The 144,179-nt window shown below is 36.8% G+C and overlaps 1 pseudogene; it reads left to right on the top strand.

Annotated features, from left to right (window-relative positions):
• Positions 1-47,047: 47,047 nt before the first annotated feature.
• Positions 47,048-120,091, top strand: LOC104572738 (contactin-6-like; annotated as a pseudogene).
• The last annotated feature ends 24,088 nt before the right edge of the window (positions 120,092-144,179 follow it).

The following is a 144,179-nucleotide window of genomic DNA, read 5'->3' as shown; positions in this document are numbered from 1 at the left end:
GTTTCATTTTCTTTTGGATGATAATAGCAGGAAAGTTCTGCAATCACCAGTGGATCTGGGCATAGTGGAGATTCCACAAAATCACCTCTCTTCCAGAAATTGTTTTGTCTGCTGTTTTAACAAGAGCACTTAGACTTCACAGCAGGTTAGAGGTTTTCCCCCGATTATACTCACTTAAACTGCCACCTTTTTCTCAGCACTGACATTATCTATGAAATATTGCTGAAGATTCTCAACAGAGGTGACCCAGTCCTATCTGCAACTATCATACAAAGCTAAAAGATACATATATATTTAACCCTTTTCTTTCTGATATTGCTCACCCTCAAGCTATAGGTGCTATAGGTGCAGTTCTAACTTCACTGCCTAAAATCCCCTCTGGTCCCACTCTGTCCACTGTACTCATAAGTTAGGTCTCTATTTTCAATCTTGACTCACTTCCCCCACCAAAACATCCATATGAAACAGCAATATTTACTAACTATATAAATGTGTAATGCCTGATCAGCTGTACAGCCATCTGTTTGGAGAGGACATGGCCACCTATCAGAGGAATACTATTATATTTAAAAAGAAAATCTTTGTTTCCTTTACAGTCCTAAGAGAAATAGTTACTCAGCTATTTCTGTCATTATTATTGATTGCCAATCAACTCAGACCAGGATAAGGCCACTATTGTACTAGTAGCTTACAAATATTTCCCACAAATATTTCCCTGTCACAGGAAGGAGGTATTCCATAGCGATTAGAAATGGTCTAATTTGTGTAGTGCTGTCCTGAAATTCAGGAATAATAGATTTAGTTCCCTATTTATTTACTGTTATTCACTATTATTGAATTCATAAGGATATCTCAGAATAACCTAGCTTTACCACCACTAGATGAAGGCTTCTGACTTTTATAGCCTCATCTGTCACATAAGGCCTTCTTTTTGGTGTTCTCTGGGAGAACTGATTAAAGGTTATAATTTTTGTTGACTTTTCTCTATGTATTTCTGCCCACATAAGGAATCATTTTATCCCTAGTTCTGCCACCCATGCCACAAATACCAGGTTGTGCTGCAGGGACTGCCCTTAGTGCAGCGGTGGGAATGCTTCATGCTCCACTGCTACACAATTTTCAGGTTCTGTCTGCATCTGAGACATCACCCAGGCTTTTAGTAGCGGCCTCAAGCAAAGGAGAATCCTGGCTTATGAACCTATTTACAATTACTGCATTTCCAGCCTAGGAATAAACTGCTCTTAACCTAAATACTCCTCTGAGGACACTGAGCTTGGGGGAAAAAACCTAACTGTGTTGTTTCAGCTGCAAATGGAATTGAGTAGGAATAAGTAAACCTAATATATACTGGATAACTCTAGAAAGACATCAGGAAAACAGCTGGAAAGTTGCGGGGGAGGAAGAAAGAACAGTGGTAAACACAGCTAAACAATAATGGCCTCTTTAGATTGCAGTAAGTGTAATGTTTTCAAATAAAACATATACTACTGTGGCTATGAAGACCGTGAAGACTTCTAAGGCAAAAGCTTTGTCCAAATGCTGCCCATTACCTAATATCACAAGGAAAAGTAAAACCTGAGCTTGTTAAAGCCCTGCCCTGCAGGAGGAGAGGAGCGAGCCAGGCTGCTGGGGAAGGTTGCGGTGTGTTGGGCACAGCATCTGTGACGTCCCCGCAGCGCGACCCTGCACTCCACGTGGCCCCGGGAGGTTGTTTGCTCGCGCAGCTCCCCGTGCCCAGGTCTGCGTGGGGCCCCAGGCGGGGAGGAGCCCATGTCCCTCCTTACGCAGGGAAGGAGATGTGGGCCGCAGGGCCAGAAGCGCGGATGGCCGAGGCGAGTGCACACAGGGCAGCACCTCATCCCTGGCAACACCTCTGAGGACTTCGGGTATCTTGGGAACCACCTCCTAGGTGTGGGAAAGCTCATGAGAGCACACGCAAGGGCTCGAGAGCAAAACAGAGACTGAGGAATTAAAAGCATGGAGGGAGAAGGGGATATTCACAGCCAGGTTGAAGCATTAATGGGCACACTGAAGGCACTTGCAGAAATGGACCTAAAAATCCTGTGACAGCAAAGTAGGTGTGGGAAGGAGTACTACATCCATCTAGAGAAATCAGTATTTCCACTGATAATTCAACAGAATAAAAATATTATGCCCCAACTTTTCAAAAAAACACTGAATAATTAATTTAGCAAACTAGAAAGTGATAAAAACAAACAGACCAACATGGGCAAAGTTCATTAGTGCAATAAGTAGCATAAGGGTATAATTTGATCATCCAAATTTGGCGAAAACATGCTCACTATGAAATGATATAGAATTCACTGCTAAATTTACAGGGAAAATGTTTTGCTTTTTAATCAAATCTACGTAGGTCAGTGAAGGTCTACCACTAAATCTTAAAGCATTTTTAAGCTAGAGCCTTAAGGGAATGTTTTTGGAATGCTCTGAGGGAATTCCTCTACAGGGAATACTGCTTGGGATCACTCTGTACTTAATGCATTTCAGCATTAATTTCACAGCTTTATTGAGAGATTACTCCTTATGAAGTTGGTCTTATTGAAGGTGTTAAATAATGGATAATATTTAACTTTGGGTTAAGAACTCAGGGGATTGATTTGGAAGACATAGGCAAAATACTAAAAAATAAAACTTTAATCAATAACTGGTAGAATAGAAATTATGCATGAAATACGTGAACATAAGAAGCGTGTCTTGCTCACTGATTCAGGTAAAGTGTAAGTAAGTGACTAATCACTTCATAGTTTTACCTCTGTCTGAGCTTCTCACCAATGTGATTCAAAATACATCTAAGCCCTGAAAGGAATTATCGGAAATCACTTTGCCTGTCACTGCTGTGACGGTTATTTCAAAAGCCAGAGCAACCAACAGCAATACTCCCTCCTCAAAAAAAGACAGTACTTTGGCTAACCAGGGCTCTCTGTTAAGTGTAATGAAGTATGAAGTCAGCCAGTGGGGGACAACCCCCACTCATACCCACACATACAAAAGTAGCATTTTGGCGGGGGGAGGAATACCTACAACTTAGAAATGTATTGAGAAGCAATATAAGGCCTTTCTTACTCTTCCCCTAAGAAGTTTCTAATGCTCAGTAAATCTGAAATATGTCATTGACAATTCACAGAAAAATTTTCCTATGAAGTGTGATTTGGGTAAGAAATTATTTATATATGTGCTGAGAGGCAGACACACTGCCAGAAGTCTCTGAAAGTGAGTCCTCAGAACTCTGCTCCCTGGTGTTATTGAAAACTGCTGCAGCACATGCTCTAAAGCCACAAAAGAATTGCACTGTCTGAAGAACTGCTGCCTTCCACAGAACTGCTGAAATGGCCTTCATTAGGAAATTAATTCCAAGCATAGAACTGAGTGATACTAAGGAGTAAAAAAAACCTTAAAATACAAGAAAGATTAAAAAGATTTTTTTGTAAATAAGGCATATCATCTGTATCTGGGTGATGTCTGTGACCTCTGAACGGCTAAGCAGTAGTACAGAAATTTAAAAATAAGCATGGCTGAAGTAAAACCAGATGAAATCCTTCTTATTAATTCTTTATGGAACCTTCATGGCCAGCCTCACATATCAAACGGTATTTACCAAATGAGTAGGCCAAAAATAGAAAGCTCATTTAAGAAAATATACCAGTGAAAGCATGTTTTTTTATAAAACCTTGTATAGAATCTCAATTGCAGCCTTTTCCTTTTTTCCTTTTTTTTTTTTTCTTCTTTTTCCAGTTCTAAAGTAACAGTTGTCACTGCATCTAAGAAGTGCTTACTTCTCCCTGCTCTGGGCAGATCTTCCCAGCAGTTCCAGCAGGAGTCCTGTTCTGCTCTGCACTGCTTGCAGGCGGAGGGTCAGAGCTGCCTCTTTGCTCCACGACACACAGACCGTGGGGGATGTGTGGGCGGGTGGATGCACGTGCACACACACACACACACACACACACACACACACAGTTCTTGGACTTGCCTCTGCCAACATACAGAAAGTTAATGCTGTCAGGCACAGTAGTCAGTATAATGGCTAAAATTTACATCACTCCTGGAAAAAGCGTAATGCCAATGGTGCTCACTTTGAATGACCCAGGACCTTGCATGTGCTGGACTATAAGCTCAGACTTCTCAGTGTCATTCCTCAGTGAAGAACGCTAATAGGAACAGCCCAGAAATGACAACAAGCACTATTCCAATAGCTGTGTCATTGTGGAGGAAAGAGTTGCCAGCTGACTTTCATGCTGTTTCTAATGCAGCAGGGGTGACTGCTGGAAACCTGCTGTGGCAAATCACCCAGATCTCTCTGCAAATACTGCTGAGAAAATTGAGTTACTGAGTTTCCAGAACCTTGGCCAAGCTTTGGTGCTTGTCCCAACATGGCATGCCTGGTGAGGCACAACAGAAGAGCTGCTCTGATATCAGAGGGACCATCCACACAGGGAACTCGCTTTCATATTGCTTATTCCAGAGGAGAGCACAGCTGTGGAAAGATCTGACATGTAATGCAGGACCATACGACCTGTCCTCCCAGATTTTTTTATACATAGTTTAGTGGCCACTTTATAATTTTAATAGCTGTGCCATACAACATAAACCACTGAAATAATACTTGTAAAATACTGGTGTCTTATTCTCATCTACACAAATGTGTACGAAGCAACAACCTGGCACTATTGCCCTCTGCTGGATAGAATAATTGTAATTATTACCCACAATAAAAGATTTATCTTGCCTCACTTCCCTAGTTAAGGATCAGTTGTTTTTATGTCGTGTCTAGATAAGTAACATGTACATACTGTCTATCTAGTTGAAAAAGAAGTCCAGGTTCAGCCAAACACAAGAACATTATCACACACCCAATCAACAGCCTTTCTCTGAACAAAGCCTTCCTACCGCATAATCTTTCAGCCATATACTCCCCATTTTTAAAAAATAAAAATTCATACCTCTATCTAAGATTTCAAAATATTCATAGAGATCAAAGAGATGAAGAAAAAGTCTTTATATTAGTAGAAAAGGGGCATCTCAGTATGATAAATGGGAGAGATTCAAAAAGAAGAAAGGTCCTTGTAGAAACACTCGGCAGTTAAATTCTACCAAGGCTAAATCGCACAAAATTGCTAATATTGCAGCACTGATCCAGGAATCACCTGTGTGAGCTGATGAGCAACTGCCCTGAAGTCACTGATGCCACCCCTGCCACTTAAAGCTAAGTCCATTCCTAAGCATCCCGTCATACATGAGCACAGCTGCTCCTGAGGAACGTACCAGCCCAAGAAAGGGCACCGGGCATGAATGAGGCAGTGGGAGACACTGGCCTCCCAGAAACATGTTCCAGGAGCAAAGCCCTCAGAGAGAGCACGTTTCTGGAGAACATCTTAGGACTTGTAACAAGCTGCTGGAAAGCGGGTCATTGCCTCATAGGATAGGCACAGTTTACCTCCCTGGAAGAGGGAACGGCTAGAGATCACACTAATGCCCATGTCTAATATGGTCATGAGGTGGGCAAGAGAAACAACAAGCAAAGGCCATCTTCAGCAGATCATTCTTGAACATATAATGCAATTAGCATAGCTTCTGAGAGACTGATACATTTACTTTAACAAAAGATTTTATCTTGGGGCAGGGAAGTCAATAGATAATCTCTCAGCATCTCTGCTGGCCTTATTTCTGTTTTTGAAAGGATATACTTTAGTTTTTCCCCCTTCAGCTTTCACTGTTTTAATTAAATATGTATGTTTAACTTACTATCAGAGTCTGTGACTAGCTTTTGGCTATCACTGCAAATCGTATATTGGCCTTGGTGAAACACAATCTGCACACATCTGCAAAAAGTAAAAATTTTTTAAATTCCTACAAACCTACACAAGGCTTCTCTGGGTCTGAGCACCTCTCTAACATGTATTACGGCTCTCCTTATTGTGAATATTACATTAATTTTGAGGGGAGAGACAGAAAAGCTTTCACAACTTGCTTAGAAGTAAAGCACTGTAGTACATTCATATAGGTAAGTGCCAAGTGTATCCAGGTGTGACCTTGAGAAAGTGTTAGACTGTTCCAGGTCTGTGTCTGACTTTACAAAACAATCACCTTGGTCAGTCATGGGACTTATTCTTTCCTTGTTCCCAAGGAGCATTAGAAGTGATTTGATTTAGATGTTGTCTCTGATCAATCTTCTCTGGTAGATTTTTAAGTTTAAATAATCAAGTGAAGTTGCACTATGATTTGCAAAGACTTTATCTATTCATATTCTTCAAAACTATGTACTGTCTCTTCAGAAACAGATAATAACTACAGAATAAACAGCATGATCTGATTCTTCTTCCACAATTTCCTTCAGCTATAGCAATCACAGCAAACCACTAATATCTCACAATTGGAATGTGGCAATGGACCCCAGCAACGGAGCACTGTATTGCAGTTACAGCCTGGTTTGTGCCATACCTTGCTGCCGAAATCCCTGCTGGAACTGATGTTCGGGGTTTTCTCAGTCCTACACCTGGAGCAGACAAGGTGAACCCCAGTCTGTCTCCAGGAACTTGATTGCACTGTTGAGAGCTGTTTCTGATAGCTACACTTTTAAAAGTCCACAGTGGAATTTTCTGTTTTCTTTTTATTTTATTTTTGGAGAAACAGTAATACTTTGCTTTTGGGTAAAATTCAAATCAATGCAAACCTCATAACCCAATAAAATTTTATAGATTGTTATCCAGTATATAATATGTTACACAATATCTATGTGCCTTCTGTTTACTGAGACATAAAGAATTTATTTTTTTAAGGCTGACTTTATGTGAAGGCCATATGAAAGAATAACCTTTCATACCTATTATGCCATAAACTAAATTACCCTTACCCTAAATCATTTGTTATGTTGTGGCACTCTAATGATACCAAAAAAAGCAAATGCAAAGTGCCTGTAGTTTTCTTCAAGAGACAACTTCTATTTATATTATCACAGTCTTCAGCTTGTAGCTTCATAGGCTGCCCACATGGATTCTTCAGTGGATAACCCAAGATGCTCGGAGCATTAACTGAAGAATGTGACTGTAAACCTCATCAAAGCAGCTTTTTCACTCTTGCGTCACACATCAGAGGATGTGTGTGTGCGCAGACAAGATACTAGGTATAGCTACCTACATTATTTTTATTTTCTGGTAGTTTCCTGTTGCCGAGTTGGACTAATATACAGAAGGATGGGTAATCTTTACTTCCCCAAAACATCTGCACAAGCAGTAATGAAATACAGATCATCTCAACTTTTGTGATTTGGGTAAAGAGGCTGAAAGAGTTGGAAACCTCTACAGAAAGAGTGATAACTACAATACCTGTATTGTACTGCATTGTAATGTACTGTACTTAGTATTAAGGCATTCCACTTCTAATACAAAAATTCTCTTTGAAACATACATTGACCTGTACACTTTTTTTTCTTTTTTCCCCGCAGGCCATTCCAAAGAGAAGGAGTAGCTTTGGAATAATTGAGATTTCTTTACTTCTGCCATTTCCCCATTCTATTCTATTCTATTCTATTCTATTCTATTCTATTCTATTCTATTCTATTCTATTCTATTCTATTCTATCCTTTTTGAGACAGACACAGAAGCACAATCAGCTTTTACTGTAGGTCCTGCTTGAAGTATGAGGGTACTAGCCTACAGATACACAGATGGAGTATAAGCCTATTTACTGTGATGCGATTGTATCATAAGCTAAGTGAAGATCCTAATCTTTAGAAAGCTAATCCAAATCTTACTGAAGTCAGTGAAATATGTTTCCCTGACATTCATAAGGCTGAATCAGACCTTGTATGCTGTTTGTTACCTACATTAATTACTGTGTGATTTACCTTCCACATAATGTAATTGTAGTTGATATATCCTGATGTATACAGATATTGAAATACATGTTGATGATCTTGCACATTGATGAAATCTGATTTACTTATTAGGGAAATAAAAAGATATCCCTTCAGACCTAGTACTTGCTATTTCCCCTAATAAATAATAAGCTTTTCAAGGAGGAATAATCCATCTCTTTGTTGCTCTTAGCCTAGAACTGCTGTGAAATTTGATTTGTGTGACTATGTGGTAACGATATTGTTTTATATGTCAAGAAAAAACAAACAGTCCATTATTTAGATCATCATCAGTAAATAGATGTTTTCAAGAACGAAATGCAGGTCTATCATCTTCTTAGCATCTCTATTCAATCTCCTAAACTCTTGCTGAACCTCTAACATATGCTTCTAGAGAAAGTCCTGCTCTGTGAGAGCGGCTGAGCCAACGATTGGCGTGACATGCACTGCAGCATCCCCAGAAGTTATTAGGCCTACAATTTATGAGCGCAATCAAATACGCAGATGACAAGAAGTTAGGGAAGAGCTTCAATATCCCAGGAAACAATCTGCATTATTAAGAACATAACTCTAGTGAAATATAATTAGCATACAAAACTGTAGATAGTTCACTTGAAGATCCTCCTCAATGCCTCTTCTTCAAAACAGGAAGTGCTTTTAAACCCTTTAGAGATTGAATTCTGTTTTAAGGTTTTATAAATGGAATTCCAAATAAAAACATAGAAAAGTGATGGAACAGATTTACATACAAAATTGTAACTGATACATTTGAAATATTTTTTGTAGAATTACTTGGAAGGGTTAGTTGGATTTGGAAAAGCACTAGAATTTAGCTTTTGAGGCTCTTTCACAGTAGTCTATTCTAGCAGCCAGATAAATCTTGAAACAAAATTTGGCCTCCAACATTTATCTTATTTTACCACTATAGAAATAAGGTCATGTATGGATTTAAAAATGCAGCAACTGTACACAGAAATTTTCAGGATGGAAAATGCACAGCAGGAGAACAAAAGAGGTGTTCAAGGTTGCATATAGTTCCCCAGAACCTAGTTATATTTGGGAGCACTTAATCAAGAGAGTCAATTGGGTCTTGAAAAATACCTTTTCCTCAAAACGGCCTTGAGTATGATAGCTGAATGTTTAGCTCACTACCATTTCTTTTTTTGCATTATAACAGATCATTTGGCACTGTGCAATTTCCCCTCCATTATCATTTTCTGTGATTCAAAGAACTTTATTTTAGTGCATAAAAGAGTCTAAATGAAAGTTGTGAATAGAATGGTATATAAGAGGCTTCTCAGAACATTGATATTGTAAAAAAAAAAAAACAGTTTAAAGTCCTATTAGTTTTCAATATACAGTCTAATAGATGAGAAAACAAATCAGAAACAAAATGGGGGTCCTGCCTCTAAAAAAAAAAAAGTTATCTCAGTAAAAATCGCTTTCTAAATATTTACATCTAGTCATTACAGTCTAGCCTTTACATCAGAACATTCACATTTTAGAATGGGACATTCTTAGAATCAATACATTTTAAGTAAGCACCTTCATTAAAGCTGGAGTTATCCTAAATACTATCTTCTTACATATTAGAAAATCCTAAGTAAACTCATTATTATCTAACTGCATAAAAATTTGAAAACTTTTTTTTTGTTTTTCATATCTTCTTGGTCCTGACTCTTAACTGGTGTAAATTAACATGAATCCAAAAAGCTCAAAGCAATTTCTATTTACACTACTGAAGTTTTCAAACCTGCGTTCCTGTCAAAACATGAGAACAACTCCAGAATACTATGCTCAAGTTCAAAACTCTTTGGTGAATCCAATAAGAGAAAACATTTATAAATACTGAATACTATTCAAGCTAACATTTTGTAACATATTCTGACTCTCTACACAGTCTGCTGTATATTCAGCAGATGCAAATGTATTGAGACTTGCATATGTGCCTTGTTTAGAGTGCAGTAAAATTATCAAGAAATAAAATAATTTTTTAACAAATTATCTGCTATGTGAAAAATTGGAGTCCAGTGGTAATTAATGGAATAAAATACATTAATGTTCCTCTTTTTCTTTTAACTGCTTGGTGGCACTTGATAAGATCTGCCTTCTGAACAGGATGGATTGCAAAAGAAATTCATGAAGAACCAAGAATTACATCGTAATCTCTAAGCATCGTGATGCAATTGGTCTATATGGAATGAACTGATTTTGAAGGAACTTCGATGCAACAGAATTCTAAGGAAAAAGAAAGACATATGTAATTGAAAAATTGGCAATTAGTCGTATTTTAAATGTGCCAAACGTTCCTCTGCAGTAAGAGAAGCTTCTATCTTCATTCTTATATTTATATCACATAAACATATTCAATAACATGCTCATAATAACAACATTCCCTTTCTATTAATATTAGTAACTGTAAAGGAAATACAAGAAGTTTTTACCTCTAGAAGCTTTACTCTGCTTTGAAACAGGACAGTCTTCTAAAAAACAAGATAGAATTAAGTATCTGTGTATGGCAAGCTGTTTAAGAAATACATAGCTATTTGTTTTTTATAAAATTCTAATAAATAATTCATCTTCAGAAACTCAATTGAGAATAGGAGACCTGTTCATTCAGTTCAGACTCAGCTGGGCAGGGAAACTTTCATCAATTTCAAAACCCTCCTTCTTACTCCTACAAAGCATGGGCTGGCATGTGTGCTACAGTGCTCAGGTTGGGACTGTCTTTACACTCTGCTCCCTGTGTCAAGGTGCAAAGACAGTTTAGTTTCCAAGCAGCGCTGTCCGGTAATTCTGCTTGGACTGTGCTATCAGCTTGAAAGCCCCATCAGTGCCATGTATAGGTACTGCAGGGTTGTACCACAGTGAGAATAGGGTTGTGGGTTGTTTTCATCTCTGCCTTTCCATGGAAGGAGAAAATATTCAGAGGTTGTTACCTGATGGACATTTTCCTGATCATCCTTGCAAAGACCACGCATGGTCTGCATGAGAAGATCTAGCATGCAAGTTCTTTTAGGACTGAACATAGAGACAAAAACATGGTCTAATCATACACATTTAGGACAATATCAAATATAGCTTCCTTGACAGCTTCTTGGCTTTGACACATTATCCATGCCACTGGACAACCAATAGCCATTCCCTTTGACACAGTAGTTTTCACAAAGCAGCAGTCCATTTTGTTTTTTCCATTCACAACAGCAATGCAAACTGTCATACAAACTGTCTCACCTTATACCAAAAGAATTGAGCTCTAAGCAGTCTGCAAATATTACAGGGACCAGTTTGAGAATCCTATAACTGCCCAGTATAAGGAAGTTTTCCTCTAGTTATTCAGTTCCTAATCAGGTGTCAACCCTAGAGTCTTCTGCCCCTCTCTCTTTGCAACAGAAAACCTTCTAAGGAAAAGGTACCTGCCTTGGTGAGGCCATTAGGAACTCAAGCACTGTCCTCCTTGGCTTTGCCTTTTTGTTGTTGTTGTTTTCCCTGGATTCCACCACAACCCATATCAGTTGTTTGAGCAGAATAATTAGGTAATTTATACAGATATACCTTTCTCCAGATCAGTTTTATCTCTGTCTAGATATTAATATAATTGCTCTCATTGCTGGATTGATTATTCTGCTTGTATATTCACTGTTCTATAGCTTAAGATACACAGATCACACAAAATTAAGTTCAATCTCATATAAAAATCTATTGATTCTTTTCTTCTGTTCTCAGTTATCAGAGATTTTGGATGATAGTAATAAGCAGTAATGGTATCACCAAGAAGAAACAGATTGGTAAAGATCATCATTTTATGCAGAATCATTTACTCATCAAAAAATAAGCTATGAAATTAAAATTATCTCCTGACTCACATATGCCTATGCATACTCCTGATGCAGATATGCATGCAAATAAAATAATTATAGAATCCATTGTAGGCAAAAATAATGAACAGGTATGGTTAAACTAATCTTAAAGTCACCCTGGCATTATAGTCCTACCTGGCTTGTGTTTATGTTATTTAGTATTTACTCTAGTCTCACTGCTGATTGGTTTAAATTCCCCTAACCTACTTGCATGTTTGTCCTTCTGGGTTAGCGTAGAAATAGACAGGCCTCCTTATTTATGATTACAGACAGTGTGTGGCTATTATAAATTCTAAATATTCCCTGACAGCTCTGGGGAAATCCAAGGCTAGAAATTTATATTCATGGTGCTGTTAATACTTTCTGCCATGTTGAATACCAGTTATTAATAATTTGGCATGCTTCCAGCTTCTTTTCTAAATTTAGCTTTGCTTTCACTTTTTGTTTTGTTTACAAATATGATATCTGATGCATGATTTCATGATGCAGGAGTGGCAGATGGACTCGCTATTCTCCTTTTGAAGACATTTCTCTAAAATCCTAGTTCAAAAGAGCCCTTCTCCAATACTTCCAAAAGAACTGAACTCCCTGATGTTTTGCTGAACTACACACTCACTTTCGGGAGAAGGTTTAAAAGGAGAATCTCATTTACAAATTTGACTGTCATAAAGTAAAACTCATTTAGGACAGCCACTGGGAAACATGCCAAATGTGCCTAAAGCTCATTTTCTCTTAGACATTTTGCTTGTATCCTTTTTCCTTAAGGAAGGAAGGCTTAGACAATCACCTAGACTGTGTTGATGAGTGTCTTTCTGATACCAGCAATAATTTCAGGAGAATTTTTGTAAAAGGGGCCTCCATGATAGTAAGTTTTGTGAAAATGTGTTTAGTGGGGAGGAAAGGTCTCTCCTCTTCTTTCTCCTATCCTCCATGCTCTTTGAAGGAAAGACAACAGACTACAATCATATTGCAGTAGCTGCTGGGGATTCCACACAGCTGCTCCCCCGGTGCCTGGGATCCACAAAAACAGCCCACACTGCTTCTTTTGCTCACGCATGCTTTTCTCATTCCAGCTGGCTCTAGTAGCTCCTGAGTAGATCATAAACTTCCAAATTTAAAACACAATCTGAGGGAAACAGGGAAGTCCTCTTTGGTTTGGGGTTTGATCTTTACAGGATAGCCAACTTGTCATTTCTTGATGTAAAATCCTAGTGGACACAAGATACAGTGCTTCAGGAAAGCTGGCTGCAACCTCTCTTATGAAATCTGTGTCACCATAATATTGGAGTTTCTTTAGTTTCTTACTCTTTCTGGGAAAGGGAGACTATATCACTTGCCCAAGGGAAGAGATTACAAGTAAATTTATTAGTGCATTTGCAACTAAATGGACAAAAATGCTTGAACGTTTATTTCTGCACAGATCAGGCTCCCTTTAATTTTTCCTACAATTTTGCTCTGTGGAACCTTTCTGTTCAATCTGAAAAATCTCCTATCTTTTTTTCCCTGATAGAAAGTCCCAGGATTATTTGTTGAAGGGGAAAAGAACTCAGATGATAATGTTATAAGGGAGTGAGGGAGCCAAACAGGAGACATATTATCCACCACATCATTCCAAGTACTCACAAGCACAATTTATGTCCTACCTTCTTTCATACTTCATACCTGGCACACTTTACAGGCCACGCACATTATTCTTCCCCTTTCTTCTCCAGAATACAGAATATGAAAAAATAGTTACTCAATAAGTTGTTCTTAACATGATTTTTTTTTAATTAGGAGAAGCTGCTAGACAAGTGTTGCACTAACAGGTGTTTGCTATCTGCGCAGTGTTTGTAAAGCTCAGCATTAAGTTGTATAGGTGTAATTCAGAAGAATAACAATGAGCAACAATGAAGTGAGAAAGATCATTTTAGATATTAGAGCAAGAAAGTACAAATGAAATTCGATGCCAGTAAATATATCAAGAAGTCAAGAACAATAAAAGGAGGGACTCAATAAATGGTAAATTCCTGCCGCATACTCATCAAAAGGGATCTGTGAGCTATTGCAGGGAAATCCCTCAGCCATTATCTCAACAACTGGATTCAAGGTAAAGGCAGCGATAGGTGTTTCTTGCTGAGGAGGGCAGACAGAGGATTGCTATTATACTTGAGCATAACACGGCATTTTGACCTTGACTGCAGTATTATATACAGAGGAGGTGACCTGAGACTGCATCCACCGCTCCATGCCCTCTTATGCCTTCCACGGCAGCCAGTCAAAGGTTTTTATGTATGCAAGGAATGCAGGATTAAGAGCTTTGTTACTAAAGGATATTACTTGTTTGAAAGGAGAGAGCCAAAAAGATATTACAATAGCTTTAATACAAATTTTAATAAAAGAACTGGGATATTTAATACAAAACAAGCAAAAGATTAGAAAGAAAACAGTGAATAGCAGACTTTCTGCTGGCACAAATTAAAGTGTTCGTGTGATATATGGCTCTTATTGAAAAAACCTCTGCATAAGATCTTGGAAGAGGTGAAGTCTTTCAGACACCATTGTAAAAGTTTATCAGCAATTCCTTTATTAGCACCCCTATCCTTGAAGAAACTTGCACAATATCTTTTGATGCCATTCTCATTTTGATTCTATAATATTGAGTAAATGGGAATTTTGCTACTAACTTCAACTGCAACAGAATCAAGTTTTTTATCATCATAATGACAATACTTGGAAGGCTATTGTCTAGAGTTCTTAATTTGTTACTCATAGATATTGAGTAAATATTAAACCCTTGGTGTGTGAACCTCATGAAATTCAACAAGGCCAAGTGCAAGGTCCTGCACCTGGGGAGGAATAACCCCAGACACCAGTACAGGCTGGGGACTGACCTTCTGGAGAGCAGCTCTGCAGAGAGGGACCTGGGTGTCATGGTGGATGATAAGTTGACCATGAGGCAGCAGTGTGCCCTCGTGGCCAAGAAGGCCAATGGGATCCTGGGCTGCATTAAGAAGAGCGTGTCCAGCAGGTCGAGGGAGGTGATCCTGCCCCTCTACTCAGCCCTGGTGAGGCCACATCTGGAGTATTGTGTCCAGTTCTGGGCTCCACAGTATAAGAGGGATGTGGAGCTGCTGGAGAGAGTCCAGCGCAGGGCCACAAGGATGATCAGGGGCCTGGAACATCTGCCCTATGAGGAGAGGCTGAGGGAGCTGGGCCTGTTCAGCCTGGAGAAGAGAAGGCTGAGAGGGGATCTAATCAGTGTCTATGAGTACCTCCAGGGAGGCAGTGAGGAGGATGGTGCTGGCCTCTTTTCAATGGTGGCCACCTATAGAACTAGAGGAAATGGCCACAAACTGAAGCACCCAAAGTTCCATAGGAACTTAAGGAAAAAATTCTTAACAGTGAGGGTGACAGAGCACTGGAACAGGCTGCCCAGAGATGTTGTGGAGTCTCCTTCTCTGGAGACGCTCAAAACCCACTTGCACGCAGTCCTGTGCCACGTGCTCTAGGTGACCCTGCGTGTGCAGGGGGGTTGGACTAGATGATCTCTAGAGGTCCCTTCCAACCTTAAGCATTCTATGATTCTATGATTCTATGAAGAATAATGTATGCTCTCCAATCCCAGTCTTTTGGTAAGAAATGAATCTGTGAACATTTAAAAACAATGTGGTAATTAGTTTAGAACTTACCCTTTCAGTTTTAAGTTCACTGTTTAAAAAAAAAATCAGAAAATGTTTTTCTTCATGAATTGAATTGAAAATTGATTCATACTACCAAAGAGGTTTGAGCCAAAGATTTGAGCCTGTTATTAGACCTGTTGTACACATCTCAGTGTTTGCTCATAAGTTACTACTGACTGCATTGAGTGACTAGCTCAGAATCTTCTACTTGTTGAAAATCTACTGAATGCTGACTTACATAAAATATATTTCTCTTGTTCAGCTTTAAGAAATCTCTGAAGATTACGCTCAAGTTTCCATCTCATCAAACGTAACAGGAAAGAATTCAGACATATGAATCTTCATTCTCACATATATAAAAATTAACTGATATCAGCCCTATTTTAGCTGAAGGATTTGAATTCTCACATATATAAAAATTAACTGATAGCAGCCCTGTTTTAGCTGAAGGATTTGAAATCTCACATTTGGCCCTTGTAGACCTGTCAGCTACAGGAAAATGGGAGCTGACACTGTAAAGATTACCCTGGATGATTCATGAATTTTGAAATCAAAACCCATATCTTTGTATGTAGTTAGGTTTACTGTACAAGTGAAAATGCTATCATGTTGTAGCAGGTGTTAGCATTTTTCTCCCATGTCTTTAATATGATTGATAGATTCTATATGAAAATTGGATTTTGGATAGTTTTGATAAAGACTGCTGCTTTGGCATATACTGTTATTTAAATATTTAATAATAATAAAGATGATCACTTCCAGCTCCCCTCAATAGACATTCTGACAGCAGGTGATACCGTTGTTGCTGGTACTGAGTCATGAAAATGAGTGAAAGTAAAACAGCAGTGTGTTTGTCAGGTCTGTCCTGATAGTTGGAAAAATGAGTTAGATGACTTATATCCTGTATTGAGAATAAGCTGGCTTTAGGTAGTTTTTTTCTCTGCCATCATGGTGAAGGATTCCAAAATGTTTCAAGTCAACTAATGTATGTAATAAATTTTGCTTTTTCTAATTCCATGCATACTGCATATTATACAGTGGAAGACTTACCCTGTAAACAAGGGAAGGAAAATGGAAAGCTGTCTATGAGGTTGATGCTTCCAGCATGCCTCTAGGATTTGTGTATCTGCAAATAAAAAGAGATGGCAGGTCAACAGCACACAATCTTTTGGTCAACCACTGTACGTATTGCCTTGAGAAACTTACAGGGTTTTAGTTTTTCCTTCCCTCAGTTGCTGGAAACACGGTAGTAATCACTGAATGCTGATGTCACTGCTGCAAATCTTCCTTTATGGTCATCCACTTCGCTCCAGGAAGCTTTTATGACTGGCATTTTTCTTTCTGTCAAACAACATAGGATAAATAATTACTTTACCTCACACTACTTTTGCCTCATTTAGTTTATAAGAAGAGTTGCAGGCTAACATTCCACTGTCAAAGGCATTTATGTTTACCCCAGTTATGAATTTAATGCAGAAAACAACATTTTCCTAAAATCAGGAGTGATAATTTTTGCTAGGATCAGAGAACACTTAGACGCACGGTTATACAGCTGGAACCGAAGTACAACTGTAGCAGCATAAGAGACTTTATGTTTCTTGACATCACATTTCAGGATCTTAAAGATGAGGAGCTTACTCACTGTAAAGGAGTGCTGATCCTGGCTGCTGCCTCCAGGAATATCAGTAATGCATGCTAATGTTCATAACACATTTCTAAACTTCTTAAACTGATATGATTACTTTTTACAGTGCATAGGGTAAAATAGGGTGACTAAAAAAAGCACATAAAAACAATAATTCATTGAATATTTTAAGAGAAGACAATATTTTTACTAGTTTAGCATTTTATTGCTAAGAGACATTTTTATGTGGCCTTGTCAACCACGTATCGTACTAGAGTTTGCATCTTTCAGTCTGCATGTTTTGGTTAAATCCTGCAAATACTTGCAATGATTCTTTCCTACTAAGATACAATTACTAACAATTGTAAATGCCCATGGAAGCGTTTGTGTCGTTGCATTAAACGAGGGCACCTATCCATAATGTTCTAGTGAAAATGTTTCACTCACTACTATCTTCCCAGAGCGTTAGCACCGTAATACTAATGTTATCTATGTAAATAAAAACATATGAAGAATCAAAATTTTGACTGAACAACAGATGGTGCATCCTGTTTGTTTGGCACCTTGATCACCCTGAAGCTGCTGCCTTATCCACAGGCATCATGAAGGGCTATTTATTTAATAAGCTAGTTATGGCTTATGCCAATTCCACTGAATGCATTTGAGTGAAGTGAGGCCTCATCATACACACAAAACCATAATCTGGCTAATTACTGCTCATCGGCTAGTAAAGTGCCTAACTAGAGAAGTTGAAGGAGCAAAGCACATAAATTATTGCACAGGATAACAATTCCAAAGTCATGTGAAACCCAGTGGGCTGTTACAAGTTAGGGAAATGTTCTGACGATCGAAGATTTAAAGCCTCCCGAAGGCTTTATGCGCTGAGTTTGAATTTTAAGTAAAATGTAATATTTTCAGTTTTCTTAGCAAAAACAATAGAATAAATAAAAGTATCAATACAACTCCTTTTGTTATGACAAAGGGAAAACAGAAGTGATGAGTATAGAGAGTGGTATAGATAAAAGGTACATCATATAGGTCATATACGTCCTTTTTATTGTTTATTTTCCAATAATTCCAAATAAGCAGTAAGTGCTACTACGACATAGGCAAATCTTGCTAGAGCCTGTAGAGCGGCTTTCTTCTGCTGCTGCTCTGGTTTTACAAGTATTTGCTATTCAGTCTGTTATGGATATCTGGAAAAGAGTTTGAGTGCAGAAAGTGCCTCAGGGATAAAAAGTTTGAAAAGAAAAATGTAGCGGTATATCATTGGCATTCATGAGAAAATTCACATTAGATGCTTTCAAATCAGGTGCTCTAGAGACAATATAGAGATCAGGAACAATGGTGTGCCAAGAATGCAAGCCTAGCAGGGACAGACTCAGCCTATTTCCTGGCAGATGAAGAATACAAAAGTATCTCAGGCCAAATTCAAAAGATAATATAGATGTGTGGAAGGTGGAGGGAGGGAAAGCTGAGGCTGCAAAATAAAAAGGCTGTGCATGCACTCCCTGGATTATAGCCTCTTATCTTCACATTTTTATTCCTTTCCTCGTACATGCATTCAAGAGATCTCTCTCTATAGTTAGTTATGCCAATATATCAATACTGAGGGGAAAGTCCTTTGCTAGCATCACTGCAGAATTTGGTACAAATCCCTATTGTTAAACACCGTTTCTTTTACCATGTCAAAAATTTACTATTTCTGCAACCACAGCAACATTTTGCCATAGGTAAAAATGTCAATTTGCTTGAATTTAGCTACGAGCAAAAATCTCATCATTTTCTTTGCCTGACATTTACCTCAGAAAGATGTCAGTTTGCCACCTGAAACTAACTCTTTTTTACTTTCACAAAACTAACAGACAATTGTGGCAGAAATGTGAAATAATGAATATTTTCATGAAAACTCTTGTGACACAAGTAGTCCATTTTTTTCCTTTGTCACATATTTTATCTTTTAAATCAGTTGCTTAAAAAAAAAAGTAGAATAAAGCATATACTTCAAAACCTAAAGGCTAGTCATTACTTTAAACGTCATCTCAAGTTACAAAATAATTGACTAAGTATTGGCACTTATGCTAATACATTAAGTATATATCAGATCATTTTAATGAATTAAAAAAAACTCTACTGAACCTGCTTTTATATAGCATTCTGCTAAGAAAATAGCAATGTAATTGCCAATTTTTGGACACACAAAGTAAAAGACTTTCCCCTCTATAAGCAGGGTGCTATGCCATGAAGTCAATGCATCTACTCACATACCACATTTAGACTGAAATTTTCCATCTTTTAGATACCTAGAAACACAGATTTGATGAACACAGTACTGTTGCACTCATTATTTCCAGTAGTACTAGCTAGAGTATTTTCAGTGGGAATCCAATGCTGCACAAACCAGTTAGACATGAACTTTGCTTGCACTCTCTTCAGAGACGTAACTGACCTAACGTATTTACCCTCTGTTCATTTCAGCCACCTTTTTTCCTCCACAATATTTCCACCTATTTATAAGAAACCTGCATCTATACATTGCAGACATCAGATGTGGATGTTCCAGGAACATATGTATCTTCCTCTACCACAGATAAGAAAAATTGACAGCTAAAAAATATCTGAGGATTGAGTCCTTTTATACTGATTTGTTGTCTCTAATGGGAAAACAACAGAAAAAAATGATCCTGACTACTTCTGCAACAAATATATTGTATAAATTACATATTGCTGGCAAATGGACATGCAATCAGTATTTTTAGGGCAAAATGTAATGTTTCCCACATGCTCATATTTAACATACTTTGTTTTTCATCTATCTACCTAGACTGACTGTTCAAGCTGTGGCATAACAATTACAGTAAGTGATAGCATTACATCCAGAAAACAAAGAGTGTGATGGTACAATTTATCTTGTACATTTCTTGATTTAATGCCAGTCTGTGATTCTAGTCTGAACCAGATATTTCTTATGCCATAAATATTTCATTTTTTTCATTTATTCTTGATTTAGCTTGACAGTAAATAATCCCATGGAAACTGCTGTTGGAAAGACATTGTAAGAATTATTAAGTGCATGGTTGCCAGTTAGGTCCTTGTGTTTATCATAGTAAAGTAAGTAAAACAGTTGGTTACTTAAAGGAAATATATATACATACATGCATATATATATATGTTTATAGTTACAATATTGTTCCATAATTTGCAACTTTAAAAGCAAAATTACAGTTCTGAAGATTAATCAATATCATATATGAATAAGAAAATTTTTGGAAATATATTCTTGATTCTCACAGCAACAAGTACTTGGTTTCAGAAGACTCAAAGAGAGGAGAAGAGCAAACCAGGAGCTTTTCAGAAGGATCTGTCCTTGTAAGAAAGGGCAAATATCTTGGAAGAGGATAGATTTGGTTGGTTAACTAGGTTCACTGGTCATTTTTTTGTTGCTCAGAATGTGCACTCTCAGAAGGCACATGCTATCTGGAAACAAATAATCTGTCTTTTGAGCCATAACTGCCTTTGACAACTGTTGCACCTTTACGAAGGGTTGTGGTTGACCTGCACATGCAATAAGTCAAATGCTAAATGCATGGCAACCAGAAACAGGAAGTTTTTCAGAGCACTGAGGAAAGCTAGACCAGAACAGGCAGCACCCTGATGTCTGGCAAATGCTTTTTCACCAATAACATCTTTGCTCCCAGCTGTTTCTTTATCTGTTCTTTTACATCTGCAAATCCAGTCTCATTTTAGGAAAAGTGGCCTACATGCCCACATCAGCAAAAATACTAAGGGAAAGGTCCTGCAGATGAGGTACACACAAGCAGAAACTCCAAGGAAGCACAGAGAGAAGCCCATAGGACTGTGATGAACTGCCTGTGGTTGCAAATGTGAGCGTCTCCAGTGGTGAGGTGAGGCAGTCCTGCTGCAGTGGGTGAGGAAGGTGACAAACACGACTGCAGAACAGGATGAGCCACAGAACGAATATTTGCTGTTAGCTGCCAACTAACAGAAAGCAGTCTCAACCAAGAATTTCTTTTATCAGCAGAGGGGAAGTAAGATGCTTTGTGCATCTTCATCCATGGTATTCCTGGCCACTACAGCAAGAAATAAATAGAGGTAGCAGTTGTTTGTGGATTATGGTGATACTTTTTTCCTTTGAGCAAGGACACTAAGGGCAGTGTCATGTATCTAAGCAGAAATAAACTGGTTGCTCACCTTTGGGAATGAACTCAAATAGAAGTTTTGAGTTTTGTAAGGTTGTTCGGTGTAACAAGCAGAAGAGGACTAGAGCAGAAGCAAGGTCCATTTAACAAAAGGAGAAGCTAGAGTCACAGCTGTGTCACTCAGCATGAAGGGAAAGGCTTCAAACTACAGCCATCAAGGCTTTGACGTAAGGTAAAAGGTGCCCTGGACTCGGAAAAAAATGAGAACTGGGAGAGAGGATAAGGTAAGGACATAAGGACAGGTCAAAGTCACAGGAGTAACAAAATGGCAAAAGTGGCCCAGATGATGAAAATGTTATCTATCTAAAAATAAATATAAGACATAGGCAGATTTAACATGACATCTTAGTAAATAATTAAAATTCTAACTTAACTGGGAAACAGAAACAAGTAATAGAACTGACATGACTGCACTATTGATCTGGAAGGGCACATCTTGCTTAGGAAGGACAAGGCAAAAAAAAAAAAAGTTTTTGTAGTTTTTTTGTCCCAAGTATCAGAGACATATACATTAGCTTGAAAATATTTAATTACAAACAGGAGAAAATAGTATGATATAAATATGATGCAATTCAATAAGGACCAGTACGAAGTTTCACTCGTAAGTAGAGATAATCAGTGTATATCTTCAGTATGAGCAGACACTTTAAGGAAGATGTTACAAGGAATCATGAGTTGAATGCAATATAGAAGAAACAATCCTTTACAAATTTACCAATGTTTAAAAAGGAAATGGCTACTCCACATTGGGAAGGCCTTGGCACGAATATTATGTTTAGATATGGTCAGTATACTTCATTAATGCCAGGTATTTTGAAAGAATCCAAAAGAGACAAGAACAAGATGTTAAAAATTAACTTATGAGGAAAAAAAAAAAAAGGAAACTCTAGTACGAGTTATGGTGATATTCTTCAAATATGGAAAAGTTACAGAAAGAAATATCCTCTGAGATTAGCCCAATAAACACATTTATATTCAATTTTAAACTGACAGCACTGTTCGAGTTTCCTGGTGAAGTTAAGGAAACTTCATTACAATAAGTCTTTAGCATAGACAAATATCTGTGAGCCTATTTCAGGTGCAGTTAAACTTGTCTGAGGGCAGGACTGTCTAATGCACAAAGGTGCTATCCAGCTCCATCCTCTTTGGTTCTATTTCAAGAGAATTATCCAAATATGTTCTATAGCACTCAAGCCATTTATAGTTTTCAATGACACTAAAGTTCTTCCACAGGCCCCAGATGAGAGTAAAGCAGGCCCTTAGAATGATTGAAAGGAAATCTGCTTCTTCCTTCTGAACATTTGATCGTTGCCCAGCTCAACTGGCAAAGGTGCACTGGCTTGATATGTATCTATCTCCCCTGAGACCACCAGGCCACAATTTTTGGCCAAATTCATAAAAATCGATGAACACAGTTGGATCCCTTACAAAAGTGGAATGACTTCCAAAACAACTGAAGTTCTTCACTGTGTGAAAACCTTCTCTCATTTATATCAGTCGTAAGTTTAAGGACTATGTAGTATTTTTTCACACTGGTATAAAAAATAAGGCAAATGAGAAGATTATATAGATCCACAAATGTGGATAAGAAGCATAATTTCTCAGTGTAAAAAAATCAGCATTTAGAAGGTTGGGAATGATTTTATGATTCTGTCAACCCATTTTATTAAGTGATTTCTGTTTCCTGCTCTTTTATGAACTTATTTCCAAAAATAAATCATTAGTTTGCCCTTTGGGAGTAAAGGCCAAACAGATTTTTTTTGTGTGTGATTTTTAATTCATCATATGGTTGTTGAAATGTCAAAAGAAATTAGAACAAATTGTTATGCAAATCCTTACAGATGCATGTTTCAGTTCTTATGAATAAACTTTAATTTAAAAAACAAAGTTTTTTTTTTTATATAGTCTGTGTAAGGCATTATATTACCAACTCTGGATTGTGAATGTTCTGACTATGGATCAATGAGGATTTCTGTTAATCATTGTTCACCACAAGATCCCTTTTGGGTCAGAAGCCAAATCTGTGTAAGAAAAGAAACACCCCAAAGAGTGACTAACATTTAGAGGGCAAGAGGCTGCATTTTTGCCCATCCCCTTTCTCCTAATTCAATAGCGTTTGCTGAATGGTTCACAGATTTTCTCTTCGAGAAACTCATTCCTGAGGAGCAATCTCCATGAGACTGAGGATGAATGGATCTCAGATATTGCATATTCCTTACATTGACATTTCCAGCTTTCTGTAATTTTGTAATTATGTCGAAATGACCCTATTTGAACCATTTATTTCATCTGTAGCATCTTAACTCATTAACGGTGCAGTAAAATATGACTCTACATAGGGAAAATTGGGATATTTGGTTTGACTTTATAGTCTAATTACCCAATATCTCTTACTGTTTTTACAGAATATCAAGGTAGTCACAGGAAGACACACTTTACTTTCCACTGATTGGATGGGAGGAATTTTTGACCTTGGAAAGTGGAGATGGTGTTGCTATGGAAACATAATTCTGCTGCCATTCATAAGCTGCAGCACAGGTAAAATGTTCCACTATTAGTGCTTGTGATTGATAAATCTGTATCAATATCATAATTCTTTTAGAAAGGAGATGCAATTACCAAAACTAACAATACTTACTCGCTTGAGCAAGTGACTAAGGAGCTTTTCATTGGGACATCCTTTAATTTTCAGCAATACAAGCTGCTGCTTTTGAATCAGAAAAAACATGTTTCAAGATCACAAGAAAGCTGTACTCTAGGAAACAGCTTCAAGAGATATTCTAAACTACAGGATTCACCCTACAACTCAAACTGAAATTTGAGTTGTATCCTTGAGTATCCTTTAATCTTCGCAGCATTGCCAATCCACGAGGTCAACATCAAATAACTTGCAATCTCATTTGTGATCTTTAAGGTCTATTACCTGATCAACTTGCAAAACCCTTTAAACTTTTTTGTTTAGCCTATACAGAAGGTTCTAGTCCCAATAAAATTACTGCAGTATCTGCAATGGGTTTTTGAAGATAGAACTTTTAGCTCTATGACTTGTAGTCAGAAACTATAGGATTCAGACACCTCCCATGAGGCTGCTGCAGGTCAGGGAACTTAGTTAACAACATGCACAAGATTGACTTTTCTTAGTCACAGCATTAGCAATTCTCAAGTAATCTAGTGAAGCAAGGTAAAAAAAGAACCCCTTAGTACAGTGTATAGGAGGGTGGCTGCAAGGATGGATTTGTTTGTACACTTTAAGAATTACCACAGCCTCAGCATGCATCTGTATTATTAAAATATATTTAAATCACATCTAACTTAAGGACAAAAAAACACATTAATTTATAAAGTTCAAATTAGACAGGAATGAGTTATCAAGACATAGGTGTCAATAATGAAAGGAAATCTTGCTTAATGATCGAATCAAATAGAAACCTTTCATCCTTCTTTATACCCAGTTGGCCTCGTGACAGACCCTTATGCACCCCAGGCTGTCACTGATCGAGGTCCTGGGCATGCTTTCTGTCCTCAGATATGAACCAGGAAAGATGGTTCTGGATGGGGATAACTGCTTTATCCCCATCTCTTTCTTCAATATTCCTGGTGCTTAATTAAACCATCAATGGGTTCTTAGCAGTGTAAGGTAAAAAGTGCACTTGTCTCTGGCTGGGCATCGTATGTGCTTCAGAGTTTGGTACTCAAGGGTTTTATTCTGTGAGACTTTCTTCTAATTCAAAACATGTATTTTGACAATCCTACTTTATAAAATCATATAAATGAGACTAATATATGTGACTCATTACAGGCTCATCTAAGACCAGGCTCTGCAAAAGAGTAATTGTAGTCTCTGAGGTTACAATGGATTCGGGATGAAATGAACCTTCATACTGTCTATGATGGAAACCATGACAACTGACTTTTGTCTATAATTAATGTATTGAACTCTAAATAGCTGTTATGTTATTCACGTACTTACAAAGAAAATGGATTAAAGTAACCTCAAATGATACTTATGTACTGCATAAGTCAGAAGCTGTTTGAAATGAAGAAACTATAGAACCAGAGTGCAGACTACAATAGTATTTCAAAGTACAATTTAAACCAGACAATATTTTGTCTAACAGATTCCAGTTAAAAACATAAATCTCAAGATTTCACTTTCCATTACATGAATAGCAAATGCCTCTTTCAGTAAGAAACAGCCAATAGATTAAGGATTCCATGTTAAAAGCCCCTCATTTAGGCACAAGTATGCTAAATTTAACATATTTCTGACCTGCTTAGGAACTCGCTCTTTCCTCCGTTGTCAGCCAACCCAGCACAGCTATTTTGCTGTCACTAGGCTCTTCCCTTATGCAGAAAGACTCTTCCCTTATGGATAAAAAGTCACATATAAGCACTGGATACATGGCAGACATTCTTCCTCTCTCCCTAAAATGTGCTGAAAGTTCAATGCCAAATACTCAGCTTTGGTCCGTGGTCAAATTAAGCGGGAAATGCTTGGGCACTTAACCAGTGCTTCTCATGAATTGGTGCCTTCTTTGTTAGCCTAAGTATTTGCACCAATTTTGAAGAGTATAGGATACGCCTGTAATTTATTGATTGCTGTTAGCAGTTCTGAAACACACTGCAGCCCTGAAATAAACATTGCTGGACAAGCAGTACTACTTAGTGATGGACAACATCTTATTTTTGCACCTATGTTTCGTGATTACAAACCTAACCTTTCCATTCCTTTACTTTCACAGACTTTATGTCTTCAAACAACTTCTCATTTTCATCTTTCGTGCTACAGGGGCATCTTTTAATGAGCCCAGTATTGTGATATCAGCTAGCAGAATTAAAAGATACTAGCAGCTCACTTCTACATGTTCAGTTTTGTATTGTTTCCTTAACAATAGGAAAAATTTAAATGTTCTATATTCTCAAGCATCAGGAATAAATCAAAAGAGCACATTTGTCCTGATCATGCCATCATTAAAAGTAATAGCAAAAGCTCCTACATAGTTCATTGTGATAATTCATACTCAGGTATAAATTAACTTATCTCCATTGATTTCAGCAGAGTTGTGCTGATTTCACTACAGGGCATTATAAAATATGCTTGATGGTAACAGTCAAACTTTAGTTATGGGCAAAACTTCTTTGGTATCTATATGAATATTCCACATCAGAGTAGATGGAATGGAACTGAATGAGAATATCAGAAAGTAGGAAGGCTGTTGGGCAGGGCAGTTCTGTGAGCCTTGGGCTGGGGCCTGGAAGACAATTCAGTTTGTTAGATGACATTAGTCAGTCCTTTAGAGCTTGTTTCTGTCTCTGTTATATAAAACCTGTGGAATGAAAATGACAGGGATGTGTGTGCAAATTTTAAATCTAAGGATTACATGTTCCGTAGAGCAGAGCTAGATATTATTGCCAAGAAAATAAATGCCTATTCAATTACTCAAAAATATTCTCTGTATTCCTAGAATTCGTGGAAAGAACATGGAAAGAGCAATATTCTTTCCAATTCTTATTTTTCAAAAGAGCGTTTTTTTATGTGACTCACATATTTATTTGACTTCGGTGTGGTTTTTTTTTTTCCTTACTGCCTGAAGGGATAAAGTAAAATAAAATAATGTATGCATGCACAGTGACACAGTGAGGGAATAGATTAGACTTTTTTTTCCATAACCCACTGCTATTTAAATGAGATAATATGATCTAAACAGAGCACCAGAGGCAAGAAGGGTAATGAAGATAAACTCAGAGATCATTATTTTAAATTCTGTGTATTTGCTATAAGGACATATGACAGCCGTCCCTTTACACTCTTGTTGAAATTTAAACACTGCTTGATATTAATATGTTAAGAAAGAACTCCCAGTTTCTGGATTAGAGATTCAGACAGAATTTTGAGAAGCTGATTCAAACAGAAAAGTGGCCAGAGACTTCAAGAAAGAATTTTTTCATCAAAACAAAACTGGTTCCAAGTCTTTCTCTCATAGCCACTTCTGGCTTTTCCTCTGCACTCTACCGTTATTGTGCAAGCCCAGCTGACAGCAGTATCAAAACAAGCCACTGAACCCAGCCACTGAGTTTTCCTGCTTCAATCTTTCACAAACAGTTTTATTCAAAACTCTTTACCATTTGCAAAGAGGAAAAGAGCTGCTTTCTAATTATTTCTGAATTTTCTGTCTTCCTCTTGGACCATTTATCCTGATTTTCTCCACGTCCTTCTCATGCCCAGTGGCTGTCATAGTCCTTCTGTTACCTGGTTCCCATGAACTTCTGTCTTGGGCTTAGCTTTTCAACTGTCCTTTACTGTGATGGTCTCAACTTAGGTCAGCAATAAATGTTCGTTTTCAGAGGTAAAGATGAGGAAAAAAGAGAGCATCATTAAAACTAAAAGGGGCTTAAAATTATCTACAGAAAAAAAATAATATTAAAATACAAGCTAGCTTGTCTTCATCTTGGAAATGTGTCTGTAACTATACTTTTACAATGTATTTTGGTTTAGTGAACCAAATTCAATTGAAGATGCAACGGCAACCTCCCAGGCTGTATTCTGGCCTAATATTTTGAAAGGGCTAAATTAGAGAGCGAAATTTCCTGATGTAAAGTGTCCTGCTACTCCTTTGGGTCACAGCATGATGAATATTGAATACCTCACACCACACACTCTGCCTGCAGTCTCTTGCAGATTTATTGTTAGCATAACAGTACCTTTAGGAATGGAACAGCAGACCATATATTTTAAGACAAGTGACATCTCTGCTATTTCTAATAGCAAACTGTGGAGATGAACTGGTCCGGTCTGGAAATGCTAAGGTGTCTCTGAACATACAGCTGCATTTGGAGACCCACCAGTGAGTCAGAGAATAATAATAACTAAGCCTTCCTTGGACAAGATGGAGTATCTCATGACTTTGGGAAACAGGACTCTGAAAGCTGTATTTCTGGAAATGACCAAACACCTGGTAAGACACAACCACTGGTCATGCAATTACCTTCTCAGAAAACTGAAAAGTGATATTTAAAGAAAAGCTTTACTTACATCTTATGGAAATGTGCCATGTGGTTCAGCTCATTTTCTGACACCACTAAGCAATAAATATAGTTTGGTAAAACAAAGCTAAGGAGAATACCTAATGCCTGTGAACATGCAGTAATCTAGATGGCAAAAGGGTGGCGAAGAGCCCCAGAAAGGTGAACAGACAATATCCCTATCATTTCCAAGACAACTAAGTTTTTAGGCTATTCACAAAATGCAGGAATAAGAAATGTGACTATATCTGGGGATGGATGGACTATGAAATGATTTAGTTACTCTGGTTCATGTTAATAAGCTTTACCCATTCTGTGTCTTTAGAAAGACATCATTAAGGTTTTACTAATTACACGACGGCTTCACTCTCATCATACCAGGCAGAGGAGGATGCACAGAGTGAGTGCACCGTTTTGACTGCGGAAGCTTAAGGAACATGCTAGCTCAGAGAGGTCCTTTCCTAATGGTACAAGCTGCTCCTCCAGCACGGTAACCTATGGTTCTGGCTAAAGCAGGCTGTAGGACAGACTCCCACTCTCATCTTCTTCTGTTACCATATTTGCCTTTCCCTTTAGATGAAACTGTCCTAGTTGTTCCTCTGTCTGATGTGGGCCAGCAATATGCTAGGTAAAACTTTGTTCAGGGAAATGCTGCATATGTGATTAGGTACAATGCCAAGACCACTTTCCGAGCTAGCAGAAAAAAAAAATATCAGAAATGTTATGAGAACATCTGCAAAATAGACAAAAAAAAATGGCAGATAGGAGGGGAAAAAACTTTTTCTAATCACTCGGTTTTGCAGACATCACATTTCAGAATTATCATCCCAATTATTACCTTAAACTGGAAAATGGGCAGTCACAGATACTGACCTACTCAGTTCTTGTTCATTTCTAGAAGGTCTTGTAAGAACTTCACCTCTGTGGGACCAGAATTGGTCCCACCATCTTTAATTTTTAGAACAAGAATAAACAATTTTACTATTTCCATCTCCTGTCTTATCAAAACCACAATGTTACTATCGTAAGGGCAAAAGGCAGGCAAGATAAGCCAGTATGTGAGAAAAGTGAACACTCTTCACTGTAATGCAAGCCCTCTTATGCCAAAGGGCTATTCAGGAAGCCTGTAAACAACTTCTCGCTCCACTGCTGACCACATAAACTGGATGATGTTATAAAGAACCATGGAGTTAAGATAACTCTTTCTTTCCTTGCTTAGTTTCAAAAGGGATCTATTCCCAAGAGTTTGTAGTTTCAGCTACTCTGATAGCTATCACATGAAGCACATGTGGGAAGAAATGTCAATATAGCAATAAAAATTTCAATAAAAAAGTGACAGCCTATATTAGTAACAGTTAGCTAGTGTGATGTTGAGAAAGACTCATCATTGTTATTTTTATGCTTCCACAGATTGTACTGGAAGTCTTACCACTGGCTATCAAACGGGAAGGATTAGGGCAATGCTGAACATGTCAGGAAAGGACACCTATTATGTTTTTGAGTTTGTAAAGATTTTTTTAGTTTTGTGTTAAGGCACAAAACAATCAGAAACCCATCTCCCAAACAATATTTACTTTGGGGGGGTGCATGAAATTTTCCAATTATACCCATATCACATCAAACTGATCTGTTGAATACAGGATCAACAAATCACTTAATATTATATAGCATTGGTATGCTCAGCATTATAGAACTTATACTTCCTTATAGGCCCAAGAAAACTGTCTTGTCTTTTTTTGAATTCCTTCAAGTGCGCAAACATCCAGTGGAAAAAGAGGTTAGATTCAAATGCTTGTTTGAGGGTCAATACACTTTTAAATTTTAGGTTGTATTGATTTAACTGTTGGAAATATATTACTTACAGTTCTTAAAAAGTATGCCAGAAGCATGCCAGAATTCAAGGAAATCATTATTGGAGTTTTACGTTTTATATATGAGTCTATTGTATAGGTCTGTTCTATAGACCAAAAGGCCTAACCCATTTATATACTCGTTTAAATAATTACTACTTCCTACCTAATCTCTTCAATTAGTCACTTTATAGTAAAGTTTTTTTTTCAATATTGTGAATTTTACATAGTTTCTGTTTTATATCAAATCATTTTGTCTCTTTTTATGAAAGTGTTATCAACTTTGGAAAATAACATTCTAGGAGTTTAGAAATAATTTATTTTTCTTCATGTTTTTGTATGCAACAGGTTCAAAGAAAATTCCATCTAAATTATTGAAGTTAGGTACACCGCTGTCTTCAAGACAAATATAATGCCAACACTTAATGAATTTTACTTCCTGTTACAGAGGTAAAGCTGTTGTACCTGTTGCCAATAGCATAAAGTAAAATTACATGAAATTTTTATCATGGGCCTCAGTAATCTTTCAAATGCAAACTGAGCCCTGTGTGACGTTCCAGCTTTCCTAAGTATTTTTCAACAAAAAGAAAGTTGACTGAAAACTCCCTATTTTCATATAAGCATAGAATAAGGTGAAATTGTACATTTGTTGTAACCTCCCACATTGCAAAAGACTTTTCTCTTGACCTCCATTCTTTTAGGATTTGACTCATGCCTAAAGACCATTAGAAATAAGTCTAGAGCCATTGCCTCTGTTCGATCTTTCACTTCTATAACAAGCCTAACTTTTAAGAAATGATTTTGCATATGTCATCTAAAGCTACCGCCTCATTTTCTTGGGCATTTCAAGTTTTTCTTTTCACTATTAGAGTAGGCTTCTTCATTTACACATGCAATAGACAAGTATTAGAATCTTATATGTTAAGATATAAAAGATAAATTTTATAAATAAGATAAATTTTAGCAAAAATAAAAGATCCTTTTTCTCTATATCTTTGCCACTGTGCCTGAATTAAAACACCAGCAATTTAAACCATTAATTTTTGTTTGATCAGAATGATAGACTTTAACTACATGAAATGAAGAGAAACAGAGGTAGTCTGTAACTTTTCACTGGTGGAAAAATATTGTGAATGGCTACTAAAAATGAGAAGGATTTAATCTGTGTTCAAAAAAAAATTTAGAAATGCAAAAAAAGATTAAATCTATTTTACTTAAGTAATGGAAACACAGGAGCCTAATTTTCATGTGATTTAATATTGCCATCCAGCAACATTACACACACTGACTCCAGTCAACATGTTGCCCACTCACTTTTAAGAATTATAACAATGTCTGCTACTTACATATAATCACTGACCAATCATCCATTCCATTGTTTGCAGAAACTTGGAAATAAAATGTTTCGAGTTATCGATTTGCTACTTCTTTTTCATTTAATGACTATTGATTGCTGTTTATGTTCATGTGTTTCTTGTAGAACAGAAATTAACACTGAAAACTTCTCGGAATTCACAGTGTTCGTACCTAGTTGGCATTCCTGAAGAATGCTACCAAATTCAGTGTTGCTAAGTCTCAAAAACCTGTTCAGTTTTCTACTCCAACTTCTTGGAGTAGAAACAAACAAACAAAAAGATTAACATACATACAAACACACACACACACACACACTTCCTGAAAGAAAAGAGTATTCGGAAGTAATAGATGGCTTAGAGATTATATTCTTTATCATTTTCAACTTATTTTTTGTCAAAATCATGTGAGTACCCGTCTGGGAGATGTTCCCTCTGCTCTCCCAGCTTTAGCAGCAGTAGTGCTTCTTAGGGAGAAAGACCCTCTGAGATAGGCAGATACTAAGGTGCTTTTGCATCATCACAAAGATTTGCTGGTTGGGTTTTTTATGCATTGTTCTCATGTGTATTTTGCAATTGGATTACCTTAAAAATGGATGCAAAGCTTATTACTGTTTGGAAAAACTACCTAAAAAATGGGAGCATGTTATAAATTTGGAAAACAAACACTGCCATTGGAATCTGCTTCCCCTTTGTTGAATTGCTATATGCTCTTGGATAGATATTTGTTTATATGGCTTGATTGTCCCAACAGACATCCAAACTGACATTCCTTCCAAACTGCACCATATTCTGCATCTAATAAAATTTGCCCTGAGTCACCCTGGTAAATATCTGTGTATTTTAGAATGATAAACTACATAAACTTTGACTTACGTGGTTCAGCGGGCTTCTCACCAACACAGGATTGACCCATGGAACACAATTTCTTTGTGTTCCTTTGAGAACTTCTTCATTACACTTCATAGACTTATACCAAATAGTTTCCCTGATTAATTATTTTTCATACAGCTTAGAAATATGTATACCAATAAGGGCAACAGGAAAACAAAATTGCAAGGGTCAACCTAATAAAATCTTCTCTTATTGTGCATCACGTAGATTCTTATTTTATTCATGTGTAAACCTAATCAAATCATTGATGATATAATGCATCTTAAATCACAATGCAACTCTACACCACCAACTACTATTTCTAATTAGATTTATTCTGCTTTATACAGAAAGTAGTGGAAATAAAGGAGTTTTATCTGCACCTTTCTTGTAAACATCTGTATTTTTGCAAAGCATAAATAGCTTGCTTCAGGCCAGAGAATATGTAATCATTTACGCTACATTTTCTAGATACATGCTAGATATTAAAATACATGTCCACCCGACAAACGACCTTATCATCTGCGACTTGTCGTCTTCTAATTAGTGTACTTTTTTCCCCACTATATTACGCCTTTCCTGAAAATAAGCTGACAACATAGCAAACTCTAGGTGATTACATAGCAAACTCTAGGTGATTCTACAATTAAAATGGTGGTACATTTGTACTCTTATGAATTTTCCTTCAAATAAAAATATGTCTCCTTAGTATCATATCATCATATCAATCTGATTGATTGTATATTGTAATAGATTCTATTCCCAATTCTGTCACTGGTTTGCAAGCCCTACTGCCCAGTCACAGCACTATGTTGTCTTTAGACATTCTAAGAATAATTATATGACATTTAAATTGTACTGTGAGATCTAGTGATGAAGAATACTTCCTTTGGAAAAAAACATCTTGAAGTACAGAAGGCAAACAAGAAACCATTTTTTTTATCATTTCTCTTGGATGTTTCTTTTATAAAAATCCAAAATAAGCATTTACAATAAGATCTGAATCAACATGAAGTTTATCTGGATTCCAACTTCGTATATGTCTTCATATCTTTTCGAGATGCATTCACCTTTTCCAAGAGCTTCCTGAATTCAAAAGCAAAAGACCAATAGGCTAAAGTATGTAAGGAGCAGAATATAAAACTCAGATCTTCTCTACATGCTGAACAGTTTGAGTATTAAAAAGACATACTTGTCTCCTCCCTGTTCTGTTCAAAAATTCATTTCTATTCAGGTAATTTTAAAATTGCACCAACAGCAAATGCTTCCACCTGCTATCATCCCCAGAAAAAAATTCAGACCTCAGCTTTGGGGAGGGTATTTAGTGGAGAATGAAGCTCAGATTTTCCATATGACAAAGTAACACTCAAACCACTGAGCTGCTTTCACTTACTCATGAAGGGTTAGGTCCGTGTCTCACCTGGAGCTAGTCGTGTGTTCCTGTTTTGAGCCTGGCAGAGCTCCTCCAGGCAGGCTGAGGAAGAAACTGTCTTCTGGATATATCCCAAGAGGTCTACGTATGACTTAGAGTGCTGAGTTGGGTCACTGCTGTCAAAATTAATAACTTCTAGAGAGGTAAAGGTGCTGGGTGAGTTTTTGTAAAAATATCTCCCATATCTAAACTTTTAAGTAACCTCCAAAAAAGACAGAACCAGACCGAAAATTTTTAAGATTTGAAATTTAATTCATTCCCAAGTTAAATGTCAATTTTCAAACGATATGCTGTATAACTCTTATTAGAGTCGAAAGTCAGTTATTCCAAAGGGTAGATGAATTTCTACCAAGCATTTGGTCCACAATCCTTAGCAAGAATAACTATTGAGTGTTGAATGTCCAGCCAATTGATCATTTCGCTGTATGTAGACATTTAAAGTGAAGGAATACTGAGGAACAAAGCTTATCCACATTTTCCTCCTCAAACAGCTCATTTAAATTTTGTTTCTTTTAACCCCTAGACACATTTACTTCAGTTGATGTATTCTACAGGAGAGATGCAACTATGTAAAATGCCACACTGTGGGTATTTAATTCATAAGAAAGAAAAACTTCTATTTTTTATCAGCCTGAACTGCAATTGCTTACTGTAGACCTAAATAAAAAATCAGTGAAATTTCATAATATCTATGCAGTTTTAGAGACATTAGACAACTGTGGAAACACAAACATGGAGAAAATAAATGTATCACGTGTTGTAAATAAAGCTGGATGCAATTATTGAGGAGAGGAGACAGATTTGATGATATAATGCACCTTAAATCACAATGCAACTCTACACCACCAACTCCTATTTCTAATAAGTAGTAGATCTAATACTAATCTAGTAGATCTAGATTAGTCTAGTAGATCTAGATTAGATCTTAGTAGATCTAATAAGTAGATCTAAGACAGATCTTTTTTTCTTTAAAACTGTGCATTCTAAACCTAGATAAATTAGAAGAGTCTCTACAATTGATTATGTCATTTCACAGAATTATGTCCTTTACACACCTTGTTTGCAGGTGATACTATACAGTAGACATATTAAGTATCAGTCAAGATGATAAAATTTTCCAACTAAACTCAAGCAAGCATGTTCTCAGCCTTTTGGGACAAATCTTCCTATAGATGAATGTCATCAGACTATGACATATGGACAGACATTTACACTGCCTTTCTACTGATTTTGGTCAGTCATAGCAATGACAGGTATTTAAATACCAAAACCCTATTGACATCAGTGGATGAAGAGCCTGAATTCAAGTGCAACATGGCATTTGTGCATTGTTTTTGCATCTTGAAATTTACCGTCAGCTCTAGCTCTTTTGATGGCTTTTGATAATATCATTTTAATAATATTTCATGTTTTTGAGTTTCTGTGTGTGTTTGTATATGAGTACATTTTAATCTTCACATTAACTCCATAATTCTAGTATGTCCCATTTCCCCATCCAAACCCCATATTCCTCATGATGAGAAGCAGCCCTCACATTAAGTGACATTCTTTGACAAATTACAGAATAGACCTTTCCTTTCGTTTTAACTCTGCTTCAGTTTGGATTTCACCACTGGCATAGATGAAATGACTAATCCAATTTCCCTCAATGCAGAGAGTCCTTTTGCACTTCTACTCTTCCCTGAATAGTTGTCATTTAATGCCCTGTTATCTCAGATGGCACTCATTTAGTGGTTTATTAAGCAGTAATTTAGCAGCTTGTTATCAGTTCTTGCAGTAGGAAAAATATGCAGTCCAAGTATGCAGGATTTCCACTTCTGCAGAATTACAGCATTTTTGTGATGCTTGGATTAGAGAACAATTATTAGAAAAGTAATACATACGAAATGTTTTTTGCTGCATTTCACAACTGTTCCTGTACTAAGCACCCATCAGGCTATTCAGAATTTAGATTGCCCAACCTCTATTTCTGTTTCCAGTCCAAGCAGTGAAACTGCACAAAATTGCACATGAATCAATGGACTAGGATAAGCATGAAGAGGACCTAAGCTTGGATTTGGTTCTTCTTTCAGTATTCTTACTGTCGTTCCTGAAAAGCTTCCAGGTGGTAAGAAGGTTTGTGACATAGATTAGGTTTTTTGGGCTCTTGAAAGAGCACAGATGAGGGGGAATTTAAATGGGGAAGCATAGAACAGCAAAGCATACTCTAAGCATTAAATAGAGTAGCATGGAATGATCAGTTTAAATCCTAGCTGGAAAAAATTGTTTTTGCAAAATAAGGACAATCAAGAAAGGGCAAATACAGTTTTCCAGATTAGGATGAAAACAGAAATATTTTCATTAAAATCTGATTTTTATTTCTTAAAATTCCCAGATCATCACAATACAGAACATACAGATAAAAAGAAGCAACAAGGAAGATTAAAGGATGCCAAACAGATAAATGGTAACAAAGATGGATCAGGCACCAGAAAGATGATCTGTCATATCTGCTTATGAAAAAAAAATCTGAATAGTTATTTCTCTCTGGAAATGCATGCACATGAGACACAAAAGGACAAATCATATAAAGTTTTCCCAGGTGACATCCCACAGTCTATGTGCTCTTTTCCAGAGTGAGAGTAAAGTTCTCTACTCTCTACTTTTTCCATGTATTTTCCTTTTCTATATAAATTACCAGAATAACAAAGAATATTCATAAAAGTACACTCTGCCTTAGTTGTCCTATAAAATGAGAATTACCTAGTCAGTTTTTCTGCAACCAAATCTGCCATTCAACTGTATAGTCATTTAGTTAGTGAGAAACTTAATGAGAAACCTTCATGAGAAGCTTTATTTTATTTTTTTTTTAATTTTCATCCCTTTCTTTGAAGAATGTGAGAATCAGAAGGGATTACTGAAGTAGAACATTTCGAAGTAAGTTGGTCTCTTTTCATGCCATGGCAGGAGAGGGAAGCAGTGGACAATGGCAAGAGGTGACTTGAATGCTTGTGAGGACAAGAAAAACAAACAGAGACCCCTAGGAAAAACTGTATTTTAAACTACAGGTTTTTTAAACAGTGTAATATTGAAATGAAGAGCATACCTATCATCATTTACATGAGAAGAGGAAAAGGACTCCTTTAATGATATAATGAAAGGCCTTTCCACCTTACCAATTCACCCCACGCTCTTCACCCTGCTGACATCACCAGTGATATTTACACTCAAATAATTCCTGGCTCATAAACTCTATAGAGGTCACAAATGCGTCTTCTGTAGAGTTCTTCCCTTTTGATCTCTGCTCCAAGGCTTTCAATACAGTCACAATCACTTCTCTATCAGCCTGCATTTTTTTCTCCACTCTTTTAGGTGCTTCTTGATATTTATACTGTTACTCTTTTGAAAATGAGAAAAAAAAACAAGTTTTTTTACATAAATGAAACAGAAGAGCAATAATGAACAGTAAGATTTCCAGTTTGGCATATACTGGAAATATTGATATTAGTCTCTCTCAAACAAATACAAGTGCTTTCCTACTGAGCAAATAGAGAGTTATATTTGTTGCTTCTGCTAAATTTTAGGATACCATTACTGAAACTACTTTAACTTCATTTATGTTTGCTCAGAGAAATAATCATGATCATATTAAATAGTCACAAAAGACAATGGTTTCAAATAGTGGTTTGTGCCTGATCTATAATCATTTGCTTTGGCAATTTTATTCAAGAACATTAGCACTGATCATTTATGCAGTGTTCCTAATTATTTTTGAAATATTGTGCTGTTGCTCATGCTGAAATGCCTAACGAGCAGTGTGGTAGGTTAGTTGGAAATGCAATGTTCTAACTGGTTTTTAATCAATGAGTGAGAATGATAGCTTGTGTTTTGACTTTTACTGTTTAATTGCTAGTAATAAAGCAGATCTTAGTTGATGATATTTAACAGAGTTCAGTTTCATTTATTCTATTTATTTTAAAAGTGCCTGGAAGCTTTTGGTGCTTGACACAATCACAAAATACATGATGTTAATTATATTTAGGTTGCCTAATATTTTCTGCAGTAAAGGATTATGATGCCCTTTCATGGGCAGCTACTGCATCTCATTTTTTTTCAGAAGGCTTCTGAAATGCATCAGGTGCCAATGTTGGGGCTATGTTCCAGAAATCCCAAACAGATTTTCCTGAGATACAGGTATTTTAAAGCACTATTTTCCTTCTGTTACTTGTGATAGTCAGGATTTTTTTTTTGCTAGAATGCCAAAATAATAATTAAACATAAATATTCTAAGTCTGAACTGGATCTGCAGATGATGCCATGCAAGAAAGAACATAGCATTAAGAAAGCCATATTGGCTTGGATTAAAGGTTCATCAAACCTACTGCATGGCAGTCAGCCAAAAGCAGACACGCACAGAACAGTGTAAGAGCACAGACAGCACACAGCTTGCATCGTGTGTTTCATAGTCCTCTACTTTTATGCCATGTGCAAAGCCTCACCCAGAGCTGAAAGGGAATGATTTTTTGTTCAGGATAGGGGATATGATCAAGCTAAACCCCTCTGGAGCAGGGAAGTGCTCCATACACCACATACCACAAAGAAATTCTCTAATTCCATAGGCCAAGGGCAAAGACAGAACCCAAGAAGACATTTCTGCTTGACTCTTCAGCTTCCTGTCAACCAAAAAGTAATTTTGCAATCAATCATACCTGATTTTTAGATCAGGAAAGGCCATTGTTTAGTTTGAGCCCAGACACTATGATGACAAGCATATGTAAATCAGTCAATATGCTATTTTTTCCAAGAATGTCCGGTTTAACTAGCTTAACTTAAATGAGAATCTTCTTTGGGTTTCACGATCTTATAAATATCTCTTGCTTTCCTTTCCAACTATATATGAAAAAATGTAGATCCTTTTAATCTTGTCTGATTTGACACTGGCTTAATTGTTTTGGATGATTTATTTCATAAGATTTTATTCCCAAATTATCTATTATCCACAAGTACAAAGTGGGTGGCAACCTGAAATTTATCAGATCCTTGTCCTACATATTTTTAGCTTGATGTAAACATTGTGCTACAAAAATAAATTCTCTTCACAGAGTTTTATCTTGTGAGTTTTACAACCTCGAACATTTTTAAGTATTATTCCAGAATTTAAATCTTTCTATAAACATACAAAATCATTTCTGATTTCAATTCTTAGAATAAATCCTGAGTAGTTTCATTCATGCCTGTTATTTAAGCCTCAGTGGAAAAAGTGGAAAGATGAAGCAGTCATTTTTGCTTCAGTTATACACAGCAAATAAGCAAAATGCAAATAACATGCACAAGAGCTTAAACACCCACCTGCAATTGAAGTCCCCTATTCTGGTGATTGTATCTAACTTTCTACAAGGTCTAGGACTCATAATAGTGCCAAAAACAAAATGCTCCTACATACCACATTTTCTATTGAACATGAGTGGGAATTACAAATCATGCCCTCTGGACAAAAAGGAGGAATTGTTGTTTGCTCTAGTATATGCAAACTATTTACAAACAAGCCTTTTTCACCATTTCATTTTCATTCCAATCTGGCTGGATTTTTGCTGCTAAATATCTGTCCGAAAACAATGCAGTTGCTGCCAATGTTCAATAGCTATTGTACATAAAATTGTTGCATTTTTCAAGCAAGTATTTAGTAAACCAATTATCATTTATTACACAGTATAGAGATAATATGAATAGAAGATCCAAAAGACTTTCTTAGCAAGTATCTTTCCCTCCTGGACTAAGCTCTACATGTATGTGTATTTGCTTGTATGGATGGATATATTCTACATATATATACACATACATAAAACCAGAATAAATATATCTTACATAGCACAATGTCTGCACAGAGAAGACTAAGAAAAAAAAAACAGAGTATCAATTGTTCATATTTTTCAGTAGAAGTTCAATCTGATACTCACTGAAGTATCTGAAGAAGAAAAAAAGAACATTGGCATGATTTCAGTTATATTTGGCTACTATATTTTAATACTATTTTTTCTCTTTGGGCATAAACTGAGTTGTATAGCTTGCTAAGTTGTTACATAATCATTCAAGTGAATGTTTCCTACCTCTCTCTCCCTTTCTATTATCAATAGAAGCATCTAGATAGAGCATCTATCAATAGTTGTAATGGAGTTTTGCAACACATCACACAAATACCCAGAGCTGACAAACACTAGCAGATGCAAAAATTATCTGAGCTTAATTAATCCTGATGCTTTTAAGATGGCAAAGGACAATTACCTTTTACACACAAAAAAAGTTATACAGGAACTAAAAGCTGTATTTATTTAACTGGCAGGATATTAAATGATATAGCTGTTATCTTTTCCTGTATTGTAAATTATTGAATTAAGCCTTCAGTCAGTCTGGCAACAGTTCCAAATGAATATTATAACAGTACAATACAGCAAAAAGAATCTGTCATCGAATCTAAGTCTCCCTTATAACTGAAATTACAGTGAACAAAATGGTTGTGCAGTAGATTGGAAAAGGTTCATTATTATTTATTCGTCTTGCCTAGTAACACAAAAACTAATGAAATTTCATTGAGAAGCGCACATGTCAGGATTACTATACATCATAAAGACATATCCCTCTAACTTCATTGTGGATATTTGTCTCCATAATTAGATGTCTGTTCCACAATCGTTCTGTATCTGAAGGACACGGCCAAGTTCATGACATAAAACAAATCACCTGCACGAATGAAAAGGCTTCCTTTATCTTGTCTGCATCTCGCACAAGAGCACAAAAGCCTTCAAAAAATCCTTCCATAAAACCAATGAAGTCACACACAGTTAGTAATCTTAGCACAGGAGTAACTAGCCATTGCTACTCACAACTTTTTCTTTTTTAATAAAATATTACATTATTGTTAACATTCACACATTTGTGTATTTATAGCCACTATACTTATTCAGGGTATAGTATCTCCATAATGAACTGTCCATAAATCTCTGTTCACTTGCAGCCAAAGGTATAAATTACTGAAGCTTCATTGAATAGCATCAAGAGAACATCAATTATTAGGAATTTTCCTACTCTGCAGCTTGAACTTCTGAAGACTGGATTCTTTAGGGAATATTAGGTTTTTGTATTGAATATAGTTTTATGTGAAATCCATTATCGTCTTATAAGCAAACATTTCATCGCATTTTAGAATTTAAGAGATTTACAATTACTTATTTTGAAATTAGAACATGTGTATCTCTTAGACCAAACCACAGATGGATAATATATCCATTGATATTCAATTATATTCACACAATGCTAGCTCAAAGTGATGAAGCAGTAATGGTTATCACGATAGAATTGGTAAGAAATGTTTTAAGTGTCAGATTTTGACAACATTTCCCATTGATACGTATATTTAATTGAAAGATGCTCATAATTCAAGATTATAATGATTTTGCACAATATTCACTTAATTACTTCCTGTGATATGTTACACCCTGATTTTACATGCTAGATTTTGGCTACCTTGACATATGTTATGTTAGTGGCTAAAGTAGCATCTTACACATTCATTGTTTGTGTCCACAATGAAGTACTTCATGAGAAGTTAGTTGCAGGTAGGTAGAACATAACTTGAGTGTGTTACTCAAGACACAGCAGCCTCTGAAAATATTAGGAAAAATACTGGAGTAGTTGGACAGCTTTTCAAAGAATAAAGTTTAGGGAATACAGAACTGTTCTTGTTGAAGATACTCAATATATCTGTAGCCCAGGCTGAAGGAGCTCCAACTATCCCAGTCATAAAATATGTAGACTATAAAATCCAAACCAGACTGTGCCTCTCACATCCAGTCAAAACCAAGCTCAGAGCCCCACAGAAAGACAGGAGAAGACTGGAGTAACACAGGTGCTTAGGCAGATTGCTCCAAGCAGGTTGCCCATTGCTCACAGACTCACAGCTCTGCCTCCTTTCATCTGGCTACACCCACTTTTCAAGACTCTGGGAAGGGGGGATTGCTAGTCTGCCAAGAAGAAACACTGAATTGAAGAGATGTCTTTCTCAGCTGAGTGCTGTATTATAGATAGCTTTGTATAGAAAATATGGGCTACAGCTCCAAGCTTCAATTCATTATGGAGAGTGTCTACGACTTCATTAAGGCCAGTACTTCACCCTACATGTCTCCTACATGCTTATTTTTCACACTACACAGAGATAGCTAAGTGCCTTTCTGATTTCAATGTCTGACAGAAACACTGCAAAGTTTCACTACTAACCCCATTTTGACTCTCTCAGTATAAACTGAAATGTCAAAGGAGCCCAGTCTCTCTAAAATTCTGTACATCTAAGTCTGAAAGGAGAAAACAAATGAAAGTCGAAGACCTGCTATGTGATCCTACAGGTTTTACGTTGCTTCTGCTGTTCAAACCTGTAAAATCTCTTCTAATTTTCCTGCCTCTGTAAATAAATTTTATGGTTCACAGTCTGATGGCAAACTGAACATCTTTGAGAGAGAGTGAAGGTCTGCCTCCTATTGCCAATACTATTGAGAAGTATTGTTTTCTTTCCAGAATGCTTTCATGCTCCTTTTTTCCTTCTCACTTTTTTTCCCATTGTCTCTTTAACTGACATGTGTTATGTTTATGCTTTCTGGTTTTCTGTAGCAAACAACATTGTCCCATCCATTATCTTCCTGTTTGCCTCAGTCATACTCATTCTCATCCTTTAGATCCAGTTTCCAGTGAAGAAAATAATCATTTTGTCCTCGTTCTGGCAAGATTAAATCAAAAGCCCTAATGTTTTTGCAGGAAAAACCTTACTCACATGTAAAAAATCTAATTTAAATTAAAAATGGGCCATATAATTCCCTTTCTTACAATTAAAACTCACTGATATTCTAAGTCGCAAAGAAAAGTACATAGATTTGGAAGGTATTTGTGTTTTTCATATTTTTTCTACTAATGGTATCATTAAAAGTTAGAAGTCTCTAAGTCACTTGACTCCAACTTTTTGCAAGTAGTGATAGGTGTTTTACTATCATACTGATTTAAAAGAGGCCTCTTAATCAGGTGTCATCTTTGGCCCATAAAGTCATATTAATGTTTAGGATGGGATATGAGGCTCTATCTTAGGCACATTAAGCAAGATCCATTAGGAACTCACTACCACTGGAATTTACAGCCTTCCTGTAACACAATACCCTGGATAAATTTTTCTGTATCTGGTATATGTATGTGAATTTTAGCAGTTTTGCATTTGACAGCTTTTTAGAGTACAGGTTATTCTGGTGTCTTTATTCTTATGATCTTTCAGTCGGGATATACTAACATGCCACATACCTATCTGCCTAGGCAGTAACATGACTCCACATCTGTTCCATAACTCCATGTTAAGGCACATGCCATGTCACTGTTTTAGCATTCTAGTTGTTTTTTTGTACAGCACACAGCACAAAGGGCTCATTTCTATTAGGTTCTCAAAATATTATGGCAGTAAAAATAATAAATTCAGGAACTTCTAGCAATACGCAGTTTGAATCCCTCTGAACAACAGAACTCTGCATTTCTAGGCCTTGAGCAGCGAATCCTCGTGAGTTCATGTATTTGGAGCTAATTCGCCCACACTAAAAGCATAATATGATCTTTCTACACAAATGCAGCCTGATGTTTCCTAGGCCAGTTTCATTTTCACCTAACTGAATCTATCCAATAAGGGTAAGAGTAATTACAATGCCACTTGCAAAGAAATCGTAAGTAGAATCCATGATGGAAAAGGTATAAAAACAAAAGACAGCTAGTGTGCAGCATTGGCCTATGAAGTTATCTGTAGGCGCCTAAAGATTGGGACTTTGCCAGTCTAAATTCTACCCAAGTTTGTACTGCCTAGCATTTCCAGATGAGTTAAATATGAAGTCAGACGGAATGAGGTAAGAGGAAAGAACAGGATTTGGGTGGAAACTATGTCAATTAAATGGGAGCTACTGATTTTATTTCATTAAATTGATTCTCCTTGCTTGGATGAGGCAGTGCCTAAGTATTTAAATATTAACTGTGACTAACCAAGAACTATGACTACATCTGACCCTACTACTATACCTCTATATAACTAACTGTTGTCTATAAAGCACAGTCACAACTGCTGTTTATAAAGCAGAGGGAACAGCACAGTCACATCCTCTGTAGATATATAACTATTAAAAAAACAGGCTTCCTTTCCTTCCACTGGCAGTGTTAAATCTTCATTTTGGCTGAAGAGAATATCATATGAAAAAAGGAATGCTATTTCATTTTTACAGTCCAGATTTCGATTTTTCATACTAATTACAGTCTTTACTGAGATCAAACTGATTGGGTATCACAAGGAAATAAATTTTAATTTCATATAAAACATTTCATAATTAGAGTTTATGTCTGTTTTAAGCACCGCATTAAGAACTCACACCCAAGTTTTATGAATATAAAGCATAAATTTATTTAAATATTTGTATTCCAATAGATTAAAAAAGTGTGAATTCCTTAAATCTTAACAAAAGCAAACATACACATCTCTGGAGAAATCACAGTGAGAAAAGAGGGATTCTGGAGAAGAGATTTCTCTATCAGAAATGTAAAAAGAAGCATCAGGAAATTAGAAGTGACCAGTCTGACCTTTTGTATAAATAACAGATAGACTCACAGTACAGAACTGGCTCGAAAAGTACACACCGTTTCTCACAAATTTGGTAGTATCCTCTGATGCAGATCCTGCTGCAAGAAAGGATATTAAAGACAACAAAATGACAGCATAAATCCACTTTTACTAAAAGTCAGAAACAATACCTTTGCAATGGGGCTGCAATAAAGGAGACGTTAGAGTACATGTAAATTTCTATGTCCACCTTTGACATACTGCAGTATCAAAGACATTGAAAATATAAAAAGTTCAAGAGTCTGTGAATGACAAATGAGTCTAAATCCCATTTAAAACTGCTAATGGGAATTCAAATCAGCAAGCCAGATTTACAGAAGTATTTCCATTCTTTTTTTTTTACATCAGCTAAACCAGGCATTTTTATATGCCAGGCAGCTCACCACTGTTAATTCCAGACCCACATAGCTATATCAATTTTGGAAATGGAGCATTTTTCCTAACTTACTTCATTGCTTTTAGCTTAGGAAGGTAATGTGAATGATTAACTTGTTTAGAAAATTAACACGGAAGGCAATAACTCCTACCTAAGGAAAGATAAGTCATAGGATCATTTGTAGCAACAGTGGGAAGAGAAGTCTCAAAATCTGGTAAGAGAGCAGAAATACAAGAGCAAAATGAAGAGATAAAAATTATTTATTTAATTATTAAATTATTTATCTACTGTAGTCTCTGACAGCAGTTTTGCCTTGCTCCATATGGGTAGCTGAACAAATTATCTTCTCCACAATGTGAATTCTTCCACAAAATTTGAGAGACTTCCATAAGCAAAAGAAAAACATTTATTTTGCTTTACAACCATTTACCCCATTCCAGCAGTATCTCCTCTCCTAGATGTGCCAGGTTGGATTCTCTGTCACAGAACAGGAGATATTGCTGCATCCAGAAAATTTGGTTTTGCAATTTGTAAAAAGATATTATTTTAACACGAATAAAATTGAAAGAATGAAAAACAGGACAAACAATTTTGGATGTCTTGAGTCAGTATTGGAAGATGTGTGATCTTTCTGATCAGACTGTTGGCACTGTGAGATATGAGCTATTTATTTTTCTTGTGGCATCTTGCTCTATGACTAAAGACCTCCGGCAGAACTAGAGTAAAAAAATAAAAATAAAAAATGAATTTAAGCTCTAGAAAGAGCTAACACCTGAAAGATGCTTTCTATCTGAGTAACCCTACCAAAGGCAAAGAGAAAGATGATATTATGTCTTGAATGTATTTGAGATGCTGCCTCTTTCATTGTTTCCTTCGTATTTTCTGAGATTTTCCCCTATGTCCACTAGCTATGGATAAGTCAGGAAATATTTGAAGCCTACTTTAAGTTCACAAAGAGCTGGAATAGTTCAGTAGAACAAAAAAACTATTAAAATGGATACTTTTTTATTTGATTTACTGCATTTTATGGTCTATTATGTCTCTTACCACATCAAATGTTCAGACAAGTTTAATATTACCTTCAAACTACTAGCTCATCTCAACTGTTTTACTAGCCTGACTTATTTTTATAACATACTAGCTTTATACCCTGAAGTGAAAGGATGATTTTTTTTTCATTCTAGGATAACCAATGTATATATGTCCATTCCATTTCCCTTATAACAAGAGATAGTCTTAAAAATGTGTTTACCCAAACAGCTATTGTGGTATAAAACAAATTAATCTTTTTTGACTGCTACTTTGTATTTTACTCCAATTCTCTTGAAGGCTGTTTCTCACAGATACTGCTCAAGAGAATTCACTCTCAGCTGTGCAGATCCTGTGGAATTATGAAGGTTATGCAGTGTAGTGCACCAATAGTTATTCAAGTGTACTGCGAGCTCGCTGAGTCTCTGAGAACTGAAGGATGGTCCATAGCAAAGCTTTTTTCAAAGATCTGGACTCATTTCTCTGTTCTGTCACTAATTTTAGATTATAGCTCTAAGCAAATCACTTCATCTCCATGAAAGTTTCCCTGGAAGAAGCTCTTAATGCTCTGGAATAAAAGGATCTGACTTCACTCTGCAGTTCCTTTGCTCCAGCGAAGGAGCAAAACCACACCATTATGCAACACACTGTTGAGAAGCTATTTGCTGATCTGTTCTCTCACACAATGCAGTCTAATACCCTAGAGAGCAAACTGTCTGAAATGCCCAGATTTGGGCTCACCCAGCGACCTGCCTTTCAATGTGATATGAAGACTGACACATTACATTTACCATACTAGTACAAACCACAAAAGCTCTGAACATAAAACATCACATATCTGTCCTTCTCTGCTTCTAGTCACAACCTAAAGCACAAGTATGAGGGGGCAAGGGAAAAATTTAATAGATGGTCACATAATTTCCATGAGAGACATGCAAAGAAACTAGTCTTCACTGCCATTTGTTAAATAAATCATGAACACCTCGGGTATGTGATTTTATTATCAATCAGTCCTGAAATATTCCCTCCTTAATAATAAAATGTCTGGAGGTAGATTCTCTGCAGAACATAATAGCAGGCTTTAACTTTTGACTAGAAGTAGAGGACACAGAAGAACATTTTTTATGTGTAAGTACCCACTACAGATGCCTAATGCTAAACTATTGTTTTTCTTTCACAGGGGAAGACACTTTACATGGCCCTATTTTTATCCAAGAGCCATATGATACCACTTATTCTATAAACTCAGCAAATCCAGAAATACTACTGAACTGTACAGCTAAAGGATATCATCTGCCATACTACAGGTGAAGTCAACTTTAGGAAAGTGTTGTCTCATTGTAAATCTTTTAGCTGGTTTTAATCAGTAGTACACAGTAAGATACCTTAATGTGGTGAGCACACATGGCCAAAACATCAGTAGCTATGCTTTGTAGCCAGGTTTATTGCTATTCCACGCTACTTGTCTGTAGCAGTACTCACAGGGCCACCTCCACATTCTTCCAGCTAACAGTCCTGGGGAAAAAAACCTCACATTGTCAGTCTTTTGGTGCATTTATGTTTGTTGGCCCTCCTTATCTGGAGGGGTCCCTAGCTGTTCTTGAGAAAGGAGGCAGGACAGCCTCAGGCCCCTCCTAGGAAGACCTTGATTTAGTTTATTTCCAGAAAAGACAGAATTTTTATCAGCCTACAGGGCAGACTTGTCTTCAATGCAGTGTAGAGGTGGTCTTGACACTAAGGCTAAGTGTAGGACTAGTCAGTTCAGGTATGGTATAAGATAACCTGTATCCATACAAAGGGACTTATTCTGAAAGGGACCCAGCACTGAAAAATGTAACAATTTCATACTCACATCTTTTATTTCAAGAAGCATATAGATACATTTCTAATGATATGTTTATGTTATCACATCATTTGAAATCTGTTCATCAGAAATCTGAGGCAAAAAGGGAGAAAAAGAGGAGTCAAACGCTAAAAAGCTACCTAAGTAAATCAAACCTAGGAAGTAGGAAAAATATCCTTCTCTTGTACTGTTATGGAAATTTACACAGATCAAAAGGCACATCATTGAAAATATTGTAAAACCTACAAAATTACTTCCAAACTCACCAAACAGCTGTGAAAATGTAAAAAAAGCAGTCTTGCTAGACATCTTACCTTTATATGTGTGTAAATATCAGAAGGGAAGATGTAAAGATGTCAGAGCCAGACTCTTCTCAGTGGTGCCCAGTGAGGCAGTGGGTACAAACAGATGAAGAACAAATCTTCATTAATATATCCTACTCCTCTTCTTTAGCTGCTTGGAGAGGGGAATTATTTGAATCAAGTATTGATTAAGTAATACAAATATGAGGAAACCATCATCTATTATAAGTTTATCCTCCTATAAATGAATCTGAAATTATTTAGTTGATTGTAGTCTACATAAGACATAAGTGTTCAGTAAGTCCAACATCAAAGACTTAACATATTTCAGTGGCTTGGAAGAATACTGGCAAGTTTAAATGCATCATGTATAGATGGGCAATGAAACAATTTCAGAAGAAGTAACAAGAGACAGAATATACTACCTATCACTTGAGATCTTTACATTGAGACAGGGGCTACTAATATATGCTCTTTAAGTCTTTAACTTAATAAAGAATTTACAGGGGAAATTTTATGATGTTCTATAAAAAATTGGATTTTAAAGAAAAGGGAACATGAACCTGTCTATGAATTCATAAAACGAATTGTTGCTTTAAGTCTGGACATATCAGTATTATTTAAGAAGTCTTTTTCAGAGAACTACAGAATGCAGCACATATTCAGAATATAAGCTTTTTTAAAAAAAAAAAAAAAAAAAGTTTAGATTCTGAAATGATCGATCCAGGATGTATTTTCTATAATTGATGAGAACTATTTTCCAATGGTTGTATGAAAAAGTTCAGGAAAATGCATAGTCTATCTCTGCCTATCCCTAACTACTCTGTTAAAATAGTCCTTCCATGGTTCTTCTGTATTGAATGGTGTACTGCAAAATACAGGAAGTCATTAAATCATTGTTTATCATAGGAATTCATTAATTCTCTTTCTTCACTGATGTAAATGTATTAATGAGGAAAAAGACCACACCAGGAGATGAACCCCTGATCTATATGCACAATTTAATAATCACTGTATCATAGTGATTAAAATCATTATGGGGATACTGTGAAGAATTCATTTGCTCCAGCTAAGCCAACAACTTTGTATTTGTTTTGAAAAAGAATTATAGAACTTAATTGGAAGCCATGTAATGATGTCAGTGGTTATTTCAGTGATTGATTCTGAAATTAAAGAGAACTGGCAAACTAAATACAAGAATACAAGAATATCCTATATTAAAAAACTGCAAGGTCCAGAGAGTATGCACTATATGTAAATTACGAAGTATGTCAAAATCCTGACTGCTACATACTACTGCTTCTTAGAAAAGGCTCATGGATGGGCAGCAGCTAAAATGCTGCTTGTCTTGGGGAAAAAAAAAGAAAAAAACTCTGACCAACTACAGGAAAACATAAAAAACAAACAGCACAGAGGTACTCAATGGCAAAAAAAACAGCTGCAATTGGTAGGAAGAAAATATTAGTAGTCCATAGTTGCATCTAAATTTCTTATTGTGGGTTTCTTAACGTAAAGGAGGCAAAGATTGGCAGACACAGATAAATTAGTTAATGCTATTCAAATTTGTTCAAAGAATTCAATTTCACATTGTAATCAATCATTTCTCAACTTTAAAAAACAAGCTTCCACTTAAAAGCCCAGGATCTTTCTTCGTACATGTTTGTTCAGATTCCCCTTGGAACACAGACTATTTTTCATCAGTCCAAAAAACGTCTCCAAAAGAAGCTCTGTACACAGTCTGACTGCGCAGCAAAAGTTCTGTCTCTCAAGTCTTAGGAATAAAGCACTGCTACACACAGAAATGTCAGATCCTCAGATTCTCCTATGGAAAACAGTCTGGTTACACGGACTACAGTAAAATTCTAACAGCTGATACCAAGTAGTCTTTTAGCTTCCACTACGTTTACATCAGTGTAAACGGGTAAGTTAACATTTTCTAGGATTACAATTGCTATGAAAGTTTGCTTCAAGGTGTTTACTGTGGAAAGCTGTCTGCTACACTGCTGCCATTATCAGTAAGCCTATCTCTGCAAAGAAAAAGAAACTTTATGTTTTATTATGATCCTTCAGATAATCACAAGGAGGACAATTCTTGTTTATAGGACTCCTGTAAACCCTTCTGCAAAGACAAAGCGAGGCAGGAGTGATTCTTTTGTTGTCTGTGAATGCAGTCAACAATCACACTGATTTGGGTCATCACACAGGCTGAAGATCATTGTTGTATAACACTAAGAAAAGAAAATACTTGGTCATGTACTGCTAGGATTATTACCATCATGACATATGACATCAACAAACCCAACGACTGCAGATATCAGTAACTGAGGACTGTTATGATTTTTGGGGGCTTCATGTGGGTGACGTAGACTCAACCTTTTTCTCACTACCGTTAAAGCCACAAGAATTTCCCTTCTTAAAATAAATATTTACTTTCTTTAAATATAGATTTTATTTTGACATTTAAAAATAGTTGTGAAATGTTGCAGACACAATCCATTTTCTACTTAATGGACTGACAGAGACAAACAATGCTTTAAAACAGCACCATTCTCATCATTACATCGTCAGTCTCAAACCTGCTATATAAGAACTTGCTATATAAGAACTCTGATTTCCTCTGTCCTTTTAAGTGTAATCCTTCCTAGCTTCCATCTTCACATCATTTCTGTAACCAAATTTATGACATCATTTTCAAGGACTGTAAAACATATTCAGGTACTATTTTTATTATAAAAATACAAGATAGCTAATGTCAAGGCATATCCCATACTCCCAACTGGATGGAAAACTCAGTTTGTGTGAATAAGTTATAATTACTCTTTGTAGACATCTGGATGAACAGTGGTGACTAGCATATAAGCAGTAAAGATTTTTTTAAAGAACAGAATTATTGATATCATTAAGATTGATATAAGAAGCAGTCTTGTGTGAAAAATGGTATGATTTAGTGATATTTAACTACAATTTTATTGTTACAGGTATGCTACAGAATGCTATTTAAGATAAATATGAATAGGATCTGTAAATAATAAACATAATTTGATTTTTTTCCCCTCAAAGGTGGAAGCAAAATGGCACAGATATTGATCTTACCATGAGTTATCACTGCAGGTTGGTTGGAGGCAGCCTGGCAATCAATAATCCACATCAAAAACAGGATATTGGAACACACCAATGTTTGGCCACCAATTCATTTGGAACAATTCTGAGCAGGAAGGCAAAGCTGCAATTTGCATGTAAGTTGGGAAGACTATATTTACTGAAACATTATTTTCTGACTAATTCTGCACATGAGCTATAATACATTAGATAATTAATATGTCTTTGATGATTCTGATCAAAAGGTTTGGCTTACTTCAGTGGTACCCATTCTTAAAAATACCTTTCCTAGTAAATATTACTAATAAATACAGAAGTCTGATATCTGGTAGCACTCAGGAACAAGGATAACTTTCAGAGAACAGAAAGGTCAAGGAAGATAAATGCAATGACTTATACTTAATAAGGGGGTGATTTCTTTGCTATATTGCACATAGTTATGAGGGTGGGGACTGCTGCAAAAATTTAGGCTTTCCATTCTTTAGCATAAGGAAGTCCAGAGGAGTCATAGAAACACTGTACCCATAATTCTCATGCTGACAGTAACAGAGTAGGAAACATACTCCTTCCTTACCAAGCAAAATGTCTGTAAATGCTTCATATTTCAGTGAGACTTGGTAGAGTACATGTGTTGTCTCGAACCAGTTTAGAGCTCCTCCCCACTTTCTTGTTTTTTTAAAACAGATCTTCCTCACGTCATTTATATGTGGCTACTGATCTATGTCCTGAATAAAACAACCCCAAAACAAAACAAAGCAAAACAGTCCCGAAAACATTTTACCTCCACTTCTTTTTCTCACAGTACAAAGGTCTGAATTGTCTGTTGCTTGGAGAAAGCAGTTGTTTTCCAACCTCATTAAAAAAATATGTGTCTTAAGCCAACCTTGTGTCGCTATTTTAGACACCAGCAAATGTATTAATTATTAATCTTGTTCCATTTCTCATAGCAAATCTCATGTCACTGGGGTTATAAAGAGGAGACATTAGAGGTCATGCTGTTTCAGACTCTCTTTTAGTATATCTGAACAAACTGTATCGTTAGTATCATTTTTTTTTTTATCCTGAATTTCACAAAGATCTTTTGATTCCTAAGAGCTGGTCAAATAGAAGTTAAAATTTTGATTCATTATTTTTCCACTTTTTCTGAAACTATCCTGCAAGCCTCCTTTTACAGATGGTAAATCATTACAAGACCCAGAGATGAAAACTGTTCAGTTTCAGACACAAGCAGCAAGAGTAAATGGCCTTCTCAAAGTTATCTGTGGAATCTACACTCCACAAGAAACCAGCCCTAGCTAGGAAGAGAGATCAGACCAGGCTTAAAAGGAATTCCGTCTAATGAACACATAAAGGAGGCGCAAAAATGAACAAGGAATATCTGGGAGAGACACGTAAAAGATGGAAAGGCTACAATGATTGTTCAGCATATGCAAATTTCACAATAATTCTAATTTTTCTTGAAAAGTCCTTTCCTGATTTAAATTCCAGAGTACTTGTGTTTACTTTTTGCTTGTTCTACCAGCCAAGAGGGAACCATATTGGCTTGACACACTCACTTTAGAACTGGTTCTACCTAGTGTTTTTGTGCATAACATCCAGTTACAATTCCTTCATTTGTTATTTCATGCGGTTTTCCGTGTTTTCTTTTGCCTCTCGCCAGTCTGTAGCCATAGGGAGGTTGGAGACAGATAGCTCTGAAAATCTTAACTTCTTATAAGGAGAAGGTCTTGGTAAAAGCTAAAAGGGTTAGGGAAGGGAAAGAAAACTTACAGGGGAAAGCCTCACTGGTAAGGAGGAGAAAGAGGAAATGTCTTGTGAGATCAGTCCATGCTTTGCATACACAACTGTCAATGAATCACCACTAGCTATCAACAGAATTAAAGATGTTCTTTGGAACAGAGACATACTGTCTTCAAGTTCTTGCTGCAAATAAGATCTGTTAGAAGCTTTCCCTGATACCAAAAAGAATTTAAATTTACAAGAAAAAACAAAACCAACAGTCACTCTTGGAGTTAGATTCTTAACACAGAGACACACACGCTCAAGCAAATTTTTTGTATGTATTTAGGCTAAAAAACATCTGTCCTTACCACAGTTTATACCACAACGCACAATTTTCTTTGTATTGATGTCCAACAGCAAATCACACGTAATGATGAAGTTCTAAGAAAGGGAACGTCAAAGAGAACTCTATTATCTTGCGAACTATGCAAGGCAGAAGGCTGTAAGGAAGGAATGTGGACATGGAAGGTTTTACACAATTTAGTTTCTAAACTGAAATGTAGATGCTTGAGCACAAGCTTCCCAGACGTCAGAATTTTTGTTTGCCCTGCATGAAGGAGAAATGCCTTAATACTGCTGTCATCAGAGTGCCATGCTCCTGAAACTGCTGCAGAGTCCATTTGGGGAAAAATGCAGCATCTACAATTTCTGTGCCAGAGATGGAGATAGCAAAATAACAATCATGTCCAAAATTCACAAAAGGGAAATGCATCCAGGTTAAAAGAAGTGCTTTGGTAGTGGAAACCAGAGTTTCTCTTACTCTGTGAAGTCAAGTTGCATTTGCATGCATATTAATGAGGTATTTTGCATAAATCTATTTTTATTAATGAAGACCATCTAAACTGCCATGCCTTAAAAGAAAATCAGGCAAAAAGCCTGTTAGAGAAAATTGTTTTAATACTGCTTCAACTACATTTCTATCCATGGCACACAGGGGATATGTTTTAATTATTTCATAAGTTTTAAGTAAAAGTAACTGCGTAAACAACTGGCCTTGAGGGAAATACCCATAACTAGCTGCAGCAAGAGTCTATACAGGACTCTTACTTATTCTTTTGACTGTCAGGCATTCCTGTAATAGAGACATTAAAAGATAACACAGCAAAAAATAAGTTCAATAAAGCAAACAAAAAAACTACTCCACTATGAGAAAAAATTATACATGAAACTAATTCATAAATATTCAGGGCATAAACCCAGAAAATTTATTTAAAACTTCTTGTTGGCTTAGGATCTTAGATGAGATTTTCAGTCCAATTTCCCTGTTGATAGAGTCATGACACTTGCTCTTTCTCAGACCTCAGGCCTTACAAAGATTTTTAATCATTTCTGAGAAACAATGGCAATTATTTAAATTCACAAACAGTTCATACGGAAGCACACACTAGGACACAGTGGAGATATTAGATCATCTATTTAAAAGTGCTTGTTTTTTTTAGTCTGTAGCACTCTACAGACTATATAAAAAAAATCTTGGCATCTTAGGATTTTGTAGATTTTAAAGGATGGTCAGAGGTTTTTCTTGGAAACTGGCCCTTAGTCTCAGTAGCATTTTTCTGAATATGTGCATCTGCCCTCTTGTTGGCTACCGATAAAGCACACTGCTTGCTGAGCTGCTCAGAGAAGTCTGGACACACAGAACTCACAAGTGCTCTCACATGTGGTTTGCCTATTAACTGCAGAAAAAAAAGGCACAGTTTTGCTGAAATAAATTAAGAGGCAACAATTCCTCCTGGGCAGTCTTACCATTACAGTGATTATTCATATTTAACCATTTTAGGGGAAAGATATTAAAAATATTCTAGTCTGTTTAGTCTTTGAGAGATCACGACAGTCTGAGCTATTTTGCAAAGCTCTATTAGAATGACTGTGAGATGCTCAGCTAGCATGAAAAGCCCACTTTTCATCTGATTACTTCATCATGTTATTTACCTTTGACTGCACACAAATTACACAAACATCACAAAGCAATATAGCAAGCCTCAAAATGGCATAACCCTTTTTACTTGTAGCATGTGCCTTGAAACAGAAAATAGAAAAATCAATACAGTTAAATCAGATGAAATAGTCTGAATTTATGAAGTTTGGACATGCATTAATTTTAGTCTAAATGGCACATCCACTTCTGGATTGGTGGTTACTCTGGTGGTAGCACTGTGTGTTTCTCCTGAAATTCCCCTGTAACAACTGTATTTGATCAAAAGGTGTACTATATGTTGCTACTTCCACCTTAAGTAAATAAAGCCTTCTCAGTATTTAAATTAATTGCAAATTCGTCACTGCATGCAAGGGCTGGTGTTCTGATCAGCCCATCTAACAGCTACCAAAAGAATGAACATTGCAACTTGTTTGTTTGTTAATTTAATTTTCAGAAGGAATTCAAGGATAGCCAATAACTGGTAAGTGATGAGCAATCAAGAGAAAGAGCTGAGATTTCCACTGACAGAAGCAGGTTACCATCAAAGATACATATCCAAGTACATATCCAGTGTACAACATTCCTATACCCTTTATAGGAACACTTCACGTAAAATCAAACCTGACTCTATTTCACATCATTTTATAACTTAAAAATACAAAGCAATATATTAAACCTATTCCATGGCTTGAAAGTGCTAGCCTATATACATAATATATAAAACAATATATCATTTCTACATATATTGTTTTATATATATATTTATACACGTGCAACACAGAAGCACATCTAAACTTGCCAATGTACTGAAAAATGAATATAACGGACTGGGCTTCTCAGCCCCAACTCTTCCAATGATCTTGGCAACATCTTACAATCTGACTCTTGTGAGCTGGCAAGAAGAAGAAAAAATAGAACTTGCAACATTCATAATTCAAGCTGATTCCATTTGAAGAATTAAATTATTATTTTCATCTCTGCTTATGTCACCAAATCAGCTTACAAACCCAAATTGTTTTCTGGACTCTTAACAGTCGGAGCAGTCAACATACCCACAGCAGTAGTACATACCTCTCCCTGTGTAAGCCAAGTACAGTACAAGCTTCCATTTAGAATGGATAAGTACATATGTACATATAAAAATATAAAGTATATATGTACACACACACATACACACACATTTCACTGGCTTAAAGAAAAGCAGAAACCATCAATCAGAATTCAACAGTAACTAAAAAAACATTAGAACTGTTTCACCTACTGGCTGACAGAAAGAGATAGAGTGCTAATAAGTTTCTATTTTAAAACACAGATATTACACAAATAAGATTATGCAAATATCCAGACATCATGAAGATAGATAGAGCAGTCCAAAAAGCTTAAAAGACAGAATATATGGATATGTCTACATAATAAATGGGTTTTTGTTTTCTCCACCAGTCCCTAAAGCTTTCAGTCTGATCTGGGTTCTCAAATCTCATTTAATGCACATTGACACCACATGTAGTCATGGCCTCCACTTTGTTGCTAAACACAAGAATGGCAGTGACATTCCCCTTTTATTTAATGTCATGATAGACAGAGCACTATCAGAAACAAAAGTTGTACTTTTATCTGCCCTGAAAGGATTTTATTTCACATCTCTCATAGTATATAAGTACCATGTTCAAGGCCTTTATTTACCAGAACACTTCAATGTTAAAGTCTTTTCACTGCATTAGAATGAATTGTCTAATTTCTAGTTGCCAAAAACATTATTATATTGCCTCTCACATGTTTTGTACACAAATTCTTTATCTATAAAATGGAAATACACATTACAGAGATGTTGTAAGGAGCATTACAGGCAGCAAGCTAGTCAGATAAAGCAGTACCAGAGAATGTAGAAGTATTTGAAGAATATTTTTTAGTTATGTATTACTTACTATTCTGTAATAGTAAGTATGTGTGCTTAGTGTTTATCCTAAATTAGCCCATTGCAAACTGTATTGTAAAGCAATATATGTGACTGAGATATGGTAGGTAACAAAACATCTACAGGTTCCAGAAGTGCTAGATTTCTGACTGATAAAATTAATATTTTTGAAAGGTAAGACCAATCTTTATTTTCAGTGTGAGTGATTTTCTTTTTATTTGCCCTGCCTTCATCACAGACTATACGACTTAGATTCCAATAAACTTCTGAATGTCAATATCTGTAAAGTCCACATAAGCACAGTCATCCTTCAGTTTGAGAAAAAAATGCAGATGAAGGTTTTGAAGAAAGAAAACTAAATTAAAACATTTGGAATAAAAGAGTGACTTTCAATGAGAAGTAATGCGATTAATTTACTAATTTACAAAAATACTAGGTATCTTTGTAGCAAAGGCTGATCATGTCTAATACAAAGGTTCTAAGATGCAAGAGAAACCTCTCTGTTCTACATCTTATGTTTCAGGAGGAAGAACAGTCTTCAGTACTTTACATGACATGAATGGGTAAGGCCAGAGGCATACCTTTTATCAATAGGCAAGCCAGGTAAGGTATGGAGAATGCGCAAAGCTGTAAATCTTCATTTCTAAACATTACTGAAAGAACAACTAATAGCATATACCATAGCTGAAAACCCACATTGAAGATTTGCATTGAAAAATCCTTTACATCAATCACTCAGGTGAATTTCAGAATTCCCATTAGAGGAAAATCTTTGATGGTACTGCAGCTGCAATGTGCGAGATAAAGAGGTAGTGTCTAGAGATATTCTGAAGTAATACTGCAAGAAATGAGTCCATACTGGATTGAGATCTCCCAAGGGCTGGAAGAGAATTTGAAAGGGCTGAAATATGCATGCACATTTACTACACTCTCACAATAGTATATAACATCCATCTCTTCCTTACAGTTTTTCTTAATTGCATTTATTAATGCATTATACTGAAGAAAAAAAAAAAAAAAAAAAACACAACTTAATAGCCTGAACTCAATGTGGGTTACTTAACAGGTGGTTCTGTGGCTTGTGGGGCCCCCAGTTTAGAAGTGACTAGGGCTCTCTGCAGGACCTGGTAGACGTCTGCTCAGTGCCAATGAGCAGGTCAGAGCCCAAGTGGATGAGCCTGATTTAATTACATTTACAAACAGACTGAAAAAGCAAGTCTGTGTAGAAGGGGGTGCAAATATAAGAAGAAGAAAATTTAGGATAGAAACTAATACCTGGGCCAAAAGGCATTCTTACAGAGGGAGCCAGCCTAGCTCCATCCTAAGTCAACCACACCAACATAGTTCTATTACGGATAAATTTAGCCCATGAGATTTAGACTGTGGAGAAAAATTTGTCTTTAAGAACACTCCAATCTGGAGAAAACACATGCAGAAGGAAAAGTGATTCTGTGATGACAGGTGACAAATGAACTCTGCCATGACAAGTCAGAAAACTGTTCAGGAATATAAAATATTAAAAATATATTTCTTATTTTCCCCTCCTTTTGAGAGGGTCAGATCCTTGGATATGCCTCTGGCCTGCAGATGGAGTTTAGAGTTAAAACCCTAAGGCTCCATCAATACTCACTGTTCAGTACAATTCATGTGTTCAGCTCAAAAGAGAGCTTTAATATTTTATGCTGCTAACTCTGTAAAAGAGGAAAAATAACAAAAAGCAGATGTAGACCAGCACTACAACTTCACAGCATATGTTTCTTTGCACTTGCTTGCTTGGTGCATGAACAAAAATCAAGTCAGCTAAGGATTTTCTTTTTCCCTCACTCTCCCTGTTTAATTTAATTGTGACCTTCCCTTTTTTCCTCTAGAGGAGCTTGGTATTACTTTGCAAAGGGCATTTTCATTCTTTAATTGAAAAAAAACAATCAGGTTGTGGCAGAAAATTTTGTTCCCTACCTTTAAAATTAGTGCCTGGATGGGCTATTCATATCATTAACTTGAACTGAGACAAGAGGATGCGTGGATCCTAATGTGTAAATTACAATTCCACTCCCCTTAGAAGCTCCAAAGCCATTTAAATAAATATAGGAGCCCTGAAAAGATTCCTTGGTTGATCATGCAGCTTTGGACAATTCAGGACTTGATGATTGTGCTTTTCCCTCTTCCTTGCCAAACTGCTCTGACAGGGCAAACACTGCTAAATGCTCTTTTAACTGAGATGGGATCCATCCATCTCAGATAGAAAACTGCAACAAAACTAAGCATTATAACCATTTTTCACCAGTCCTGGTGGAAGGAGACACTCAGGTGCTAAGAAGCTTTCAAACACCTTAATTAAAAATAACACCAATCTTAAATTGAATTTATAGAAAATCAATTACAGCCTTTAAAAACTAAGATTAGATGGTAAAGGGAAATAGATTAATAACATTGACACTATTACAAAGGCAAAGGAACTGTTAGGATTTTTTTTAGTAGGTTTACTACTCTTCTAAAAGCTGTAAAAGCTGTGAGAAAACAAATTAGCTATGCCTTTGGGGCATATCTAAGCAGACTGAACGAATCTCTTTTTTTTGCTTGATTTCTGGTTGCATGGCCTTCACAGAGCCAACTCTTGGAGTAAGCTACCAACAATGATCATATCCATTGGAATTTGGGAGGTTTAGTGGGTAATTCCAAGATTCTGGGAAAGTCAGAATTTCCACCTCCTAGAAGTTTCCTGTCCTCAAATAGTTTTTACAGATAGAGGATGTAAGAAGTGCAGAATTTGAAAATGGAAAACTTAAGACAGAGTATATGGTAACACTATCACAGAATCACATCACATGAATTTAAATGCACAACTATGATCCTAACATTTTGCATTCCGAATCACCATATACATAAATGAGATTAGTTCCATCCACTATCTAACTATGACTGGGCAGGAATTAGATCCAGCTTTACCTCATGGTATTTAAACTCATATATTTCAATAGGTTCTGAAACACATCACATTTATTATCTGACTTTTTTATTATCTGACTATTGGCTACTCAGAATTAACACTAATTAATATTCACACTGTTTTAATTTTTACAAGAGAAGTTGAGTATTACCATTATAGAAACTAAACTCATTAATTCTCATCCTGAGACAGTTAACTTTGCTGTCAATTTTCTATGGTGTTGAAAAGTCTCTTTTACAACAGAATGCTAAGAATTTTTAGCTGAACTTTTTTGTTGTTCGTTTTTTGATTGTTTTTAAGGAATTGGATTTCACTAAATCACTTCACGATGTCCTAAATTATATACTGGATTTATTTCCATCTCATTTCAAATTATGAAACACAAAGTTGCAAGTATTTTTACTAAACTGCAAGGTGTGGTATGCATTATTGTATTACTGACTAGCTTCCATCTAAACAAGCCATATGAGGCAGTTAAGAGGGATTAGTTAAAGTGACAGTTATCCTCTCCTTTCCATTATTAGTTCATTGAGGGTTTTGAATGAAGTCCCACTGCAATGTTTTAAATAGTATTTTTCATGTGAATTAATACAGCAGCATTAGATTTTATTCTGCACCAAATCCTCAATACCTAAGTGAAAAGCCCTGCTGAGGTCAATTAAACATAGCTGGGATTAAGCTGGGCAGTATATAACATAACGTTTAACTTCCTCTTCAAGAATGTGTTTAAAAAACTAAATATACTAGAGATTAAAGTGTATTTCTATAAGAACCCTCATTAATAACCGAACTGCAAGACATTTGTACTGATCTGCCTGAAACTTTATTCTATAAAACAATAATATCTCAATATCTCAATACATAATCTCTCAATAAAAATGTAAAAATTTTTATCTATTTGCCCATAGGAACTGCATGAAATTGCATTAATTCAGATAACTATTAGTAATCATGCATAAACTGGACTTTCTCTAATTGTCTGTAACAATTCTGTACACCAAAACCTCCAGTTTTCTTGTTTTCTACTTAGTAATACAGAAACATCCTATGTTCAGTCTTCAAATAGAATATGTTTTTCTATTTTTGTATCTACAGTATTTTTGCATTATAAAAATAAGAGCATTATTTGGTTAAAAGTCAAGCTATTGAGCCATATGCATGCCTGGATCATCACCATATAAATATAATCAGTGAAGCTTTGCATGGAACTGGAAACATGCTGTGTCATCAAATTCTAACTTTCTCCTACACAGCACTGTCGCGTAAAGGCCGAAAAAAAACGGCAAAAATCCTGAATTAACAGAATCAAAGCTCTTCTGAAAACGCAGAGATTATAGTTAGTTCTGAGTTACCTCTCAAAAAAAGGTGTATGGTGTACAGCCCATGTAAGAATGCAGTTTGGTCTCTTGACTGGAACTGCTTAAATTGGACTACCTCAAACATAGCGATGATCTTCTGGAACAGCATTCTGATTTGGCTTACTGCTCAAGAACCTGCTGCTAAACTTATCTTTTTCTCTGACAGCCAAAACACTGAACCTTCCTTCTAATAAGTAGATGCAAATAGAAAACTTAAAAAAAAAAAAAAAAAAACTATGTCTACCATTAAAATGAATCTTGGTGTGCAAATCCTGGGCCTACCTTTTAAAAATGCAAAGGTAACTCTACTTTACCCAGAATTTCAAAAATTCCTGAACTGTTTCAATTACTTATTCAACAGTCTCCACATTTTAAAAAGAAAAAGATATCCCCAGGCCTATACCTTTCTTCCCTAGCAGTGCTATTGTTTCTCAACCTTGCTACAGACATCAGAAGAAATGCAGTCACAAGAAATGCACAAATATGCACAACTTTTCTCCTGTTTTTATCTTCAGATGAGAGCAAAATGGATGGAAATATCGGAAAATATCACGAAATAACTACTAGGGCATTTCCATTCCATAATTCAGAACACTGTGACATTTCTGATGGAGTTATTAGAAACAGGGCAGTTGAATACAGATGTTAAGTCTTTTAGTGCTCATACCTCGCTACTAAAATCCTATCCTATCCTCCTATCACTGGATCACCCAGTAAGACTTCCCTTCAGTATTAGCTCTGTAGCACATTTGTGGCACGTAGTTCCTTCACACACTGTCAAAGCCTCAGTGACATGACATCCATGTCACATCTCCAAGTAAGTGGGCTTATAAAAACTGCATAATTTAGAAAGGATCAGGGTATTAGGTATGAACAGGAAAGACTTTAATCTGGGCACAAAAATAATAACTTTTATCTTATTTATCTTCTTCTTTTGACACTGTTTATTTCCTTGAATTAATTCTCTTATTGTGCCTGATAAATAATATCTTGGACAGATTTCTCTCAATTTACTTTAAACTACATATGAAGTGAGAACAATGAACCTGCTACAAGTGTCTTGGATGTGATACAACTATAGCCGCACAATCTAAGGAATTTGAAACGTGATCAGGAGGTTAAAACAAATGAGCTGCTACTTGTGATGAATTGCTACTTCAGTTTTTGCTATTACTGTATATATTTTAAAAAATAACTCCTTAATCCCACAATAACCTATCAAGTTTTCACATATGCTGTTGTGCAACTTAAGCCTACCACTCTTAAAATTTACAAGGTAGTTTTGTATTAAGAAAAGGAGGTATGTAGGTAATGGAGGGAGCAATGAAGGAAGTAGATGATACATTCAATTATATTCCAATTATATCAGTGTTTGACCTTAAAATACTGAAGAATCATAGTGTCATACTGTATAACTGATAATCAAGCGTATTAATTCAATAATACCAGCACTTAAGCAAAGAATATTTGTGTGTATCAATTCTGGAGAATCTATATATTCTCCATATAGCATCATCCACCACTTCAATGAAACAAGTCAGCTGACTCCTGTGGATTTGATTGCCTTCTTTTAAATGCAGGTCAGTATTTAGCACTGGTACCCTGATGCCCATTCTCATTTGAAGAAGCCATTTTGTTACCTTTTGTTTTTATGGTAATCAGCTATCTAAACTGGACATTTGCAGTACCTCTCCTCACATAAATTAACATAATTTTGCTGACTTCCATGGAGTATTAATGACTTATCTCAGCTAGAGATCTATCCTGTTATTCAAACCCCACTCTTGTATTTATACTTGGTGAGGAACTGAGCCTCCTTCATCTTAAGTATTTCAACTTCTATCAGAGAAAGTCTTACCATTCTCCAACTCAGTTTTCACAGAATAACATGCTTTGCTTGCTCTAAGCACACATTTTCTTGCTTAGGTCTGCAAATGTTTCCAGCTGAAGATGACTACTTGCAGTCACAAAACTAAGTCTATATACCCACACACTTCAGAGAATCACACGTTCACCTGAGCATTTCGCTTATTCATGACCTTGTTATCACATATGACTAACTGTTCTACACCAATAGCCAATGTGCACAGGGCTGAAAAAAGTGGCTGTTTTTTTTTCCTTAAAACTCACAGCTGATAGAACAATGCAGTGTGAGACAACCCATTGTTCACAAAGTGAGAAAAATACATGCAAAGAATGGAAGGAATTATGTAGGAAATAGGTAATAATTTATTTATAGATCTCTGAAGAAACACTGAACTTAGCATATATACCTTCTGTTAAATAGTTGTACTATTCCTAAATGCTTATTAGCAATTTAAATGCATGCCAAACACCTGATCATAACTTACCTGATTCTCTTTTTGACAAACAACATGATGCTTTATTAGGTTATGTCTTCTTAGGTTATAAGGTTATGCTAGGTAACATGGTAACAAGGAAAACAAGACCGTTTGTGCTGCTGTTGGTATAAAGGCAGACTGAGGGCCATACATTCCAGAAATATGAGATTACAAAAAGCGCCCCACAAAATATCTACATTTATATTCACCATTAGGTTTTTTTTATAGTTAAAACATTATAGAACACAAATAATCAGTGAAAAATCCACATACATACATACACAAATATACAACACAGAAGGGAGAAGAAAAATAGGATGTATAATGTATGGGGCAGAAAGACTGCTTCCAGCAAAAAGAAAATTATTCCTGATGGTCTCCCACATGCCTCTGTTATCGCCCTCGGCCACATCTCAAAACCAGACAGTTTCATAATTCATCACTTTATTACACGTGAATGAAGTGTCATAGTACCTGGGAGATAAGTGTGCCTAGAAAAAAGGGTCCTGAAGATGAAGAGTAAAATTAGACTATGATTCCTATAACAAGTTACTTTTACTAATTAGGCCTACAAAATTCCTGGAAATTTTTTGGTAGAAAATGCAGTGTAATGAAGACCTTTGAAAGTCAAGCAGTGGAGCAGGATAAATAATATCTCTGTCCTTAGTGGTCTAAAAATAGTTTAGAAAAGTATCAACTAGAACATATTTATACTTGTTTCCATCTTGGGCCAAAGAAATAATTAAATGATCATTTATGTGCCTCCATATTTACTCTCTATAGTTGTGATAAGCATCATGGGATGAAAATTTCTCCAGCACTGCAAAGAAGTGAGATGCTTTGTAAAACTGACCTATAAACACTCTATGAGAGGTAGGATTGCTGCATATAGATTTTGACACTCAATTTAAGGTTGAGTAGTTTATATTAAAAAGGCAGAATCAGCTTTCTCTCCAGGTACTCTCCCCATATGACACCCAGTTACACTGCTTTTTCACTTTTTGAAATGGGGGCACTTAATGATTTTTTTAAATGAAGAACCTGGACAGGTTATGTAGTTTCCTAAATGTCAGTAAAATCATACTAGGACATACTGTGTCACTGAACTAAGGTGTTAGCAACTTACTTATTACTTCTCCATATCTATTCCAGCTTCAGATAAAGTATTACACACAGTTAATTCTGGATCGTCTTAAAAACCTTTTGCTTAATTCTGCACTATTATTACTTTGCTCTTTCTCTGACCTCTTATTACCAGTGAAATTTTATTCTCTGCAAAAATTTACCACAAGGAAAAGCACTCAAAATCACAGGTTACATTACATGGCTTTCCCATACATTTGGAAATTCCATACAGTTCCTCCCAAATATTTTGCACTGGTCTTTCCTACTCAGAATATTTTTAACACACATAAGAAGAAAAGGAAAAGAAGGAAACTGACTAGTGTATCAATCTATTTTCTTAGTTTACTCAGAATTAATTTTACCAACAAGTATATCCTTCAGTAGATCTACACATTCAGATAATATACCATAAAACCTTTTAAGTATGAACACAAACACTGATTAGCCAGACATATAACATCTACCCATGACTGATTTATTTTCCAATGAATACCAGAGAATGGAATAAAAATATCAACACCTCACTTTTGCCTTTCTTCTCCTGCCCTGGATTATATAGGCTGCAATCCAGAGATCTAGCAGACAGGCAATTAAAAGAACATCACATTTTAAATACTTTCTCTCTGTATTGACAGATACCGTCTATTGTGACTATGACTGTGTAAGGAGGTGCTATAGCTGCCTAATTCAATTCAGTCACCTCTGAGCAGACAGTGACTTTATAGGAATATACAGGAGATGAACAGCAAGAAAAGAAAAATTAACTCTGTAAAGTTGAAGTATGAGGGAGCAAACTGATGTATCAACATAAACAGATGAGCCTGTACAGGTAGCAATCATTATTGCTTTGACCAACTAGAACTCTTTCTCTCTAGTGAATGCAGGATGAGGTAATTATTCAGCTGATAAATAAAAGAGCAATTGTTTGAAACCAAAAGTTGTAGTAAGCAAACAAAACAAGCTTAAGGCAAACAGCATATAAGACTATGCTATAAAGAGCTTTAAGGAACAATTGACATTATCTATTTTATTAAAACGAAATTTGCATGTACTTAAAGCAAGCATTTCCCTAAATATTGCCAAAGGAATAAATCTGATAAATAATAAGTGGGATTTTTTTTTCCTTCTTTTTATAGACCTTGAAAATTTTGAAACCAAAGCAAGAAGAACGGTGTCAGGCAGAGAAGGACAAGGAGTGGTTCTGCTTTGTGGTCCTCCACCTCATCATGGAGGTATGACAGCAGTTCTAAGTTGTAGGGAGTCTGAAAAAAATACTATTTCTTACAGCTCAAGAGAAGAAACCTATGCAGTTCACAGGCCAATTAACCCTAGAATTTGTGCAGCCCTCCTGAAGTTTTAAAGCAAAAGAAACTCAGGCTGTCCTAAAACAGTATTTTCAAAGGAAGATCTGGAGAACAGGTCTGTTTACCAGGGGTAACTCATTCATTGGGCATACACCCTTAATTCTTCTTTACAGAGTCAATCATGACGTTCTGATTTTCAGCATCAAGTACTGCCATTAGACTATTCTACGTAGGATAAATTCACACGTCTTTTTAACTACTGACTGAACTGGATCCTACATATAACACAGAATTAGTAAATTAGTGTTTGTTTTCAAACCCTATTTGTGTACCTATTGGAAGTGAGCAGGTCTTGAGCAAGTGATCTTTTATGATTTTTTTTTTGCCTACTCTTAAAAGTGGAAGGCCACAGACATTCTCAAGTCTACACTGGGGCTGCTAAAACTGTATCAAAACTGCTTCAGCTCCTTTGATGTCTGGAGTAAAAGCATAATTTCCTAGCAAAACTAAGGATGATTGAAATTTCTACTCTTTTTGTATTAAAAAGAGATAAATTTTGAAATAAAAAAACATATAGACCAATAAAGAATAGAAACAATAAAAGAAAGAAACAACAGACCAATTAACAAATCAGCTTGTTCTAGAATGAAAGAATCAGCAGTTCTTGGATCACTCATACCCAGCTTCCCAAGAAAGTGATCACACCCACGAGAACTTCAGTTTACTATGTGCTTGTTCTCAGAAATATCTTCTCCATTCTTCTGGATACTTGTCTTCTGGAGGACAAGTTATCATGAAAAGAAGGTAAATAGTGATCTATAAAGAGAATGCAATATACTGGAGATATAGAGAAACCCATCAATCAATTTAAATCCAGCAAGTCTTGAACAGAGAAGAAATGTCAGTTCACTTAGTGTTTACAGCAGTAGAAAAGAGGTATATAATCAAGAAGATGAAGTGTAACCCAATCCTTAAGGGCAGAAAAAGCTTGAAAGAGTTCCTGAGACATATTGGGGTGCAGACAGAAAGACAACACATCCATCCTTGACTCAGTAAACTATAGGGTTTCCTCTTGCTGTAGGGTAAAATTATGATTTGACAAATCAGACTGAGTAGAAGAACATTCAGAACAAATAAATAGTTTAACAGTGAGTTTAACAGATTAATTGAACTGATAAAATGCTGTCCACAAACAAACTCTTTGCCACAGTGTTCCTTAAGCTGGAAATGTGAGTTGCTGACCAACAGGCACGAAAAACATTATCTGATATAACAAGCCTCTAGAGAACAGAAACTGTCATCTAAAAAACACTGTATTTGTGATCCAAACCTTTCATTTCATCACTCAGGTGTGTTTCATATTCACATTACTTAGAACATTCAAAACCTGCATTTTAACAAGGTTAATTTTCAAACAACTATAGTTTTTTGATATATTGGACAAAAACATATTCACTTTTGCTTTCATTTAGAGTGTACAGAACCTATTTCTTTTTCTACATGAAAGGAAGCTGATATAAAAACTAATCAAAAAGATATACAATGTGTTAGGCAATTAGGTGGTAAGAAGCAAGATCCAGCAGGTTTAGGAGAGTTACTCCACAAGCTTTCACAATAGCATTAGACCTTAGACAGGCTCTCAGAGAACAGAAGCCTCCTACTGTTGCTATTATTGCCATACTGAAGCTTCTAAGAGTCAATCTAGTCTAAATTTCTATTAAGAGATATTAGTAGCATTTGTAAAGCTAAATACAAGACTGCAAGAAAAACAACATTTTAAAGGCATACTTTACACTTAGACCCAGTAAGATATTAGAAAAGTTGCTGCAGCTAATGAACAACAGGAAAAACCCAGCAACCTTCTTAAGAAAAGAAAAAACTAAGCTGATTCACAGTAGACCCCTTATTTCTAGACCCTTCATTTCTTCATTGTTCCTGCCCCTTGCCTATTTTTGCATCAGCCTCTCTTTGGGCTCTGCTGCTGTTATTTATAAGGCTCCCTAATATACCTTATGAAGTTGAACATCTAATTTCCTTCTGCTTGTTAATAAGGCTGTAGAGTCCTGAGTGGGAAAGCTGTGTTTCTTCCTCTGGGAAAAGTCTTTTCTCTTGTCTATGCTCTTCAGGTCAGTTGTTTTTCCGTAAGTGATTAAAACAGTTTTGTTTTACTCATCAAAAATAGGAAGGTCTTATGTAGGTATGAGAGGTATAAAAAAAGCATGTGGAGACAAAGGCATTCTGATCCTTTCATTTCTATAGCTGTTCATGAGTTTGAACTGACTGGGTGATTAAGAAGCTTCTGACATTGATAATTCTTCGCTCTGGGCGAATTTATTTTTGTAGAACTGACAGAAAAAAAAATCTGATATAAGGACTCCTTTCTTCAAACTAGGCCCTGTGGAGCTTTAAGAATGTTGGAATATGAGGCATAACAGGACTCAAACACTTGCATTTAATTGTGCAAATGAACTTCCAAGAGCAGAAGCTTTCCAGTACAGCTTTTCTCTGTAGCACAATTAGTATAGCAAGGTTAGCTAAAAAAAATCTCAAAGTGAGACACCTGTAGACCTGCTTGGTGGAGAAATTGCCTAATTCTCAGCTAGTAGAAGAGCAAGATAGAGGAATACATGAAGCCAATCAACAAAAAACCTGGGTGTGTAGGAAGAAGTATGAGTGATACGATGAGAAAAGCAGTAGGACTTCTAGGTAAAAAAAGGTCTTGGAGTCCCTGCCCCAGGTTGTTTCCATGTTTTATATTGCACAGTCTGACAAAATGCATAATCTGTGAAGTGGAAATGTATCTCCCCTTACAAAGCTGAGTACAGTCTTAATTATCAGTTTAGAGTTATTTTCTATCAGTTTAGAGTCATTTTCTCTATGCTTTTATCACTCAGCACTCCTTAACTTTTCTGCAAGCTTCAACAGGAGGATAGAAAGTCTCCTCTGTGACACTAGCCTTTAGCTGTTCTCCTGCAGAATCAGCAATATTGATTTAAATTTGCTCAGGCTGAGGAAAGCACAGAAATGTTTTCTTCCCTCAACCAGTTTATCAAAAGCGATTATCAACTGCTCTTCTCCCAGCTGTGCTCTGAAAGAAAGAGTCTACAAGTGACTGGTTTAGGCAATACTCTCCTTTTCCTTGGCCAAGCTCACAACTTGCCTATCAGCCTATTTCTTGGCTGGATGCAATGTCTCTTGACTTTGGATACAACCCATGATACAGAAGCAGGGTTTACTTAGATTTAGTTGCCTTATCCCACTCTAGATTCTGTATTTTCTCTAGGTAGGAAACAAACAATAAACAACAACAACAACAACAAAACCCGGAAGAACCTAATATTACATCTCTAAGAAAATAGTCTATGTTGTGGCATATGTATAATTAACTCTATATTCTTCTAATTATCTCTCCCCTGACATGCAGGTCCTTTCAAGTAAATGCAGTTCTGTACACTCCAAGGCATCTTCTCACACAGTTAATAACAGCATAAGAATCATTATCCTTTGAGAGCAAACAACACTTTCTAGCGTCAGTTCTCAAATATGTTCATTTGGGCTGAGACCAATCAGTAGTACATACTAACAGGAGCTGTAGATAGATATTAGGCAAAAGTTGAATAGAATTTAAAAAATATTTAGTTGAAGGTGATTAATGTTTTCTGAAGTTCCTATGACACATAGGAACTTCACACATAGGAATTGAATTAAAAATTCAGGGCAAAAAAATTATGACTAATATCACTCTATTTTGCCGTAGATGTTTCTGTAAACCAAATCCTGAAATTTTCATACTGCTCTGATACTTGCATGTACAGGTAGCAGCTTGTGGTTAAATAGAAAACAAAAAATAAACCAAGCAAAAGATAACTTAAACTTTTTCTTCTTCAGCCAAGTAGCTTACAACAACAATTTTCAAGTGTTCATTTTAGCTAGACTTCATTAGCTGGTTACTATTCTTTGTAATTTCACCTTTATACATCTACTATTCAGTAGATGTATTTTTTTACAGATTCTGCCCAACCACTGATTTACTCATGCAATTGAATGTAACTCTAAAAATGGTGGCATGGGCCTTTGAATCCTTTGCCCATTTAATGGGTCTTCTACAAATCTGATTTATTCTGACTAACCAAAAATTAAAATGGTTAAGTAACAGTAGCTTCTTTTATAACACAATGTATTTTCTAATCAATTATATATTTTAATATTTTAGCTTAATGTAACTTTCAAAGAAAATATATCTTTTAAGGCAGTTGGCCTTAAGATAGTCTTATGCCTTAGAAGAGAACAAAGGTTTGAGGCCCAAAGTCTGGTTCTTTTCTCTATCTCTCTCTCTGGATTTCATCTAATTCCCATTGAAGTCAATTAAAATTAGGACTTCTACAGAGTTGAGTGGATCTGAATTAGACTTTAGGCAAATAAGGCCCAGGGGGTTGGTGATGATGAATCCGCAGTTAGAAGAGTGGTAGTGTTTGTGTTCCTCATACTGGGGGAAAAGAATTTAAATATGAAAAGGAAGGACTTGCACTTGGTTCCCAGTTGATGGAAAAATTCATTAACAAGCCCTAAGGCAGTAATGCAGTACAGATGATAGACAAAAGAGAGTAACAGAAACTTTCGAAGCAAAAGTCAACTTAAAACTACTGAAAACTGAAACCAGGAGAGACAAGAACCGGCTCTTTTGCTAATTCATGAGCTCAGTTTGTAGACTTAAAGTTGTTCTCTATAGCATAAAGTTGGTTTTAATAGATTCATACAGGATTCATACAGTCTATCTCGCACAGAGAACTTAGCTTCTTTTAACCTGAGCTTTATCACCACTTCTTACAGCAGGAATACTTCTTTTAATTATAGAATCACAAAATAGCTGGAGTTCAAAGAAAGCTTTGGAGATTATCTAGTCCAACACCTGTGCTCAAGCAGGGGCAGCTAGAGAAAAGTTGCCCGGGACTATGTTCAATTGAGTTTTGAGTATCTCAAAGCATAGATACTCCACAACCTCTCTGGACAACCTGTCCCAGGACTTCTAAAACATCCTATGGATTGTATTACATGGATTGTAATAGTAGACTATTTCAGTTATTTTTGCATCCTCTGGGTTAACTATACATCAAAAAAAGCCTGGTACAATGGCTAGAGTAAAAAGCAGCCTACTGCAGGATTTAGTGAAGTATGTAAAGAGCCACTGACCATTCTGTGAAAACACGTCATTTCTAATGATACTCCTATAGTGTTAGAGGATGATAACATAAAACTCCTCAAAATTATGAGAGTTTGCAGACAGATTACTGTACCAATGTCATAGTGGGGCGGGTAGGCGGAGCAGAGGGGCAGGACATAAATAATCTTTTTTCAAATGGGATTGTTGACAGGGGAAACGTGTAAATATAAAGCTATTGGCAGAACACTTAGCTTATGAATTATACATTTAATTAAGAAAAACCAAACTTGAAACTTATAATTTACTGTGTTTTATTAAAAACAGAATTGCAATATTACTCATGTCTCCGTTGGAATACAATCAAATGCTTCACACAGGTGTCAAGTGCCAGGTAGCTGGAAAGAACAGCAGTTATACAAAAGGCTGACATAAAACTGAGGGAATGCAATGTTTCATAAGCCACAAATTAGTTTGCTAAGGTACCAATAGTTGCACAGCAAAGGCTCGCCAAGAAGTCTTTCTGAAAACTAAAATCCTTACTCAGATGGTTAACTCACACAGAGTCCTGCCCTGCCAAAGTGGACTAGTCAAAGACATGTATTAAGAAACACAATATGGAAGAAGATGGTAAAAATAGGTTAAGAAGGAATCTGAAATAGGGCAGGAAACACAGCATGCAAAAATGGAAGGTGATGAGGGTCAAATATGCAATAGGAGAGAATACTAAATAAACCTCTTTGAAATGTTTGAGTGAAGCTTCTTCTTCAAGACTATCCTCTTCTTGAGGGTTCTTCTTCCTGAGAATCTGCTAATGAAGTTCCAGTTACCTGCTACTTTAGTCTGAGCAAAAAACCAATAACACTATGTGACTGGAAACTGGTCCTCCAATGTTCAAAGTGAAAGTGCTATAAATAGAAATTATTTACTAAAACTACTTTCCTACTTAAAAATTCCTACTTAAAAATACTGATTCCTACTGGTGTAGGAATATGAAGAGTAGCAGGGACAAAGCTTTTATGACCTTCTGAAGCACCTTTAAATGAATTTAAGACTAAAGCAGGGCTTACCTTGCCTGAACTAATTTATTTGTGCCAAATGATCTGCCTTGTGACTGAGTGGTTCTTTCAGCAGGCTATTGCGTACTTAAGCATTAACAGGAAGTAGACTACAGTGGAAAGGATACATGATAAGTACTTGGTGTTTTCTAGGCTTGTCGTATGCATGGATCTTCAATAGCACTTTATATGTTCAGGAAGATAGCCGCTGATTTGTTTCACACGAAACAGGAAATCTGTACATTGCCAAAGTAGAGCCATCTGATGTGGGCAATTATACTTGTGTTGCAACTAACTCTAACGCTGAACAAAGTGTACAGGGACCTCTACTCCTCTCATTATTTTAGAATGCTTAGGTAGAAAACAAGCAAATAAAAAAATACACGCTGACCAGTTAATCATCCATTATTTGATATTGATACAGCTATAAATATTGGTGGACATAAAGCTGTTAAGTGGGTATGATTCCACTTTTTCCATTGGATTGAAACAAGATTTGAACTACTAAGACAGGAACAGCAAGATAACGCATGCATGAAAGAAGATAATGTTCAATGTCACTGAAAAATAGCAAGAGAATGCCAAATGTTACGTAAATATTTTTAATCCCAAGGCTGCCTGTGTTCATATTGTAATCTGGCAAAGTTTCCTAAATTTTGTAATCTAAGTGCAGAGCTTGAGTATCACATGTAGAAAACTGTTTCAAAGTGAGACATTAAAGTAAGTCAGACACAAGTATTTTTGTAACACTTAATTAAAGGGTCACAGTGAGAGATGCATACCCTAGAAATGTTTACATTACAGTTTATTTTATAAGTTTGCTCACCTAAATTTCAATGTAGGATACAGTTTTCAAGCAATCTTAATAGTAACAAAAATCTGTAGAGGATTATATTTTTAGAATAAGTTAAAATATACCAAATGCTATAGGATAATACTTCTGCCAAGAGACAGTGTTGTTTTATGACATTTTGAATCAGATCAAAACAAAGTTAAAGCTCCAAAGCTCAGAAGTTAATTTGCTACAAAGTTAACATAAGATTTTTCTTTTTCCTTGTTTTATTCCTTTTCAACTACCCACTTCTTTATTCCTTTCTTCCACGTCTTCTATCAATCTCCCCCAATCTCTTCTTTTTCTCTCTTCCCATTCACCTCAATGGCCTCTAGATTAGATCCTAAACAACTACTGTCTAAAGCAATTGCATAAAATAGTACATGTGATACTAGCCAGATTTTTGTCAAATATAAAACAAGTATCAACTCATTTTCAGTGCGGGATCTGGGCAAAAACACTATGTGAGGGAGAAAATCCAATTCATACTCATGCCCGTTGCCATGAATTACACTAAAAGCTGCATGCACATTTAAGAAGTTTGGCTAAATGTTTAGTTTGCTGAAGCAATTCTTAACCTGCTGCAAAATTTAAATATTCTAACCTAATACTGGAGTATCTGTGGCTTATCGGGTATACAACTGGATTTTCAAATGTGATCATTACATAAAGTTATATCAATTGTTTTAGAGCCTAGAGCTCACACTCAGCTACTTTAAATAAAGTTCCAAAATTTTTAGAAGCATTTCAGATGGAGTGCCATTATTCTCACTTGCAGCCTATAAAGTTTTATGAGAAGCAACCATTCAAATTGACCAGTATTAGTGTCATCAGAATGAGCCCCAAATTCTCCCTAAAGCATTAATGTACTAGTAAAACATATCAGTATATACAGAACTCATACAAAAGTTATGCACTTCACTCTGAGATGCAAAGAATTTACACATTTAATGTTAACTTTCAGCACCAGTTTGGATTTCACACAGAAGACCAAGCCCAATCCAGGGAAATCACTTGTTGATTCTTATGTGAGAAATCTAAGGCTCTAACACTATTAATACTATTCTTTCTTTTACACTGAAATTCTGTTGTACTAGACAGGTCTGAAGCTCAACTGGAGTGCTAGCTGTTTTGATGTTCAACAGGTGTGATGGGGGAGTACGAAGCGAAGATTGAAGTACAATTTCCAGAAACAACATTTGCCCTGAAGGGCTCATCTGTTAAACTGGAAACTTTGCCCTCGGAAAGTAAGATTTTTTTGATTTTATTAAAATTTGGGTCCTAACACTGTTCTCCAATGAAAAAAATAATGTTTCTTCCTAAACGGAATAGTAGAATTTGTCAGAATCGAAATTTGTCAAACTTACTTAATCCTCTTGGTTTATGATTGGTTCTGTGCAATATGCTTCCAATGTAATGAAAAAGGAAATCTCAAATCTGGTGCTAACTTTGTTATAGTTTGAATTAGGAAAAGAATAAAAACACACTATAATCCAAAAGAGTTTATTTTGGACTAAGAATAGACTAGCTTTTCAACATTCTGTATTCTAACTGTAGATTCACATCAAATCTGTGCAGATGTCATCTGCATCAAAACATGAGCATGTTTTCTCCTTGACATCATTGTTAAGAATGAAACTTGGATATGGGCTAAAATTCAAGAGCACATAGTTAATGGACCACCTAGAATGAATTCAACAGAGCTTCATATAACTCTTATCACTCTCTTTTCCACAAAGATACTCTAGAGCGCCAAACAGTCTTAGCAGTAGCCCTTCCTGCTAAAATCTTTCAGATTTGCAGTAGCCTATTTTTGCCTATGCTATTTATGCTGTAGTATTCATTTACAGAAGCATTTAAACTGCAAGGAGTGCTTTGTATTCAGAGAACAATGGTTAACTCAATAAATGTAACCAGACTCAGAAAACCAGTCTTTCCAGTGAGTGTACATTTTCTTTAGAAATGCTGAAAGAACCTTAGGTTGTTGACCTCTATTTAGTTTAAGTTCACTTTGACAACCCTTTTTAAAGGCTGTAAGCTTTTAAAGTGTTTAGAGCTTTCCCAGAGGTTAAAAGCCTGACTTGCAGGCAGCACAAATTAATCAAATGTTCCTGTGGAAGCTACATTGAGAAGTAGAGAAATAAAGCTAATAAAAACTTAATAAGAGAAGAAATGGTCTTTCCTTTCGGTTAAGACTTTTGCATAAACTAATCTTAGGGCTAATTTTTATATAAGGAGGGGAAGAATACTTTTACAGAGTCAAATTTAGAGTCACATGAAGGTTTGGGGTTTTTTTGGCGGGGGGGGGGAGCAGGGGGAAGACTGGGGGGTGCAAAACATGTACCAGATTTGTAACTTTTTTGCTAAAGCTTCTTTTCCTTTCCATATACTGTCAAGCTACTTCTCTTTAAATACGTCTTTAATTATGTTTGAGTCACTACAGACTTTATATTTCAAGTTGTCATTTTGTATTTCCACCTGTTGCATGGAATGCATGTGATAGAGATACGCTGACTGCACTGAAGCATTTCAAAAACAGTAAATAATACAAGTAAATTAAGTCATGCTGATGTGATAAACAGAATCTACCTTTTTAGGCATGTTTTAGAGAGAAAAAAAAAGTGGACTAAAAGAACATATGGATAATGAAATCCCTCAGCAAATACAGTACCTCTTATCCTGTACTTAGGAAATGAAATGACTGAGATTAATGCATCAACAGCAGCAATTCCTTATACGCAGGACTGCAGTTAACACTGGTGCTGCTATACCTGCCCTGCGTTCCACTAAGTAAACACCACTGATCCACGTGTGCTAATCCCTTTTCTACAGATTTTTTGTATGATACTAATAATGTGCATATAGTGGGTTATATGTATATTGAGTAGGTGGTGTTTGTAACTAAAGACTTCTTAATGGCACATGTGGAAATTTTTTGCCTTAAAAGATTTTTTTGAGTAGGTTAAAAGTCTAATACAGAGCACTGCTGTTGCTTTCAGTGTGCTTTTTCTCCTTTCTGACTGAGAAGACTTGTACCAAATATTTCACTAACACTGCAATCAACTGATAATCATTATTACACAGATAACATTTATATACAAATAAAATAGGAGAAAAAAGGGATTGCAAGTGAAATAATCTTAACTTACTAGACAAAGATGGATATTTAGAGGTTCATAGATGATTAGTGGTAGTGCTAAAAGCTCTGAGGAACCTAGCTCCAGCTGTTTACAATTATAGTTAGGCCCATAAAAGTGCAGCAGTGTGGCCATCTGTACCTTTAGATGCCTAAATTCCACTAAAATTCTAACCCCTACTATTGTCTGTTTATGTTAAAATCAATTCAGCTCAACATTTGTTGAGCTATACCTCTGATCTGCCACAAGCACTAATGGTTATTATCTCTCTTGGATTTCAGAACTACTTTCCCATTATACATAATTTTCTATATTCATACTGTTAGTCCACTGGTTCAGACAATGCTGTCAACTGCTACTACCTCTGTGCTATGAATAACAGATCTCTCACATCTAAGGCAGATTATAGGCAACCTGCTGTGGTTTTGGTCTGAAAAAAAGTCTTAAACGAATGCACTTTCACAGTACTTAGAATAGCATCTCTTCTCTATATGGAACAGCAAATCATACCTACTGGACATTGCTACAAAAGAGCTTCCACATTTGAAATATAAGCACAAGAAAAGAGAATTTCAACTATTAAGACTTTTTTATCTGGCAAATATCAAAGCCACATAATTAAGAAGTATTCCTTCAAGAAGACTATAGGACCCTTAGAAATAGATGCATTCCGCATACCTCAAATTACTGCTGTTCGAGGGCTTGAAAGTTGCAAAAGCTCAAGAAGGCCTCCAAGAAGAAGCATTCTTAGTGCAGTGCTTGTTGCAAAACTCTCTTCATGCATCTTCCACTAAAGCATCGTGATTAACACACACACAAACACTCAAGTCCACTTATGAACCCCAATTTGTTTTGAAGAAAACAAATACTGGTAGGACAAACAGCGCTGAAACACTATGGCCACAGCGCGCCCTGTTCCAGACAGTTCCAGCAGGTTCCAGCCAGTTCCGGCTGGTTCCAGCCAGTCCCAACCTCTGGCACCAGGCCCAAACTGCAACCAATCAGAGTAGCCGTTGACGCCCTTGGGTGCCAAAGTGGTGGCCAATCAGAGGAGGTCACGGCCATGGAGGGCGGTGCCATGGCGGGGGTGTAGGTGGTGGCTGGGCCACCATGGCGGCTCCCCTTGCACAGCACAGTGCCCAGCGGGATCTGGGAGCAGGGAGCTGGGAGCAGTAGTGGGTAAGGAGCGGCCGTGGGAGCCATTGAGCCGGTTGAGGCAGTGGGTGCAGCGGTAGGTCAGACGGGAGGAGGGCATCGAAGGCTGGAGCATTGCTTGTGCTGTTGCCCTGCTCACGGAGTCGCCCTCAAGCAAAAGGTGAGGATGTGGCAAAGGGTACCCTGTAGCTCTTCAGAGAATGAAAAAGGAATTTAAAAACTGAGGAGGTTGGAGCCCACTTAGGTCAGAGCAGTTGAGGCTGCTTTGCATGTGACAAACCCAAATAGTCAAAATGGTTTTATGTAAGCAGCTATAGAGGGATCAGTTGGAAGGCTTGAAATACATATATATGCATATGAATCAGTTCTGCCAAAAGTGAAGCTTGCTGTGTTCCACCCATGCTCCTGATAATCGTTATGATTTGTACCTCACGCGGCAAGCTGGAACCTCCTGGTCCTAAGTGAGTTACAGTGAGCATCTTGTTTCCAGTGACACTCTGATCTCAGGATGCTGCCCCAGAATGAGCAACTATATCAGGTTTCATGTAACTTCACTTTTTTGTTCTTACTCAAATAATATAGCAAGGCTAGAGCTGTATTTTAATTGCTGTAACCCTTAGATTATTATTCTGCTGTGTGTTAGAAGTCGATGCAGACATGATAGCAGCTTGTGAATCTTGGCCTTGTCTCACTTGTGTAAGTAGTCATGTTTCTCATTACCTAAACGGCAAATTTAATTTTATTGTGAAGAGCCCTCAGATGTGCGGGATGAAAGACAAGGCACAAATGCAGTGCATCTGCTGACTGTGGAGCCTCTGCTGCAAAAAGATGGAACTTTGATTTTGGTGCAGGGTGTAATGCAGCAGAGACATTAATTTCTTGTTCATTGTGACATGACTTGTCACAACCAAAAAATATCTTCCATTTCCTTTTCTATCTAAGTTGATAACTTATGGATTTTTGATTCTGCTGTCAGTAGGGTAGAATATAAATAAAAATTAGTATCTGTGCCTAGTATTTCTAGATGCTCCAAAGCTTTCAAGTAAACTATAGATTTATGTACAAAGGCACTAATATTTATGTGCTGTTTTCTTATTTACACAGGTGAACGTAAGGCTTTACTCTTCATGAAGTGTCATAAATTTGAGTGTATTTGTTACTTTTCAGATATTGTAAAAATTTACAACCTCAGACAATTACTTGTTTTAATCTGGTTATTGGCATTGTCTAAATGAAAAGAAAGTTTTTTTCTGTTTTGATTTTGGTTGCCAGGTCCCCTCAAGAATAGTACCAGGAGGTACTAATCTGTAACAGTGTCAGATGCTGGCCTTGGCTACAGTATGTTCGTGTGGAATTATCGTGTGGAATTATCCTATGACAGTGCGCAGTGCTGTATCTGTTAAACTAAGTTTTATATATATTTACCTACACTTAGACAATGGCTTTACTTCTTAAAATATTAACTTGTAAAATAAAAATACCATGTAACAAAATTTCTCTTCTTTAAAGTGAATTTTAAATTCACTCTTTTCAAAGGTATTTAGATTATTATCTTATATTTCATATGGTCTGCCGTAATAGGTTGCTGCTAAGGGCTTCTATTGCAAAGATGGAAGCAACAGGAAGAAGGTGAAAACAGACAAAAGTCTGCCTCCTGTAAAATGCAAATGTAAAATTGAAGACTCTGGAAAGCCTAAAATCATGGAATATTTGGGGGCGGGGGGTGAGGACGGGAATGAAATGCTGATCCTCTCCAACTGCCTTAATAATGAAGGTTCTCTTTATGGATGATAGTCACACAGCTAAAATACAGTCTACAATCTGCAGCATTCATTTAACCTGTAAATCAGGTTGAAGAGGAGCTGCTGTCCTAACAAATGAGTTCTGTCTTCTGATAAAACTAGGCCACTTGGTGCAGCCTCCCCAACAGGAGAACAAAATGCCATTAAGTATTTATTGCAATTACATATTTAAATAGAGCAAAGTTGATGAACCAAACTCTTGAGTTTTATATCTGTCATTCTGCTATAGTTAACATCAGAGAATGTAAATTTCAAACCATTGTTATGAAAGATAGGGCTAAAAATGAGAGTTTGCCTTGAAACATCCCTAAGGAAGTCATTAGAACTATCTGGTATGGATAAGGAACAGGGCAGCATCTTCTGCTCACAGTTTGGTAAACTTGACTTGACAAGTTGACAGAAGAGACCTTTTTCTAGAGTCCTGCCTCTGTCCTAGGTGTCAGCTGCAGACTTTCCTTATTCATAAATAGTCAATACTAAGTCAGGCTGCAGAACAGGAAATATTTAGATGAAGCACTTTCAGGTGATGGAGCGTGAATGAATGCGTTTAACTTGTTTATCTCGCATCTTGCTGTTTGATTTCTTTTATCTGCTTGTTCCTCCAGAAAAGAAAAAATCTAGAAGTAGCTTTGAAGAAAGTAAAGTGCTTCTGGCATTCAATGCACTTCACGATTTATTGTACTATTCATCTGTTGTTTAATATGCAATAGCACTTTAAAACCTGGCCATGCTCTCCTTTGTCATCAACAGTCTGTATAAATCTATTTCCAGACTGCAAACAGCTCTAGTTATCTTCTTGACTTGTTCGTGGTGATAGTAGGACAGACATATTCAGTGTAATAGCTGCATTTTTTTAAATGGTTAAAATGTAGTCTGGGTCACAAAAATTCTGCATGAATGATACTGCACAGGATTTATGGGGAAATAGCTCCGTTTAACTGAACAACAACTGCATTTGACAAAAATGGACAGGTCCCTGGTAAGGGATACTATTAAAGAGGTACCAGAAAGAATGTTCTTCTGCCTCTTATTGAAGCATAAATAATAAAGATGGTGATGGCAACTACGACTGTGGGAAGAATTTGAGGATTTAAGCAACTATTTAGGTTTTGAACCAGGGTAGTAAATAGAAGAACAAAATCTCAGTTATTCTTTCGATTTGTTTTCCTGGTTTGTAATGTCTGGCACATTCCAGTTTCTTATTAGCAATAAATTGCTCAGCTCTATTAGAGGTCACACGCAAGTCAGATACCTGTGTCTGCATATAGTGTGTGTGCGTATGAGAATATTTAGCATACAGGACTAACTTCAGAATCTGGAATAGATTGTGTGTAGTTACCACTTTCACAGGCAGCTCAGTTGTTATCATGATGAAAAAGGTGATCTAGCTAGTCAGCTATTTCGCTCCTCAAGTAGCTGGAGATCACTCAGTTAAATTTGTTGTCTCCATTTGTGAGTTATAGAGCAGGGGGAGGGATAGCCTTGAGATGCTGTTGTTTAGCCTGTTAACCTCCATCTGCATTCAGCAAAGGCTTAACCTCCAACGTACCTTCCCTGTGTTTTGATTTTATAATGCAGTGCAGAAATAAGCAGATATTATGTGTTATTCATTGTATTTCAGAGTGGCCTATCTGTACATTGTCTTGCATGCAGTCTTTGCTTATGCACCTGTAGTTACACTGTGGACATCTAGCCATTTGTTCAATCTGCACAACTGGACAAGCATTCATGATATTTGTGGATTCTTATTCTTGCTATATTTGAATGATTTCATGAATACCAGGGCTAAACAGATTCCAAATGCAGGATTTAGGCCTAAGTTTGCCTGATAGGTTAATTTTTGTTTGTTTGTTTGTTTTGTTATTTTGTTCTTTTGTTTTCTAGTGTGTGTTAATCACTTAGTTTCTCTGCTTAATAAACAAGGATTTGAACCAGAGAGCCGAATAATTTGAAATGTGAGCAGTTACAGCTTGAGATAACAAGCAATAAATGCTTCTTAAGCTGGAAAGCCAGGGTGGAGGTGCTGGGAACTATCAGAAAAGGACACATACTAATTCACATGAAAGTTATTTTAAAATTTAGAAGCGAGTGTTTGCTATTGACATTGCTTCCAATGGAAAAGTAGTCAGCATTTAGTCAAAGTTTCTATAAAAAACTATTCAAAATGTAACTGCTCTTCTGCCTAGGGAAAAGCAGCTTTAGTTTTCAATAATGGAAAAGCAACTGTGAAATCCAAGACTATTAATATTTCAAAGTGTTCTGGTGACATAATAGATCATGAAAGTGAGGCTTGTATGGTGTGTGATATTACCAGAAATCCAAGAAATATATATAGCTTTCTTCCCACTTGACTATTTTTTCTCACATAGAATACATTGATCCAAATATAAATGAAAATGATAAGCTACAAAAGCATGAAACAAGAAATATTCTCTTTGGTCTTTATCTCCTTTCAAACTCAGTGTCTAATGCTTTCCCAATTCCTTGCTCAACTGTCCTTCTGCTCACTCTATCCTGCCTCCTTTTTTTAATACCTTGATTTATTGGTTTTAGCTCCTCTGAATTTTTGTCCTATACTTCATATTGTAAAATGTGGAGATACCTCTAATGCTACAGAGAATTTGTTTACTGTGAAAACTGGTCAATATTTCAGCGCTTCTGTGTGTTTATTTTCATTTCCAAAGTTTTTCCTTCAATTATCTGTGTTTAAGGGTGGGAGTTACTGTGGCAAAATCAAACTGATCCCATTGTAAGATTTGTTTTACAAAACAAGTAAGATGAATTACAAAACCATGCTGTTATTAACCTCTGTATTTCATTTGTAGAAACATAAATTATTCATTTTTATTATTTTATGGTCTTTGACTACTCCTCCCTAAAACTACAAGGAAATTGTATCTGCTGCTATAATAAATGTTCTTTCTTTTTCTGTAATTGCAATATAATTATTTAGTCCACTCCATAATATAAGTTGGAAGAGTCTGATGGAAACTCATTGAGGAAACTCAAACATGACAAAACCAAAGGAGTACTTGAAATCCAAGATGTTCAGAAAGAAGATGAAGGCTCTTATGAGTGTATTGCAGGAAATACTCGAGGAAGAAACACTGCAAGAGGTCAATTATTTGTCTATGGTAAGCAGATTATTTTCTTCATTTATTTTAGAATATGGTAGTGTGAAGATGTGTTTTTGTAAATGAAGTCTATTAGCCCCATACTGAAGAGATGAAATGTAGCTTGGGTTAAGCTGATTAAAAAATGATTGGAGGTCTTCAGTGACCTTCACTGAATTAAATCTTTAGCAAATGAAGATATTTTGCATTAAAGCTCAGATTGGAAATGTGGGCTGTGCCATGATGAAGTTGTAAAGGTTAATATGAGACATAAAATCCCCAGTATGCTTAGACATAACAGTAAGGGCAGACAAAAAGGTTTGCTCTCAGCACCTCACAGTAGCATGAAGCTGTGCTGCCCCAGAAGAAGATCAGGGAGCAGTCTCCCACAATCTGATTCCTCCTTGTCTAAAAGTGGGGAATAATGTTTCTGTGAACCTGATCCTGTCTTCTGTCTTCCTTCCTGTGCTTATTAATTGCCTGCAGTCAAAGTCATGTGATGCTTCATTATAGAAGTGAATTATATGCTTTTTATGCCCATTCCTAATGCAGAGGGTTAAAATGGACATATTTTGACATGAATAAGAATTTGTGGAGATATTCTCTTTAGATCATGATTTTTTTAGAAAGAAGAGAGAGATAATACAGCAATGAAGAAAACTACAGAAAACTAAATTATGAGCCTGTGTTTAATATCTAATGAGAAGACCATGGCAGGCTCTTTTTTTGAGGAAGTCTCTGCTAATACAAACAGATACAAGATTTATTTTCATTGTCCGCTGATTTTCACAGAATATCCATCAAGCAGTACCATTAAAATTAAGTTCAGAAGACTAAGTGGACATGAGTAATCAAATTTAATTTCAAAATTATGATCATTTAATACAGTTTAAAACAATGTGCTTATTAATTATGCTTTGTAAATTAATACTTGTTGCTAGTGAAATATAACAGCACTCATGAAGCATTTGCACAAGTTTTCTTATAATTTTAGGGATGGTTTGGTATATTATCTATGTAACTGACTTCCTCTTAATTTCTTTACAGTTGTGTCTTTATTCACTCTGTATATAGCTTGTTCATTTAGGAAATAAGCTTTCTGATGCAGGCATTGTTTCCTCTTTTGTGTATGATTCTATAATCAGCATCTTAAGCTCTGAGAATAATAAAGGTGCCAAGTAATTAGAATTGGTTTTAAGCATGGTGTCCTTTGTCAGCTTTATCCCAGATACTTACACATTTTATAAACTCCGTTGTTGAAGCTGTGTGAACCAGATGTTAGATGATCGTGGGGTCAGGACGTGACTACCAACTATCAGCCTTTTCCCAGTGATAGAGAGCTATAAATAGGGAAGTTTTCAGCATCCTGTTCTGTTTGACTCGGTGGATGACAATTCCTTCCCTAAAACTGTCTTTTATAAGGACTAAGTGTGGAGTGTATAGAGTTGTACTTAAATAACTGAGCCAAGAAAGCCAATGTGCTTCTACAGAACATTAAGACTACATCTATTTATTTTAGAGGCCGGAGGCAGAGAGATCTGACCTGGGACCTCTTGCTAAGCATCCAACTCTGGTCTTATCTGAAGTTAGAAGTTACTCATATTCTACATGTGAGCCTCCCTCAAATTAATTCCTCCTCAGTTGAGTCCTCATGTGTATAGCTGGATGTGTTTGAAGCTCATACGTGATTCTTGCTGGTTCTCCTTTTACATAGCAGTATAAACTTGATGTGACAATGGGCTATGCTCTTGCAAATATTTAGAATGTTAGTCTAATCTGAATAGCTCCATTTTCTTCATGTTGTGTTTGTGTTGTAAATTATATTGAAGTAATCGGTGGACTCAGATAATGGTGGTGTCACTTATAATCCATCTTTTTATTAGCTACTGATTAATGATATTGCTACTGCTGTTTTTCATCTACAGACTGAAGTACCTCAAGATGAAGGCTGTTTTTTTTGCTTTGTTTTCTTTTGTGTCTTTCTCAGATTGCCAGTGTCCCATTCCTTTCATCAAAGACATCTAGATTTGGGGCATCTAAAATCCCTGCTTGTTTCTGCGAACTTGGGTTGTAGAAAGGAATAATATCTAGTCTGAGCTTCCTGATCCCTAGTCATTTGATTGCTAAGATTTTTCTAAGATGGTCCTCAGGTTTAATGCCAGAGCATTGCTATTTAGAATACACTTGCAATACAGAATGAATGCTTGGTCAAATACTAACATTATTCAGTACTGTGGAGTACCTCCAGTGAAACAACCATTTTCGTACTTAAAATGGTTTGCCTGTTCTTTTCAGCACTCCCCAAATGAGATAAAAAAATCCAAAATGCATTTTTGTCTGTCTATGACAGCTTATTTTGGGAATGCAAGGCAAAAGGAAAACCAAGTCCTTCCTACAGCTGGTTAAAAAGTGGCCAGCCTCTCATGTCAGAGGTAAGGTTTTATCTTCCTGTTTGCTTTCTTACATATCTCTGTGTTTTCACAGTTTGGTCATGGTGTTCATTTTAAACTTCGTCACCTTTTTTCCAGAAACTTAATATTAAATTTTAATAAAAATTAATATAATAAACTCTTTGCAATACTAACCCCGAATAACTGGATATTAAAAACATGTATACTGTCAGCCCCTTATTGTTGTATACAATCTTTGTATCTATCTTTGTACAGTATATTTTGCGTTTATGTATACTATATGTGTGTGTGTGTATATATATGTATGTATATAGTGTATGTATATAAACTGTATATATGTGTATATAGTGTGTATATACTATTATATATATATACACACATATACTTTGATACAAATACAGCAGTAAGCATGCACAAGTTCAAAATTAACAAGTGTAATTAGTGAAAGAAAAGCCTGGCTAGAATTACTGAACACATGCTTATAGGTGCAGTCTCTAATGCAGGAAACCTGTAGGATGACAATTGCTTGTCTGTGGGAAAAGTGTTATCAGCTAGTGTTAACAAACTCATCAGCCTGTTAACATACACTTCTCATTCTGCACTTAAATCTATAGGCCAGTGTGGCCATTCTTATTCTCTATTAATCAGGTAACTGAGTTAGTTATACTCAGTGTTAACTGATTCTCATAATACTTACCTGGAGCCATGTGTAAGAGTAACAAACCAAAGGAAAACAAATGATATGACAAGCAAAGGATGAGTAGGTGGTTCACTTCAAGGATAAAGACCAAAGCTAGAATGGAAATAGTTGAATGGTAGGATTGGATGAAGAAAGGGGAAATCAACGGGACCTCAAACATGTAATAAATCTGATCAAGTGCTTATGTGAGACAAGTCTTTGAGAACTTAGTATATTTTTTTTCACTACGTGGTGGTCTAGCTTTGGATCATCCTTTTTCCAGTCTTCAGTTGTTGGCTACTTCATGGAAAACAGCATCTGTGGCAACAATTTCTTTGCAGTCTGGGTTCTACTGAGGCTAATTTTCTCTAATGTATTTAGCATCCTTCAGGCATAAAATGGCATGGCTCATCTGTAATGCAATTTTATTTCCCAGGGAAGAAATAATACTGGATTTGTTTCTGTCTAGCAAGAACAGATACAGAAGCATTTTCAAAACATATGAGGTAGATGATTAGCACCTTCTGGGTCATGGCAGCAGCACTTGTTTGACTTACTAGTGCTATTAATTGGAGAGAGGTCTGACCTTCCATATGATTTTTTTTTCCTACTGATTTAGTCCTAAACAGTGCCCAACTAGTATCTGAGAAGGCTAACCAGAATTTACTTGAATAGCAATTTTTCAGAACCTATTAATTTTACTAATATTGTTGCTTCCACCTAAGCAAGATTTTTTATTTCCCTCCTTACTTTTCTATCGTTGTCTTTGAAGACAGTGATATTCAGAGTCTGTCACTATTATATTGCATCCTTTCAATAAATGCTTTATAGATATTTTCAACCAACACTTTTATAGTACTTACTGTGTGTTGTAAATGGAATACTTCAGGCAACAAAATACTCAATATTATTGCTCAATGGACAAAATGGATAGTTTGGAGGTGAAAGTACAAGGGAGGTGTAATATATTCTGTCACAATATCACTTTTGCTGGAAATCTCATACAAGAAAAGCACTCCATATGCTTTCCACCTTACACCTGAGTTGGAGCATATTGTCCACTTTGTCAGACCTTTCTCTCAGGCCATCTAATTGATCATCTGTGTTATTTCTGCTTGTGTACATGTTGTGATTTATTCTTCTTTGTCTGCATAGCTCAAAAGAGCCAGCTGAGATGAATAGAGAATTCAGCATGTGTATGAAGTGCTAGTGTTACTTCACAAAATGTTTTTATATTCAAAAGATGTTTGTAAAAACAGAATGCATTGAGGAGGTAGCAAACAGCCTGAAGGTAAAACTAAGTATGTCGAAGATATCTGTAGTGAGAGCTTCAAAAATTAACAGTGGATAAATAATGTAATGTTGCTAATTATCTTGCAATATACCAGCCATACAACTGCAGGCTGTGCTCTCATGAAATTTCCAAGTTAAACAAGATTGGGCTGGTCAGCTCTTGGCTGGGAGACCCCCAAGGAAAATGCAGGGGGTGAGGAAGGAAAGTTTGGCTCAACAGGCACTCTCCCTCTGGATGTACACTGCAAAGATGACCAGTGAACAGCCCGCGAAACTGGCTCATATCTGACAATTAGTTGTACAGAAAATGCTTAAGGCTTCCAGGGGTGTGCAGCCTTTCCTGCCCTGCAGTGTTTGCTTCATGGTAAAACATAACCACAAACTCACAGTTCAACAACGAGCTGAACATATTATACAATGACAATGGGTAGAGAAACCTTCCAAAGCAGTGACCTTTCAATATGTGCCTAGTGCTCTTCAAATGCTCTGAAGAGCTTAGTGGTTGTATAAGATAATGACGATTGTACTATCTTTAATATGATTGATTTGTCCATGTTACTTTAAAAAAAAAAAAAAGCTATCTCCACCTCTGAATCATGATCAGGCACATTAGTATAGTACCAGAGAACTTTGGGATTGACACTAACTCTGTCAATATTTTTGTCTTTTTCCACCATTTACCAGGAGAGAATTCACATAGAAAATGGAACTCTTATCATAGCTGTGCTGAATATGTCAGACTCTGGCCTCTATCAGTGTGTTGCAGAAAACAAATATGATACTATTTATGCCAGTGCTGAGTTGCGGGTGATAGGTGAGTAAACATTAAAATAAGCGGATACTGACTAGAATAGGAAACTCTCTTGAAAGTTTAAAATCAAGAAGTGAATGGATTAAATTCTACCTGGCAGTTCAAGTCTGCACGTACTACTTTCCTAGTTACTCTGTGAATCATGTTCTTGATTTCTTGATTACATATCACTGTATCCCTGTAGTATTTTTCCAAATAAACAGTTTAGAAATTGTAATATAAGTAGGACATAATAAATACCCTTCCTTGATACTTAGGTATACTTTTGTTTGATTTATCTATTTTTGCAGAAACTACAAAAGCAAAGCAATTATTGGATTCCCTTTATTATATTATTCAGAGAAAAAATTAGCAAGTTTATTTAACCTGTCAACTGCGTGCATTCTGCTCTTTTTTATTTTTTAGCTGCAGTCCATGATTTTTCCAAAAATCCAGTGAAAAAAAAAGTCTGTTTTTCAAGTTGGAGGTGAACTCACAATTGGATGTAAACCAAGCGCTTCTCCCAGAGTGCTTATTAAGTGGACAAAGGACTTGGAGGTTTTGCGCCAGAGCAAAAGGTACTGTAATAGTTTTGTGGGTTGTTGGGTGTTCTCTGCTTTGTTAGCATTATTTAAACATCACTGAAGCGCAGCTGACTTAGTATTGCTTTTGACAGCTCATTGATGGAAAACTTTGATGCCAGAGGCCTATTCGTCTTTAGCAGCGGCCATATAATTCTGCAGCTATAACGCTGATTTAGAACAAAGCTAAATTAAATACACATGGGTAATCGTGTGATACATATGTTTGTGTTCATCAGCAGTTAATTCACTGCAGTGCTACCAGAATTGACTGTTTACCACGTACAAAGCCTAAGTGAATCCGCTTCATGTAGAAGACATCAGTGGAGACTTTAGGGGAAGTAGAATATACCCCCAGGCTGCAGCATAATTGCTCAGCGTCTGTACACATTGTCTAATAACCCATAGGCTATATCAAGTCTCCATATTCTGTCTTTATTCTTTAGACAAGATTTCACCAGTGAACCAGGTTAACATTATATTCCCTTGTCATTACAGTGAGGTTTCTTCCTCATATTCATTTCCATCAAACAACCATCAAACTATTTTACACAATGACATGAATGTGAGTTGGAAGAAACTTCATGCTACCTTCTCACATGTATTTATAAAGTAAAACTCTTGTGGTTTCTTGACACCATGGACAAGAGCAGAAGTGCTAGGTCCTATGCAGATGAATGGGGAGAACAGACTTGATGGTTTGGCGTTCTTGGAATAGTGCCAGTTTATGTAAGGTCCCTCAAGTAGCTCTTTGAGTGTGTTGGGATGTTTTTCTTTTGTTTTTAAGTAGCCTTCTACAAAAGTGACAAGGTTATGATACTAGAGTGGGAGAAGATGAGCTAAGCCTGATGCAGTGAGAGGATAACTCAACTTGGTAACTTTCTCCAGCCTTCTAAAACTTGGCAAGGAAAAGCAATTGCAAAATATTTTATACTCCTTGAAATGCCTTACTTTGAGAAATTGTCGTAAGAAATGACCTAGGATAACATCTCTGGACTTTGGATTACTAAACATTTCCCTCTTCCATTTTACATTTACATGGCAAAAGTACTCAAAAATATTAATAACTTTGTATTAACAATATTAATTTTAAAATGTCTTAACCCTTAAAATAACAGCAAATCCATAATCTGTCATTACATGGTCTTGGCAGAATTTCTCTGATGTTTTGTCTGCCAAGGCTAAATGTTTATTTGACAGGTAACTGCATTATCACAATGTTAATGGGAAGACAGTATCAAAAGCTACTTGCTGCCTTATATGAGTTTTGATTAGTATACACTAGCTATTCATCAGATGCTTTCTCTGTGTAACGTTGACATATTAAATGGGTAACAGTGTCTTAAGTATCAGTGTTTCTCAGCCTGACTTCCAGTCCACCAATAAGAACAGTGTGGTTTTCTCATGTCATTCTTTTCAGTCTGAGTATGGAATCAATCACTCATAAAGCTCTGCAGGTCAAACATACTGCTGGTCGTTCAGGCGAGGTTCTTCTGATCATGGAAGACTTGAAATGATTATAGTTCATTGAAACAACATGATACCCAAAACTGTGACACAAAACAGGAACTTTCTATTCCATACTGCAGCAACATGCGCTGCTGATAAAAGGAAAATAAAGGTCTGATCTGCTGCTTTGCACACAGCTTTAAACTGAAGAGTGTATGCGAAACTGCAAATCTCATGAGAGGTATTTTACATAGGTACTTGCAATAGAACACAGCAAAACTTGAATCAGTGGCCTGCACCAGTGTCTATAAAATCTCTTGAAGAGAGCTGTCAATGACTTTTCCATCTTTTCAATAATGCCAGTTTTGTTCTGTGTAACTGCTCCATTATTAACTAAAAGTATTTTTCTAATTAGAGCTTAGTAAATTCTTATTTGCATTTTGATTGTGCAGTCTGTTCAGTGAAGATGTGTATTCATTCCTACCCAGTGCAGTCTACTGCTATAGTATGTAGGAAACATTCAGTATGCATAACTTGCTAAGAGTAATAACTACGTTTTCTGACGCTTGTGAGTATGGCAGCAGAGAGATCAGCACAGTCTAAGAGGTATAACACATAGCTAAGCCTGGAATTTGAGGCTATGGCATCATGATATTCCCATCTGATTTGCTTATAAGAAAACAATATTTACATACTGCATATGGTATTTACTTGTAGTTTGGTATTAATTTACTAACAATAATTATAAACATGGGTTGATTTCAGAGTACCCCATAAGACCTCCTGCTGCTTAGCAAAAGTAAAGAAAAGAAGTAGAAATTACATTGAGGCAGAGGGGGAAGGAGTTTAAATTGTCCATATGCAAAACACTATACCAGTGTATCCACTGATGCAAAGTGATATTTATGCAGTTTTCATTTGTTAAATGACAAAATACATAATACCACAGTTTTAAAGAAGATTAAATAATCTACACAATATTTTTTCCAGAGATCTTTGGGATGAAAAACAGAAAATGAAGATTTGTAGCCTGTAATTTTCTTCTCACCTGAGCAAAGTACTAAAATCACATGTTCTTTCTTCATAAAGAGAAAGAACCTGCTCTGCCTCTTTGCATGTGATTAAAATCTGACATGTCACGCATAGATGAATTATTTTGAAGCTTATGTTATTTCTGCTCCTATTAAACTGTGCAGCATATATGTGCTTGTAGAGAGGGGGGAAACAGTCCCTTTGCTCTGACAGCCATACTGTGACAGGCACGTGTGGTTTGACTTAAATAGCAATAACTTATCCTGAATGACTTAGACCAATTCAATCTTTTCGTACAGAAGTAGTGCAACTAGCCTTTGGGGAGTATGCCACTCTAAAATAAAAACCATATCCTTTTTTTTAACTCATAAGTGCATTTCTGATGGTCATGCATTGGTAACTGTTCTCTCTGATGCTCTGAGCTCGATATCACAAAATAACACTGCTTTGTGTTTATCTCTGTTTGTAGGTATGCAAATAAATGTGCCAAGTGGGAAAAACTAAGTAAGTTCTTATTAATAAAAACACCATGGAATAATTTTTATTCCCTTTGGTTTTAACAAACTTTGTTTATCAAGTTGCAATATTTGTGCCTCTGTTGTTTGATCAGTATCCTAAGATTTCCTGCATCTGAAGAGCCTTCCTTAGCCTGTCCTGCTACAGTGAAATGGTGAAGATCCTCAGACCTTAATCCCCTTCTCAGGGCAGAGACAGCTTCCTCTGTCCCTTACTGTCTCTCCCACCTTCTTGGTAGTTCAAAACATCTCAGCCTTGATCTTCTGTTGCTCTGGCTTAAAGAATATACTTCATGATGTGTGACAGTTGAAGCATGCATGCACATCCTTTAAACATGCCTAAACATACCTGAATATGGTCTGCTTACTTTTTCCCATCTTAACACCCTTTCTACAATTCCATATTCCACTTCAGAATTATCCAAAATAGCTGAAATCTAGTTTGTGCAGCTTGTCCTGAGTTGTTGTGTGTGTACCGTTTTATAGAGGGCATTTGAGATCATTAGCCACACCAATCAAAAAGGAATTCCATAATTGTCTAATCATAAATCCTTCTGTTTCTAACCTCATCACTCTTCAGATGATCTGCCTTCAGTGTCTCCCGATTAGCTTCCTTGGATTATCTACTATAGCTTCAGGTTTTCTTTTAGGCAATTAATCTCCTCTGCATTGAAGTTTTGAGAAATGGTCTTTCAGGAACAGTGCTGCTTGCCCAATAAGCAGCTCTCATAGTTTAAAAGAGGTTTTGTTTGCGCTTTGTTAAATGAAAGACAAAAAGGAAAAACTTGTGCTCTTGAATGCCTAGGCAGTGATGCTTGATATAGACATGAATTATGTTCATACGTGTTATATTCTTAAGAAGCTGAGGACTCCATGTAGCTGTCACGTGCGCCTCCAAGGGAAAGGGAGAAAGAGCAGAAAGAGTTTTTATAGTGCAGCAGAATTTCCAAGTCTAAACACTGTCCTCATCAGAGATTTGTTTTCCTGTTGCTTTGCGGCGCTGGAGAGGCTGTTTTTTGGAGGATTGGGGTTTTGATGCGTGGTTTTTAGGGAGCAGACAAAAAGTCTTGGAGTCAATAAAGTATACTGAGAGTTTCTTGACTGCTAGTCTTTCTTGTAAGATGCAGTTCAGTTCCATCCCAGGGAAGGATGAGAACCAATTCTCTGCTATGATGTGCTTCGTTTCTTTTTCCTTCTGTTACACAACTTGGAGTCAGAAGTTTTATCACATTGTAAATTTTTATTATTTGTGGAAAACTGTATTGATGTGAAGTGCTATTAGATTTAGAAAAAAGATTTTTTTTTAAAAAAAGCCAATTAATTGGCAAATTTTTAAAGCCTTCAGTCCACTGATTAAAAATAATATACCAACTACATTGTACTGTGAAATAGCATTTTGACTTGAACCAATTTGAGAAGAAATGTGTCAGGGCAGTTCAAACTGCAGTTCAACATTTCAATTACCAGAATGTCAGCTGTTTTTGTTAAGCTTCTGCTGAAGCCTTCCAGAATATCTTAAAAATAACTAAATTAAAATCTGCTTGGGGAAAATCATGGCAAAATGTGTTGAAATGTCCAAATTTTGCGCTACAGTACTAATGAAAGAGAGAACTGGTGTCACTTAACTTTCATTTAGCTGAAGTAAATATGCATTTTAAGATAGATATTTACATTTTATTGGCAGGCACCGCCATCTTAAAAGAGATGCCTAACTTTTAGATGAACAAAGTTTGGTGAATGAAACTTATCCACGGTGTTTTGGGGAGAACTGTAGTGAGCTCACAGTGGATCAGTAGGAGGCCCAAAGAGAAGCCTTTGTTTTGTCACACCTCTTTGAACCAGAACTGCTTTAAGCAGCCACTGTTTGGAGATAAAAGTAGTATATACATTTGTACACTGGTAGATAGTTTTATGTGCAGTGTGTTTTCTCACACTCTGCAGTACTTACCCTTCTATTCCCAGCTTTCTATAGTAATCCAGTTAAGTGAGTAGGAATGTGATATTAATAACCCTTCAATTTTTGAAGTCCAGTTTTTGAAACCTGGATTAAGTGTATCTCCATTTTATCCTCCTTGCTTTTGTGTCGCAGAAGCTTTGCATAGCACTAATGAGGTGCCTTAGCCCTTCTGTCTTATCCGTGCCTGTTTGCTTGTGAAGTAGTTCATTTCCCATATTAGTTTTTCTCCAGAACACTTGAATTGTGGACACTGGTAATCAGAGCAATTCCAGATTACTTAGCGTCTTTATAAGAGAGCATGGACGGATTGTAGCTCTTGATGAAACTCTGATTATACTTAGGGAACCAATGGAATTGATTCCACATCTGTTAAATTTGATTAAACAATTCAGTCCTATTTCTTGCTAACAACTAGATAGACAGAAATCAGAGACAAGGGTTAATGTGCTTTTGCCCCTGCAAAATGTGAGCTTGCTTGCAGAATTGCCTTGGCTTTTCATCTCCCAGGCCACACTGCTACTACATATTTGACTCTAACAAGACAAAAACAATCATTAGACATTCCTAAGAGGTTGCTCAGAGTCACAAGGATATTCTCCCTAAAAAAAGTATCTTTTGCTCAGAGTGTGGAGGCCTCTGTTTTTTTATGGAAAGCAGCGGAAAAGATGATACTATGAAAGATAGTAGAGGCAGGAATATATTCACATATATTTAACTGCCAACCACAGTGGCAGTTTCCTGTTCTCAGCATTGGGTGCAGACATCTGAACGCTCATCTAGACTTGTCATTGACGTTGTGTCATTGAATCTAGCAGGACCATAAAACATGGCCCTGCTCACTTACCTGTGTGTGAGCATGAGCAGAAATGTCTGGTGATCCAGCAAAACTGATAATATGAGCATAAGAGAAGTTTTGCAATCAAAAGAATGCCAGAAAGTGTCTCTCACTGACCTGAAGTATCCTGAATCTCCCCGTCTTTTTGTGTTTTCTTCATGTTTCCAGTTATTTCTGTCTTCTCCCCTAAGATGAGGGGGAAGGTGGCGGAGTTGAAGTGATGGAAGTGAGTAAAAGATGAGGAGGGAGATGCGGGGAGGAGGAGGAATGAGCACAGATGGGGGGAAGAAAAAGGCAATATTTTATTTTTCTTAATCTTACTTTTGCTTTGTTTTTTTCCCCTTTCCTCTTTTTCTGTTATCTTTCTATTTGAAGTCAATTCACTGCAAAGTGATGAGAAGGCAGAAGGGGACCCCCATAGCTAGCTGATCCAATGAAATGCTGGCAGGCAATAGACAGAAAATAGAAGTGCAATAGAAGACGTAAAGGGCTTTTCCTTTCTTTTCTCTCTGCTTGGAGAGTTTCATAATGCAACAAACCAATAAACTTAATTTCATCATGCATTACTGACCACTTAATGCAATAGCGTTTAGCACATCGGATAGTATGAGCATCAAATAAGCAAATGAACCATATGTTCTCATGTTTAAAGGAGAATGACAACCTGCATGATGCTGGATTTATTACAATTCCCCTTTTGATGACATCTTTGTAATAGAATTTTAAATCGTTCTTACTCAACTCCTGGGAACCTTGTTAAGGTGAACCCTTCTGAGGGGCCGTGCTACACACTGAAGATGTCCCAAGCAATCTGTAACTCTTCCTTGTCACCTTGAGTTTTAATAAACTGAAGCCCTGTCAGTGCCAGTGTTGTGCCCTGTCTCTCTTTTAGGTTCATGTGCTATTCCTGCTTCCTGCCTATGATCTGATTGATGTTTAGGATTTGATCCAAAACCAGCTACTCTCACTGGAGCTTCTACCTTGACTTCACCAGGCTTTGAATCTGGGTTCCTAATTAGGAATATGCAAAAAGAATAATGATAAGATGCACCCTTCTGTGCTTCTCTTTCAGTCCAAGTTGTACTGTCATGTACATCCTTGTCATTGTATTATTATGTGTATTGCCATATATGCAGGAATACTAGTAATGGATGGAAAGTATACTGTGCTATGCTGTACAAGCACCAAATAAAAGATTCACATAAAAGTTTCTGATCCAAAAAGCTTTCACACCAAGCAGATAGGGAAGAATATTCCTGAATGTGAATTAAACTCTCACATAGAGTTTAGGAGTCCAGGACCTTTCACATTCAGGGCCTTATATACTGTTTAAGTTCTACTACTGTCCCATATTAAGGGTTTAGTTTTACATCTAGGATGTGCATGGTTGTATGAATGGCTACATCTCAACTCCTGTCAATGTCATCATAAAAAATAAAAATCACTGATACAATTATATTGAATAATGGTAGTGTGGACATAGCATCCTTCACTGGAAGAACTTCTCTCCCAGGTGCCATGGTTCTTAAGATTGTGTAACAACAGCACTTCTTGGTAAATAGAAAAAAAGGCAACCTTTCTGTCTGGCAGTTATGTTTATTTTCCACATGGATTCTCACCATAGGTTTTTGCAAATTCTGATTCCTTCCTTCTAAGTATACTACCATATCATAAATTTTTCTCCTATGGATATTCAGACTCCTCACACTAATGCTAAAGAAATTCCATGTTTCATTGTGTCCTGTCTACAGGGTTGACCTGTAAACAAAGAAATCTATCTTTCTGGCTGGATATGCTACAGACTTAGTGTGTGGCTGGTGTCTCAGTCAGGAACTGTTACATGTCATTACATATTACATGTACTCATGTCATGACATCTGCTGTTTAGTTGCAGATGCCTATCTTAAAGATAGGACAAGGAAAGACACAGGGAAAAGCCATAAATGGGATGTATCTTTAAATGCAGCATAAGACCAAGTTATCTACATGGAAAAAGGTCAGAACTGTGGGCATGCATTTGGAGCTGCTAGCAGAGACTACGGGTGAGTTAGGCCCCTGAGCATCTTGAAATTATCGCAGAGATTTAGGAAAGTGAAAGGATTTAAATATGATGAGCAGAATTTTTGGGGTGTGTGGTAGTGTGTATTTGTTTTGTTTCATTACTAAACTTTTTAGTGATCTGACAGTTCTTTCCTTCCTGTACACATAGAGGTGCAGTTGCTCAGTATTCCCCAGCCATAAGATTTGAGATCTGTTGCAACAGTGGGTGTAGACATATGTCCACAGACTTGGTGATTTTATCAATTTCTTTGTCATTGCATATGACCTCTGCCTTATGTTTAATACTTAAGTATGTGAAAGAAGGGGATTTGCAAACATCCCCATTTTATGTTATGGGACTCCTGCCTCCTCAGCACACTGGAAGCTTTGCAGTGCACTAAAGCAGTGCAGATGTCTGTAACTGCATTAAACAAACACCTGTATGCCTCTACTGCACAAATTGTGTGGAGATTCTGCTCACCAAGTTGTCTAAGCAGCAATAAAGAGCGTTCCTTTTCAACTAGTGAGGAACAGCATTTTATTGTCACTTTCTACTACAGCTCATGCTATTCTTTTCTAAAATATTTTAAAAACGCTAGCTAGATACTGTAACTTTGTTTTATCCAGATAGTTAACATAGCATATAGTAGTATTTATTTTATCTCGAATTAGTTATCAATCATTTTTGAAGCTCATTTATACCACCATGCAGATACACAAGATCTTCTGTTAAACATAGTTTATTAAATAGCAATACTATTAGCATACAAATTACACTCAGAATAGGATAAACGATACAAAGATCATTAACATGTAATATAGACAGTTGGATCTCAGGTGGGACTTAGTGGGACCTTTTCAAAAATACCAGAGCTGTCATCATCAAGTGGAATTCATTCACATAGTCAAACCTTACTTACATTTCCATCTGCATAAATCACTGCTAATTCTGAGACACTTGAGAATTGTGCTCATTTTTCTGCCCCTTGTTTACTTCCTCTTGTGCTTTTAAATTTAACTTCTCTCATGCTTGCCAATCTCAGTAAAATTAGCAAAGTTGATTTAGTGTCTCAGTGTCTGCTAACATACCTTAAGAAATGTATAAACAATACATCTTTTCTCAGCCTATGAAAGCGAGAGTGTTTTTATTCTTGAGCAGTAAACAGACTGAGAAGACATGGTTTTGAAGAGGAAATCTTATCTGAGCTCAGGAAAAAAAGAATTCCTTTGCCTCTGATTTCATTAGATCCAGAATTCTCCCTTTTTAACTGTGCAGTACTGTGATGATGGCTTCAGTAACGTTATGAGGTGTCAAGCACTTGATTTTAGAGGCATACAGGAGAAGAGTGAATCTTTAAATTAAATACTGGGATTACTTTATTTGAAAGGCATTATCTTAAGCACTTAAGACAGAGCTATTCTATTGGCAGTGATGAAACCTGCAAAATAGGTTTGAATCACCTCCAGTTTATACCAACCAATTGATTTTGATGTAGATTTCAGAGATATTTGCTGTATGGGATTAATGCAGTTCGTATACATGAATTAAAATTGTTCTCCCTCTAAAACAGACTGGCTGCACAATACCGCAGTGCACAAAATTACCTTGGCTGCACTTGGAAAGCTAATGAGTTGACACCTCCTTCTTTTCTCAGATTTTATTTTTCTGTCATCCTTGTTAAATACATATTATTCTTTCATGCTCTTAAGATCAAAGCAAATAGCCATCAACAATCTTTTGTTCACATGAGACAACACTTTCAGAGATTATTTGTTTGGCCTGGTTAATTAAAAGCTCTACCTATCATCCCTGCTTGATTTCTCAAGTTCTTTACTTAAAAACTGTGTGTGACAATTTTAATTAGCTCTCACTTCTTCCCAGTCTCCTGCTCAAACATTGCAAACTATTCTTTTAGAGCACTCTGTGGAGTTTGGCTCAAGGAGATCTTGGGCAGGTTGTTTGCTTTGCCTTTCCTCATATAAAGCTTGTCTTGTGTAGTAACGGAGTCACTCAGAAAGGGAACGATTTCTCAGCTGGGTCATCCAAGCACATGGCCCCATGCATGTGTTAACGTGCACGTCTGTGTTACCTCACCTGGAAAGTAAAGTACAAATCACAAGCTGAGAGACTGTGGTGGATATGGTAACACTGGTTAATGGCAAGAAGCTCAGAGTTGAGGAGGGAACCACTGTTTGCTGCCCTGTGCGATACAAGGATGTAGATCAATCAAGTGAAGCTAGTAGGTTAAAAACAAAAGATGCAGTATGCTTAAATAAACTGGGGAAAGACTTCTCTCCAACTGTTGCTGAACAAAATGTTTACCGAGTTCCCATGCTTCTTACACATGGGATGATGTTTCCAGGCATTTCCTATCAGTCCTTGTGTGGAGGAACTTCTTACAGTTTTATATAACTGGATCATCATCTCTCCTTTTGCTTAGAGCATCTTTGCTTAAATGAGCTGTTCACCCAGAGGTAGCACCCAGTACAACCCAGGCAGCAGCACCGGCAGCAGGCATGAGTCTGGTAAGTATTAAAGCATTATTTAAGTAAGAGTGAGGCTTATGCTTAAATAGTCTCTTGCTGGAACAGGGCTTTAATGAAATCTTTTGCCTTCCGCACTTTGTCAAATGCTGGTTTATTGACAAAAGTCCAGTTTTCCTGGCAGAGGAATTACTCCTATTATCCTGGAAATGTTATACTTTCATTATACTTTTATTGTTGTTGTGCCTGGAATTACTTTGCCTTTTGATGCTAATGCTAAGAATTATTATCTATAGCCTTCACACAGTCTAAAATGTTGTGAAAAGTAACAGTTTTCAACGAGGCTTTGAGCAAGAGAGATGTGTTTCACAGCTTCTTCTTAATCATTTTCTAAAGAACTTGATCTAAAGTCCATTAAGGAAAATACTCCCATTGCCTGCTCTCATTTGAAAGACAAGTGGAAGAGTATAAAGTGCAGTCACTTTGAACCTACCCGTGGCATAAAATCATGGCACCACTGAAGATGACATGAAATTTGCTGTCCATTCCAGCTGGATTGGTATTTCACGTCTCTTTCTTCTTGCATTTGAAATGCACCGTCTGGATTCTCTGCTGTGCTCTGTATTCTTATCCCTTTCCTGAAGTAGATCTCAGTACATCTGACATTGCTCACATTCTTTGCTTTAATTCACTTTCCTGGTAACTAATTACTCAAGAGTCCATGGCATTTTTACATGGCATTTTTACATAAGTTCTGTCAGAATTTGAAATTTTGAATATTTGAAAATATTTACTGGTAGCTTCGGAGTATTCTTTAGGTAACAATCTCTGTTTCGATCAGCTCTGAAACTTCATTAGCTCACATGATAGTTTCTCTCTATTAAGCCCTGTTTGATCTCTTGGGAGAGCCATGGCATTCTTAGCTTGCCTAAACATTGAAATGTAAAAACTTTTCTTCAGGTCACAGATTACCTGGTCAGCACATGTGGCTACAAAGCCCTCTTAGAGGATAAATCAGGATGCCATGAATCATTCAAGTCTCAATTCCCAGGAAAGAATATAGAAAAAAGATCTCAGCTAGGCATCACAAAACTTCAGCAAAAGAGCCATAACCAGTAACTCATCTGTGAGCTGACTTAACTTCATACTAGAAGGCTTTTTTTTTTTTTCATTGGGGTGAATTTCAGACTTATTTGACAAAATAGAACACTAAACATTTTGGTAATATAATTTTCCTTCATACCTCAGCGGGAAAGTTTACATTTAATTGACTGAAGCATTTCTTAATTGAAATAAGCTGGGGTAAGAATAGAGCGAGCCACACTGCAGCTTTTGAGTGTGAAACGGCCTTTGCTGTTCCTGCATTGGGCAAGGCCCTCAGCAAGTTTCACGGTGCCCTCAAACATCCGTTTCCCCCAGCCTTCAGGGCAGCGTGTCCCAGGCGAAAGCTTGGCGCAGGACATGGCTGAAGACGGCATGGCTGGATCTCATGCACTCGTGTTCACTGCCCAGCATTGCAGGCATTCTCATGGCATTTCACTTCTTCAGTGCTACTTCCTCTAATGCCGTAAACTGGTCCTGCAAAACCAGTGAAAACTAGGAAGACTGGGAATGGTGCTCTTCCCAAGCTGATCTGTGATTCATGGAGAGGAAAAGACCCGGTGGTGTTCAGTCACTGATGTATTTAGAGGGTCTGGACATTCAAAGATATTTCTCTATATTACTGTCTGTTTACAGACTGTTTTTTCCTATATATTTACCTAGATTGGATGTTTTAGGGGACCGGGATTGTCTCTTTGCTTTGTCCCATTTCAATATTCCACTTTCTTGTTAGAACTTTCAGATGCAACTGCAATAAAAATAACAGGGCCGTAATATTTGGTGGTGAGAAACTCGCTAAGTTGGCTCCTTAAAGCTCGGGAGCCCCACTTACGAACATAGGACACGTGGCTATTTTTTGGTACAGGTCAGATAGATACAGTCACTCAGGTGACAATGTTGCTGTCAGCCAAGGACTGGGTCTCGCACCACCATGTCGTGGCTGCCACTTGGGCCGCTCTCCCGCCAGGGTGAAGCGCCAGCCCCGTGTTACACTGCAAGCAGCAGCCTCTGCAGCCTTTGCCTTTGCACAGCGCAGCATGGTGGGAAGATCTGCAACTCACATGTTCCTCGTTCCTAAATCCACCCCTAAGCAGGACCAGGTCTTTCAACTGGGTAAAATTTGATGACAGTGTGAGATGAGAAGTTGGAGAGGTGCAAGTGAAAAGACTGAGCTGAGACAATCGAACACACAAACTGTGGAAAGCACCCTAATGAACACGGAATGAAATTCAGCTTCGGAGAACACACTGAATAGATTTGCATAGAAAATATAGGATGGAAAGTGTATCTCAGGTAACAGAGGCCAAGCATTTATTCACAGTCAGCAGCACTGGTTGTGTGGAGGTTTCCCTTCTATTTCAGCTGTTGCAGGATGATTCCCATGGCTTAAGTGCAGTCCTCGTGCGAGGGGCAAGGCGCAGGATGAGGCGAGAGGACACAGCTGGTGTGTGTCCTTTTTGGGCTGCACACAGAATCCTAGAATCACAGAATCCTTAAGGTTGGAAGGGACCTCTAGAGGTCACCCAGTCCAACCCCCCTGCACACGCAGGGTCACCTAGAGCACGTGGCACAGGACTGCGTCCAAGCGGGTTTTGAAGATCTCCAGAGAAGGAGACAGAAATAACAGACAGCCCTGGAAGACCAATCTCATGGGCAGGAGCCAAATGCTGGGAAGACCTTTCCCTGAAGCCACCTGGCAATTCAGAGGAGAACCGGTGACCACGCACAGGCCAGTTACCTCTGTAGGTGTCGTGTATGAGGTAGCCACATACACATCGCTTACTTTGGGTTTAAGTTGTTCAGCTCAGACTGTGGAGCCTCAGCTGCCTGAAGTTGCTCCACAGCGAATCACTTATTGATATGTCCTTTTAAACATCTTTGTGACATAGCAGCAGGACTCCTATTTTTAAAACCCAATTTCTTTTGCCTTCCCTGAAGCAGCGCTAATTTACACTGTGAAAGGATTGGGCCTCTCCTTCCAAACCTGATATCTTTTAAGGAGAGAAATGAAGGGAAGAAGCAGCATGAATCACAGCTGGTGAAAAATGTAGATTTGAAGGTGAATTTAATCAGCTCTGAGGCACATTAGAGCATCCTGCTGATTCAGCAGTGGGAGCAAACAGGGGAAAAAAAAAGCTTAAAAAACAAGCCCCATTCTAGCTCCTCTCCAGCATCTGATCACCTGGTGCACTGAGCACAGGGCTGAGCTCTCCTCTGCATTTGACAGGTGGCTGGACACGGCCTGTGACAATTAACTCCCCGTCATGCGTCTGCCTCCACTGGGGCCAGAGCTGGTTCGTGCTCTGTGCAGCCTCGTGGCAGGGCCTCAGGACGCGCTGGTGTTTGTGCTTCAGACAGGGGCCAGAAATCAGTGTAGCTCTGCGCATGGCGTTTGAGAAGCTGGGAACATGAAACTGGAAGCAGAACAAGGCCTAATGTGTGTTCTGCGTACAACTACAAGCATATAAATACAGAAGTGGAATACAGCAAGGCGCTGTGATTTTTTTTGTGTGTGTTAATGGCTATGATATTACTGTCAGCTTCAACTTCGGCTCTTGTTATTGTTCATTTCCTTTAATAATTCATTACATCATCCAATCTTATGTTGTTAGTAATAAATATTAAATACCCAAGCTGTGAAACATGAATTAGGTATCTTCTTTATATGAGAGGATTCCTGTATTTGATTTAAATGTCAATTAAAAGATGAATATAAAAAATGCAGTGATTCTGCTAGCACTGGAGGGAACGAAGCCTGGTTTTCTGTAGATACATGACTTAAAGTTGAGTTTTGTCAGATCTAGGTAGGTGTCTCAATTGAGTGCAGCTTTTCCAAAGTGAGGTGATTTGCAGTCCTGTGCAGATTCTCTGATGCCTACTAAGGACTGTGCTCATACAGTAACGTAACATTCATGGCTGTGGTGACTATAAATAGAAACTCTGACCCCATTTTCATGAAGCTTCTAGGAATTTAATATCTTTGAGCTCATTATCCTTCTTCTAAACTCAGAAAAAAATTGGCCAAGAACATCAACATCTGTTAGCTGGAATGAGTAGACAAAAGAATTGACACAAAATGAGCACAGCACAACAGGATAATATTGTTTTCTCTGCTAAGGTTCATTCTAATTCAGTTTTCAATCTAATTTCTCTATCTTTGAATAGCTAAGTGTTCTATATATTTGTGAAGAAAATCCCCAAACCTTGAAGTGCTGCCCTTGTACGTATAAGGTGCTTTGTACAGTGAAAGCTTACCAAAGACAAACTAGTCTAAACTCTTACATCTTAAAGCATGTCATTCACGTGAAGAGCTATATCAATAAACTCAGAAATTAATTTCATCCATAAAACCCAGAAGTGATTCTGAAGTTACTGCTAACTGCCATCTAGCCAATCCCCTGCAAACTGATGTAAACACAGTCACTAACAAGGTGGTTTGGGGGCCCTGGGAGACAGGGGTATATTTGATTTGGTTCCTTGCTTTGTGAGATGGCATTTCAGCTAATCTGCTAATATCTTTTAATAATCCTGGCAAAATTGCACAGGCAGTTGGCCCTCAGACATAACATTAGGATTGCACAGGAACGTTGGGATCTGGAAAGAAAAATGCATCCCATGGTAAAACGAGCACAATCAGATAACACATTGGGTCTTAATTCTTTCTCACAGGACTCCAAACGTGCTGCAGGAAAGCGAGTTCCATCATTTACTGGTCAGCTGCAATATGGCAATACGATATTTCCAATATAAAAATCAGTAATAAGCATAGAGGTGAAAAAAGCTGATATATATTCAGCTTGCTGTGTCCAAGAAAAAAGATGATGAAAGCATTTAAATACTAAAAGTAGCACTGCATTTTTACTACAGTTTCTGTGATAGAAGTTTTTTTTTTTCTTTTTTTCTTCCCCTATTCCCCCCAGGGTCTCCTTACCAGAGGATGGCAGTCTTAAGCTCTACAACATTACCAAATCAGATGTGGGAGTGTACACTTGTATAGCAACAAATCAATTTGGAGTGGCCAGAAACTCAGGAAACCTGGTTGTGAAAGGTATTTTAGTGTCTTCATTTGTTCTTCATGAATGCTGGAATGTATGTGCTTTTTGCTGAAACACACTGGGATGTCCAAGACTCTGCCAGTCAGTATTGACAAATTTTCACTTGCGATTTGAAGCTTTTCTTGCAGCAAAGACAATCTCGTGATCGCATCACTCCGATGATCCATGTATTTATCACTCCAGCCTCCTAAGATACCAACGGACAAGTGTGGTAACTTTATGAGAATATTTGCACTCCAGTACACCTTTAGAAGTTGCAGACATGGACTGCAATATTGCAACCATTGGGCAAACAGTTTCACAAGATGCAATTTGGAAATTCAGTGGACTTTTTGCAGTGTGCTTGGATAAGTTTATTCAGCTCATTTATAATTTATATCACATCTCAGACTACAGAAGAGTCTTCAAAGCTGTGCTGACAAAAAGAAATAAGATGTTCTGAAGTTCAGGTGGTTTAATTTTCCTCAGCATGGTGCATATATGTTGCATATGCTGTATTCCTAATCACAAAGCCACATACTTCTGATCTGTGTCCCAGTTGCTGCATGCTACTTTGGTAAATAACTCCAAAACAATGCAGAGACAAGCAAAAAGGATTCTTTAGTCCTTCACATGACTTTTTAAATTTTGAATATTAAAATGGCCTTCCTTAGTAAAGCTCTCCCCAGTGTAACAATTCCATTACTAATAAATCAAGGAGCAGTTAGGGATCTCCTATACTTTGAGACTATTTTCTTTTCCTGGATATTAATACCTTAAGATGTCTCATTTCAAATTGCAGACCATTATTTGAAAACAATCATGGGATTTTTTCTTGCTTGTATTTCCTTAAATATGATTTTTTGTTTGAGCTAAGCCAATTTGATAATTAAGTACAAACGTTCATGTAACTAAGCAGATTCTTTTTTTTTTGAAGGGAGAGTGAGGAACATCATCCTCTCACATTACTATTATTTTCTTCTCCATGGTGTATATGAACTAAAATTTTAATTCTCCTCTTTAAAGAGAAAGCAACCTGTCTCTTTGGAGTCATCACTATGAACTGGTACAAGTCAACTTTCATTATAATAAGTCAAATCCTAAGACCAAGTGACTGAGATGTGTCAAAGTGCAATGACCAAATTAGTACATGATGTTTCCCAAACTTTACATGGATGTCATGTGAAAATTGCTCTGTCACTGGTTCCTCCTGCATTTTTGGGGGGCTTTTTTTGTGTCCCTAAATGCAGATGTCACCTGTCCCGTTCTACAGTAGCTGGATATGAAGCAGGAATATCCTGTTAGGTCGGACGGCGAGGTTTCTTCCTTTGCTGTTATTGCCCGTGTCCTCGCCGCGTGCCCTATCTCAGGGGACAGGCCGCGGGCCCCTCGGACGGCCCCTTGCTTTGCCCCTGCCCTCCAGGCGGAGCAGACGGCTACAGTGCAGCGCTGTGGGCAGTGGGAGGTGCAGACATCAGCTCCCTGTACTGGGAAGAATTTGACCCCTCGCTAGATGAATGTTGCAATGGTGGCACTCCAGCTATATTTTAAAATATATTTAAAGTATATTTCATCCAAAATAGATCTTCGCTTCAAGCTTTTGCTATATTCTAGCTCCGCCAGGAAGCAGCATTAGCACAGTCCACCTATCCTTTAGGTGGCTTGGTCAGGAGCTAAAGAACATAAAGAGTTATTGTTGGCACAGATATTCTTGTGAACACCAGGTGAAATGGCCATGTTCCATATCCGCTGATCTTTGAGAACTTAGAGAAAAAAAAGAAAAACTGGGCAAACCTAGTTTGTTTTTTTTCTATATCTCCTGCACGATCTTTTCAATAGAGGTATTTTCTTATACAAATATTCATATTTGCTGATCGGAAATGAGGAGAACAAGTTAAAACATTTAACTTGTCAAATAACAGAAAACACTTATCAGGTATGCATAACATAACATAAATAATTGCAGTTGCAAGAGCACATTATTAAACATAATTTGTAGGATTTTTTCTTAATAAACTTATTTTTAGTGATTTCAGAATCAGTACTCTAACCTGCAGGGGCAACTTCTTCCTTAACCTATTGCAGGTGGCTAAAATATTTTTTGTGTTTGTATGATCAAAGCGCAGTTATCACCGTGCAAGGCACCGTGTACTCAGAGACAATGTTCCAGCACGGCGAGCACTGAATAAAACCAGGAGTGTAGAGTTTAGGCAGCTCTGACTTCATGAGGGTTATATACCATTTCACATATCCTATGTATACATAATGGAGCAGCATGAGAAAATCACATTAAAAAAATGAAAAAAATAAGAAGAAGTTTGGCATTTACAAAGTTTATTAAAACCCCGAGTAACGACATGGTATAAAAATGATCTTGTTTGCAGGGAACATTTGTTTTTGTTTCCCCTCTGGAGAAGTTTTGGCTGTTCAATTATAGGCCTCATTGCCTCAGCATTATTTTCAACTGAAATGTCAGAACTTGGAAAAGCATATCTAATGTGCAAATTAAGTTTATTGCTGCTCATTGAGTTGTTTATTCGTTGTGTGAGAAGTCTTTATTATACCTCAAGCACTCACAACATCTTATCTCTTTTCTCCTCTGGAATGGGATTTGCTGTATAATATGTATCTGCAGTTGCTAAGCAAGATAGATAGATAATGTACAACCAAGAGCTTTTAAGAAGCTTTTAAAAGTATTTGAGCTGAGAGTCAAAAACATGCTCCATAAAAGAAACAGAAAATATGGCATGCATGAACAAATGCATCAGTGCTGTCACTGATATAAGCAGGCTACAGTAGAAGGAAGATACAAGAGGATGATGGTCTCCTGAGATGGAGTTTTTGCAAACACTGCTAAAAACATACACCACAAAAAGCCAGTGTAATTCATTATTGGACAGTTTTGAACATTCACTTGGCAGAGGCGAGTAACTTCCTCCCAATAAGAGTTCTTATAAAACGGCATGTAATTATTGAGATTTGTCATATTTTATAAAGAAACCTTTATGCTCTCATATTCCAAAAATATAATTTCAGTAATGGATTCCATCACACAGGTTTTTTTCACTTCATTTATCTGTCCCTTAAAGTGGCATCCTGCAGGTTTTAACAGTGATAAATGGTGCCTAGAATTTCTAATCCAACTAATATATTCTGTAAGAGGGCTTGCAGTTGTCTTATTTGTGATCTGTTTGGACGTCTGTTTGCACATCATTTTCTATTTGTATGCAACAGCTTTGGGAATGTAGCCATTGAACCTGATTACAAATTTTGCGCATCTTGGGCTTTAGAGTCTGTCTGAGAGACCTGGGAAGTTGAACCACTTTACCACCATTTAGTCCTATCCAGGTAGGGAGCAAGGCTACGCTCCAAGGTAGCGCTCAGCAAATGTGCTGCTGGCAGTCCCATCCCCTGGCCTTGTGGAGGAGCCTCAGCAGAGGCAGCCCCGGCCATTCCCAGCCCTGCAGGCAAGGCGCTGGGCAGGGGTTCGGAAAAGCCGCTCCGCTGTGTCCGTCTTCCCAGCGCTGGTGCTCAGAACGTATCCAGTGGCCACCAAGGCTGGGAGGCAGAACAGGCTGTGTGCAGCCTCCACTAAATCAAACATAATCTGTCAGCTTTGAGCTGACAAGCATGAGGTCTTTCCTGCACAGGTAAAGACAGAACAGACAAAAGGCAGGCAGAGTTTGGGAGGAGACTGTCACAGTCAGTGAGAGCAGCAGAGAGTTTGCACCCGGTCTTAGTGTGCCGAGGAAGGATTTTGTTTCTTTGCTGGCCAACTTAATTGGCCTTTGTAGTTTATTATAGAGCTGCACACAGTAGTAGACCTAAGCAGGGAGATAGTCCTATGGGACGGCCTTGAAGGAAGAGTGCAGGGGGTATGGAGAACCATACCGGGCTAGTACCTAGTGCTTCTTGACTAGCTAGCGGCAAAAAGAAGTTCCAGGTATCACAAGACTTCAGATCTTTGACATACACTTGCATATTGCTTCTTTCTTCTTCTTTTAACATATCCAGCATTATTACAAGTAACAGCAGAATACTTCACAAAGTTCTTTTTCTTCCACTTTGAGAAATATAAAGTACAGGAGTAAAAGAGCGAGAAAATCTTGTGGAAGTTCTCTGTAGTTCTCAGATGCTTTTCAACATTACTCTGTAACGTTACCTGGGCTGTTGCCTGTGTGTCAAATAGATTCAATTGAGGTTTATGGAGCCAGATTCTTTGCCAGTGTAGGCTGAAGTCAGTGGAGTTGTGCCAACAAAGAATATGGCCCTTGAGTCGTCTGGATTTTATTGCGTCTTACACTTTGCTTTCAGGGAAAGGAGGAAATTTCTCTAAATAATGATCAAGAATCTTCAAGACTGTCATCCGAGGCCTTCACACTTCTGCAGTTTTTGACACCAAACAAACTGGTGAAAGTGATAGTTTTAAATAGCTAAGAAGAGCAATCAGAGTATGCAAAAAAATCTGAGAAAGTGTGTTCCAGCTCTTAAGACCTTATGGGAATACCTGCTCTAGACTGTGAGCTTCTTAATGATACCAGAAAGAAAAATCCCCTAGTTTGTTTAGAGCAATGCAAAATAGGCTTTTTGTGTTCCTTGGAAAATATAATTTGCTACCTACATCAGGTAGGTAGCACTGCAACTAGTGAGGTCCAAGTTCTATTTCAAAAGACTAGCAAAAAATCAGTATTCCACCTCACTGCTATCTGACCACTGTTTTAACAGTCGCCAACAGTAGCTCTGTGAAGAAGCCATTTTGCCCAGTTCTGCTAAATTATTAATCACTTTCTGCAAAGTCTCTGGGAGTCTGAATGAAAATGTGTTTGAAGGTGATGTCATATCTTGTGTCAATCCTTTGGAACAAAGACCTCGGTAAAAACAAATCCTGAAATTTTAAAATACATTTATAACACATGGGGTTAAGCCAAAATGAATGTTGAACTAATACCACTTCTGCAAATTTTCTTCTCCTCATCTAACATTATTTTCAGAACATATTAATATTATTGAGTAGATTCTCCTCCCATTTTATTCATGTGCTTCTGAATTCTCACCGTTTTGTAACACTTTCAAACACAAAAGCTTTTATTCAAGAGAACTGCTTACAAGAAAGTGGTTGTTATCTTTAATCTATCTGCCAGTCATGCCAACAAAAGTGAGGCCATGTAACCCCATTTCTTTTCCCTTCAACAAACGCCTACTTCTCCTATTAAGAGCAACTTTGTTTCTCGGTGTAAAGAGTTAAAAAAAATACATAGTTATTCTATTTTTTGAGAGATCTCCCTTGGAGATGTAATGTAAGCAACACTACGCAGTAATCTACCACTACCATTAATATAAATTAAAAAGCAGAAGAATTTCAGTATATTAAGGGAAGGCAGACACCAATTTTGCTTTTGCTGCAAGAGGAGTTTCAAAGTTGAGGCTTATTTTTAACTTTTTTAGTGATGAATTCTGCACTTTCTGAGCTGAGATCATGTCTATTGGCTATAGGCTTTACAAAGTAACGTAGGGCTAATTTAGTATTCTGACATCCACAAACTCTGTGTGAGGCACACAGTGTACTCCTACTGATACTGGAGAAGAGGCTCTGTGTAGGTAAGAGTGTTCTGAAATCATCACTATATTACAGATAATTTTCTTACGTAACTTTCTGGCCAATTTTAAACCATTTCACAAATGGTACAAAACCCATTCGGGATCTACGATTTTAAGAAAAGAGATTTTTGTGTGTGTCCACAGAAAGGACTGTAATTACTATTCCACCTTCTAATATGGATGTTACAGTTGGAGAAAGCATTGTTCTTCCCTACGAGGTGTCTCATGAGCCCTCTGTTGATGTGGTGTTCACCTGGTCCTTCAATGACAATATAATTGATTTTAACAGATTTTAACAGAGGAATACATCATTTTGAAAGAATTGGAGGAGTAAGTTTTCTTAAATTCCATAGTACTTAACGAAGCTATTTGCCACAATCTTTAGACCACATCAACATTGACCATAATTCTTTCATCATTATTGATATGCGTGGCAAATAACTGTTGCTTTATAAGGACTGAAGCCATTTATTTCTCTCCCTTAAATTTCATAAGGATGCTTGAGTTATTTGTGAAGCCATAATAAAAATGTCCACATGCAAAAAAATGATGATAGCTATGAATATTTTAATTTAAAAGATGAAGTTTTTATTAATATTGAACAATTTATAAAAAAATGTCTAGGATGGAAAGCATGTTGTGAGTAATAAGTTTATTTTCTTTATATCTCCAGGAATCTGTTGGGGATTTGATGATAGGAAATATCCAACTGCATCATTCTGGGAAGTATGTCTGCACGAGGTACGAGGTCTGTCCATTAAAAGTAGATGTCTCTCTCATGTCTTCTCTTTCATGTCTTCTGAAAGAATTAGAAATTCTCAACATCGTCTGCTGTTTGAGAAGTCCTAGAATGCTGATTTAATAAGCATTAACCACTGTATTAGTGAAACCACGAATACAATGGTATCTATCATCTACTCTTGGGTCTAGGTTTCAATTGAGCTGCTGGCCAGGCTGTTCCAGGTCTGCTGCTAGTGCAGGGAAATGCACGTGGTTGTGTCCTGGCCTTTGGGGAAGGCAGATTTCTCTTGCAGTGCACAGACAAGTGTCACCTGCTCCTCTCTGCGTATCGCTGCAGCACTGAGCAGCTTGCCAAAGGGACACAAAAACAAAACACCTTTCTTCCTCCAGTATCTGCAGATTGCATGAAAGATGATTTTCTATGGTCACCTCAGTGACCAGACTAAAGATTTAGCTAACCCTTTCCTATCAGCAGCAAGAGGAAAGCTGTGATGGAAGTACATCCACTTTATCCTTACCAGAAATTAGAAATCTGCATGGTGTGCAATTTTGCATTCTTTCTAAAGCTCATTTTTCATTAAATTCAGAAGAAATTCTGCAAATGTTGTACGATATAACAAAAGTGTGTAATTTTCTTTGCCAGACAAAACTCAAAACCCTATTTATGGTTTTCATTAGTAACATAAAGATATTTAGTTTCCTGACTCCTAGAAATCTCTCATGAATTTAAAAAATGAAATGCAGACTCTACATTGGGTTTACATTTAAAATATATTTCAGAGACTGCACTGTTATGAATCTTCACCTTCCTAATTCCAGTGCCTTAAGAGTGGCCCATCTAGTCAAGCACTTATTTTCTCTTTTAAATACTTTTATCTTAAAATATATATTCATGTTAGGCCCCCCAGGTCCACCCGAAGATGTTAAAGTTGATCATATTTCTAGCTCTACTGCTCTGTTATCATGGAAAGCTGGGGTAGATAATAACAGTCCAGTCCAGATCTACAGTGTTCAGACAAGGACTCCTTTCTCAGTTGGATGGCAGGCAGTTTCAACAGGTGAGCAATTTGAGAGCTCCTTTGTATTTTTGTTGTATACCATTATACACTGCAAAAAGAAAATATTTCCATTTACATGTCTATCTTGTCTTTAGTTCCTGAAGTCCTTAATGATAGGACTCACTTGGCAACAGTGGTTGACTTAAGCCCTTGAGTGGAATATGAATTCCATGTGGTGGCCAGCAATAGTGTTGGAATTGGGGAGCCAAGCAAACCATCGGCACTGTTGAAAACTAAAGCAGCAAGTAAGTTCCTGCCTTCTGCCAGCTTGTTTTAGAATGTCAGGTTGGTACGTTGGTTGTATTCCCTTTGACATCTCCCAAAACAGACAGAACACCCATCCCGAACGCAGGCTTTCACTCAAGCAATTGGAAGCACCATTTTGTTCCCTTCAGGGATAACTTGTTTATAGCCTATTCTGTTACTTGAATGGAAAGGGGTAATGCCCACTCTGATGTATCTTACTACAAACAAGTAGTGCCTGTGCTACGGAGGCGTTTTGATAATGTGAGCATCAGCAAGGACAGGATATTATTGCTTTAACTACAGCAAATAAGTTAAAATGTGCAAAGCCTGGTGAAGCTAATAGCTTGCAATGACTCCAACGTGGAATTCTTCCTAGCAGTCTGTCTAACCTTTATACATTTATCTTCCTGGGACATGGAACCTCATGGGAAGAAGATTCATTCTTGGCAGACCGATACTGTCAGTCCTCTGACCTGCTCAGTTAGGTACAATTTATTTGAAGCCCAAGCCTTTGGTTTGTTAATGTTTCCCCCAGTCTTGTGCCTATCAACACTTTCCCACGTAGAAAATCAGTATTTATAGGAAGGAAAGCAGTGAAATGGAAGCAGGTTTTATATGTTCTCTGTTTTATGCTTATCTAATTTGCTTTGATCTGAAGCTTGGCAAGTTGCCTTTCAAGACTGAACTCAAAATACAGTATTGTAGGTTATATAGTAGCAAATACACATACGCTCAGAAAGAGGCCGTCCAATTGCTCCTTAGAATATTTACTAGATATTTTTGGAAGAGGCCATTTTGATCCAAAGGTACTTCAAAATGTATTAATTTTATCAATAACAGAAAAAAAAAAGTCAATCATTAGAACAACAGTTTAAATAGCAGAAACTCTCAGATTGCCAGATGCAGAAGAATCAAATGAGACATATTAGCAGTCCAGAACTCCTTACCTGTGCAGCAGTGAAACTGAACACAAGGGCTGCACACACACCATGAAGGGCAAGAGCTGAGACCTTCCAGCACTGATGCAGGCAGCAGCTCTGCCTGGGCTGAGGTAGCTGGGGGGGAAATCTGTGCCACAACATGGTACACGGCTCTTCAGCTGGAGGACCACAAAGTTTTCATTGCATCAATGGGGGAGATTAAAGAAAAGCTGCAGGCGGACAGGAAGAAGCCAGGTTTTCCAGTCCCCATTGGAGTGCCACAAATGTGTGCTCTGCATTACCTGATTGATCATGGGATCAAGGGTAATATAGAGAGGGTCTGTCTTCTTGCTGCCACCTTGGGGGGCTCCAGAGTGTGATATTCCAAACCACCTATTCAATCAGTAAACGCTTTCTTTAATTTTATTACGTTTACATGGATAGGTCTAGAAAGAAAAAAAAAATCATATAACATGGCAATAGCATAAGAAATAGTTTTCTTACAGCGTAGCCTAGTCTGAAGCTCCACAAAATGAGCGGAAAGACTTGCTGCAGGATTTAGTTACTTAACCCATAAACTGCTGTAGATGATCCTGTCGCAGTACCGTGCTGTGCATATGGGCGAGGCACAGCTTATCTTCCTCAGGAGAGGAAAATGAAAGCAGAATCACAGTGTGGAAGGCAATAGACTAGCAGTGAAGGGGTGAATTCTAATTTTCCTCTTGTAAAAGCCATTTTATGAGCTAAAATCTGATTGAGCATTAGAAGATTTGTGGATGCAGATGAGCCACTGTTTGTTTCAATAAAATGGACGTGAGAATTAATTGAGCCTCTGTCCATGCACTCAACTGTAAATTTTCAACTATTTTTCAACTATGGCGAAGTTGAGGCTGTGCTGAGCAACAGTGTACATCTTTCCTCATGCAAATGTAGTGAGTACTGAACACATTTAACACATGCACTCACTGAGCATCCATTGGTTCAAGAAGAAATGAAATACTGAGTAAGCCCTGCTTGTTAGTTTTTTTCCTTTAATGTTGTTCTTTTCAGTCTTAAATTGTTTACCTCTGATTTGCACAAAAAGTTAACTGTCACTTACAAAATTAAGTATCTATGGTAAATTCTCCAAAAAGAGACAAAATGGCCAAATGTCCATTTGTACTTGCAGTCACTTTAAAACTGCAGAACAAAATAAGCTTCAAATTTCTACATTACTAGAGAGAGAGATTTAGATGTGGACTTGAATCTAGTAGTGAAAGTGTGTTCACATATTTAATAGCAACATGTATCACCATGAACTTAAAAGGCCCACACCTGCTTTATTTATGAATGAGATTCACTTCAACTATCTTAAACTACCAAAAAATAATTATTTAATCTAAGCAATTTAGTTATTTAAGTTGGGGAGAGTTGGAGACACTTTCAAAGTGTCATTGCTCTGTTTCAGACACCTATTACAGGAGACAAAGGGTAAGCCTAGAGGAGGTACTCTCAGATGAGTATCAGTGTTCTCCTTGCCTCTTTGGATGGATGTTTGAGTGATGAGAAGCCCCTTTAGCTGGGGACACCAGCGTGTTACCTGGTCTCCAGGATGGACTTACGGAGGTCCTTAACCAACACGGGGTACGTGAACCCCCAGTACATGCACTATTGGCCATTGTAGCCTTTCTCACTTGTAGGTGAGAAAGAAGTCTTGAATTCCCTAAGAAAAAGCATATAGCCAATTGAAAAAAAATAATATATTGCTCCAACAAAATGTTTACTGAATAAATGCACAATTAGAAAATCAGTAGTGTTGCATAACAGTCTGAATGGAACATCATTTTGCCAATTAGCTGATGAGGTGTAATAATATCTGATACTTGATGTTACTAGCTTTTTTAATTTATTTTTGAACCAGAGTACTCATGTATCAAATACATCTGTGGCTTCAGCCTTAGAAACTTGAAAATGTGTAAACCTAATTTCAGTTCATTTAAAATGTGTTGTTATATAGTGTCCCTGTTCTACGTGTTGAAAGGCAGAATAGCCACATACAAGACCAGTTGAGAGGAAAAGCTCTCATCTTTCAGTTGACAGGACTCCTTGTAGTGGGTAACTACAAACACGAAAATCCCTTTTTTCTCCAGTTCCTGAAGTGGCACCAATAAATATAAGTGGAGGTGGAGGAAGTCATTCCAAGCTTGTCATCACATGCAAGGTAATTGTAAAATCAAATAACTTAAGCTTTCTAATGAGGAAAAGGGTAGAATGTATGGGTGGAATCAGGGCCCTACTGAAATCCATAGGAGTTTGGTCACTGGCTTTTTATGAGCCAGGATTTCATCTCGCATCTTGAGAGGAAATAATTTGTTAAGTTATACAACAAGTTTTCTGTGCCACAGTGAACAGTTTATTAAACAGTTTTAAGAGACATTTTATAAAGATGTTTAGAAGTCCCTATAACCCTCTTATCTCCATTGTGCAGAAGGTGCTTAATACACTAATCTGCTTGGCCATTTTCTGCATTAACATTTTTCATAGATTGTTTACATGTTTTTCATTCTGGAATACTGTGCTGACAAGACATATCCTATTATGTGTTAAAGGAGATGAGCCCTTTAATTCTCTAGCACTCCAGTAAGAATATATTTTCCAAACGGTTGAAATACATGCTATGTACCGCAGTGTGCGAGCACAGGTCATTGCAGAGTGCAGGAAGTAAGCGCAGTGAGACGTAGCTCTCCTTCTCCTGCCATCTGGCAGCCTCCTGGCATGCACCAAGAGCCGCTCAGGAAGGAGTTTCCTCACAAACAGATGCAGGTGAAATGGCAGGCCCTTGCTCAGGGCTCCATTCTCTATGGAAAAACTGACCAAAATATCTCCTGCCCTCAGGATCCCTCATTACAGGTGAGAAATACCATCCATATGTAGGGAGCTGATGAGAACTGTGTAGACAGGCAACCTCACCTAGCACTGAGTGCATCTGTTTGATGGGGAGCTAACCCAGCACAGCAGGAGCTTGCCGTATGTTCCTGTGGCAGGAGGCATGCGTGGAGGAGGCTGATCAAAATGATCTCTGTTGAGCTTGCAACTTAGGTCTGGGCTTCCAAAAGCACAGTTAGTTCAGGTTAAACAAAGCAAGTAGACCACTCTTTAACCTTGACTATGCTTTTTCCAAAGATAGAAATAACCTAACCCTTAGATACGGATTAAAGCAAATCAAAGGAATAAAATCAGTGTTAATCATCGACCAAATGAAATTTACCTATCTTTTGCTGTATGCTGAAAACCGCCATTTAACCAACATTTCTTGAGGTGAAGGGAAGTGACAGGAAGAAAAAGCGAGACTGAAAGAAAAAAAAAAAAAAAAAGAATACTGCCAGCCTTTTTCTCTTTGTATGCTCCAAATTGAGTGAAATTTCACTTTCACTGAACTGAATTCGCCTGTTAGATTCCATAGTGTGTCCTAAAAAACAGGCAGAAAAAATACTAATTATGCCAAGCCAACAACACTGAACACAACTCTTCAACTTTCTGTGATGAATTGGCTGAAGACCTTGGTTAAATCTCTGGTCACAGAAGTCTCAAAAACACATATAACTTCCACCACACCATTATCCTTCCCAGATATCCTTCCCAGTTTCTCTAATGAAGAGGAACTTGGAACTCAAAGTTATGAATCACTGAGAGGCCTGCAGTTGTCCCACTGTTTCTCTTATTGCTCCTGTTTTGCACGGCTGCTTTCCAGTGCAGTTTTCTTAGCTGCGAGCACCTAAATAAACACCACTTTGCTTAGGAGTGCCTCTCCCTTTTTATGATCTCTTCTTGTTTCACAAATGTTCTTTTGCTTTAAGAAGTCAACATAGAAATTATTTTTATCACAAGAAAATAAAGTTCATGCTGGATGCGGTGTTGATAAAATTGCCTATTCAGTATGAGTCATTAATACATACCTTGATGGAGATTTTAGTAATAGAAACATTAATTTTGCCATGTTGACTGTAAGAGTAACATCTCTATTCTAAACAAACTGAAAAGTATTTTCAAGAAATTATTACTTCACTTGTACTAAAATTGCACTATACTTATATGCAGGCAATTATATAGCTGACATGCACTTCTGTGTATGTATTTGCTCCTCTATCAACTCTTTTATTTTCCTGTATCGAAATCATACAAAACTAGCATTTCTCTGCTCCTTGGGAAAAAAAAGAAATTCAGATAATACCTAAGCTGAGTGAAATGCTTTTAATTTTGAAAACTTCATGGATGAAAGAGAGTAGTCTTAACAGAGCTATTCTGATCTTTTGTTTCCAAATTGATTGCTTCAATAGATTTACTATTTTGATTTTTATTTCAATATTACATTGATTGATGGAGCAAACATTATTATCTTCTCTAAGGCACAGCCAACTAAATCAATACTACTAAAATATACTTAGAGAATGAAGATTCAATTAAAACAGTGCATAGTTGCAAATGCTTATTGACCGATTCCCTTGTAGCTACAGCCAGTTCCTGAAGAACTTCAAAGCGGGGAAGGTTTTGGCTATGTAATCATGTTTCGACCTCTTGGCTCAGCAACGTGGACCAAGGCAGCGGTGGCATCAGTAGAAGTAAGCAAATATAGAAATGAAAGCATCACACCTCTCTGTCCTTTCGAAGTGAAAGTGGGTGCCTACAACAACGAAAGAGAAGGGACCCTGAGCCCTGTATCTGTTGTCTACACAGGAGAAGACAGTAAAACTGCCTCACTGTATTAAAATATAGGTAGGAACAACACAGTACTTTAAAATTATCAAATGTAATGAACTGCCAGACCCTGTCAGATTCTGCCTAAATTCCAAAATGAACACACAGTAAGTGATTTCATGCTATGAATAAATCTTTTATTCTAATATGAGAGCAACAATGGACTGGAAAATACTTTTACTCTTGGACTTTAATCACTCATGCATTTGTTACTTCCATGTCAGCAGCTCATTCAATTACACTATGCAAATTAATTAATATCTAGTTGTATCTTGATCAAAAATTTATTTTTTTAAGCACCAAGTCAACCACCAACAAACATTGCATGGAAACTGACAAATTCAAAAATCTACTTGAAGTGGGAACATGTAAAAACAATGGAGAATGAATCAGAAGTGTTAGGCTACAAAGTAATTTCTGTAATTCATTTTGTCCATCAGACTCTTTTTATAACAGAAGCATAGAAATGACTAAATTTATAACAGAAGCATAAAAATGTTGAAATGCTTTCCTTGAAACTTCATTACCTGCAGCATAGTGACTTTTCTTCAGTTACTGGAAGGGTTGGCTGACATTTATACAAAGAGTGTGAAAGAGTAACTGTTGTTGGGATCTCATTATCCCAACATGGTGGAGATATTATGCCCTGAACACTGGATCTCTCTCGACATGTTTCCCCTGGAAGCTTACTCATTAGGTTCTTACATTCCCATCTACCCCACACACATTTGGAAGAAAAAAAAACAGTCTCTTAAGCATTATGTCTGATGCAGACAAGCATAAAACATGAAAGTCCTTTCACCATGAATATTCATAATCCTATCTTTGATCTATATGTGAATGTATGTATTTTCAATGTGAGTGAAATAAAAAGCCCTTCTGTAAATCCATCTCTTAAGAAAAGTAAAATTAAGTATAAAGTTTGTTTGCAATGACTCTGGCCACAAGACATATATGGCAGAGGAGAAGAACATGTACTTGAAAAAGGTTCTCAGGATCTAAATATTTTACTGATCAAAAATTTAGTCTCCCTAAGTAGGTATGAAGTTATTTATATCTCAAGGGGAAATAAGCCAAAAAAACCCTTTCAGATTTTATTTTTATACCCTACTGATGTGTCTTTGAATAAGTCCAAGCACTAAGAGTAATGTTAGAACTAGACTACTGAGCTTTTCTGTCTACCTACTTGTTTCTAAGGCTCTACTTGGCTATTACATTTTGATGTTTTTAATGGTGCTTTAAGTACTCACTGCAATATTTACTGTATGATTTCTGTTAACTACTTCTGCTTTGCTCTTCAGTTTTTCTTTTTAGCATAAATATGCTAAAAAATGTCAGGAGAGAGGAATCAAGCACTGTGATTGCTAGCAGGGAAGAAAAGCCTGTTAGATGGAAAGCAGCTTATTGAAGTCTCCCCATCTAGACCTACTGGTGCACTCATGCACAAGGGACCTGGGGAGCTGGCCTGTACATTTGCACAGTGATTTCATTAGCAGAAAAACCTAAGTACAAACAGACGCTGAATCAATAAAGTTTAGTTCTTGAAATGTGCTTACTAAGAGGAACCCCAGCCATCACTATGCAGATTTGTCCCTGAATGCTAAAAACATACTGCTATGAAGCATTCTGTTTTCTTTAACAGGTGGCAATTTTACAGTGGAGGCAATGTGACTATTTTTGTTTGACTATGCATTGTCACAAATAGGCCAATTTAAAAATGGCAGTGGAGAAACATTTTTCAGTAGATTTCAGGGTATAACCAGAAGATACTGCATAATAAAGTATTTTCAAAGTGTATAGGTTATTTACAGAAAAAATGTAATGAATAAGTATTTTATAATCTGATTTTCAAGGTTGGCTGTAATTGATCACCCATGGAATATAGGTAGGGTAAATAATTGAGTTATGTTTATTGTAGTCTGCATTACAGAATTCCATAGAATTTCAGTCCCTTTTTCTGTTTAATTCTCTGTAGATGCTGAAAATGCTCCAAAAAGTTTGGGAGATCATTTAAAACACTCTGCAAAAGAAAATCCATTAGAATGTACAAAGCCACACGCACACACAGAAACTCAGTAACTCTTATTTTCCAAATCCTTTTTGTTTAGATTTTGTACAGACAGAACAGACAAAGCAAAACTCATGTACTGGAGACAAACAACACTTCAGCTTAACTTATGGTACCATTTGAAGAGGATTATCTCATAGAAATAAGAACAGTCAGTGACAGAGGAGATGGCAGCAGTAGTAAGGAAATTAGAATTCCAAAAATACCAAGTATTTTTTTTTTGCTTTCTTTCTCAAATAATACTGTTTAATAAAAGAGAAATCCATGTTTCTCTGAGAAATTGCCATAAGTAACCTCTTATTGCTTCATAGCATTTGGTAGATTGACATTTAACACTCTTACATTCTTTAGCAGAGAAAATTTTTCTTAAAGACTATAGAAAGGACCTAATTTTTTGTGAACATTGCCCCATATCCTAGCCTGTAAGCTTCAACAAGGACAGAGAAATAATCTTTCTTACTAAAGGTAAAACTATAGCTCAAACATGTAATATAGATCTTAATTTGCTAGGTGTCTTTAATACTTTAGTTAATTTCTAGTCTGTACTTAAAAGACCCTGACATTCTAAATTCCCCCAAATTATATTTTTGGGGTTGTCACTGAAGTTAGGACTAGCTGAAATGTTTCACCAAATCACTTGGTTTTCTGCTTTTGCTGATCACTTTGCAGCAACTTACTGGATTCTGTAAAGCTCATGCAAACTCAGGATATAATCTCTGGTGAAAACTGAGAAAATATCCAGCAATGAAGAGCTGTTTGTGAAGAACAGTAAACACATTCAGATCTCTGGCCTGAAAAAAAGATGGGCAGGGGCTTTTAGTTACATTACTGCAAGTTGATGATGTTGAAAGAGAAGGGCCATTGGGTGCTCTGGAGTCAAGTGCTTCTTATGGGAGGGATATACACTCTATAACCTCATCACTTCATCACAGCTGGAATGGCGTTCCCCATTCCAACAATTGGGTGTTGAGGTTCAAGTCTCTCTCATAAATACATTTTTTTCATGTAAAATGGAGCACCGTTTCAGAACTGACTAACTAAAACGTTCCTGAAAAGCAATATTCATGGGGAGGGACTGTGCTAAGCTCATCCAAGTCCATACTTCATCAAAATACTGTAACAATTAAATCTAACAAAAAGTAAACTTGCCTCCTAAACCATTTTTCTGTGTAGTTTACTATAATAGAAATCTTTGTTCTAATTTTAAAAATAAAACACCATCTACAAGAGTAATTTGTACTTTTTTTTTATGTTTGTATTTTTTACGAGTTTAAGCTCTGGAGGAATAAAGGCTTCCCAGTGGTTAAAGCTTATATTGACACCTGGAATTCTGCTCCTGAGGTTTTTTCTCACATGTTCCTTTCCTTGAAGATTAAAACAACTTCAGTCATGGACCTCTGAAAGTAAACCATCTGTAAATTATAATACTTCATTACATCCACCACTCCTGTTAAAGATGGTAGGGATAGGGGAAAGGAGACAAATGGAGTGTTAACAAAATGTAACTATCAGTATTACATTTAAGAAATAAGTTAAGTATAAATGCATTAGTTAGATGGGGTGACGTCAAACCTAGCTGTGAGTTCATAAGAGGATTGGTCTCACATCTTACAACTAGAAATTCCTACTTCATTGTAGTTGTATGGCAAATGTAAAAGACCTGAGCCAATAAGGGACATGCAGTTACTGGTGAAGTGGCTATTACTTATTTCATGTTCTTCAATGTAACTGGCAAATAAAAAATCAATAAATTATTTACTTTTTTTGTACATTATTTGTATTATCAGAAATTATTTGTGTTAAGTGTAGGATATTATTTTCTTCTGAAAAGAGAAGCAGATAAATAAAAGCAATCATATGAACCAATCCAAAGCCCACTGAATTCAATAGCTTTCCATGGGCATCAGAAGGCTCTGAACCACACCTGGTGGTGTGAATGAAACTGGAATGAAACTGATTTTTATATTATAAAGGTACTCTACATGTTATCAAACATGTTTTAAAAGACTGTTCCATTCAAAGACTGCATTCAGATGAACAAAGCTAGCAGAGCTGTCAAGCACCTTCTTCAAATATAGACTGAAATAGGTTTGTTTTGTGGCAGGTTCTGTTACTCAAATTCAACTGGTATTGTTACTCTTTTGCTGCAGTTTGAAGCCATAGATCATGTCTGGGTTGGGTATGAAGGTAAATAAAAACATTGATTTTCATCATCTGGACATATAGTAAAAATCACCTAATTAATTAGAATGATAAGCACTAGAGTGAGCATGGCTTGAAAGTCATGACACATGGTTTAAAGCGCATCACAATAGTGTCAACTTTCCAAAACCCAATAAAAGGTATTTTTTGCCTCTTATCACTGCTGGGGGACCTGTAATTCCTTGACATTTTACTCTCAAATGTATTTTCTTTTCATCACTGTCAAATATTTGTGTTGTGTCATCTTTATAACAACCGATTAAAAAATGCTGCATTCTCCCAAAATACTAAAACATTCACAGCAGTCTTACTGATAATTACAGATTTATTTTTCTTGAAAGAGTCATTGAATCTGTTGTAATAGCTCAGACCAAAGACTCATTTCCTCTGGTATTTTGCTTTAACTAATAGCTGAGAGACTGTGATTGACAGAATCCAAGGAAAGGACAAACATAAAATGACACTTCCTACAATATTTTTTCCTAGGCTCTCAGGATTTCTCTCAGGTTCTCCCTGAAACAGACATTTTGCCATAAACGGTAGTAAATAATTGTTTCCAGGAGTTTGATGAGCTATTTTCCAAGCACAGCAAAACTTCCATTCCTGTGAGCCATAGCTAAGTTTGTCAGGAGAAGGAAGCAGCTCTGTGCAGATGGCAAGGCATCAGCCTACTATTAAGCGAACTCTAGAGGCTTATTGGTGCTTGCTGATACTCCTCTGAGCAATATAATAAAACATGCTTCTCATCCATGGATATAGGAATTCAAATTGGTAGCCAAAAAGGTATTAAAGTGTGAGTTCACATCGACTGGAGACTGTTCTTTGCCAAAGCAATAATAGTGGAGAATGACAAATTGAAAATACACGATCATTCTGCAGGTGAAACTACTGAAAAAAATTCAGTGCTGAAATTACTCATAAGCTCATTAATATGCAGTCGCATACAGGCTATCAAGAAAAATCATGTATTTGGCTTATCTTAATGAAAGCTGCTAAACTTCCTGTCTGCACTAAGCGCTTTGTCAGCAGTAATGACTACTACGCCTTCAAATACCTTTTTGCACCATTTTCCACAAAGCTGCGAGTTCTGACCTGCTGTAGCCACCCCAGGCACCCGCACACCCAAGCCCGTGGCCATGGGCTCCTCTCATTGGCTGCCTTTTGGCACCCAAGGCGCTACGGGCTCCTCTGATTGGCTGCAGTTGGGGCGTGCTGTGCCAGCCATTACAACCCGTTGGAACCAGCTGGAACCAGTTGGAACCAGTTGGAACTGGCTGCGACTGGTGCAGGGTGGTCTGTGGTCTCCTGGCATGTGCAACACACGGCAGTGCCTTGCAGCAGCAACGTGGTGTTGATGACGAGCACAAACTTTTCCTCTACTAATGTGCCAATCTTGGCTTATTCCTGGAAGACTGTGAAGACCAACTGTTGTATGAGGTTTGTATTACATAAGCTGTGAAACTGAGCTTAGGTATCAGTGGTTGCTTAGTTTATGCAACATATAACTGGTAAAGCCTCGCAGAGGCTTCACAGGTTCACAGAGTTTAAAGCAAGGCTATTTGGTAAGTATGTATTCTATATACCACATCAAAGAAAGTCATTCATAACTGCCTATCCTGTATTGAATGGGATGGTTTTACGTTATGAAAGAACTATTAGTCAAAACACAAAAGAGTAAAGACTTAAGCCCTCCTCCAAAATGGTAATTTTTTAAAAACAAACAACAACTCTTATTTGCCTTTCGGTACGGGGCTTTGGGGGAATAGATGGTTTTTAAGCTTTTTTTTTTTTTTTTTTTTCCTCAGACTTATAGAGACATGTTTCTCAAAATCAGAACTGTAATTATCCTATTTTTTAGAGTCTGTGTGCTGGGCTTCCGAGAAGTACACACTCTGAGATAAAATCATAAATGGTAAAAACATGGCTAGAGCACGTATTACAGAAAGATGCCCATTTGGGATTTAAAAATTGAAATAATGAACAGTGCATTAAAACCCTAAACAGGAAGTTTCAGTTGTACTCAAACATTTGGTTGTGTTTTTTTTTGTGTGTGTGTCAACATTATTGAAGCTAAAAGAGAATGCTCCATTTCTCATGGATATACACCTGCAGTCTTAGTAGGAAGAAAGGATCGTAAAAAAAAAAAACTTTAAACAAGTATCATAACTAATGCTGTTTAATAATTCTCCTATTGATTGTAACAAAACATTCCATGCAGGTGACCACTATTTGGTGGAGGTTTCACTGCTTTCTTTAGGATACCTTTCCAGCAGGTTTTTACTGGGGCTTATGTTCTGCAGGTCACTTGCAGACCTCCGTGGCGCACCACACTGCTGCTGGCCAGGAGACCAGTGCAGCCAGATCACTAATTCTTCAGCAGCCTGTTTAGTGGTTTGGTAAGGAGGCAGCATCCTTCTGTGCTGGGTTTGAAGTTCAAGTTGAAGACTTTTGAGTGTACAAGTGCACCAGGACTTCAGGCTACACACTCGCTTCAGCAAAAGAAGAACTGAGGTCTGATCCTTGGCACTGGCTTTCCATCCTTGTATTCAGTAAGCAATAGTTACATTTCTTTTCCATTAAAAGGAGTATAAAATATTTTATAGCATAACTCCAGTGCTTTTGCTAAGTTTAAACAACACAGCTCTTCTTTTTAACTAAGCAAAAAGAGATTTTCTGCAGAACACTTAAATAGAACTGAATAGAAATCCTGATAGATGCTTAATTACAGGGATGCTCTAGAAATATAATACCACTTTTAGAAGCCTGTCTTCTGGGATTTCTACAAAGATGCTAATCACAGGACTTATTAGGAAACTATTTAACATAGCTTTCAATAGAACAGAACATTTTAGAAAGAAGTGGATATGGTATTAAATAGTCTTGCTAATATCCTAATGAAATAAAAACATTTTTCTTTGCAGGAAAACTAAACAATAAATCATTTCTTCAGATTTATTTTCATTTCCTATACTGATGTTCTTTGCAAGGTGCTTTCACTATAGAAGGTGCGTTTCAAAATTAGGGTTTTTATTTCCCCATTATATAACCTCGTAACTTTTTCGTTAGTCCTGTTTCATCATTCCTTGTTGAGTGACCCTTATTAAAGTATGTAGCAAACTGGGAATATAAAGCTACTCCCATGCTAAACTCCCTTAGATTTGGAGCGTAAACAGATTTCCAAGCGAGTATTCTGTGTGGAAACTGTTTTTAACCACTACATATGCACACTTAGATGAACTCCAGCTAAATCACAGTTCAGTTCAACAGTCATTACAACTATTCTGTGAAAATCCCTGCCAAGTGTTACCAGGTGAACAGAACCCATACAACCTCATTCTAGGTTTTATTCTCTTGCACTGCTTGTAGGAGTCAGATGTTTGACAGCATAGCTGATAAAACTGAGTGAGACATGCAATTCTAGCATGCAGTATTTTAATTCTTTCCCTGAGGAAATGTTTGTTTGGGCAAACAGAACTTAAATTAATCTAATTTCCTATTTTATGCTACTGTAGTTCCTAAAGTTTTCATTTTCCAATTAAAAACTTAAACTGGATAAGAATGACTTACAACACAACTGACTTTTACGCAGTCCTAAGGAGAATAGCTTTAAATAACTACCTCCTTCTCCCCCTCCCATTCTTTACAAATAAATGTAGCTCTCCATATTTTTAAGGCCCATCTTATGTAATTTGGCTGCCCCCCCATTCTTGATCAGTATTTTACTTTGAAGGAGAACTGAGTTCCTCCTCTGATCTGGTCTGGTCTGGTCTGGCCTGTCCAAAGAAATTAAAGTGGAGTTCTCCCTTTTATATGAAATTGTTTATTGGTTATAGCTAGTCCGGAAGAAACTGGACTAATCAAGCTAAAGGATAGTGTGAGAAATGCCAAATGCTTAGCTATGATGATTTTATCTTACATACTTTAAAAACATTAAAATACTTGGTGCTGAAATAGAGGGTTCAGATGAATGGCAGCTTTCATTAAAAGGGAAAAAGGAAAAAGAATAGTTTTATCACTCATAGATGCGGAAATAAAATCAGAAAATATGAAGAGCATAAAACTGCTAAAGCCAGAAGTCTAAACAAAAGAAATGGAAAGAGAAAAAAAAAATGTTCATGATTTTAAATAAGTTCCCAAAATTTGGAACCTTGGTTCCAACCTTACCAGATTTTAAAGCACTAGATTAAATCATGCACAGGTCTAAGTTTTGAAACAGCTGGAAGAGTACTGCCTATTTTATTTTGATGACCTAAGTGAAGTATTAAACAAAAAGAAGAGTGTCACACTGAGAGATTTTTATTTTAAATCTAATACATGAATAAAATCTCTCTTCCTGAAAAAAGCAATTTTGAGTCTATCCAAATGTTTCAGTTCACTTTAAACTCAATGTTTCAGTGTGATTTAAGATTATTTAAACTTTTTTAATGCCTTCTCCTTCTTTATAGGGCGATTTTTGAATATGAATGCCAAGAAACTAAATAAAATACCCCATGTGTATCTCATACGTTTGTACCAGCCCCTAAATCAATGTTATCCTGAAGTATGAAGTGCAGAAACATAGGGTGTTTCTGCTGATTATTGGAATGCAGCACTAGCAATAACTTGACACAAAACTCTAAATCACACATGTATAAACCTGCTGTAAAAGCAAAGAAAGATTTTATTAATATCTGAATGTACTGCAGTTGCAAAGAATTTCCTACAGATTTGCAGAGCCTATTTGTGGAAGCTATGCTGCAGCAAGAATTAATCTGCCCAGAGTGTTTTTCGCATGGCTTAGGTTGTAGGTTGCTTTGGTCTGTTGTCTGTGAATCCTGCTTCCATTCCCCTACCATTTGCTGGTGATGGTCCGTTTTCCTAGGCCCTTCCAGTTATTTTCTGGTATCTGTACAGAAAATCAGTGAGGAAAGCTGTGTCTTAGATTGCTGTTGCGTGTTTGAACTATAGCAGTTCTTTGTGCTGATATATCATGTGCTATTAAAATCATGTGTGGGATGCATGTGCCTGCTTATCCTGCTGCAAATACAGATGTGCCACTTGGCTGTCTTCCTCGTCCATCGCTCACTTTTCCTCTGCCAGTGTGATGTGCTGCAGAGTTTCCTCCAGCATCTTTTGATGTTGGTGTATCTCAGCATGTGCTACATGCTTGCTTTCCTGGGGCCTGGCTGGTGTGAGATTTGCTTGGGAAGCTGCCAGGCCTGGGAGCAGCAGCTTGTGCTGCCTGGCTGAGTGTTACGTGCTGGGGAAGAGCTGGGTATGCACAGTGGCATATGACTTTCCAGGCTGGCTGGCACTTCCCTTCATCCCTGCAGCTCTTATGGCAACGCATTTCCTCAATGGATGCTGAATGCGGGCCAGGCTCAGACTATGGGGACAAAGAAGCATTAGTAAAACCTTCCTAAGTAAGGGCTGGAGCTGGTAGCCCCATGCTGTATCTGCCTATGTCACAGAGCTGCTGACATATTTGTTTTCGGGGTTTTTTAAGTTGTAAAAAGGATCATTATAGCACAAGTAGAGTGGAAATGTATGTTGCATCCCAATCTTTGCATAATGATTCAACCAAACTGAACTGAGGTGATATCTCTGTGCTACTTTCTGTTATTCAGTGTGGATTAATGGAGTGCTGCTACTTAACTAAGAACAGTTGTGGACTAAAAATACTGAAGAAAGGCGAATAAGGCATTTGGCACTTACCGAAAAATTTAAGCATGGTTGCAGAGACTTAGTGTGTAATTCCAATGTGCTCCTGGTCATCTTCAGAATATGTATAAGGATTTAGGATTTCTTTTGTTATCACCATTATCTAATCCAAAAATTATGAGGCCAAAAAATGATGCTATTAAAATATTAAAATGGCTTGTGTAAAATCTTTCTTGAAGAAATTTATCGTGTAGGAAAGGTCACTCAGACATTTTTGACAGCTTGGTACAATAAAGACCCCTAATGGCCTCAATCATTCAGGTTCTTTAATATGAACTTCTTTTTATCAGCTCCTAGCACTTAGCACTTGAAAATATGCCTGATGTAGTAATTACAATGTCATATTAATAATACTGTTATGTATCGTTTCTTTACTTAACCTGTACTCCGTATGCCACTGTATTTCAGGACTGAAAAAAATGGCTACAAATATTTTCCATTCTTAGAGAATGAATTGGAATAATTCTGAAATATAGAGAGATGCAGACCCTCTAAAATATGCACATTTTTCACAAGGTTCATTCAAATCTTCAGAATATTTGTACTTGAGGAAATAGAGATTTATGTGAATGGAGTGAAAGACTGGGCCAGTATAATTAAAGCACTGGCTTGTACATTGAGGTGTCTGTCTTCAGTTTCTGCTCTGCCAGGATCAACTGGTATCACCATAGCAGGGTCACTTAGTGTGTTGCACTATTAATTACTCTGCTAAAGCTTGTAAAGTCCATTCCACCCACACCCATCAACTCTGTAAATCCCTTATTACATTGCTTCTAATGTTGTATACAAGTTCACGGTATGAGGTAGAATCAATAGTGATCATCTTAACATTTTCCTTTTCCACAACACGTTCAGACCCATGGTGAAAAGCCTTGTACAAGTTTTCACAAATTGTGTTCCTGTTTGTTTTCCTTCAGCTTCCATCAGCTGTGCATGTAGTGCAAGGTAGGCGAAGCAGATAGAAACCACAATGCAAGCAAGGCTGCAAGCTGACCCTTCACTGATTGCGGTATCTTTAGGAGTAACACAGTTTTTCCCTCACGAATAGTGGGAATTCATGATCTCTGCCTGCATTTTCTCACAGGACTGCTATTATAACAATGAGGAAAATAAAAACTGTGAGGTACTTAGTTTCTGACCCTTATAAAAAATGTAGATACCTACAGGAGCAAAACTTCCTACAGCTTTTGTGGCTGTAGAATAACTAGATTGCAGTTCGGCCTTCTCTGTGCACTCCATCATATTCAGTGTAGCCTTTCTTCCTGATATATTGGCCTGTGAGAAATTCCTTTTTGCAGGCAGGTTCAAGTTAATACTTTCAGGTGCTTGCAGTGTGCCATGAAGTAGGCTGTGTGTGTGAAAGTATGTTGAAGTATTTCTAGCATGATTTAATTACACTATTCTGCAGCTCTGCTATCCCTAAATTTTTTAAAAAGAAATGACACAAATCTTTCCCATGTCCCACTAGCTTTAGTACACTTAAAGCCTATGCAGTTTGAGTGGGTTTAGAATTTATTTGAAAGCATTCTTACACCCAGATAATTTATCCACAGCGATCAGCAGTTTCCATTGTATTGATTAATGTGGTTATTGATTTATTCTGTGATTATACTGGCCTGGTATATACAGTACCGAGAAGTGCTCTTTTCCAAGAGTGATTGAATTTTTTCTTTATTGACTAAAACGAGCTGATAAAAATCTTTCTGGTGGAGCTGGAACAACTTTTTGGTATTTCTGCTTCTAGCAGAAAAGTATGAGACAAATGCTGATGTAGGGTGGAGGGAAGAAGTTAAAAGGTGTAACTCCTACTCCTTTAATCTGGGTGATCTGAAATCTAGCCCATAATCTTAGCAAGCTAACAAGCCAGAAGACTTGAATGTTAAAAAGGTGGACAGGCATTTGAATTTCGAAGAAAAGGATTACACTGCTGTTCATTCTGCTAACTTCAGTGAATGATTTTTTCAGTTTATTAATGTTCACTTATGCTAATAAACCATCACCTTCATCCAGCAAAAGGCTGGGAGCTTCAGCTGGGCTCCTAATGGCCTTCCTAAGGCATCCCAAAAAAGAAAAATTATAAGTAGGCATCCTTGAATGAATACTGGATCACAGCACAGGATCCATATCACTACCTGTGCACTATAGCATGGTTTCTTATAACTTCTGTATATAACGAGTAGCTTGGAAAACTGAATTAACTTCAAATTTAGATATTCTCATTGTCTGCACATATGGTTATACTTTTCTAAGAAATTATTAAAAAAGAAACAGCAAACAAAACTATATACCAAATACTGAACTGTTTTTTTTTCTATTGAGAATTCAGTGCTTCTTTTATGATGATAGTTTGCAAATAGAATTAACATTCTTAGGCAATCTTAGACAGAGGGCACTTTACAATGCACTATGAAAACTGAAGCAAAAATAAAATATGTTCTTCACTTTCTCATGCACTGACAATTGGCAATATTTGCACTCAAGCGTTTGGATTATATTCCATGCAACGGTTTCCCATGAGAAAATGTTGTTTCATCAGAGCAAAACATTCAGAGAAACATGTTGATTTTTGATATTTTTAAGGGAGAGGTTACCCAGTGACTCAGAATTAAATTGAGTAATTCATTTCAATGTCTGCTTCTCTGACAATTTTTTTTCTTTGATGTATGCACTGTTTTGTTTTATGCAAATATTTTTATTTACTAGTTTTGTTGGTTTGAGAATGAGGGATGTATTTGATTTATTTATATTCCCTCCCACTCCAGCATTCACGAATGTGCACAAGCACAGTTTGTTGTTGTTATATTAAAATATAATAAAATTCCTTTAGCATTGCTGGAATTTTTGAGTACTTTCTGATATTTTCAAACAGAATAGTCCAGAATTATTTTTTGAATGTTTCCAGTTACTATATAGAGTGGTAAAAAGTTTCAGAATTAGCTACAGGATAGATAACACTTGTACTCTTAATTCCATGTAATCTGTGTTGTACTAGATTTACAAGGTTGTAGTGTTATATTTTTTAATATACACATGTGCATTCATGTATGTAATGAAATGCATAAAGTAAAATAATTATAGATCAATAAACAGCTTCTTTAGAGAACTGCTATAAACACCTACACTGTTCCAGTTCAGAGATAATCTGTAACAAAGAGGTTCTTTTAGGCTACTGAGCCACACAAAACTTTTGAAAATTTTTGCTGAAGTCTAAATCATTAAAAATTCTGTTTTGTTTCTGTTTAATTTATATATCTTTCTTCCAGTATCTCAGTTATTTGTTGGAAGAGAGATGCTGCACCTATAGTATTGGTGATGAAGCTTTCTTATTAAGTAATGGATTCAATGCATAGAAGAATTTTGTGTTAAGGATTTACATTAGGTTCACTTTATTTCCGAGTTTTTTTTTTTCCCTCTACTTTCTTCTTTTGCTAGCTGCCTTAAAACAGCAGGTTAGGTCACAGTCAAGCACACAGATCAGATGCCTAGGTAGTTCAGAAAGAAATATTCAGCAGAATTCCCTAACACTCAGGTTTGAAATATCTTAAACCCTTCAGGCACTACTGTGTGACATAGATACATATGAATTGAGCCAGCTTTTGGGCAGTTGGCTCAGGTGCCCATTTCTATGCGTGGCAGTGTGGCAGAGATCAGCTGCCCTTCAGGGGCCACCCAAGCAGAGAAGCACCCTGTCCAGTGGTGCTGCTGCCACAGTGGTGCTGTGCCCTCCTGGCACAGCTCAAAAACCTGCAGGCTCAGCTGCTTCCATGGTCTGTATTACACCTGGCATATGGAGCATAAATATGTCCTGCGTTAACACATGTCCATTGTTAGTATTGAGACAGGAAGTGAGTGTACTTAATAAAAATAAAATCAAAGATAAATATTAGTAACTAAGTGTTGGGCTTTTTGTTTGTTTGTTTATTTAGGAGTAGAAAATGAAGATACAATGAAAGGAGTAGTATGTTTTTCATTTTCCTTGTTTCCCTGAGAGAGAGAGAAATCAAGAGAGTGATTTGGAAATAGTAAGTAGTATATAGCGTAGACATTAGCATCTAAAGCCTGTAATAATTAATCTAGCATTGGCACTATGTAAATGCTCTTAAGTATGAGCTCTCAATCATTTTTCAACATAATGGAAATGTGGAAAAGTCTTTCCCACTCCTCCCATATTTTCTGGAAGATTTCCTTTTAGTTGTTCCAAGGAATGAAAATAACATGCCTTGCACTTTAAAAATTTGTTTATAGAACATCTAAACAAAAACAGTGAAAGGTATATGTGGAATAAAAGCATGGTTATTGATATTATCATGCCAGCCCCACTTTCTTTCTTTCTTTTTTTTTTTTTTTTAACTAAAGACATCTACTATAGTGTGGTCTCTTTGTGGCAGTTCACATCTTTAAATAAAATAAGCCTGCCAGCACTTACTGATTCATAAGCACTCCAAGTTATGGAACATTCATATTAAACATCCCAGGCTAAATTATGCAATTGGTTTCTAATCAGTGCAATCTCCAGTGCTTCGTAGGTTTTCGATACTATTTCTAGGGACCAGAATGCTACCATCATATCTATATGCCTCTCTCTCAACCTGGTAAATACTGGAATAGAGACATCTGCTCTCCTCGGAAGGAAAATTTCAGTTTGGGAAGCAAGTCATATGGTACTTCATCAGAGATATTTGATTTTTTGACATTTCTTTTGAGATCTAAATACATTGAAACTCCCATATACTTTCCAAGCAAACTCTTTATTAAAGGAATTTGCTAGTAATCAGAGAACTGCAGGCAGTTGACAGAAACTCTTACACAGAATTCCCTTCATGTTTATACAGACCCGTCAAAAATATAGGTCCCTTTTGGTGCAGTGAAAAAAAAAATCTGAGCACATTTCAGTTTTCTTTTTTTTTTTTTAATTTTGATTAGGAACAAAACCTAAACTTTTTAAAAGTTCCTTTTAAAAGAATGTTTGCTAATGCTTGTTTATTAATGTTTGTTTTTGCATTTAAATATGTAAGACAAAATAGATTAAAAACAGATAATAAAATAGAATTTTATACGGAAAAAGGGGAACATATTGGAAAATATGATTTTTTGTATCAGTAAAATATTTTCCTCCAGTGCTTTATTATTGTGCTAGAACCATATTTTTGTGTGAAAAGGGCAGTTCCAGATTTTCATAGATCTGGGCTCACAGTAACAGTTTAAGCCAAGAGAGGCAGCAAAATTCTATGTTATTTTGCAGCCCTTCTGTTTGGAAGATGATGGAGATTTGCATTTTGGGACTTGTAGTCTCTCTTAGTACTTTAAAGAGGAAAAGGGAACCAGGCCTATTACAAAACAACATTTGTTCTATGAACTGTGCTTTGGCTACTTACACTGAGTTTTGTTTCTGCTATTTACATGGCAACTGTTAAGTGGAAATAGTTTTAAATGAGAGAATAATTTTACCAAAACATAATTAGAAAATATCCACAAATATCTCCTACATATTTTTTGTTTTACAAAGATTGCAGACTGAAATGATTCATTCAAGCCTTATTTTACAGATGATATCTCAGGCCTCATAGGCTACATGCATAGTCAATATTCTGCAATTATTTTGATAAATCTATATATAGCCCACTACAACTTCATAGCTTTGCATTAATGTTTAGACTATTCAAAGAGTGTAATGATTTTCCCTGCATGTTTTCTTGACTCAGGATTTTAAAACAAAATAAAGAAAACGTGTTAGTGAACCTTCAAAGTAAGAAGTCATCGTAGCTATGTTTAGACCAACACCATTATATTCTGGCTATTCCTGGAAAATTCACTCATTAATAAACTTTGAGCAAGTCAACTGATAGTCAAAATTCTGCAGTTTGCTTCTGTTAAGGAAATAGAGGAGTAACGGAGTCATACTCTACTTTGGCAATATCCTATTACTCAGAAAAGAAAAAAGTGTTGTTTTATGAAGAACAACATGATTGAACATCAGAAGATAACTTTTTTTCATGGCTTCACGCCATGCTACTTTCTAACTTTTGTCTCAATGATATTTTCAGTTCCACGCATACCCTCCTTTTGTAGGGTATCTTGCTCCCTTGCCACTTCTGCATACATACACACAGGCATACAAGTCCTCAGCCATGTTGATGAATCTTCTACCCCAGAACCTGATGCTCTTGTAGAGCATTCTGTTTTCTGCGTTGATTCCTACTGTTTTCACTGTTTATGATTACAAGAAGCATTTAGCAACTCCTTCCATTTATCTAGAACAGAAGACTGTCTGTCACTTCTAACAACTTTTCTAAGGTTTCTATGTGCATCTTGACTATATTGATACAACAGGTACTAGAATTTTACTTTTAATCCATCCTCATAAGTATACTTAGGCTATGATACCATGAAAGGTATAATTTCTTATAAGTAAATCACTAGAAAAGCACTCAGGTGTCAGATAGAAAACTCAGTATCATTTTTTATACAAACAGTATATTAATGAGAAGAAGTTGGTCCCCAGCATTTTAACTCTTCCAGTTGATATTGTTATGTGGATTTCACTGATCTTGTATTCAGCATAACAAGACCATTCATTCACATTATATAGTATGTATTAATTCACATTAATACAGCGACTTAGCTAGATCACTGAAGAAAATAAACATCTTTATTACTTTTTAGAGGGTTGAAATTAATTTGCAGTTCCAGATTGTGATTATTAAGATTGAGAATTAAAACTGTATTTGCTACCAGAGTTTTCCCAGAGATTAGCATTCACAATGTTGAAAAAATGTTAACTACTGTAAATCATTTTTGCAGTATTTCTAGGGTTATAAAATACCTTTCTTTAGCTCACTTTATTTAAGTATCTCTTTAAGCTTACCTTTTAGCATATTCACACCACTGGAAGATTAGGCTGAGATCACTGCATTAAGAGAAATGCTGTTTACAACGGTGGCATGTAGTACCATATTTATTTCCAGGAGTTTTGAAAGCATGGAAATAAATTTTTTAATGATGTCTTCAAGGGCTCTCAGACTGCCTTTCTGTTACAAGAAAAGTCAGGCTGAGTAGAATTTCTGAAAAGGAATGAAATCAAGTCAACAGTTGAGTAGATAAAATCTTTATAGGTAAAGGGGAACTCAAAACACGCAGAAAGGCAACAGTATTTCTGGATCAATCTCTGAGAATCAGAAGAGATACAGACCAGAAAGCTAGAGGGAATCAGGGAATGACAAAGCTTCTGTGTTATTTTGGAATTGGAATCCTATTCCAGTAAAGACCACAGATAGTGTAAGATCCTTTATGTTTTTCTGTTAGTCATTTCAGTCTTCGTTGACTGCCTGAAACTACTGTATATCTTTAAATGTTACTAGTATGTACTGTGCTATTTTTCTCCCAGTGGAAAATTTTGTCACTATGTTCTAAGGAAAGCTTGGTGCAATAGGAGATGAGGGACTTCACAAAACTTACTATTTTCAGGTAATACATTCAAAAATTGCAAAAAATCCCCCCCCCCCAAAAAAAAAAAAAAGGTGGAATGCTTTAGAAGTTATATATGCAGAGCTTTCTGAGCCTTTAGCATGTATCCAAACCAAGCATTGCCCTTAGTTCTGCTAGTAAGAAATTTATTCTTGAAACAAATGAAAAACTGAGCTTCTTAGGCAATTGGTTTACACAAGCAACTGGAGCTTAAAGAGCCGAAGTTTACAAGTTGGATACACTGTTGTAGGATTTAGATTCTCAGTCAACAACATCTGTTCTAGCATCTCCCTCATGGAAGGAGGAGAACAGAATTTACATTTAAATGCATGGCTTTAACAAGAAGGAGAGTAGCAGTTTCATAGCTAGTTAGGGAGAATACTTCTTTTAGAGGTTTTGGTAAATTTTTGCTTGCTTTTGATATTTACTGGTTTTATCTGCTCAACTATAACTGCCGACAGTTTAGAAATTAACAGTAGCAGTTGATATAACTTCATCTGGATTTTTGATAGTTAATTTTGTTTTGAAGAGCATAGATACAATGATTAGAAGGATATTTTATTGAGCCAGCTGAAATTAAAAGCTCTCAAATACTCCTCAGTCTTTGTGTGACAATAAGCCATACTGCCAATTGCCTGCAATAAGACTAATAAGAAAAAGGTCATGATTTGTCCATCCTACAGTATAAAAATCACTTTCTTTGGACACCAAAGCAAAAACAAAACACGTTTCCAAAAGTCTTTACCTTGCTTATTTTCAAACTAGTTTTTATTACTTCACTTTGGTGTTTTCCATTTAAGGGGTTTAGGATGGTAGAATTTCAAGCTGAGATTTCAGCAGCTCAATTCATACTCTAAAACCACAGAAGTAGCACTGCCTCAAGTGTTCATTAAAAAAAAAAGAAAGAAAAAAGAGAATATATTGTCCTTAATACTGAAGGCAAGAACCGAAATGCCTGAGTGTCATTTTATTAAAGCTGCCCTTACATCATAAGTTAGTCTCCAGTGTTCCATGGCTGTGCCTTTGTAATAATGTTTTAAAATGGAAATATTTATTTTCCCTGGTTTTTAGTAGCTACAGAAGAAGCAGGGGGCTAATTACCAATACTGAGCTGCAAGGGTCAGATTGAGAGGAAAAAATGAAACTAAATGGTTCAGAAAATAGGTGAAGGATCTTGCTGTGGCAAATTTGGATGATTTAGCTTAGTGCTGTGTGGTGGTGTTTCTGTCGAATCAGTGTTTTTATCGTATTGAGCTGGAACTAGCCATGACGCGTGTACAGACAGAATCACAACTGGACAATACTCTTTCAAGACACTTTCTAATGAAAAGTAATATGTATTTAAATATACATATACCATATCAGAGCCTTAGAATATGGATTATATATGAAGTAGAAATGTATTTTTGCTATTCAGCCACAGTGATAAAGCTTCAATTCCTCTTGCCTTTATTTCAGGCAGGATGTCAACTTAAGAGAAATATCCAAAATAGGTTACTAAAAAATGAAAGGGTTTTGTTTAAAAATATTTTCTTAATAAATTATGCTTCCATGTATTCCTGTGTATCCCTCACAAAACTGTCTTAGCAGGAGGCCTAAATTTTAAATTATTGTCTTGTACAAATTGGGGGTGGGGAGCGTGTTCCGCAAATGTACTTGAGACATCCCATCTGGTATTCCTAGGTCCCGGTTCATCTCTTTTGTGAATTTTAGACAGGGCTAGGAGCTGTTTTCACACCACTGTTGTGAGGTGCCTTCTGTAGACTCCATTTCTACAGAAAAATCTTGAATTGCTTTATTAGAAGCCAAAGCCATAAAAGATGAGCAGAATAGTTATTGCAGTCTCCCTGTCGTAGTATAACTGATGTCCTGACTACTTCGTTAATGTTAAGCAGTCTGTTAGGATTGCAAGAACTGAAGGAATTTAGCTTTGATCCTCAGCTTTGATCCCTCATGCTGCCTAGGTACAATGAAGACACTGGGATAGAGTAAACTTGCAAGAAATGTGTGGGTGCCAATTTAATTTTTGCCATCTAGCAGAAGGCATTCCAGAGCCAAGAATAAAATAGTTCAGACAAGGAGCAACGTCCTCCCTCCTGGGGAATTGTGCTCTGCCATCCGTCTCATGGCAGATATCTTTAATCAGATACGAGAAAGCATTAGGCAATTACTGACCATTCCACTGGTGGCAAAAATGAAATTCAGCACTTGGTCCCGTGAACACCTTTAAAACAACTGGAAAAGTGGGGGAAATAAGTCCTCAGGGCACACTGGAATCTGGGTTCTTTTTTTCCATGTTGCCTTTCCTGAAAGCAGTGACTAAAAGCTTCCCTTCATTATGATCAGTTCAAATTAAGCTTCTCACTGCGGTTATAGAAAGGCAGGCACTACGAAGACACTCGGGCACTTCTGAGAACTACTAAGTTCTCAGAAGAAATAAAGAAGTTGAGAAGTTGAGAAAATCATTTTATTGCCTGACAGAAGGGGAGGCTGCCTTAATTTTGTTGTCACTGGGAGTCTAAATGTATAAGGACAGCTGCTGTGCTCAAGCAACAATGCAATCAGTTAATGCTTTCAGCAGGGAGACATTAGCTGCTTCTCCCTCCTGCCAGGCAGGGAGAAACAAAGTTTACCAAGAAAAAAAGGGAAACTTTAGAGATTTTCTTTTTCTTTGAATGGAGGGAAGGCAAGGACCGCAAGAGAAGAGGGAATACCTTTCAGTGTTTTCCCATTACTGCATTTTGGTGTTAATGTTTGACATGCACCTTCACCACAGCATGTTTTCTCAGATAGCCAGCCACAGTATAGGCAAATAATCACAGCTATTAAATAACATACAGTTATGATCAGGTAGATAGTCACTGAAGTTATTGATCAGAAAAGAGATCAAGTACTAAAAGGCTGAATCAGATATGAAATGGAGCCATGAAACCAGAAGTTATGTTTGCCCTACCTAGCAATGAGATCGGCATAAACAAAATGAAGGCATCTGCTATTTTTACATTGCCAGTTTGAGATGAAGCAGAACAAACAAGAGTGCATGTAAACACTAAGATAAGTTCTGAATTTAATGCTGTGGTAATATGGGATTGCTTGTAAAGAAAAGCCTTTGGTAGCTACATATGTTTTAGCTTTAAACAGTTTTGAAAATGGATTAAAAGAATAATTGGAAGAGCCTCTGTCTTACCTTTGCATAGTATTTTTTTCAGGCATTTCATGAAGGTTTAGGCTCACTTACAACTCAGAGCAAAGCAGAGAAAGTTCAGTGACACACAACGATCAGTCCGGCTCGCCTTAGGAACATGGCCTCTCTTAGGAGGGATTTGAGTTCTGTTTTCAACTCTGTAGCAAAATTCACTGTATTCTTTCACACTCCACATCACTGAGTAAGATTTTCAGCACTATAGTTTGAAGGTGCAATCAGGAACATTAGAGATGTTGCCCTAATTTCTTCCACTCCCTGTACTAGTTTTATTGCACAACTGGCAGGAAGAACAACTCAGTCCTTGAGCAATCTGAAAAGATTGGAATTCAACCTCCAAAATGTCTCCGTACTTCCCAAGTGAAGGACACAAGTGAAGAACAAGTGAAGAATAGGGCAAATGGGCTCCACAGGGATTAGTGATGGGAGTGGGTATGAGATGAAAGAGAAGACAATCTTTCCTCAAAGTTTTTCACTCCAGCTTTGCTTATCTGAGTGTTTTAAGATTGATATGCTCATAAATGAAAAAAAAAGAAAAAATTGAAAAAGAATAAATTGAAAAAGAATAAATAAGCATATGTATAAAGGACATAAGATGACAACTAACTTGATGCACGGATGGAAAATAGATAGTAATGGAGTTTGATGAATAACTTGGACAAATTTTTGGATAAAGAAACATAAATTGAGCTTTAAATCATAAATTCATACAAAGAAACGTAAGTACTTAATCAAAGGAACAGGAAGATTTCAGACTTAGTATTTTTTCCTATCAGGCAGAAACATCTGGAGGTAGTTGGGTGTTTTATCTTGTTCATACATGTCTTAAAGAAGGTTCAAAACTGTGTCAGAGAGAGAGGAATGAAACTAAAAATAAATAACAATAGCATTCAAAAGCTTTTAGATTTTGGTACATTAAAATATGTTTGAGAGATTAGGATTTGAGAAACAGTTAAAGTAGACATTTCAGTTGTTCCTCTGGTTGCTGTTTTTCAAACCTTCCTCACATCTGGATGTGTGTCAGTACTCACATCTAGTGAGTATTGACTTTAATAACTAAATTAGTAAACTTTGCACAGGGATCATAGGCAGGATAGTGCTTCCATCCTCTGTTGAACCAGAAGCCAAAAGACTTAAGGTCACTTTTAAAGATCACCTAGATCTCGCCAAAAAACAAAAGAAGAACAATATACTATTTGCCAATAGACCAGGCAAGACTCAATTCTTTTTTTTTTTTTAGTCCACAAATCTAAAATATGGTAAAAGTGTGTTACGAAGAACAGAAAAAGAACTACATTTAAATATAAAGGGGCAGCAACAAAACCTCAAAAGACATGGGAGTTTGCTCCTGATAGACCATCACTGGCTGAAATGAAAGAATTTTCCTTAACTTGCTGTAAACTCCAATCTCAAATTTATTCATTGTTATTAAATCTTGAAAGACTAAATTTCATATAGATAAAATAAAAAGATTGTAAGAGAAACTGAATAATCTCCAAAGACTTCAGAAAGTATAGAGATTAAACCTATCCTGAAAAGAACGCTAGAACTGCATTGTTGATTAAGTCCCTTATTTATAACATTTGTCCTGATTTAAAGAATGTATGGAAAAGCGATTGAAGGAAGATGAATTAATCTTAAGAAATGACAAGATAGTCCTTTCTCCGAGGTGAGCGACTATATGAAGATACTGTGAAAATAGCAGAGTGAGTGCTAGGTAGTGTTGCCGGACAGATCTATAGTTCAGTTTAGACATTAATCTGTAAAAGTAGATTAACAGAGTCAGATGGCTAGACATTTTCACAAGGGTTTTTATTCAGTCTCAGAATAACATCTACAAAGAATAAACTGATTTTGTGTAGCTCAGAGAAACCGCCAGGGAAGGAGCATAGAAAACAGATTTCTATTCATTTGAAAAGATTAAACACTGCCATAAAGTAATCTAATTAGTCTTATTCTTTGTTCTTCTTGGGACACCTTCAGAACTTGCTGGCTTATTTCTCTATTGCTTTCCTCCTTTCACCCACCAAGACCTCGCTATAAGGATTGTGCTTTGTACCAGTGCAGTTTTCTGAAAGGTTGCTGAGTGCATCAGAAAAGGCCACTACGAGATCAAATGAAGCCAGATATAATGAGACTCATCTTTAAAACCTCTTGTTAATTAAAAGACAAAAATCTGATTCTGGCCATGTTTCCAGTCAAAACAAAGAAAGTTTTGCAGTCATTTCGATGGCAGTCAGATCAACTTTCTGATATTATTGATCAAACATCAAATGCAAGAGGGCAAAACGGTAAGGATGGGAGTCAGAAGGACAGTAACTAGTGAGACTAAGCAGAATTCTGCTCTCTGGGTATTTGTCTGCTGCTACAATTCGGAAAACTAATTTAGGATGATCTTTGGAAAACTGTCACTCTTAAATTTCTATTATGATAAAATAATAAATTACAGTAAATTTGTCAAAGGTATTTCATACCACAGTAGTCTTCCAAGGATTTAAATCCAGAGAGGGACTGGCTTGATCCAGGCTGTTGGACAAGAGAGATGGGAAAGGATAGTTAGCTCTTCTGGATTAGATTACAGAGGACTAAATCTAGCTTTCATATGCTTTCTTTTGAATCTTCTGGGCACTGAGCCCTAAGTACTTTAGAGAAAGTGAGATAGATGAAGGTGCAAATAAATGAAATAATTGAGATACTATTTTAAAACAGAACATGAGTCTATAGACAATATAACAACAAAGTATTGTTATGAAAATATGTCAAAACAGAAAAAAAATTAACCGTGGCCAACAAGAAAATACAGTTAATGTAAGCAACAGATATTAGATCTGAAAGGAAAAATGATCTGTACAATTCTCTCTTCTCTTGAATAAGGCTGACACACCATTTTGTCTGATAATCTGCATTCCCATGGTGCAACTGTATTTTAAGTTATATAATCACTTCACCTTGTTTGAAATTATTGTGTCATATTGCTGTGAACAGGTCACTAGGTGTTACAGATGAGGGAAGTGTAAGCATGCCAATTGTAAACGAAAGGCTATAGGTTTATTATTATTATTATTATTAATTATAGCTTCTTATTTTTGTGAGTTTAATATAGTCTAACAGCCTAATACAATGTTCTAAGCAGAAATGATCAGAGAGATATCCTGTGGATAGTTTATAAAATTCCTTGCTGTTGTTTCAGGTTTTCTTTTTCATTGGGTGAACAAAATAAATGCATTTCAATAAAGATGCAGACTTTTCACAGAATCTGTTTTTAAATGGAGCCCTAAGAGAGACAGTATCTGTTTTAAAGGGGTAGTGATTTCTGTAAAGGGGTATTGCAGAATTCTCTTCTGACTTCTGTTCCAAAACAGTTCTTTGTACATAAGAAAATTGCACCTAGGAGTTATCTTCTAATTTTAGATTAACTCCTACATGGTGCTTGGCATTGTCATCACTTTCAAAAAAGCTAGTAATGACAGAATGATACCCATAAAATAAATGAAAATTCATAGTTAGACCTCAAGAACATTTTCCAGATATTTTTCATAATGTTCTTGAGGAAGTGTCCTAAACAGGTTTTATTCAAATTACTTACCTCGTATAACACCTTTGATAGAGAATCAATAGGATTGGGGAGGTTCAACCATTATATCCTTGCTTGAAACTCTAACTAGCATTACCTACCTCCTATTTCAATTCTTAACTGATGGAAATAGCCCATTAGTTTCAGTCAGTGCTAGAACAAGTCTTCATTCCTTTGGAGCTAATTTAAATTTGCAGTTCTTCTGTCTACACACAGCAGTAAGAAATTTTCTTCTTTCAAATAGCAGCTAAAGAATATATAAATTTGAAGATATGCCAACTTTGGTTTCTCTTCTCTGAGGTTCTTTGAAATTATTTCCCTTGAACTTCCATCTTTAAAAAGCAGATGACTTTAAACAACCCTTAGAACTCTACAGAGGCATCTATAAAATATTTTCTTCCAAGCAATCAAAGGCAAGAGACTTTTGTTTCTCAAATTCTATGATAAAGAAAGAACTCTGACTTAAAAAAATATATATAAACGTAGGAATTATGTTAGATGCTTGTCATCTTGTACAAAGTCACACTTGACTTACAGTTTGCAATGATTCTTAGGGCATATTTCAAAGGCTATTTACTCTTCCAGACTTGTTTAGAAAACAAAGCTGTGATGGGAGCTTTCTTATATAGGGACCTAGTGTTTTACAGGGATAGTTTGTGTGCTGAAGGCTACAAAGCTAATGTGCTGGATTCTGATACCCTTAGTCATGTGTAATTGTCAAAGCAAAGTAAATGGATCACCCACCTATTTGTAAACTCTTCAATCCTAAAGTAAGTGGATAGAAAATACTTTGAGCATCACACCTGCAATTAATGTTCACTTGCATTGCTAAAAGTCTGACCTTGAAGGTCTGATCGTTTAAATAAGGGTGTCTAGAAAAGAATTTGAGAGAATTGCATCATATCACATTTGAGCAAGCTAGTAGGTTAAGAGCGAGCAATTTAGAAATCCTGAAATCATAATCAGCCACACATCTAAAAGGATATCTCAAAGGTCTGTGCTGTATCTTCATAGGTGAGTTCAGACTACTTACAGATTTATGTTGATTTTTTCATCACTCACTCTTGGTAGGAATCCTTGCCCTGCAAAACCCTGCATTAAAAATTAAAGGAACACTACTTAAAATTTTGCCTTATTGGTTTGCATTTCATATAGGAAAGTAAATTAAATGTATGCTAATATGATATATTTTTTCTTCTGTGAATCATTAATAAAGGGGGAGGAGACTGCACAGTGCAACAGTTTAAGTAATTATTATTGTTAATCAGAACTATTCAAACCATTGTGCTGTTCAAAATTCTTAACTTTGTGTTAAGTCCCTGAATACTACCTATGAGTAACTTGGAATACCAGAACAAGCTAAAAATAGGATGTTTTAACTTGACATGTTTTAGACAGACTTACTTTACTTTATTTTCATTTCCGTTAGAAGTGTAGCATGGAATTAGAAATGACAGAATACTGCTTTAGTTTTATTTCATTTTCATATAAATAATATCTCATCTGAAACCTATGTAAAATGATGATGCTTTTTCTATGAACACAGACACATGTATATAAATCCCAAAAAGGACCTAAGCACTTAAAGAGAAACAGGCACCCTGGAAAGTGGTTAGCAAAGGAAATCTGTCAAATACTTCGGCATGATAAATCTGGCCATACCTGACTAGAAAACTGATAGAGCTGCTTAGGGTCTGTGGTGAAGATCTCCACTCGCATGTTTTCAGAGGAGAGCCTGACTTTTACAGAGTCATTCAAGACAGATGGAGCTCAGAGAGAATATAGAGGCTCCAGCGTGTCTTCTCTGGAGTTGTTAGACTCTCACTAGAGAGTCTGTCATTTCATGACACTTGTGATGACAAATTTTTGATGAGACCAGATCTCTATCAAGTATAGAAGGCAGTAACCAAGGTATTTCACACTGATCACTCAATAGACAGGTAGCAATAATTCTCTGTTATTGTATATGTATACATATACATGTGTATGCATGCATGTATAAATAAGCGTTAGTGTGTGTATGTTTATGTGCATGTGTATATACATATATATGAACCAATGACCTAGAGCTGAAGGATTCTTTAGAACATTGCCAGAACAGCTTGTATCTAGTTCACTTGGATTTTTACTCCAAATTAAAGAATCAATAATTTCGGGCAAGAAATTCATAATGCCTCTAATAGAGGTAGCATTATCTTTCAAATATGTGTGGCTCTTAGAATGATGTTCCAGAGCTTTTGAAGTGTGAAGGTAAGCAAGTTATTAAAGCTATAAAGATAACAGTATATTTAGTCTCTATCTGCCTTTGATTCGAAGCATTGAAATAACAATATAGACACAACAATAGAGGTCACAGGAATGAAGACCTCAAAATCAGGTCTTAAACTGTACACGGGCAGGTACTCCAGTTCACAATTCATCGGTCCAAAATAGTGACCTCTAAAGAATGACAGGAGGATGTAACTGCATCCTAATTCATGCATCCCCATTCATTTCAGTAAGGATAGTTCTTTGTGATGACAATTACTTGTATGAATAGAAGTCCCTCAGCTCAGCTCTCAGACTAAAATTCTTGTGCATTAAAAGTGTGTTGCCGTCTAGATTTCTGGTGTACTTTGCACCATTAAGGTATTCCATGATTTTTAAAAACTAACAAGGAGCAAGGAATGGAAGCGGGACTAAAAAAACTACAGAATTCTGGGTCTGATATTTTCCTGAAAGGCACTTCTGGTTAGTGCCTCTGTTCTTTCCTTAGGCTGCTCTAAGTGATGGTTGAGGTAGCCAAAAGCAGACTTAACTCAAACTTTTAGTCGGAAGCAATTTACAGATAATGGAATAAAGTAAAAGGAGACAATATCTGGAAATGGATATGAGTAGGTACACTTCCAAGGAATAGGAAACACTAAATGACAGCATGGAAAATGCCACTGAGAGGTGCAGTAGGTGATGCAAACTTGCAGTTCTGCTAAAAGAGAACTCTCTGCCTTAAAAAGTAAGTGGAGTTTTGGAGGAGGATGAGAAGTAATACACTATCTGGGTATAGCATTGCAGAATTTGTTACATTTAAACTGAGACTCTGAACTCTACAATATACACATTTTGCATGTCAGCTCCCTAAATTGCATCTAAATCTTTGTTCTGTGACATTTAGCATCATTCTGTTCTATCAAAGGTTGTTGCTTTCTTTCCCAATGACTTTCTGACCTGTCTTTAAAGTCAGCACTTCCATCAGTCTCAGCTGACATACAAAAAATAGTGACATATTGACTTTTACAAGAGGTGACAGAACATAAATAGAGGAAAACTTGACACTGGATTTTCCATATGAAAAGAAGTGTCAACAAAACAAACAAAAGTCCCTCACTTCATCCAGGTAATGAATTGCCATTGTCTGCAGACATGCATATATTCAGTGATCTAAGGAATACATCTTCTGATAGAAAGTTATGA

This window comes from Tinamus guttatus, unplaced genomic scaffold, assembly GCF_059628265.1.
Source record: "Tinamus guttatus ecotype Peru unplaced genomic scaffold, ASM5962826v1 Tinamus_guttatus_pri_ptg000451l, whole genome shotgun sequence".
NCBI lineage: Eukaryota > Metazoa > Chordata > Aves > Tinamiformes > Tinamidae > Tinamus > Tinamus guttatus.
The sequence above is the reverse complement of the archived record's forward strand: the minus strand, read 5'-3'. Positions and strand labels throughout refer to the sequence as shown.